This window comes from Lissotriton vulgaris, unplaced genomic scaffold (assembly GCF_964263255.1).
Source record: "Lissotriton vulgaris unplaced genomic scaffold, aLisVul1.2 SCAFFOLD_1984, whole genome shotgun sequence".
NCBI lineage: Eukaryota > Metazoa > Chordata > Amphibia > Caudata > Salamandridae > Lissotriton > Lissotriton vulgaris.
In genome coordinates this window covers 354,123-476,966 of record NW_028248049.1, presented here as the reverse complement: position 1 = coordinate 476,966, position 122,844 = coordinate 354,123, and the positions used below count along the sequence as shown (strand labels likewise).

The following is a 122,844-nucleotide window of genomic DNA, read 5'->3' as shown; positions in this document are numbered from 1 at the left end:
ATTCCGGAGTCAGCCACTAGATGGTGGAATACACATAATGTGAATCCAGAGAAGTTTCCACACTGCAAAACCTCTTATGTGGTGCACAGTCCTGCCATGAGAATGGAATATAAAAGGACTCTACTGCTCAATTGTTTTTAAAGATTTAACAAATCTTGAATAGACTACTCCACAGCCATAGATATTTTTGCCACAGCTCGTGTCACCTGGAAACCTTTGGATGGCATATTGGAGGTGGGGTGGGGTGAGGAGGAGGAGAAAAGAAAGAAATGTCAGACCAGGAGCTCCAAAAGTATTACCATCAAAAAAATAAGCTTGATCTAGTTGGTTAAATGTCAGACCACCTGCGCTAATTAGTGTTTGACATTGTAAGCTTGTCTGTTATCATACATGTATACCCTTAGTTTTTAATAGTAGCTCTGCCACAATGGTTTGATTTCTAGAATGAGCCATGGGAATTACGTTCTGTACTTCCTTTAAGCAGCTTAGCCTTCATTACAGTTTTGCAGGGCCAAATATCATCATCTCTGCTCCAGCAGGATTATATCATGTAAAAAGTATTTATGAAACTCCATCCTTTTAATTCAACAACCTCTGAGAAAAAGCTCCCACTCAAGCACAGGGGCAATATGTGCTAGAATAGAGTAATTATGTCTGGAAACACACTCTTTCCGCACATTTTTCATCATCCAACAATGGGACTATAAAGCTACCACTCAACCTGCCTACTTGAAGGAGTACGGACTCAGCTCTATCTTTAAACGTTGCTGCAAAGAGATTTTACGCATATCTACATTTTTTTAGAGAAATTCTCCTTGCCGAGCTTTTGGGGTGGGGCTTTTGATTAAACATTGGTACATCTATAGGATTGTTAACTTTGGTCTCTAGATGCACATTTGGACAATTATCTAGCACTGTACCAAAGTAATGATGCACTGAACCAGGATGCTGATTTAGAGGCCTATCATCAGCACAACTACTCCTGCAGTGAGAAAAATACTGTGGACATTTAAAATGCCTTTGAATGTTTTAGTACTCCTGAGTTTCGTACAGAGTTAACCACTGGAGAAGCGGCAGATCTTGCACGTAGAATACTTTCTTCTTCTCAGCTTCAGATTGTATGGATTATGGCTGGTTAGCTAAAATAACCAATAGTAGATAAAAAGAAATTACTTGCTGAGCCTTCAAGCATCCCCAAAACCACCTGAATTACCTCAATTTAACCAAGATGGCAATCTTGCCTGATCCTAAATACCCAGGTTAAGTTAAATTGTTTTCAAGTACAAGGTAGCATTCTTGATAGCAGAAAAATATAAACTGCAGGTTCCTGGAGTCGAAGGAGAAGCATAATTGATATACTTGCATAAATCAAAATGTGTAAGCTTACAAAAAAAGGGGAGAGGGTATGATGATACATACTATTTTTTGCAAGCACCTCGAGGAATGTAAGGATCCCTTTTAAGGACCATAAAAAAGTGCAAGTCCTTGGTAATCTTAGAAAAAGGCTTCATGTGGAGAAGGATGTGAATGTACAGTTCTAGGGCCGTGAGGAGTCTATACTCCATGTGGATCAACAAAGTACCAAAGTAATTCCTAACCTACAGTAGAAAGCTCTGCCTCTTCATTGCAATGTTGCATCCGTCTTCTGCTTTGAAGACTTTACATGAAGGTCACCATCTTTCCACCACAAGAACACTCAAGTTCAACTAAAAACAAACCGTTCTCACAGAAAGAAAAAAGTCGGATCTATTTCAATGTGTAGAATCGTGATCGAATGTCAAGTACAGCAAAAACGTAGATCAGAGTTCAGGGCTCTTCGCTCCAGAGCAAAATAATGCAGGGAGGCTTTTTACCTAAGCAATGTTCTCTCGATAAGAAGGATTAACCTGTAGGATTAGGTGAACAGAGCTGTATTTTCTCATGCAAGGCATAACTTATGCCCATTTCCTTTATAATTAACATAGTAAATGATGCATAAAAACTCTAAACACTGGCTTCGCATCGTCAATTTTACACTAATATACACACATTAACGAAAAACTTAACATGCCACTTGATCGGCATGAAAAATATAATTTTACTTTCTCATTTGGGTATTCCTGTATCTCACTTACAGGATTCATTGCTCATTTAAGACCCCTTTAAAAAGGTAGAAAGTTTGTGTTTTACGCTGGACCAACCATGTCATGTGGTCTTCAAATTTCACTACTTTGACAGTCAATGGCATCTAAAAATACAAGATGCTAATGCAAAAGTGAATAACTGAACACCCAATTTTTATTGTACCAAGCAATTACAAAATAAAATGGACATACAAGCCAGGGAGCGAAAAAGATTATGCATAAAGTGAAGCGCAGCAACAAAGAAAATTATAATTTGCACTTGAAGCAATTTGCAGTGAAGCAGTCAGCTAGAGACAATTTACCTAAGAAGGAAAGTTTCAGACCCTGGATTACAACATTTAGACAAATGGGGTAAGATGTTAACAAAACCTGATCACAGAAGGTCACTTTGTAAGGGATATATATATATATACACTTTGACATATGCTTTGTTCATTTTCTTGCAGGAGCGAGGGAAGAGGATTTATCAATCCATCACAAATGGTTGGCTGCCACTGCCAAAAAAGCAACCACTTACTCAAATGTGCAACTTTCCACCCCCAAGCACTTAGCTGCACAAGCCAATCCCCCCCCCCCCCCCTTCTAGTCCCTAGGTCAACACCCAATATGACTATTTCGACATGCAAAGCTACAGCATACATGCTGACGGAATGGTTGAAGGGGTGTTGTGAGGAAAGGTTATCAAGGGCTATTTTCCAGATCTACCATGAAAGCTGGATGGCAGATTAAATTTGAAATGCAAGAGAACGAAGGGAGATATATATATATATATTCGATTTTACCGTTTTGTCCTTGTAGTTCTGTGCAGCGATATGATGGATTGGTGCTGCAGATCTCTTGGGTAAAATTGGGAATTTAACGAAACAAGTAACATATACAATGATGTACTGTTATGCAAATTCAAGATTATTTTAAGTGCATGTCCTTTATATGATTTTGAAATCTTCGGGATCCCTGTCAACGAGTGGCAATGTTTGACTTTTATGATGCAGAATTAGGATTGCAATTTCCTTCTCCGCATCTTTTGCAGTAATTTCTCTTTGGACATTTCAAATCAGATCGTTCCCTGCCATGGTTCTTTTGCTTAAACCACGGTCATGTGTCACCAAAAAACCATGGCAGGGACCGATCTGATTTGAAATGTCCAAAGAGAAATTACTGCAAAAAATGCGGAGAAGGAAATTGCAATCCTAATTCTGCATCATAAAAGTCAAACATTGCCACTTGTTGACAGGGATCCCGAAGATTTCAAAATCATAAAGGACATGCACTTAAAATAATCTTGAATTTGCATAACAGTACATCATTGTATATGTTACTTGTTTCGTTAAATTCCCAATTTTACCCAAGAGATCTGCAGCACCAATCCATCATATAGCTGCACAGAACTACAAGGACAAAACGGTAAAATCGAATAGCGGAAAAATGTAGGCACCATGCAAACAGAACCCGAGAACTTTTTTTCAAGGAACCAGGAGCTTCTATATTCCAGAATTAATTGTACTGGAAGTTAGTTTCCTTACAGCCTCAGTTTTTTTTAGGAATTCATGCCCATGTAACATTAAGTATAAAAAATGCCATTGACAACAGAAACCAGCAAGGAGGGTGGGCTAACTCCAATGGAGATTACTGTAACACAGAATTAAGATTACAAACAAGTTAAACTTCCTTCTACAGTGCACAATACTCAAGAGTCTGGAACTTGTAAAACAATAGCAAGTTTATCCTAAAACGGCCAGCGGACTCTAGGTTAAATCGCAAAGGAATGAAGATCATACATACTATGCAAAGAGAGACAACCAAAGTTGATGTAACAGCTTGAGAACTATTACACAATTTAGAGTAGAACTCTAGACATGAAAGCTTGGTTTAAATATGCATACTCCCATGTAGCAGCATTTCAAATGCCTGACACTGACATTCTATCAAACAGCTGTCAACCCCGCTGGGTTCACTAGTTGAAGGTTAGCTGGCTAATAAGTAAAGTTAAATGCAAGCAACTAACGATTGTTTGGCTATAGGTAGGCTTGTGCCAAGAGGACCCGATTAGTGAACTGATGGCTAGGTTTCTTCTCACCAAGATAGAATTTAAAGTCTCAAATCCGGAGAGAGTATAGATTTTTGACAGCTAGGATGAGTTATATGAAACGACCGTCAGTTAAAAGTTGTATTAACCATTATCGGAACAGATTATCTTAGAACACTTCATCGATGCAGTAGTACACTAGCTCTACAGGCTAAAAAAACGGGCACAAGAAAAGCTGTTTTCCATGAGTTGCTGCAATTGTGCCTTATGTGTAGACTCAAACAGAGAAGACCACAATTTAGAAAGAGCAAGACTAGGCTCCCAGAGCAGGCATTATTTAACCCCTTGTGAAAGTCTACAATGACAGATTGTAAAAAAAAAAAAAAAAAAAAAAGGATTTCTGGCCGTCTTCACAGACGCACACCTTGATAGATTGTAGTTTTGACTGATCTAAGAACCTTTTCCATCTAGCTTAAGAGTACTTGAGGACAGTCTTATAGGCTCACAATATGTCCAGCCTTGCCTCAGATTCATTGTTCCAGGTATACCGGAGAAGCCAAATTCTTTCAAATACTAAGAGCAGAAGAGTGCTATGCAATTTCCTGGGATTACAATTATGTTCTTGAGAGTCTTACGTTTTGAATTGTAGAGGCTTCAGAATGAAGCCAAAAAACTGACCAAGAGATTTTCGTACTAAGTATTGATTGTCCCAAGTCAAAAGGTGCTAATCTAAACGTGAAACCTAAAGAAACCGGAGCTTAACAAATCTCACCTGCTTTGAGATAAAGAAGGATTTGAAGGGTATTTTCATTAAGCATAATGTGGAGATCTAGCAAACATTTGCTTTGCAGCAATTTTGAGCTGGGGGTATGATTGATAAAGGGAACTAACCCTACACAATTTGAAATTTCTGGTTCTCGCTGAAATACATCAGTCCGCATGAATCAAGTGTACAAGTCATTTCACTCATGAGCGAGAACACACTTCAGGAAAACAAAAGGGATAACATTCCATCTAAGGAAAATCAAACCGTCAAGCAACGAGCGGAAGGTTAAAAAAAAAAGGAGTTAAAGGAATAGTTGCCAAAAGAAAAAGTGAGTCACTAAAATAGTTTCTTGGGGAATACTGAAATGTTTTCACACTTTGTAAGGCACACCAGATTTTTTTGTTTAAGTCTATTTTTGGGCATTAATAAGGACATCTACAATTTCACAGGTGTACGCGTCAACCCGGTCATTGGAAGTAACTTAAATGTGTTTTCAACTGATTTGCATTCAGAATTCTTCACAGGCTTTAGAAGTTCCTAACCCAAATTAGCGAAAAGGAGATTCATAGCATAGGAATTAAACACATTAGGCATCAAATTCATGTGCAGTTACTTTGTCTGACCAACAGCAGACTAGAAAGAATATATTGAAAAATGGGATTTCAATGGGAGCATTAATATGACAATGCAAGATGCACACACCCATTGAAATAATTTTATTTTGGATTAGTCATTCAATTTGTCTAGGAGGCACTTCCAGAATATAAGATGTACAGCGTAGGTAAAACTACCATAGAAAAGTGTGATACTCACTACTATAATCCCCATAGCCATAGTAGTTGTTGTAGCCAGTGTAGTCATAACCACCATAGCCTCCATATCCTTGGCCACCATACCCGTAACTGCCATAGCCGGGATTCCAGTAATTGCCGTATCCTTGGCTCCAGCCTGGACTGGGACCTGTAAAATCAAAATGAAAGGCTGTGTTATACACTGAACCAGATAAACAGATCTACCATGTATTCAACAATAAAGAAAAACTAGTAGTTGATTCTTTACCTCCTATTGCACCTGGCATACCCCTTCCACGAGCTCGCGCTGCAAATCCACCTCTAACAGCAGCTACAGGTCCCCACTGCTGCTGCTGGTATTGTTCCTTTGTCATTGCTATTTTGATTTCACACTGTGTAGAAGAAAGACAACATTTACAAAACTGAGTTTGTCAAATTATTTTGAAATGCTCATCAATCCACTAAATAAAAGTAAAATGCTACTTCCGCAGTATGCATCCGTTCTTGGCATATATAGCTGTAGTCTTATACAATGCATAGCTCGCCATCTAGTGTTGAGTCGGGGTGTTAGCACTTTTTTTTATTCGAAGAAGTCTTTCCAGTCACTAGGTAGGTGCCTCCTCCTTTTAAGTGATATTGCGGATGGACATCAACTGCATCCTTAGATAGTTGCCACAGAGGGTGATGGAGTTAGTAAGAGTAGTTAAGAGATGTCCATGCATATTGTTTCTAAGTAAGAGGTTACTGCAACAGGTAAAAGTACCCGGGGAGGCGGCTGGGCGCATTACCATTCCGCATCAAAACCGTCCCTACGATATTAAATTTCAGAAAGAATCTCAAAACATGGTTTTCATCCTAATTCACCTATATCTCAAGAGTGAGTTCTGTAACGCTAGCGCCGAGACACCCGTATGGGTATTTGCGCGCTTTAAAATCGCATAAAATAAAATAAATAAATAGGACTCTACAGCTCTATATGCCAAGAACAGATGCATACTGGGTAAGGAGTAGTTTCTGTCCTGTAACTCCAGTTCTGTAGTAGAGGTCTGTTATAGTCATAATGTAGTGAATAGTCACGCCCATGTGCGTGGACCCCGGAGCAATAAAAAATAATCTCTTAAGGTGTCGAAAAATGCAAAACTGCACAGACATTTAACCCTTTCGATGCGGATGACGAGCTCAGCTCGTCATGATGCACGGCTGAGCTGTGCTGATGACTAGCTGAGCTCGTCATGAATAATGTAAGATATGAATATCCAGCACAGGACGGGAAAACTGCTAGCAGCCAAGGTGTTAAGAGAGAATTAAAGACAGATAATGCAGCCTATAAAACCAGGCTACACTGTCCAGTACTTCAACTAGAAATTCCACCAAAAATACACAAACAGCAAAGTCTGTCCAGATTTCCCTTGCCTCAGCAGCAAAAACCCCTCTGGAATGATAGAGAGAAAGACCTGGACAGACAAGGCCCATAGGCTGCCATGATGTGGCTCTGAACAGGATACTGTGCCTTTAAGAGAACTTTCCAGAACTTCACAGTATCCCAGAATGCACTGCAGGTCCTCCTTACTTTCAGTTCGTTTTGCAGGCGTAACACGCCAGACCTGTAGCATTCCTTACATGAATATCTCTCCACCAGGGAGGAGGGCGGGCGCTTATGACTAACAGAGATACCCCTACTACAGAACTGGAGTTACAGGACAGAAACTACTCCTTCTGTAGTAGGGGATCTCTGTGTATAGTCTTAATCTAGTGAATAGAATGGCAAGCCCATCCCCACACAAAAGCGGCGGTGAACGAGAATTAACACCACTATTGTGCGAACAGATTTCACAGCGAAGCCTGCCCAACCTGAGCGTCTGCCCTGGCATCAGTGTCCAGGCAGTAATGCTTAGCAAAGGTATGAACCGACTTCCAAGTGGCCACCTTGCAGATTTCTGCAATTGGAACATTACGGAGCAAAGCAGTCGTGGCAGCTTTTCCCCTGGTGGAATGAGCCTTAGGTTTACCCCCTAAGGTCTTAATAGCTTTTTGGTAACACAACTGTATGCTGGACACAATCCACCTAGAGATGGACTGCTTAGAGGTAGCAAGACCCGTCCTGACCGATCCATTATTGACAAATAATAGGTCTGACCTATGAATATCTTTGGTTTTTTCCAGATAAAATTTCAACACCCTCCTAACATCCAGAGAATGTAGAGACCTTTCCACTTGAGACAAAGGATTCTGAAAAAACGTAGGCAACGTTATGGTCTGGTTGACATGAAAATCAGAAACCACCTTGGGAAGAAATTTAGGGTGAGTACGCATAACAACCATAGCAGAATGAAATACAGTATAAGGTTCTTGGCAACACAACGCCTGAATTTCACTCACCCTGCGTAATGTAATGGTCACGAGGAACGCCGCCTTCCAGGACAGGTGCTGCAACGAAGCCTTATGAATAGGTTCAAAAGGCTCCTTTATCAATCTGGGCAGCACCACATTCAATTCCCATGAAGGGGAAGGAAGCCGGACAGGAGGGAATACTTTCTTCAAGCCTTCCAAAAAATCTTTGATCACAGGGATCTGGAAGAAGGAAGTCTGTGAAGGGCATTTCCTGTAGGCAGTCAATGCAGCAAGATGAACCTTAATGGAGTGAACATTAAGGCCAGACTGCGCCAAATGCAGATGGTAAGGAAGTACGACGTCTTCCTTGCACGTCGTCGGGTCAGTTCTTGGACTTGCACCAGATACAGAACCTCTTCCACTTGTAAGCATAGGAAGTCCGAGTGGAAGGTCGTTTAGCCTCCTTCAGTATGTCCATGCAATCTTCGGGTAGATTCAAATAGCCATATTGCACTAGCTCAGGGGCCATGCCGCCAAACTCAAAGACGAGAGGTTGGTGTGAAACATCTGCCCCCCGAAACTTCGTAAGAAGGTCCGGCCTGCCCGGCAGCCGTATGTGCGGAAGGAGAGACCGGTGAAGCAGGTCCTTGAACCACCACTGCCTGGGCCATTCCGGGGCAATCAGGATCATCCGTGCCCTGGACCGGGCCGGCTTGATGAGCACCGCCGGAATCAGGGGAATGGGTGGAAAAGTGTACAGAAAGCTGTTCGACCAGTTGATCCATAGCGCATTCCCCAGCGTCTCCTGCTGGTAGTACCTGGAGGCGAAGTCTCGGCATTTGCTGTTTTCGGCGGTGGCGAACAGATCTACGTCTGGAGTCCCCCACCTTGCGAAGACTTCTCCTAGTACTTCATCGTTTATGACCCATTCGTGGTTTTCCTGAATCAGTCTGCTCAGTGCGTCCGCCTGAACATTCTGCACACCTGGCAGATGGGTAGCAGTTATAGTCAGTCGTCTAGCCAGAAGCCAGTGCCAGATCTCCTGCGACAGAGTGCGTGATCTTGAGCCCCCCCTGCTTGTTGAGGTAATACATTGTGGTCGTATTGTCCATCTGTACAAGCAGAGAGTTGGTATGAAAGGACGGATGAAAGGCCTTCAGTGCCAAGTGAACAGCTCTGAGTTCCAGGAAATTGATGTGATACGTGGACTCCATCGGCGACCAAGTTCCTTGAATCTGTAAGTCTCCGGAGTGCGCTCCCCAACCGTGGAGAGAAGCATCCGTCACGATAGTCTGAGTGGGAATGTCCTTGTGAAAGGGAAACCCTCTGAGGAGATTCTCCGCTGAACACCACCACTTCAGAGACTGAAGAGCATGCAGAGACAGTCGTATCTTGTCGTCCTAAGACCTTTTCCTCTGATCCCACTGATACTCCAAGCACTCCTGCAACGGTCTCATGTGCAGTCGTGCGTGTGGCGTTAGGAAGATACAAAAGGCCATCGATCCCAGTAGAGAAGTCACTGTCCTCGCTGTTGTAGATGGAGTGGTCATAAGAGCCTGAGCCTTCCGAAGGAGTGATAATCGCCGCTCCTCCGAAGGAGACACGCTTGCTGACAGCGTATTGATGGAGTACTGAATGCACTGGACCGGAGTAGGGACAGACTTGAACATGTTGATGTGCAACCCCAGCTTGTTCGAGAACGCACGTCTTCTGGGAGTGTGCTTGAGCTTCCGAGAAGGAGGAGGCCTTGATCAACCAATCGTCCAGGTACGGGTAGACAAACACCTTGTTCTTCCTGAGGTGTGCTGCTACCACTGCCATGCACTTCGAGAATGTTCTTGGCGCAGACTTCAGTCCGAATGGCAGTATTGTGTACTGATAATGATTGTCGCCGACTTGGAATCCCAGGAACTTCATGTGTTTGTGTGCAATGGGCACATGGAAGTACCCATCTTTAGCCAGTCTCCCTGTTGCAACTGAGGAAAAATCTAATGCAACGACAGCATGCGAAACGTCTCTCTGCGAATCCACTTGTTTGCCTGTCGCAAGTCCAGAATGGGCCTGAACTCGTTCTGGTCCTTCTTGCGAGCCAGGAAGAACCGGGAGTACAGACCTCTTCCTCTTTGAGACAGAGGTACGTCTTCTATCGCCCTTTTCCTTAACAGGATATCAGCCTCCGCCTGGTGCTCGCGCAGCTGACACTGCGCGCTGACCGGAGGAATTGATTGAGGCGGGCTGGATAACCAAATACTGTATCCATTGCAAACAATATTCAGCACCCACTTGTCCAGAGTAATTTTTCTCTACTCTGCCAGAAAAAATTCAACCCCCCCCCCCCCCCCCCCCCCCCCCAGGAGTGGGTAACGGATGCAGGGGAAGTAAGCGCTCAGGGCCTTTCGTCATCTGCAGGGTTTCCAAACAGGGTTCGCCAGAGAATGGTAAATTGGCAACCCTTTGTTGTGCGTCCGGCTTCAGCGACGTGAGGCGGAGCCAGGCGTGTCTTCGCTGGTTAATCCCATGGCAGTAACCATGCGCCGCCAGGAGGGAAGAATAGGCTGTAGCACTGATGACCTGATTCGCCACCAACATCCCCTCATTCAACACCTCTTGGAAATCTTCTCTTGTCACGAGGCAGCTGTTCTACAAACTGCTGGAGGGATTCCCAGAGGGCTCGGTCATACCATCCTAACAAGGCTGTGGCACTCGACGCTTTCATGGAAGTAGCTAACGTCCCACAAACCTTCCTCCCCACCGAATCCAGCCATCTAGATTTCTTATCTGGTGGGACTGTGGATGACTGAGTGGTGGCATTCTGCTTTCGAGCCGCCGTCACTATCACAGAGTCTGGCGGAGGTTCCACCCTTAGAAAAGCCGGATCCGAGTCGGGAGCCCGGTATTTCTTCAGTAAACTCGAGGGGGCCACCTTAGTCACCGCCGGGGTGAGAAAAAGATCCATGGCCGGATCCTCCAGGCCCGGTACCAGTGGTAGTAATGGCCGAGACAGATGTTTCTGGTGCAGCGTCTCGAAGATCACCGATGTTTTGGGCGTGGGCACAGTCAACGAGATGCCCAACTTCGCTGCACCCCTCAACAGGACATCATGAAAGGACACAAGATATTCAACCGGTGACACCCTTGTCTCCGGCGACCCAGACAACGTCGGTGAATAGTTCCTGGTCTCTGAAGACCCCGTATGTGAACGGGACCTGCGCCTCCTGTGGCGTCTTCTCGACCGCGTGGATGACCTGTTGCGACTCCGCGATCGCTCCCTCCTCCTGGAACGAGATCGCGATCTCCCAGTTCGTGGACGCTCCGCAGGTCTCCGTGGAGGAGTCTTCCATGGCCTATCCTGGGGGTTTGGCTTAGGCGTCCCCTTAGGCGGTGTAGGGAGGGGAGGCAGCGACACCGACCTCGGTGGAGCAGCAGGAGGTACCTCCGGCCGAGGGACTGGCCGATGAGGCGGAGGTGGTGGTGGTGGTGGTCCTGAAGGCGGAGGTGGTCCTGAAGGCAGAAGCGGTGGAAGAGGAGGATTGCTGGGAGGAGCCTCCTTAGGTATAGCTGGAGGAAGTGGTGTATAGACCACCGAGTACCCAGAGCCCGGTGACTTCTTTGGGGGAGGGGACTGCGAACCAGCCCCTCCAGTCGGTGATCGCCGTCTCCGGCGTCCTCCCTCAGATCCAGCGTGACTTCTGGCGCCAGAACTCCTTCTGGGCCGCTTAAGAGAGTTGGAAAGTCCCCGAGACGCTGATCTTTCTTCTCGACGCCGAGCGTTGCTTCTCCGGCGTCGAATGTCGCCTCCGCGACTCCGGCGTCGAACGCAGCCTCCGCGACGTAGAGCGCTTCTTCCTAGACGCCGAACGCCGCGACGTTGAACGTTCAGTCCTCGACGACTAGCGTTGACTCTCGACGCCGACCGCTCTCTCGAGGTCCTCAACTTCGACGATCCTTTCAACGCCGACAGTCCTCGATGGCGACCGGCGGTATCGCATTGACGGCAAGCGCCAATGCCTGCCACTTTCTTCGACGGCGATGGCTCGACGCTCACGTTGACAAAGAATCAGTCGACTGATCTCGATGGCGGCCTACCCAGGCCCTTCGACATCGATCCTTCACGCCGTCTCGACCCGGAGCCCCGGGGAGATGGGGAACACACCGTCGTCATCCCTCTCGACGTCGTCTATGCAATCGACGCAGATGGAGACTAGGACCTTTTGCTGGGCTTCCTGCCTCTGGGGAGCCCCCCCAGAGGCCTCAGCAGAGGCAGAGGGAGCCTTCCCAGCCCCACCTGCAGACTGCGGTCGTCTCTCCTCTAGGCTTTGAAGCCTGATTTCCAGCCTTTCCCTCAGGGTCGTTGCTGAAAAGTTCTTGCAAATGTCACATTCTTCAGGGGCATGTGCAGCAGGGAGACAGAGTATGCAGACGTCATGTGGATCCGACTTGGGACTTCTTCCTTCCACATTCTGGGCACCTGTCGAAGAGAGCAGGCATTTTAGAGCCCTAAAAAGTCTGAACAGATACACAGAAGTGAAGAAAAACACCAAGCACACAAACTGAAAACACTTTTAAAACCAAAAGTGCACAAAATTCCAATAAACCCTTGAAAAAGGGAGAGCTCAATGCTCCAGGGTCCTGTTAGCAGGAGCCGCAAAAAAGAACTCAAAGTAAGGAGAACTTGCAGTGCATTCTGGGATACTGTGAAGTTCTGGAAAGTTCTCTTAAAGGCACAGTATCCTGTTCTGAGCCACATAATGGCAGCCTATGGGCCTTGTCTGTCCAGGTCTTCCTCTCTATCATTCCAGAGGGGTTTTTGCTGCTGAGGCAAGGGAAATCTGTACAGACTTTGCCGTTTGTGGATTTTTGGTGGAATTTCTAGTTGAAGTACTGGACAGTGTAGCCTGGTTTTATAGGCTGCATTATCTGTCTTTAATTCTCTCTTAAGTGTCTGTGCAGTTTTGCATTTTTCGACACCTTCAGAGATTATTTTTGATTGCTCCGGGGTCCACGCACATAGGCGGGACTATTCACTAGATTATGACTATACACAGAGATCCCCTACTACAGAAGTAACATTTTCCGTTCGAGTCATATGAGCTGTAGATCATATGCTGTGCATAGACTATAGACTATGCAGCAGTTATCTCCCAAAGTGGTGGCTAACCTGTAGCTATTGCAGTAGTATGAAATAGTATTCGTAAAAACTGCCTGGCCCACACTAACTTGCTAACACATCTACACAATACCGTTTTGTGAATGTGTGTGGTGTAGACCATGTTGCAACTTTGCAGATGTCATCTATGGGTATATTTCCTAAGAATGCCATAGAAGCCCCCATTTTGCATGTAGAATGCGCTCTAGGGGGAATTGTTATTATGCGTTTTGCATAGCATATTTAAGTGCACTTAACTATCCACCTTGCAATACCAGATTTTGATATTGGGTTGCCTTTATGTGGTGGAGCAAAAGCTATAAAAATGTGTCTGATCTTCCTGAAAGGTTTTGTCCTTCCAATGTAGTATAGTAATGCACTTCTGACATCTAAGGAGTGAAGATCACGTTCTGCTACAGAATCCGTCTGAGGGAAGAAGACCAGTAACTTAACAGATTGGTTAAAGTGAAAGGCACAAATGACTATGTACAAATTTGGAGTTAGTCCCAAGAACCACTTTGTTTTGGTGTATTTGTCAAAATGGTTCTTGTATGGTTAGTGCCTGAGGCTCACCCACTCTTTACAGAAATGTGATGGCTATGAGGAAGGCTACCTTCCAAGTGAGAATTGTAGTTCACATTTGTGCAATTCTCAAAGGGGTTTGACCCATTAGTCTTGTAAGAACGATGTTGAGATTCCACACTGGAGCAGGTGGAAGTCTGGGTGGGGTGGGTGGGGGTGGGTGGGGGGGGGCTGGGGGGGGGGATTATTCTTAATTCCATCTATAAATGCTTACATAGCAGGCACTCTTGCAGATATGCACAAAGTAGTAAGCGTATGGATGTGTACGCTAAGTTAGGGCGCTGTAGATGTAATAGTTAACAAATTATATTCTGTATTGAAGTATCAAATGGATTGATTTGATTGTTATCACAGTAAATCACAAACCGCTTCCACTTTGCTGCATAGCATGCTGTTGTGGTAGGGCGCCTAGCCTCTGATATTCATGCAGTCTAACAAAAGATTAAAATAGTCAAACTCGAGGAATTCAGGTGCCAGATCGCAAGGTAGAGATGGCTGGGATCTGGATGTCTTATCCCTCCCTTCCATGGTTCCGAGTGAGGAGATTGGGAGTTAGTTATCCGTAGTTCCTCATCAAAAACTGCACCTAACAGAGTTGTGAACCATGGTTGACGGGTCCATGCCAGATCTACTATGATTAGCATCAGGGACTGTTGTCTGAGCTTCCGAACACACTCATGAAATGGGAGAGGCGGAAAAGCATTTTGTATGTAATACATTGCAGTCATGTGGTCTGCGCGAATCAGGACAGCTTTGCCTACCAGGTGAAGTAGAAATGCTTTCAATGCTTGAAAAATTGCTAGCAGTTCCAGATGGTTTATGTGGAGTTGTTTCTGTTGTGAGTCCACATGCCCTGAATGGTAAGTTTTTGTAGATAAGCTCCCCAACCAGTGAGCGATGCTCTATGTGGAACTGGGTCTAGGAATGTCCGCCCCTTGGAAAGGTTTTGTATGTTCCACCATTGCAGAGAGCGATAGGTGGTGCCGTCTAACACTAGATCGGATAGCTGACCTTGAGCCTGGTTCCACTGACGTGCCAAGCATTCCTTTAGGGGACACATTGAGTCTTGAGTAAGCACTGATTAAAATGAAAGATGCCATCATTCCTAGCAATTACATGAACACTCGAGCTGGTAACGAGTGTTGAGGCTGAAACTGAGAAATTAGAGTCTGCAAATTCTGAGTGGGTTGGGACACGCTAGAGCTCCTTGTGCATCTATTGTGGCTCCTAGATACACTTGTGTGTTGAACAGTTGGAGATGAGACTTGGTAAGGTTTATAGTGAACCCAAGGTCGTGAAGCAGTTGGACTGTTTGATTGTGGCGTAGGAACAGATCCATGGCCGGTTCCTCCAACACTGGCACCAACGGTAGTAACGGATGAGAGGTGCCTACAGCGTTTAGAATATGACAGAGGTGGACAGGGTAGGCACAGTCAGTGCTATCCCTAGTTTCGCTGCTCCCCTTGGCAGCACGTCCTGGAACATCACAATGTCATCCACTGGCGAAAATCTTGTTGGCGGAGAGTTCGACAAAGTAGGTGAATACCTCCTGTCATTGGAAGAGTCCATGTACCTGGACCGTGACCTTTCTCTACGACTGCGATGTCACGATCTGGTCGAAGATCTGCGCCCACTGCAAGAGCGGTGTCACCCCTGGGATCTTGGTCTCCTGTGTGCCGCCGGAACCACCGGCACAGGCGGTTGCGGAAGAGGTGGAGGCTGAGCCGGAATCAAAGGCCTCGGTTGTGGAGGTGGAGGCGGCGGTGGAGGTAATGGCGGAGGAGGCGGAGTAGGTGTCCTAGGCAGTGAAGGTGAGTAGGTCCTAGAGCAGGCAGAGTCCGAAGACCGGAGTATTCTCCTCTTCTAAAAAGAAGGAGGTGCTCTAGAGGTAGACTTTCCTGATGAAGAGCGCCGGCGCAGCCGCGACTGGGAACTCTCATGTGGAAATGCTAACCAGAGGATAAACTTCCACTAGACACGGTTCTGGGCGTTGCTCGTCGCCCCGACGATTGTCTCCTTGACGTCAATCTTCAAGACGACATTGACGGTAAACGGTGGTGTCATCTCGACGGCGAGCGCCGAGGCCTTCAGGACTCAGCACAACAACGGCGTCGACCTCATTCCACTAGACGCCGAGCATCGACATGCGCTTCGACCCAGAGCCCTGGGTCGACGGGGAGCATATAGTAGTCAAACCTATCGACGCCAACGTCGTAGCCATCGACGTCGACCAGGACCGGTGACGTTTCTGGGCATTCTCTTGACTGCGGAGCCCCCCAGAGGCCAATGCACGGGCAGAGGAAGAAGATAGAGTTCCTCCATGCCCAGAGGTCCCACCTGCATCTTGAGGTCTTCTCTGCTCCAAGCCTTGAAGACTGATCTTCTCCCTGTCACGCAGGGTCCTCCTGGAGAGAGATTGACAAATATCACAGGAATCCGGAACATGTGATGGACGACAGAGTATGCATACTCTGTGTGGGTCTGACTTGGCCTTCTTCCTACCACACTCTGGGCACTTGTCGCGTTAAGCTGGCATTTCGACAGGAAAGAGGTGGACTAGCAGCTCAAAAAAGCAGCAAATATAAGATAAAGGCCCCAGACGTCGAATGAAAAACTAATTAGGTCAAAAAAGATCCAAAAATTGAAGTAATACCAATAAAGGTAGAGCTCAATGATCCAGGGTCCTGCTAGCAGGAGCCGGAAAAAAGAACTGAAAGTAACTTGCTTTTGGCTGTGCATCATAGGATACCAAGGATCTCTGGAGGGTTCCTTAAAGGCACATTATCCCTTTTCTAGACACATAATGGCAGCCTATGGGGCTTGTGTGTCCAGCCCTTTTTGTGAAGGGGAGTTTCTCTACGTGCGAAACTCTGTAAAATGTGTAAATTTCTATATTATTTGGATATCCTTTTTCACTTCAGGAGGAAGTGCTGGCCAGTGTAGCCTTGTTAGTTTCAGGCTGCATTATTTGTCTTTCATTTTCTCTGAAGTGTCTATGCACGACTGCAGAAGGAGACTTAAGAGACTATTTTGATTGCTCTGGGGTCCAGGCACATGGGCGGGACTATTCACAGATAGGACTATACACAGAGATCCCCTACAACAGAAATGTTCTTCCTCCTCGGCTCCTTGAGCTTTACGTGCTGTGTCGGAATCTTCGCCGAAGATGTCCGGTGCGGAGCAGGTTTAATGTTGCATCTCGTGTGTGAGAAGTTGGCCTGATATGTGATGTCCACTATTCTAGTGGGCACCCTGTATCAGTCCAAACAACCCTTATGGTGAAGGTTGTAAAGCCAACCTTATAGACCAGCTATCCTAGTGGTAGCATGGACAAAGCAGTCTTAGGCTAAAACTTCAGAGAGCATGTGAAGCCAGCTGCTTTACCATATGTAACCCCCTGAATACCAAATTAAAGGAAACCACACAGGTTATATATAAAATATATATGTATTTATTACTAACACAACCCCTCTGAACTCTTTAGGAGGTCAGAGGCACAAGCACATAACAAGATACTTAATCATACAATAAGTTGCACAATATACAGTAGGGCCCTAGGGGCACGTAAAACCATATACTAAAATAGTGGTATAAGAACCACGTCACAAACAAGGAATAGGCCTAGGGAATCGCTGGGGCTACGCTGTACTACCAAAGGTTAGGAAGCAGGAGGCCCACAGGAGGCTTGTGCAGTGTCTTAACACACAAGCGAGTTACCATAGGGATACAATGGGAAAGAAAGAAATGGAAATTAGTTCTTTTAGGACACTTCCGGATGGACTAGGAGAAAGCTACTGACAACTAGGACACTAGGATAGTCAATACCCACAGGAACACCGGAGTACTTGCGTTACCTCGCCCACAGGAGCCGGGTGCATAGGTGTCAAAGTGTGTCACGTTTCGGCGCTGAATCCTATGGAGACCTGTGAAAAGATGCTGCTGGCGACCAGGCGAGAAGTGTCCGGTTGGATCCAAGGGCGGATTGAGGATGAAGAGTACCTGAAAGCAGAGGGGACAGAGTCTGGGTCACTAGCCAGTGACCAGGAAGGAACCAGGCGATGTCGTGAAGCTGGTCTCTGCAGCCACGTGGACCAGGAGGTGTCGACGACGACCAGGAGCTGGGCACGGACTGTCCCACGAAGGATCTCGCTGTCGATGTCAGCTTCCGGATTGGAGTCAACAAGCCTTGGGAAAGGCAACCAGCGCAGGAATCGAAGATGGCTTCTGTTGCAGACCAGCAAGGTCTGAGGGGCTTATCCTTTTCAGGAAAGCAAGGGCCAGCCTGGAGCAACCAGGCCAGCAGTGTAGACTCGTCACAGTGTTGTCACAGAGGCCACTAGCCAACGGGCAAGTGACCGGACAGACGCGTCAAGCACAAAAACACCAGCAGGCCCCACGCGGCACTCGTGGAGGGCTGTGCATCAGTGTAGAACGTGCTCGGGGGTGGGGCTTCACATTCCCCAAAGCACCGCTTAGAGGGTGACACGGGAGCTGCACAAGTAGCAAGGTGCAGGTTTTTCAATATGGCCGGTCCCACGTCTCTCTACGCCTCCACGGGTCTCAGCTTTGCTGTGGCTCGGGCTCAAGGAAGTCTGGAAGTCTGGTTCTTGTCAGGCTCTGTGCTTGGGCGGAAGAGTCGACAGGCGCAAACCGCAGATCGCTGGATGGTGCCTGTTTTGACAGGGTGGTCACTCCTTGACCACAAGGGAGATTCTTCAGTCTTCTAGTTGCAATAGAATGTCGAAGGTCCAGAGTTTAGTTTCAAGTTTCAGTTCAGGATTAATCTAAAGTCTCTTGATCCAGCTCCTACCTATTTACCAATCTGAGGGGCTGGAATACCTGCTAGGTCCCTCCTATGGGTGGGACCAGGGAAGAGGGTGGTTGCACCCCTTTCCCTTTGTCCAGTTTCGCGCCAGAGCTGAGGCTGGAGTGCCCCAGCAACTGGTTTTACCCGGACTATACATGGAGCACCTTGTGTGCCCCAGGCAGTGTCATTTCATTCAGCCCTCCCTGCCCCAATACACTAAGGCCTGTCTGGGGTGGTGCTAGCACCTCCCAAGACAGTTAACCTATTGTCAAAGCCTCCCTCGCTGGAAGGACTCCCAGCAGCAGGTCAGACTTGTGTCTGTGGCAGCAGCATCCATTTTGTGATGCTGAGGCTCTGGTTAACTTTTTTTTTTTATTTCACAAAAATTTTTATTGAGAGAGATGAGTAAGCATTACAGGCGTGAGCAGAAATCATGCATGGTTCCGGTATCAACAAGAGCAAGTATGCAAGTGTAACGGGAACAAAGGAGGGGTAAATTAAATTAACATAAGGGACGAAAAACAATAATCAATTTAAACACAAATAGTAATGTAAAGCACAGGCATTGCATCAGTACATTTACAAAGGTTACAGTCATAGGTGGATCAAGGTAGTCATATAAGTCAATGAGGTTAGTCGCTTGGGCAGGTAGGCAGCCCGAACTATGGGTAGGGTGTATATGTGCATAATCATGGTGGTTTAAATAGGTCGAAGTGAGCGTCCAGCGAGGACCATAGGTTCCTATAGGGGGGGCGCCAAGGTGTAGCTGCCAGCGCAATATTGTCGGCTCCTCTGAGGTTCGAGACCCAGTTGAGCCAGTGGGGGAAAGAAGCTTTGCCAGTGTCCTTCCAGTTGTTCAGTATGAGTTTGACCGCTGCTGTCAAAAGTAAGTCAAGTAGGGCTTTATCATTTTCATTGAGGTTAACAGCTTTGGTGAAACCCATGACTAAGGTTGCAAATTCCCTCGGGAGTGAGACATGCAGCACTTTGGTGATAAATTCGAAAATTCTATCCCAGTATTCGGACACACAGGGGCATTTGAATATTAGATGTTCAAGGTCCCCACCCTCTGCCATGCAGTTCCAGCAGGAGTCATCTTCCTTGATGTTGTGCAGGAAGAGTCTCCTAGGAGTCCAAAAAGCTTTGTGGAGAAGCCAGAATTTAGATTGGGATAATGTAGGGCTGATTTTGTGTCGAGAGGCAGATTCCCATATTCTGGCCCACTCTGCTTCCGAGGTTGGTGTGGAAGAGTACGAGTCCCAGAAGGACTGTGTGGATGTTGTCAGCTTTGTGGACTGTGGGCGGATCAGTTTGTATATTCTGGACACCTGGTGACCCAGTCTATTAATCGTGTGTAGGTAGTCAGGGAGGGAGGGGGTGACGTTGGATAAGTCTATTTTGGAGAGGGCCACTTTGATGTGTAAGAAGTAATAGAAGTCTATGTTCTGGAGTTGAAACTTGTTTTGTAGGTCGTTGAAAGTGAGTGGCAACGGACCATCAAACAGCTGATGAGGGAAGTGTATACCCTTCTCTATCCAAGTAGGATTATTCATTGGTTTCCCTTTGTATAACAGTCTGGTGTTGTTCCACAGTGATTCCCATCTTGATTTACAAAATTGGTGCGGTAAAAATTTGCTTAAGTGGAGAAGGGCAGCCTTCGTGTTTCTGAAGATGGTACCTGAGGATACAGTGGGTTGTGGTTTGGTAGTGAGGAGGGTGGAAGGGGGAAGGCCACGCAGAATGGATTTTTCCACCATCAGCCAGACTGGGGTGTAGTCTGGGTGGGGAATGAGCCAAAAAGCCCCTTGTCTAGCTAAGAACGCGGTTTGATAGAGCCTAAAGTCGGCTAGATTGACGCCTCCTAGGGATTTATCCAGCCTTAGTTTTTTTATGCTAATTCTGGCTTTTTTCCCTTGCCAAAGGAAGGAGGAAATTAATTTATCAAGCTTGGAAAGGAAATCCTTTGAGAATGTGAGGGGCAGCATAGTGCTCAGGTAGTTGATTAGCGGTGATATCATCATTTTTATAGCTTCAATCGTTCCCCACCAAGTGATAAATCGAGGGGACCAGCCGTCAAGGATTCTTTAAACTTTTGTCAATGTCAACGTTTCGTTGTGTGTGAAGGTGCTCATTAGTTTGTCGGTAAACTCTATTCCTAGATATTTTATAGCTCCTGTCTGCCAAGCTAGACCTGAGTAACCAAGAACTTCTTTGGTGGTGAAGATGTTTAGTGGTTTAACTTCGGACTTATCTTTGTTTAACTTGTATCCCGACAGGTACGAGTACTTGCTGATTGAGGTCATGAGACCCTCGATCGATTTGGCCGGGTTTTCTGTTGCAATTAATATATCATCAGCATACGCTGCCAATTTTATCTGAGTATCTCCAAAGGAGACTCCCTGGATATCTTCATTCTTTTTGATGTCAGTTAGAAGGGGTTCAAGGGCCAAAAGGAAGAGTGCAGGAGAGAGCGGACAGCCCTGTCTGGTACCTTGGTAGAGGCGAAATGGGTCAGAGAGGGTGCCATTAATTGCTATCCGAGCCGAGGGGGAGGCGTACAGGGCCATCACCATTGTGATGAACGATTGTCCGAGATTGAATGAGCGCATACAGTATTGAAGAAAAGACCACAAAACCTTATCGAAGGCCTTTTCAGCGTCCAGGGTGATCGCAACCATCGGGGATTGGGAGTTGTTAGCTTTCTCTAAAATGTGGCACAGAAGTCTGGTGTTGTCATTTGACATCCTATGTTTCAGAAAGCCAACTTGCGACGGGCTTATTAATTTGGGAAGAACAGCGTTTAATCGGTTCGCTAGGATTTTGGCATATATCTTGCAATCAAGATTTATCAAAGAGATGGGGCGGTAGTTTTTGGTGTGGAGCGGGTCTTTTCCCTCTTTAGGGATCACGACTATGTTGGCTTCGCTCATAGAGGGTGAGATACATCCACTGGACGCCGTAGAGTTGAGAACAGTGTGGAGCGTGGGGGTAAGTTGGTTTTCAAAGGCTTTATAAAAAGAAGCAGTGAAGCCATCTGGGCCGGGGGCTTTGTTATTTTTTAGAGATTTGATGGCCTCTGCGATCTCTGTTTTACTGATGGTGGAACCTAATCGTGTTTAGTCAGATTCTGAGAGTTTAGGAAGGTCTAGAGATTCAAGGTATTCGGTGCAAGCTGCTATGTCCAGTGATTTGTCATTCTTGTAGAGCTCTTCGTAGACGGATTTGAATGTATCAAGGATTTTAGTTTGATTTGTGTGGGTAGTGTTTGTGGCGTCTTTTATTGATGAAATGGTAGACAGTTTTTGCTTATGTTTGAGATACGAAGCCAGCAGTTTACCTGCTTTATTTCCTTCGCAAAGCTTTAGGGCTTTGAAGCGGTTAATCCAAACGCCCGCTCTTTTACTAGTTATGGCATTGTACTCATACTTCTTTTTAGTGAGAAGGTCGAGGGGATTGAGGTCTTGAGGGTTGGCCTTGTGCCGGTCTTCTAGGATTGTGATATCTCGTTCCAATTGTTCTAGGTCTTTGTTTAATTTTTTGTTGGTTTTAGCTCTAATGTTTATGATGACCCCACGGATTGTGGCCTTAAGGGCGTCCCATAGAGTGTTAGGATTTGTATCAGCGGTATCGTTTAGGAGTAAGTATTCCTCGATGGCATCCGCTATCTTGAGTTTGTCCTCTATGTTGGTAAGGATTTCGTCGTTAAAACGCCACCTTCTAGGCGGGCGAATCGAGCGGGAGCCTGCAAGTTTGGTGTGAATACATGCATGATCAGATACCAGTTTGGGGGCAATACCAGTTTCTTCAATCAGGTGTGCGAATGAGGTGGATAATAGGATGAAGTCAATACGTGAATAGGAGTTATGTGGGGCAGAGTAGAAGGTGTAGTCTCTCCCATCGGGGTTCTGTAGTCGCCAAGAATCTTTGAGACAGTAGCGCTCACAGAGACGGAGAAGGGCCCCATGTGACCGTGAGGGGTGGAATGCGCACTTGGATTGTCGGTCTAGTAAGGGGTCTAGGGGTAGGTTAAAGTCGCCCCCCACTATTAGTAGTTCATCTTGGGAGATATGTTCAATGGACCAAGAGACTGAATCCCAGAATGTGGGATCGTCGGAATTAGGGCCATATATATTCACTACATGTATGGGATCGTCTTCTCTGCGTAGATGAGTCACTAGTAACCTACCATCTGTATCGTGAGTGTGTGATAGTGTCAGGTTGGCATTCTTAGACAACAGTGTGATTACACCACCTTTCTTTTTTAGCGCAGGAGAGGACAGGACGTGGGATGACCAGTGTATGTTAAGGAATCGCAAGTCCTCCTCAGAAAGTTTTGTTTCCTGTAGAAGAACGATATCTCCTTTAGTTTTTGCTAGATAGTCGAACACTTTCCGCCTTTTCACCGGGTGGTTAAGTCCTTTGACATTTAGTGAAATCACTTTAAGATCGTCTTTAATTGAGTTGGAGTTAGCCATCGGTGAAATGTTTCGTCGCTCGTTGGGAAGCTGGCGGGGTGTTGTGACGAGTTCGGGTGCCGTAATCTGACAAAATCGGATAAATTTCAGTACAACCTTTTTTGACAATATGCATAAATACAAGTGTTGTGATGCGTACCTGCAGCCTGTGTTGTGGAAACAATAAGGGATAAAGTGGATTTGGTGTGGCGAGTTGTGTGTGGCAACTCTGTGAAACATAAGCATTAGCATAAAAAAACAGGATGTGATACAAAATGAGAGGGAACCTACTGAGACTCTGCCAAGTGATTGCTCCTACATCCTCTCTCTTTTCCCCTCTCTCTAAATGATCCCTCCCTCTCCCCCCTCCCTCCCTCCCCCCCAAATACGTACGTAGGGAGTACGACGACAGTACCATGCTACGCAAAAACAGGAGTAACAATAACAATAATGAGTGCATATTATCAATCCCAGATGAATGTAGACGGTTAGTATAACCAACAGTATAAACAACAGGAAAGTGGCCTAGTGGAGATTGTTAGCAAAATACGAATACGAGTAACAGGCCATAAACAGTTTGACCTAATATGGACTAAATAGGTAAAGGGCAGTTTAGAGATTATGAGAGTATCTAATAGATGCGACCATGGTATACTCGTTGGGCTGCGCTACTCCCATCACGTGTTGAGTATGTGGAATGTCAAGATCCAGAGTGGAGGCGCTACTTGAGATGAGCAAAATGTACAAGAGTACCCATTGGTCTAAATGCAATAACTTGCGTGAGTCATAAGCAACTCTAACCGGGAATAACAGGAACAGGTCTTCTCCCTCTAGAAGAGTGAAATGCTACCCCCCGTCGCCAGAACTGGCGAGGGGGTAGTATTCCAAAGCGTATGACACCTTACACGACATGTTTTGACAAAACCAAACCAAAGTTAGCATTCAACCGCGAGGATGATAATGCACTTTGAGTATATGGTATAGCTATATCATAGAACAGCTATAAGGACATGGTTCCGAAAGCTGCAGACAGGCTCAGCTCATGCTAGAGCTTTATCTCACATAAAACCAAGCACTCTGCCTTCAGGATTGTTAAGGCCTGCCATAGGAGTGACTGATCGGTATATATGTGTCTATATGTAATGGTAGGTATAGGGATACTATACCCAAGCAAGGGGTGATTATACGACTTTGCCCCAGCTGAGTTATCAGCCAGTTGTGTCAATGTGGATGGCATAATGCATGCTGCAGCCCCTGGTAGGCCTTGGATGCACCTATGCCCTGGGTACCCATGGTACACTATACAGGGGATCCTAAGGTGACCCAATGTCCAATTGGAGATGTACCTAAAGTACATGGAGTCCATTTACAGTGAGAGCAGATAGCCTGGGGCCCTGATTAGCAGGATCCCAGGCCAACTCAAAGTCGAAAACCAGCTAAAAACGAAGCAAAAAATCTGGGGTAACCATAGTCCGGTATCCACCTTCCTACACCGTGACGCAGAGCCAGACTATCACGAAGTGTCTTCTTCGATTGAAACGATCGACAAGTGTCGCAGTCTCTCGTCTTGTTCCAGGGACAAGCAGAGGATGCACACTTTGTGCAAGTCGGTGCGTGGAAATTTAGCACGCCACCTAGGACATAACTTTAAGGGAGTTCGGTTCAGCGACTGCTAGTACGGTCAGCGCAGGTAGGCCAGACGGCCTGCCACTGGGTTTCCGAAGTTTGAGGTGAGACGATACGCGATGAATAGGGAACCCCAATCGATAATACCGTTGAGGGTAGTGGATTGTACGTCGAAGGGGTCTGAGAAACTGTGCCGAACCAGAGCGCAGCAATACACATCCGAACTTTATTGATGCCCATGCGTAATATCACCGAAAGGAGGAGTCACGTACCTCGTGACTGGAAAGACTTCTTCGAACAAAACAAAGTGCAACCATCGGATCCAACACTAGATGGCGATCTATGCATAGCATATGATCTACAGCTCATATGCCTCGTACAGTCTTTTTCTGAAGTTGTGACAAACCCCAGATACCTTCCTGGGAGGTTGCTAAACATACATATTCCAATCATAAAATCTCCAAGTACTCATTCGTGAACATACACGCGATAAAGTATTACCGACTACAGGTTGTGACCGGTAAAAAAATAAAAAGGGGGGGGGGGGGAGATTAGCATTGCACTGTTGGGTATAAACACATACTACATCTAAATATCCAGTTTATTGTAAAGTCTTGAACACTGGAGTTTACCTGAATAAAGGGTGCATATAAACAGGTTATCTAACAGACTCAAAAACAAGTGATTTGATTAGCAGGAAAAAGCAGGATTACTATTTAATATACAGACTATACACGTAGAATTAATACACTAACCCTCTGCTTCTTTCAAACGAGATGCAAATTTAGAAAGTTGCAATTATGTGACAAGTTCACACCTACACATGTATGATTTCATGAAACTAAATTTAAAACTATCACATGAAAATTCTCAAGACAAAGTAGGAACTGTTTTTAACTGCCTACTTTTGTTAGCACCAGTGCAATTAGGCCTTTTTTGTGTCTTTGTGCAGTCCTCACAAGCGACTGGAAATTGGGTACATGTTCAAAGGTTTAAATTTACGGATCAACGTACTTTACTGAGGCCAACGTTGTGGTACTTCTTTTCCATAACTTTCTTAACAGTTTCCTCCTCCGTAAATGTGATGAAACAGAAACCCCGTCTTTTGTTAGTCTTGTTGTCCATGGGGAGCTCTACAGCTTCCACCTAGAGAAACAAAAATGATATACTTCAATAGCATACGTGTTTACTTATTTCTCATATGTACCTTTCTATGGAAATTAACACCTTACAAGGACATGAAGAATAAGACAAATTAGGAGTAAAGAATCACCAATTTCATTTAAAACGTTGGCAAATCGCACTGTTCACGCCAACAACCACTAGAATGTGACCATGAATTACACTTGTCATTCACAGAAGGGCAATCTGAAAACAAATGGGGGTTTGATGACCATAATCGGCTCAATGTGCTTCCAGCAACCTTGAAAACAGAGCAGTTTTAGCTAACAGAGTGAAGGCCAATTACTCTTGCATACAGTAAAAAAACAAATTGGGACAACGCATGAACCACTCAGACTTAAGAGATACAAGCTAAGTCCTCATAGGTGAACATGCATAAAATAAGCCCCAGGATTGGAGGAGCACCCAGGATAAAAATGCAGCAGTACCCGCCTGATTTGATTATCCGGTCAATCTGGGAATAAAAATCATTGGCCTCACTGGCTAAATGGTTATCCAAGTCTGTTCTTTTTCAGACGAGGTACCCGCAAGTGGTCGTCTAGGAAACAGCAGAGATCCAGGAATCTCCTTACATACCAATGATTGGAGTTTCAACTTGAGAAGGTGTCTGTGACTGATTACCAGTGAAAGGGATTTGGCAGTGAAAGAAAGCAGCTGGCTTTCAATAATCAGGCACCCTACCAGAGCTGCCTGTGAGGCTAGTGGAAGCTACTTACGCCCTGGATCACAAGGAGACTGCCTACACCTGCTCACAACAAGTTAAGAACACCTGTTGCACATTAACGGGGTGTAGGGTTGGAGGGGGGGGGGCATCAAAAACAACATCGAAGGTGAGATTTCTTCACCCCCGATTCCTCCCCAGTGCTGTACTAGCAAGGAGAATTGGCCTGCTATTCGAAAACCTAGTCTGACAAGGTAGTCTCTGTGGTACAAACCCCCAACCCACTTTAGTCATCGGGAGTGTAACAGGGTGGAATGGAACCATGGCCAACCCCCAACAGCCTACAGTTACCCAGTGACTACTTAACTAATGAGAAGAATGGATATTTCAGTTGCTTTGGGCACAGGAACAGGGGTTGGCGGGACTAGGAACATTGACTTTGTTAACTGCTCAAACCACTAATACAGTATTTGCACAACTTCCCTAGCTTTAAAGAAAATCCCTGTGCAACATTGTCTGTAAAATGCAATGTTAACCATTTTTAAAGTGCTTAGCGTCTAGGTGCTAGGTAATTGTTTGGAGTCAGAACTCTGGTCCAGAGGGTTGTAGAAACTTCTGTTTCTCACCAGGTATCTTAATTTTAGGAGTACTATCCGTTCATGTGTATTAAAGTACTTTTCTTTGGTAACGTAAAGCACTGAACGAACATTTATCTCATTAGGTGATATGATGTAAACTATTCAGAAAGTCTCACAAACCTCACCCTGCTTTAGAAAGCCTTGGTTATCCAGTTTGGAGTCCAGTAGTACTATGGACCCAGAACACCAGCAGTGAACGACTACATCTAAGGCCCAAGAACCCCCGACTGCCCTGGTACCCCAGGATACCAGTCATAACGCACATGTGCAATACTTCTTTGCACATTTTCTTAGAGCCTACACCACACTGACATTCAAATAAAACACTGCAGTGTAGTCTTACGCGGAAAAGGCGTTTGACGCGGTACACTTGCCCTTCCTGGAGGCCACCTTAGTTAAATTTGGTATAGGCCCCAAGTTCCAGCAATGGATAGGTCTCTTATACAGGGATCTTCGGGCGAGGTTAAAGTGAATGGTCAGATTTCCTGAGATTTCCCCCCCATCAGAAGGGGCACTTGACAGGCATGTCCACTTATTCCACTACTCTTCGCTCTCACGATTAAGATTGAGGCCTGCGTGGTTAGGCAGAGCTCGGAGATTCGGGGGTTCCGCATTACCCCAACAGATGCAGGGGAGGTAAATGTTTTGCTTTATGCGGATGACATCCTGCTTTATATTACTCACCCGACTATCACGATCCCCGCTCTGTTTTAAGTCATGGACCTCTATGGGGTATGCTTCAGTCACGCTATTAACTGACACAAGCCTGTCATCTACAGCCCATGAGCTATGGCTGCCTGGCCCACTCTCCCTGGGGCCCTGCAGATAGCACATACTGTGTTTACATATTTAGGGATCTACCATACCAGTCAGGAGGCCTTCATACCAGAAGAACATCCAGCGGGTCATAACCAATTTTGCAGCAGATGCACAGATTGAAATCCCTCCCACCTCACAATCCTAGGTCGGGCAGCTAGGTTTAAAATAATTCCCCTGCCCAGTTTTCTTTACGCCCTCCAGAATGACCCACTCCACTCCACTCCACTCCACTCCACTCCACTCCACTCCACTCCACTCCACTCCACTCCACTCCACTCCACTCCACTCCACTCCACTCCACTCCACTCCACTCCACTCCACTCCACTCTTTCGGGCAGTAGATGCTGAACTACGTTCCCTTCTATGGCTCGGGAAGCTAAGGATTGAATTTACCACACTGCACCGCAACCAATACAATGGGTATATAGGCCTACTACTAGGTGGAACATCTAACCCCGGAGAACGAATGGCTCCAAGCCAAAACAGACCACCCCACCTATAGGCGTGAAAGAGACACTATGGCGAACCACACATACATGTATTATCTCTATGGGGAAGGGGCAAAGGGAGACTTCTCCCGGCCACACAAGTTACGCTGGAGGTCTGGGATAGGGCATTGAGAGCACTGGGGTGGGACTGCAAACCTACAAAACAGCCACCTCTTTGGCATGGTTAAAGGAGGGACACAAACTGAGGGGCAATTGAGGGGTGGGATGCCATCAGCATTTCTATCATAGGTGAGGTTATAGCCAAAGATAAAGGCAAAACTTTGTGTGTTGTAGACAGACTTTAGGTTGCACGCCTCCCAATTTTTAAAGTACGCACAACTTCGACATGTCTGGCAGGGCTCCTTATACTCCTCGCTGCCGGAGTCAATCATAACAATCAATCATAACACTTGTATTGCGCACTACTCACCCGGAATGGTCAAAAGGCGCTTGGGGGAAGGGGTCCGCTACTGCTCGAACAGCCAGGTCTTGAGTTGTCTCCTGAAGGCGAGATGGTCCTGGGTCAGCCGGAGGTGGATGGGCAGGGAGCTCCAAGTCTTGGCCGCTAGGTAGGAGAAGGATCGGCCTCCGGCGGTGGCTCTTCGGATGCGTGGTACGGCGGCGAGGCTAGTAGACCGTAGCTGGCGGGTGGGCGTGTAGAAGGTCAGGCGGTCGTTGAGGTACTTGGGGCCCAGGTCGTGGAGAACAAGTTACTTACCTTCGGTAACGCCTTTTCTGGTAGATAATATATGCCTGTGGATTCCTCACCTTGTGAATATCCCCTTGCGCCAGCAACATTCGGAAATTCTTTTTGTAGCCTCGCGCCGACATGGACGTCCTAGAGACACGGCATCGCACGCGACTCCGCTGACGTCACCGACTCCTACAATAGGCCAACGCTGGCGTGATGACATCAGTTCCGCCCTTTTTTCCGTGCCATCGAGGCACACGGGCGGATCAATGACAGTAGAAATATACATAGTATACACAATACACAATAGTCAAGGAGAAACACACATAGTGTGAAGCCAGTGCAAGAAAGCAAACAACTCCTTAACATTACAATATATAAACAATACATTACAGTAAGTCTGGTAAAGAAGAGTGGACAACGGGGAGGCGGGTGGGTCAGTGAGGAATCCACATGCAGATATAGTATCTACCAGAAAAAGCGTTACCGAAGGTAAGAAACTTGTTCTTCTGATAGATACATCTGCCGTGTGGATTCCTCACCTTGTGAATAGAGTCCCACAGCAGTCCCCACTCCCGGAGGAGGGTGTCCACTCTTCTAAACCAGGAAATCCTGAAGGACAGAGCGCGCAAAGTGGCCGTCCCTCCTCACCTCAGTGTCCAAGCAGTAATGCTTTGCGAACGTGTGGAGGGAAGACCAAGTTGCTGCCCTACAAATGTCCTCTACAGGAACACCTCTAGCCAATGCTGAGGTAGACTACTTAGCTCTAGTAGAATGAGCCCTTATACCCTCTGGAGGATCCTTACCAGCCAAAGAGCAGCAGATCTTTATACAGAGGACGATCCATCTTGACAAAGTTCTCTTATGGACCGCTCTTCCTCTTTTGCAGCCAGCAAACCCAATGAAGAGCTGGTCATCCTAACGACAGTCTTTAGTCCTGTCCAGGTAAAAAGACACCGCCCTCTTAGGGTCCAGACGGTGTAACCTCTCCTCCTTGGAAGGATGTGGGGGAGGATAAAAGGTAGGGAGGGTAATGGATTGACCAAGGTGGAAAGGAGTCACCACCTTAGGAAGAAAAGCAGCCCTGGTCCTAAGAACCATCCGATCAGTATGAATGGTCAAGAAAGGGGGCTTGGAACTAAGAGCTTGAAGCTCACTTACCCTCCTCGCCGAGGTTATTGCAACGAGGAAGACCACCTTAAGAGTTAAAAGCCTCATAGGACATTTATGAAGAGGCTCAAAGGGAGCACCCATCAGAAAGGTCAAGACAAGATTTAAGTCCCACTGAGGCACAATAAAAGGAGTAGGAGGGAACTTATTTGTGAGGCCCTTCAAAAACCTTAAAACTACAGGAGACTTAAAAAGAGACGGCTGGTCAGGCAAACAGAGAAAAGCCGACAGCGCCGAAAGATAGCCCTTAACCGTGGCAACAGCAAGTCCTTGCTGCGCCAGAGAAAGGGCAAACTGGAGAACATCAGACAAACGGGCTCTCAAAGGGTCAATAGAATTCCCACCACACCAAGAGACAAATTTAGACCACCTATATGAATAGACAGATTTAGTGGAGTCACGCCTGGCTGACAAGATGACATCCACCACGTCAGGTGTGTGAGAAAAGGAAATCAGGTTGCCCCGTTCAATCTCCAGGCATGAAGGTGCAATGTCTGGAGGTGGGGGTGTAGAACCTGCCCCTCCATCTGAGAGAGGAGGTCTGCCCTGAGAGGGAGACAGAGCGGCGGGTGAGAGGAGAGATGGAGAAGATCTGTATACCACACCCTTCTTGGCCAGTCCGGGGCGACCAAAATGACTTGGGCCCGGTCTTGGCGAATCTTCCTCAGAACCCGAGGAATCAAAGGTATGGGAGGAAAAGCATAAAGGAGTTGATTTCCCCAACTCAACTGAAACACGTCCCCCAAGGCTCCTTGCATCGGATACTGGAGACTGCAGAAGGACGGGCAGTGAGCATTCTCGCGAGTAGCTAACAGGTCCACCTGAGGAGTCCCCCACGTCCAAAAGACGTGACGCACCACCTCTGGGTGAAGCCTCCACTCGTGGTCGGCAGAGAATTGCCGACTGAGAACGTCTGCACGAGCGTTCAGAACTCCGGCCAGATGATAGGCCATCAGACAACTCTGGTGGTCCTGAACCCAGGACCAGAGGCGCAGAGCCTCTCTGCAGAGACTGCGACCCCACTCCCCCCTGCTTGTTGATGTACCACATCGCGGTTGTGTTGTCCGTCAGGACTTGGATCGACCGACCGGGAAGGGAGGAAGGTCTTGAGCGCCAGACGAATTGCCCGCAATTCTAGAAGGTTGATGTGAAGCAACCTTTCCTCCGGAGACCAAAGACCCTTGACCTCCAGATCCCCCAGATGAGCACCCCACCCTAGAGTAGATGCATCCGTAATCACTGTGGCCACTGGAGGAGGCAGCTGAAAAGGCTTCCCCTGAGACAGGTTGCCTTCCACGCCCCACCAAGACAAATCCGCTGCAGCTTCTCTGGAGATCCTCACTGACTCCCGGAGATCTCCGTTGTGCTGATACCACTGCCTGCGGAGACACCACTGGAGCGCCCTCATGTGCCAGCGTGCATGGTTGACCAACAGAATGCAAGAAGCCATCAGACCGAGCAGGCGAAGGACCTTCAGGACTGGGACTGCCGCTCCATTGAAAAACAAAGGAATCATTTCCTGTATGTCGCGAATCCTTTGAGGAGGAGAGAATGCACGACATACAGTTGTGTCCAGTACTGCACCTATGAACAGGTTGCGCTGGGAGGGCACCAGGTGAGATTTGGGTACATTTATCGAAAAACCCAACCTGAACAACAACTGGGTTGTCTCCTGCAGATGATTGAGCACTCTCTCGGGCGACTCTGCTTTGATCAGCCAGTCGTCCAGATAAGGGAATACAGGAATCCCCGACCTTCTGAGATGCGCTGCCATCACCTTGGTGAAGACTCGAGGCGCAGTAGTAAGCCCAAACGGAAGGACCGCAAACTGATAGTGCTGCGATCCCACCGTAAAACGGAAATACTTCCTGTGCGACTTCAGGATGGGGATGTGAAAGTACGCATCCTGCAAGTCGAGCGACACCATCCAGTCTTTTTCCAGCAGAGCCTGAAGAACCTGAGCAAGGGCGAGCATCTTGAATTTCTCCTGTTTCAGATAAAAATTCAAGATCCGGAGATCCAAAATTGGACGAAGCCTGCCATCCTTCTTGGGGATCAGAAAATACCGGGAGTAGCATCCCTGACCTTTTTCCTGCTCCGGGACCACCTCTATCGCACCCTTCCTCAGAGTTTGAACTTCCTCCTGTAAGAGTAGCAGATGTTCCTCTGAGCAATATCCCTGGCAAGGAAGGTAATTGGGAGGGAATTCCCGAAAGGGAAGGGCATACCCATTTTCTACGAGATTGAGAACCCAAAGATCTGATGTAACCGATTCCCAATCCTGTAGAAAGTGGGTAAGCCAACCCCCCCACCGGACCCACATGATCCTGGATGGCGGATCTAGGGCTGCTTTTCTGTGGCTGGGGGGTTGGAGGAGGTGGAGGAGGAAGAGGCCTGACGCCCTCGAGGACGCGCCCTTTGCCTTCCCCTGTACGACTTTTACAAGGTATTTTGCTGCTGCTGCTGTTGATGCTGCTGCTGACCTTGTCTAAATGTACGAAAAGAAGAGCGCCCAAAGCCTCTGAATTTCCTGGCCGTAGAACCTCTTACTTGTAGACCAAGAGATCTAGCAGTCGCCCTGCTGTCCTTAAACCTCTCCAAGGACGAATCTGCCTTTTTGCCAAAGAGTCCTTCTCCATCAAAAGGCAGATCTAACAAAGCAGACTGCACATCAGCAGAAAAATCTGAGGATTTTAACCAAGCTGAATGCCTTGTGGCAACAGCAGTGCCCATGATCCTTGCCACAGAATCTGCAGTATCAAGGCCGCTCTGAATAACCTGACGAGCTGCCGCCTGAGTGTCAGATTAAACTTCCTCAAAGTCACCTCTGCAGTCTTCAGGAACCTTTGGGATCAACGTACGTACTGAGTCCATAAGAGCGTGGACATATCTTCCCATAAGGCAAGTGGCATTTGTTGATTTTAACGCCATACTCGCGGAAGAGAAAGTTTTCTTGGCCACTTGATCCTGCTTTTTAGCTTCCTTGTCACCAGGAACTTGGGGAAAAGCACCTACTGACTTCTTGGAACATGCCGCTTGGATAACCAAAAACTTTCAGGAGAAGGGTGTGTCGACAAAAACGCAGGGTCCTCAGGAGCCACTCTATACCTCCGAGTCACACCTTTCGAGACAGCAGGAGCAGAAAGAGGCTTCTGCCACACCTCCATAATGGGATCAGTCAAAGCATCATTAAAAGGGAGCAAAGGCTCCACTGCCGAGCTCTGAGAATGAAGAACCTTAGTAAGCAGATTCGATTTAAACTCAACAGTAGGCAATTTTAAACCTAAAAGTCCCGCTGCTTTTTTTATCACCACGTTATATGGCTGAACATCTTTAGACGGCACATCAGAACCTGATGGCAAGACCCACTCTGGAGAAACCTTAAGACCACTAGCCTCTGCTAGATCCTTGAAATAATTTTCATCCAGCTCACCTTCTTCCAAGTCAGAATGAGACTCACAATACCTCTGCTCTTCCAGTAGACGTTGAGCCTCCCTTCTAGATCTCTGCTTAACACGGAGTGCAGCCGGATCCACTGCCGACCCCGACGGCGCCAAAGCAGACGTTGGAATCGAATCCGAAGGCTTAGAACGATGTTCCAAAGATTTGCTTGGAGCGGGCGACGCCGGTGCTGGAGTCGTCGACTTCGGACGAGCCGGCGTCGACATCGGCGTCGACCTCGGTGGAGCCTGGTACTGCCACAGCGGAGTCGGAGCCGGCAAAAAAACGGCATGAAAGGTGCCGGGGCATATGAATGAGGCACCCCCAAATTAAATGCCATTGGACCCACTGGACCCGAAGGCGCTCCAGAGGGGTACCAAGACTTTGAGAAAACATACATAGCGTTAAGAAACGCTGAAGGATCCTGACCTGGAGCTGGAAAAGGAGGATGCTCAGGTCAACCTCAAGGTAGATTCGAATCGGTCTCAACAGGAGTAGATCCCTCAACCTCCACAGGAACCTCATCTTCCTCCTCTTGTGCCGGAGACTGAGCCGGAGTCAGATCGGGTGCCGGAGCCGGTGAATGTACTGGCAACTCCAAAGAAAGCCTCGCCCTCCTGATCCAAAACCTCTTGTGGAGGTATTACCTTAGATCTAATCTTCTTGGGTGATCTCGAGCCAGACTTATCACCCGAATGAGGTCGGGACTCATGTCTCTTCTTATGCTTCCTACGCGACCTCGAAGCATGATCCGAGGAAGACCTCGAAGTAGACTCCTCCCGAGACCTCGACCTAGACTTCTTCGAATGGGATTTCGAAGATTCTTTCTTTATCGGCCTTCAGCTTAGCCACAAGAAGCTTAGACTCCCTTTCTCGCAGGGCCTTTGGATTCATTTTGACACGACGAACACCCATCCACGTTGTGGTCGGAGCTCAAACACCAAATACAGTCCTGGTGTGGGTCCGTAACGGACATAATTTTTCCACATTCCCTGCAGGGCTTAAAACCAGTCTTCTTTGTCGACATATTAGCGAACAAAGTGGCAAGAGAACAGAAAAAACGAAGAAATACAGCTACAGAGTAACTAGAAGCTACAGAGTATCCCAAAACCGTTAGCGTCGACGACGCGGAAAAAAGGGAACTGATGTCATCACGCCGGCGTTGGCCTATTGTAGGAGTCGGTGACGTCAGCGGAGTCGCGTGCGATGCCGTGTCTATGACGTCCATGTCCACGTCGGCGCGAGGCTACAAAAAGAATTTCCGAATGTTGCTGACGCAAGGGGATATTCACAAGGTGAGGAATCCACACGGCAGATGTATCTATCAGAAGAGACTTGTGTGCGTGGGTGAGGAGCCTGAACGTGATCCTCTTGTTGACGGGGAGCCAGTGCAGGTCCCTCAGGTGGCTGGAGATGTGGCTGCGTCGGGGGATGTCCAGGATGAGTCGGGCGGAGGCGTTCTGGATGCGTTTGAGTCTTTTCTGTAGCTTGGCTGTAGTTCCGGCGTAGAGGGTGTTTCCGTAGTCCAGTCGGCTGGTGACGAGGGCCTGGGTGATCGTCTTCTTGGTTTCGGTCAGGATCCATCAGAAGATCTTGCGAAGCATGCGAAGGGTGTGAAAGCATGATGAGGAGACGGCGTTGACTTGTCTGGTCATCAAGAGGGAGGAGTCCAGGATGAAGCCCAGGTTGCGTGCGTGGTCTGTTGGCTTGGGAGCGGTGCCCAGGGCTGGGGGCCACCAGGAGTCGTCCCATGCGGAGGGCGATGGTCCCAGTACGAGGACTTCCGTCTTGTCTGATTTCAGTTTCAGGCGGCTGTTCTTCATCCCCTCGGCGACGTCTTTCATCCCTTCGTGTAGGCTGGTTCTGGCGGTGTCGGGGTCTCTGGTGAGGAAGAGGATCATCTGGGTGTCGTCGGCATAGGAGATGTTGAGGTTGTGTTGGCGTGCGATGGCAGCAAGGGGTCTCATGTAGACGTTGAAGAGGGTGGGGCTGAGTGATGATCCTTGCGGGACGCTGCAGATGACTTCGGTGGCCTCGGAACAAAAACGGGGGGAGGCGGACTGTGTTCTTCCAGCGAGGAACGAGATGATCCACTCCAGTGCCTTCTCTTGGATGCCGATGTTGCTGAGGCGTTGGACTAGGGTGCGGTGGCAGACAGTGTCGAACGCTGTAGAGAGGTCCAGGAGGAGGAGTGCCGCTGTTTCCCCGTTGTCGAGCAGGGCTCGGATGTCGTCGGTGGCTGCGATGAGGGCGGTCTTGGTGCTGTGGTTGGCTCTGAAACCGGACTGCGAGGGATTGAGGGATCCGTTCGTCTCGAGGAAGGCAGCAAGCTGTCTGTTGATGATCTTCTCGATGACTTTGGCAGGAAAAAGAAGGAGAGATGGGGCAGAAGTTTGAGGTCGGTGGGGTCCGCTGTTGGTTTCTTCAGTAGGGCGCTGAGCTCGGCATGCTTCCAGCTCTCCGGGAAGGTGGCGGTGTTGAAGGAGGTGTTGATGACGTCCCGGAGTTGGGGTGCGATGGTGGAGTCGGCCTTGTTGAAGACGTGGTGGGGCAGGGGTCGGTTGGAGATCCGGAGTAGATGGCTTTCATATTGCGGGCTGTGTCTTCGGTGGTCACCGTGGTCCAGGTGCGGAGGGTGGCGGTGGGGTGCGTTGGTTCGACGGTTGGGTGCGTGGATGGTGCGCCAAAACTGTTGTGGATGTCGGCAATCTTGCAGTGGAAGAACGAGCGAGAGTCGCAGAGATCCTGTGAAGGAGTGATGTCATTGGTGCTGGGGTTGGAGAACTCCTTGACGATGCTGAAGAGTTCCTTGCTGTCGTGGGCGTTGTTGTCCAGTCGTTCCTTCTGTGATTTCTTCTTGGTGGTGCGGATGAGCTGGTGGTGCTTGCGGGTGGCGTGTTTGAGGGAGGAGTATGCACCATTGGAGGGACACCTACTACAAGAACACGTACTTACTAAGGCGGTCTCACTGACATATCGGACCTTGAATATTAACGCACCAGACAGGTTGGGGAGACTGAGGAAGTCCTGGGAACTAAACTTAGGTACACTTGAAAACAGACTGGGAGGCACCTTTAATGCACCACAGTGAGGTGGTCATTAAATCCCATCTTCGTCTCATTCAATACAAGATTCTACATAGGGTCTATTACGATAGGGCCCGGTTCCACCGTATGGAAAGCGCCAGTGACCGGAATTGCCTGAGATGTGGACAAACACAGGGGGATTTCTATCATACCATCTGGGGCTGCCCAGACATACAGATTTACTAGGAAACTGTTGGGTCAACTGAGCAAGGTTCTAGAAGCAACACTACCATTGGACCCTTAATTCATGCTGCTGGGCATTCCCGGGGATGTAGACTTGGCCCGCCCGCAACTCATTTTCACCATGTTAACTCTGGTGGTGGCAAAACGGGACGTAGCTCGAACATGGGGAGCGAAAGCGCCACCTCAGCTCCGAGAATGGAAGACAGGAATGGATATGTACATGGCAGAAGAGAGGGTCACATATAAGGCGAGGGGGCTGCCTGAGAACATTCTGTAGGGTACGGGGGAAATGGACGGTATACTATGGTATGGATGGAGGACTGGGTGAGGATTAGCGGGCTTACCAGAGATCTTTCCTTTCCCTCTAGACATGACACTGCAGTGGAGAATGGTGAATGGGTGGGCCATGCAAGCAAGCTCCAGACTCCAGACAGGGATGACTATGTGGGACTATCTGTGATGCGATTGTATATGTATGTCTTTGCATGACTGTAACCGAAGGGACTACGCTTTAGTCTGTATTCTATTTTGTAAAAAATACAAATAAAAACTTTTTGGGGGAGGAGCTTAGCACGCATCCGAGATGGCCGCGTGAACACAAAGCTCCCGAGACCCTCGCCGCCCTCCACATATATCCTGAACGATATCCTGATCACGAAGACGGATTGTTGGAGATGAAACTCAGATGATGTTCTAGCTGCTTTCAAAAAATGTAATTGGACTTTGGGAACCACTGCTACGACACTCTGAACTTTTGAGGCCCACCCCATGGCGAAGCCTGGGGCTTGAGTTGTCGAGGTGCCTAGGCAGTAGTAGAACAACAGCCTGACTAGCTCAGCTCAATGCCTTGGAGTTCACTTTCGGTTTTGGTCTCTGGTCTTATTCTATCCCCAGATCGGCTTGGTCACTCGAGACCTTCCAAACTCTGTGACTCTACCATCTGCCAACGGTCGCGAGCAACTGTGTGTTGGCCTGCAGCTGCTGACGCCTGCCTTTGAAGACGCTGGTGGGTCGACCGCGAAGGTCCATTTTCACCAGGTCTCATCGGCCCCTCGGGGGCACATTGCCCAACATGGCGGGCAGACCAGACAACGAGAAGCGGAAGACAGACGCCTCAGGGGGGGGAACTGTTCAAACAAACGTCATGGATTGATATACCCAACCTAAAGGGTCCCCCGGTGGTACGAATACGATTTTAGAGGAGGTGGGCAGTGACCCAGCAGCGCCGACCGAGTTGACTTTCCAAGATGTAATGGGCGCCATTGCAGGTATCAAGTCTTCCATCGGCCAACAATATGAGTCTCTCGCCCTTAAGCTCGATACTGTGGCCATTGACGTCAATTTGATCAGAACAGACTTATCGAAGACCAACGAGAAGGTCGAATCTTTAGATCTAAAGACCTCTAGCCTTACGACCGATGTGTCCGACTTGCAGACGGGGGTCGGCAATCTGCGGTCCTCCAATGATCTCATGGCCTGTCGGCTTGAGTATGAAAACAGGGCCAGACGCAATAGTGTGCGTATTATTGGGGTCCCTGAAAAAAACGGAAAATCCTGCCGTCGACCTCCTCGTGGAAGACCTGATCCTAAATCCCCTCGCACCCAGAGGCCTAAGTAAATTCTTTGCTGTGGAACCAGCGCACAGTGTGCCTGGTGGGAAACCGAAGCCGGGTGATCCTCCAAGGCCGATCATCGCCAGAATTTTCAACTTCAGAGATAGAGACTCTATCCTGCAGGCATCGAGGGTCGGAGGACCCGTGAAGTTTGAAAACACAACGGTTAGCTTTTACCCGGATTTTACCCAGTTCGTTCAGAGACATAGGATGGGATTTCAGGGGGTGAAACGACGGTTGAGGGACATGGATTTGAAATACGCAATGCTATTTCCATCCAGGCTTCGCGTTGAATATGATGATCGGACATTTTTCTTTGATCGTCAGCAGATCGTCCGGAAAATGTGAGTGACTGGCTGGATACATTACCATGAGTGACTGGCTGGATACATTACCAAAGCGGAGCGAACAAACGGAACACTCTGGTGGAGCAGAGGGTGGCGTGCTGGAGCAAGAATGACAATGTGGTACCTGATTCCCGAACAATTGACATATCATACAGTTCGGTTTGAGTTATTTCATGCCGACTTGATCTACGGTGATGCACCCGAGGGTGGCGGGGGAGTGGGACTCCTTACTCCTCTGGGTTTCTTTTTGTAGAACAGTTTAATGCTGGGGCGACAGGCACACTGCAAGTTGGGGAAGTTCTTGAATCTACCGCAGGGGTGCAGGGTGGGGGGGTAATGTAACGGGTGCAGGTTGGAGGGTGGAAGGGGGAGTTTGGGCAGGTTTCTCTTTTTCTCAAGGCAACGTATTGTATTTTTGTATCTTGGTACTGTGTTCGCTATGGGGAGGACTCTGCATACATTCTTGAGATGGGGGGTAGTGGGTTGAAAATATGGTCTTGGAATGTCAATGGGTTGGGAGATAGGATAAAGCGGGGAGTAGCATTGCAATTGCTGAGGCGCCTCTCCCCTGATGTTGTGTTGTTGCAGGAGGCGCACTTGATTGGAAACACTTGTCAAGCCATTAATCGGAGAGGATACAGTCTCGCTGTACACTCTGGTTTTACTACTGGTTCGAGGGGTGTGGGCATTCTAGTCAAGAACTCTCTCCCTTTGGAAATAGATAACATGATCCCCGACGATAGGGGGCGCTACGCTGCCCTCACGGGAAGGTCGGAGGGGAAGACTGTCTCTGGTTTCTGTACATGTCCCACCTGGTTTACAGGCCCTCACTTTTGCTGATCTCGGACGTTTAGTGCTAGGGCTTCCGGATGGTATCCTGGTGCTGGGCGGAGATTTCAATTCAGTTGTCTCTGGTAGTGCAGATCGCCACCCCCCAAAGAGCTCACCAGGTCGCAGTCTTGGTTAAGTGGGTTTTTAGACACAATGGGTTTGGTAGACTGTGGTAGATGCATCCGTGACAAGTGCAGTACATGTTCCACTCTGGGGCCCACGGCAGTCTCTCCAAACTTGATTATGTTCTGATGCCGGCTGTACAGGCCTCCTCGATCAGGGAGATTAGGCACCTGGCCCGAGGTATATCAGATCACTCTCCATTGTGGCTCCAGATCGGCACTACTGTGAGTGTCGAGGGAAGGGTTGCCCCGATCAATCCCTGGTATCTTCGTAACCCTAAAACCCGTTCTGAATTGATTAAGTACCTGTATCTGTACTTTGCCGAGAATGAGGGGTCTGTCTCCTCCTAAGTGTCACTGTGGGAGGCATTTAAGACGGTCATCCGAGGACGAGCACTACTGTTAATCGCTGGTGCCAAGAAAAGTAAGAATAAGGAGGTAGTGCGTCTAGAAACCGAAATAACAGAGTTAGAAAGGGACTTGGAACTGTGTGTGACTCGTAATAAGCTTCATGCTCTCAGCCTCAAACAATTGGATTATAAAGCTCTGGTGACTAATGCCGCTAAACGTATGAGTAGAGAGCAGCAGGGCAGACTGTATGATGTGGGTGATAAAGCTGGGAAACTGATTGCTTGGCTGGATAAAAAGGAGAGGGCGAGTCGTGTGGTCCCCGTGATTGAGACGCTTGATGGCGTGAGAGGGACTGATCCGGTTGAGATTGTCGAGAGCTTCGCGGAACATTTCCGACAAGTGTATTCCCCAGTTTCCGATAGACCGGAGGAGGACTCTCACCTATTACTACGTGATCTCATTGCCTTGCCTATCGGACTTGGATAGGGACTCAATGGACGCAGTATTTACGGATGACGAGGTGGCCCTTAATGGCCTGCCCATCGAACTCTATAAGCTATGTCCTGACAAAATGGCGACGTATCTCCGTAACATGTTTTTAGAGTCACAAGACCTCGGCTCCCTTCCTCGTGATCAGCGCCTCGCTACCATTGTGGTGATTCATAAGGCGGGGAAACCGCGTGAGCGCTGTGCATCCTATAGGCCCATTTCGCTTTTAAACGCTGAACCAAAGATTCGCTAAGTTGCTAGCAAACAGTTTGATAAAAGTAATTAGTGACTTGGTGCATCCGGATCAGTCCGGATTCATTCCACATCGCAATACAGCACTCAATCTGAGGCGCTTGCACGGGGTCCTCGCGAGGGCGGCGTCATTGCGTGAACCCGCTATTTTGGTTTCTCTGGATGCCATGTGTGGCCTTTGATACGGTGGAATGGCCGTACCTCTGGGCTGCGCTTGCGAAATTTGGATTCGGTCCTGGTTTCATTGGTTGGGTGAAACTTTTGTATGAAAAGCCAATGGCACAGGTGGTAATGAACGGTCGAGTGTCTAAGCCCTTTGCTCTCAGTAGGGGTACGCGGCAGGGATGTCCAGTCTCCGCTTCTCTTTGCCCTTGCCTTAGAGCCCCTGGCTGCGATGGGAGCCCTCGATGAAGGGTATCCGATGGACCCCTGACTTCGAGGATCGCATATCGCTCTATGCTGATGACATTTTGTTGTACCTCACATCCCCTCGTAAGTCGTTGTGTGTATGTGATTTCAGGTGACCTCCCTTGCCGCGTCGTCGTCCTATCCAGGTGTCACTGAGGGGATTCAAGTACTTGGGCATTATTTATATCTTTGGATCCGGTGACTTGATTTAACCGAAATTTGCTCCCTCTTCTTCAGAGGCTGAAATCGGACTTTGTGGGCTGGCTTCGGCTACCACTCTCACCACTTGGGCGCGCAGCTCTTTTTAAAATGATGTCCGTACCGCGTTTTCTATATGCGCTCCAGAATACGTTTGATATTATTCCCGCCAGTTATTTTCGTGAGGTGGAGAGTTTGCAGAGACGATTGATCTGGGATGGGTGCTCGTGTATCGCCCTCGCTAAACTCGCGCTTCCTTGGTATGACGGAGGTATTGCACTTCCGGATATCGAGCAATATTATTGGGCCTCTCAGTTGGGAGCAATTAACCATGGAATGTATGGACCAACACCCAATCCCGCATTTGAGATGGATAAACATCTGTTGCCGGGTGGTGATTATAACAGAGCTCTTTATTCCAAGTCAGTGGGGAGGGAATTGTCGGGACCGACTAGGATAGCAGTTAGAGTATGGCATGATGCGAATGAGTCAATGGGATGGAAGGATAGATTGACCCGTGCTACTCCGCTTTATGCGAGAGAGCCTGGGTTGCCTGTGGAAAACAAAAGGATTTGAAAAGTGGGATATGATTGGTATTAGTGGGGTGAGTGATTTATGGGCCAAGGGTAAATTCAAGACTCTCGATGCACTGAAGGTAGAGTATGAGCTGAGTGATAGAGAATTCTTCCGCTATGCACAGATCACCCACACGTTGAATTCAGTTTTTCCCAAGGGTATGGACATCCCCGAATCCTCCCCATTGGAGGATCGGGTGCTTGATGGCCACGTATATCCTTGATATATAAGAAATTAATTCATAATCACACGGATCTGTTGGCACAGCTCAGAGAGGTCTGGACCAAAGACGGTTTGGAGTTGGACGATGAGGATTGGCAGTCAGCGCTATCCTCGCCGAAAGAGGTCGCCATTCCGGCCCGCCTCCGACTCGTTCAACTCAAAATCCTACATCGGATATAGGTCACTGGCCCGCACCTGATTCATATGGGTTATTCAGTGGATGGGTTATGTAAGCGTGGTTGCGGACTGGTTGGAACCGTCCTTCATAGAATATGGGAGTACCCGAGGGTGGCGGCGTTCTGGAGTCGTGTGCATGCAGTGATGGAAAGAGTCATGGGGGTGGCATTGTTACCTGAAGCGAGGTGGTGTCTGTTGAATGTCTGTTAACAGAATGACTATGATGTTGCACAGATGCAGTGGGCGACCCTCAGTAATATGATTGCTAAGAGAGACATTGCACAGCTGTGGGGTTCCCAGCGGCCGCCCACGATCGTGGCATGGAAGGAGAATATGGTGTATGTTCAGAGAGAAGACTGTATGTGGCACGGGGTAAACCCAGAAAATTGAATAAAACTTGGAGATGGTGGAACTCCTTCCGTGGGAATATATGCACGCCTCCATTCGTTGAAACCCCAGAGGTTCCCCCTTTCCCCTGACCCGGCATTCCAAGTTTGGTTTAGCCTTTATGAACATAGACTTTGTTTCCTCACTCACACCCCCCCTTGAGTTAATGATGTCTGTTTTGTACTGTATTGCAGTTTCCTTCCTCCTTGAACACATGTCCAGCTGTATTGTTTTATTGCCTTGTATTTCAATTTCTTTTCTAAATAAAATAAAATATACCAAAAAAAAAAACTTTTGGGAAAAAAACAACAACTACTGATCTAAAAGCCTGAAAAGTAAATTAGGCTGCATTTATAAAATCAGTGGCACTAGCCTATGATAAAACTGGACATCATTCAATGCATCTTTTGTGCAGACTTGTTTTGAGAGGTGCTTGAATGCCAAACGCTACGCCTCCTGAGCATAGCTGTGGTGCAGTTGCTCAAACTGCTGGTTTAGGATGGGGCACACCCCAGTAGTACTAGGACCAATGTGGGAAGGGCCTCAAAATAAAATCTATGTTACTGCGTAAAGCCAGAGCAGCTGAAAAGCAATACAAAACAAGCATTGGAATGCGCTTAATTTGGTTATGCAAACTGTTAGTGGTTGTTGAACTGCAATTCATTAAGCATTGTTAAAGCCAAACTATGAGCCTGCCAGTCTTTACATTGTTATCAGGGGGTATTTAATGATTACAGCTAAGATCTAAAAAGTAGTACGATGAAGTAGGCAGTGGAAAGATGCAACACATTCAAATTGAAAGTTTCAAGCCCGTAAAACCCCTGAGTGGGAAAAACAAGAAAAGGGAGGAAAGTCATCCATCTCAGAGTAGTCATCTGAGGTAGGCAACAAAGATCTAATCATAAAAAAGTGGCCCAATAAGTAAAGTTATAACAATAGCTCTACCTTTTGACAGTTATAGCAATCTTGAAAATACATTAAAGATAATGGAGCAGCATAGGGAAGCTACCAGGCAATTAAAAAATATAAACTTAATTTAAAAATCACAAGAGGAGTGTGCAAGTCAATGGTTCGGAATGGGTGCAAGGGGAAAACTGGAAATGGAGAAAACAGAAAAAGACCATGGGCTCCCACAGAAGCACAAGTCATCCAATTAAAAGGGTGGTAAAGAAGCTATGCTTCTGAAGACACCAAAGGAATGGGAATAAAGCAAATGAGCTTGACAAGAAAGCCAATTAATGGTAAGAAATGGGTTGACCCAAAGCCTATTGTACTGGTGTTGTCCACAATATGTCGCAAACAACTGACTACAGGGGAAACTTTAAAAGTAGAAACTTCAGTTAACTTGTTTTTGGACAACATGGAAACAGACAACTACAAATGTTACTGACTGAGCATTCTCCTTGATCACATACCTCTCCAAAGGTAACAAAGTATTCCCTTATTTTCTCTTCAGGTGTATCAGGGGAAAGGCCTCCGACAAATACTTTTTTCACTGGTTCTTTTGTTTTCATCGCTTTGGCTCTTTTAGGGTCTATCACTTTGCTGTTCAATTTATGTTCTTTTTGCTCCATCACCTTTAACGCAAACAATTTGATTAGTCTTTCAGTTTTCTAGCCCAACAGACACATGCAAAATAATTTCTTAATAGTTTGACTTTAGAATGTTCCTATGAAGACTACATTTCACATATTCCCTACCACCACCTCAATACTACACAGACCAAGCGCATTTATACTCCGCTTATAATCACAAATCAACTGACAAGACTAATATTGCAAATTGATATAATTCATCCTCAAGACTAATTTAGATTATCACAAGTTTGATAGACATTTCTATTTGAAGTGACTTAACTGGACTATAACCTGTATTCTAAAACACAATAGAGAGCAAAAACGCAATTAATATGGAAATGGGATGCAAGTTACTGGACTATAAAAACAGATAAATGCAAGGTAAACCACAAGTTCAGACATTTTTCCTGGTATTTTACAAGAAAACAAATGGCACTGCAAAATCCACCCTAGACAATGCATCAACAAGCTTCTGTTCACCCTGGTTTAGTAAAGGAACCTCCTGGTACAGGAATGCACATTTAATATAGTTTAAATGTTGAGATCGTACACACTGTTGCAACAGGTGTGTGATTACATTTCACATGCAGCGATAGACATAACATTTCAAAGAGGCATGGACAAGCTTAAATGGATGGTCTGACAGTGCCATTTTGTATTTTGTATAGACTATCTTGCGGAACCAGCGTTGGCAAGAATGATTGCGCAGGGGCTATACAACCATCACTGCATATACCTAATAGAGACTAAATTGGCTTTAAGAACACATTACATACCTTCAGTAATGCGGTTATGGTATTACATACCTTCAGTAATGCTTTTATGGTAGAGACCCTGATCACATATTTCGCCCCATAGAATATTCCCCAGGAGTCAGACTGAATCCAAAAAATCTTGGGCAGTAGTACCTTCCATGCAGGTATGTGGCATTGATTAGCTCCATGTCTGAAGTGACCCTGGCACACTGCCAACTGTTGCTTTCATGACTATTTCCATGCCAAAAAAGCAGAGCGACTTTTGGATGTCAGGGTGAAGAGCCCATTTTTCAGATTACATATGATCCATGAGGAATCTGCAGTTATTTGGAGTCCCTACCAGAAAAAACTTAACCAAAAAGGTAAATAACGTGTTCCTCTAAGACTACTAACCGCAGATTCCTCACCCTAGAATGGATATTCAGGCACTACCACCCTGGGGCAGGTCTGCGAACCAAACCAGATGTGCTATAAGACAGAATGGGCAAGTGCCTGTCCCACGGACCAGACTGTCAGAACATAGTGCTTAGTTAACGTGTGGAGGGATGCACACGTAGCAGCTTGACAGATGTCCAGAACAGATAGCCCACATGCTAATGCAGTGGTGGCAGTCTTTGACTTGGTGGAATGGACTTGCAAGCACGCTTTCTTAGATTTGTGTAGCACATCTTGATGCAGAGTATAATCCATTGAGAGAGGGTCTGTAGCAGCAGGGTCTTGCATTTTTTTGCTCCAGTAGATCAAATGAGGAATGGATGGTCTACAATATGATCTTTGGTGTATTTGCTGTGGAAAGAGGAGTGCTCATTGGGTCCATGCAATAGTCTCTCTCCTGAGGAGGTGGCAGGCGAAAAAATTTGGCAGCGTATGTTCTAGCCAACATGGAAGATATTTAACCACTTCGGCAAAAAGGAGGAATGTGTCCGAAGAACCAGTTTGTCTGGGTAAAAGCTGGTGTGCAAATGGTTAACATAGCTTGAGACTAACTGACCATCAAGAATGATGCAATGGTCACCAAGAAGGCAGTCTAAAAAGTCAGAAGCCTGAGAGGGCAGCTGTGGAGGGACACAGGGAACCCTTGAGAAGCGTTTGGACCAAATAAAAGTCCAATTGGGGCATGCTGAAAGGGACAGGAGGGAACAAATGTGCAAGACCATAAGAAAATAAGTCACAAAGAGCGACTTTAAACATGAACGGCTGACCTGGCACCCACAAAATTGCAGATATTGCCGAAGGTTTAGCTTCACTTATGCCGAGGGAAAGGCCATGTGTGAGAAAGTGCCCTCTTTCTCCATGCTATGCCCCCACTTTTTGCTGATGTTCTTTGAGTGTGCCCTGGGCTCCTGCTTATCAGGTACCCTGCCACTGGTAAACAGTCTCTCAGGTACCCAGCGCACTGATCAGAGAAGGCCTCTAATGGCTGCAGCACTTATTGTGCCACCCATAGAGGTCCTGTCCCCTGACTAACACACACACACTGCCTTTGCAGGCTGCGTGTCTTGGTGCAGAACAAAGTGAGGAGTCGACATGGTACACATCCCTGTGTGCCATGCCCACAAATGACTACCCTGACATAGATTAGTCACTCCTCTAACTGGGTGCCCTATGCCAGTGGTGAGTGTACAGGTGCAAGAGACCTGTACCCCTACAGTGCCCAAGTCTATTCCTGGGCACTGTAAGTGTAGTGCTGCCATTAAGAGTATATGGTGCTGGGAGTTTGTCATTACTAACTCCACAACACCCTAATGGCTACAATGAAAACTGGGAAGTTTGGTATCAAACTTCTCAGCACATTAAACCCACGCTGATACCATTGTGGAATTTAATGTACAATGCAGAGATGCCCCCTGAAACTCTACTAACTTCTAGTGACCAGACTGAGTGGCTGCTTAGGCTGCCACCAACAGACAGGTTTTTGGACCCCTGGGTCAAGAGCTTGCTGCTCTCGGTGGCATGAAACAATGTACATCCTGGGACGAAGTGCCTAGCTTCCTCCCCCAGGATGGGTAGGGTTCACAGCCATTTGCTGCTTTCAGCAACTGGTCTCCACTGGTTCTACCCCCCCTCACTTTGGGCGGGAGAGCCAGCGGGAAAAACAAGTGAGAGAAAAATGTGCCCATCTCTGCCAACTCCCCCCATCAGGTGGGGGAGGCATGGTGAAGCACAACCGAGTCCCCGCCATCTTGAGGATGGGGTGACCCAACCAACCAGGGACAGGCTCCTGCCCCCTACCACTGGACTGTGGCACAATAGGGGGTGTACCCACCCCAGGGAAGGGACCCATTAGTCCCTGCCCTTTACCTACCTGTAACGCTCCTAAATGTATTATTTAGGAGGTACCCTGAACCTTGCTGCCTCAGATCCAGAAATGGAAAGAAAAGAAGGACCGAACAGCCATGCAGCCAGCTAACAAGAGGAAGACGCCCACTGACTTGGCACCAGCCCTACAGGCCGGTCCAGTGGCCAGCAACCTCAAAAACCCTGGAAGACTAGTCTGCCTTCACTTCCAGAGACTGCTTCTCCCGTGAACACTGGATTTGTTCAAACGGCAACCTCTAGCAGCAGCCAGAAACCGCAAATCCAGCCCACTCTGCACCCACCAAACCCAGCCCGAGAAGAACACCACCATGAGGAGCTCATCCAGACGAGCCTGACCAGAGATCCAGGCAACCCAAGCCTGCCTCAAGCCTCCTAACCACGACCAGGAGCTGTAAAGAAAATCCGAACCCAAAACGCACCCCTACACCCGACGCCCCATGGCCTCGTGTGCCCAAACCACCAGTGCCTAACCAACCCGTAACTTCCCAACTTACCTCTCGAAGTGGTGGTCGCACCCAGTAGTCCTTAGTCTCCCTGCCTGCAGTGCTTTTGCAAACCGGAGGTTCTCCATACAAAACAGGGCGCCAGACGTCGAAACAGCACCCGGTCGCCGCTGAGGGTGTAACAAGAGTTCAAGTTTCGAAATAAAAAATATTCTTTAAAAACCGCACAAATCATCTTACGTATTTACTTACCCGTTAGCAGGAAATGTCCCAGTGAAGAATCTAGGTATCCAGCACGGAGTTAGAAAAGTAACGTGAAAAGTAACTTAACTGTCATTTACTGAAAAAGTCTATTCATTTCAATGTACTGTATTTGCCAAGTATTGCAATCTACTGCATCCCGTGTAAATCGAAGTACAATTCCTCTTGCACTTTCAAACTGTTCTACAATCAGGAACTTATCACTAAAGTTTTTAATGCTTAGCTGTGCCAGGCTCGCTTCGTTCTAACAATAAAACAGTATATTTTTTATACAAAAACAATTGGCCTATAGTTCAGTTCTTGAGTGTGTGAATTCATTTGCTGACAGTGTGTACATCAAATGCTTAACACTGTCCTCTGATACTGCCTTACTGCTCGACCACTCTACCACAAATAGAGAGTAAGGTTCTATCTAACTTTAACCTGCGCCTGCTTACCTCTGGGATCACCTGGACTCTATACACACTATACCTCATTTTGGTGTAGTATATATAAAAACAGCTTTCCTACACCTTGTCCAGCTAAAGACAGCACAAACATTAAAACACCCGACAAGCGGGCTGAAAGCGGGTCAAAGCCATGAAAGTAGCACAAAGCAACAGATTTGACCAAACGGCAGGCATGTATCTTTGTTGAGGGACGCCTCCCAGCCAAGATGACATTTCTGATCTTGGGCGGAAGATTAAAGAACTTTACCATCACCTCTCCATTACCACACATGAAGGTGGAGAATGCGTATGTTTGGCTGCAACAGAAGGTCCTCCCAGAAAGGCAGCCCGATCGGAGGACAGATGCTCCTGCTCAGGAGTTTGGGATACCAAACTCTCTTTGGTCTGTCTGGAGCCACTAGGATGACTTAGGCCCAGTCAGTCCGGATATTCCTGAGTATGGGTGGAAAGACATATGATTCGCACAACATCAGCAGCTGAGTTTGTCAGCCCTGGCGTTCAGAGATCCTGCTCGGAGTAGGACCTCTTGGCACAGAGTCACTATCCCACACCACTCTGTGTGTGGCATTATCATGTGGCACTAGTGTTGTAGATTTACACCTAAAACCAGCCATATTTGATGGAAGGAAGGCCTTCAATGTCAATGGCAGTTTTTTACCCACAAATGCACACGTTATACTACTGAAAGCTGGAACAGGTTATGGTTCAAATATCCTGGACTCTAGGCTTCGGAGGGTAGGCACGGAACAGCACTGTATCCAGAACAGTTCCAATGAAAAAGAGCAGCTGAGAGAGTCAGATGTGACAAGCATGTTGACAGTGAACCCCAGCGAATGGAGGAGGTTCACCATAATCTGGAGCTGGGTGACAACTGCCTGAGGTGAGCCCGCCTTCAGCAGCCAATCATAGAGGTATGGAAGACTGGAACCCTTGAATAGAGGAGGTGAGCTGCAACCACCGTCTTCAGTTTAAACACCTGCGGGGCACGGGTGAGGCTGAAGGGGAGCACAGTGAACTGGGAATGCTTCTGGCCCACTGTGAACCACAGGTAACGTCTGGACTTGCAGGACAGGGACGTGAAAAGAAGCTTCCTGCAAGTTCAACGCTACCATCCAGAGTTGAGGGCAAGAAGAGACTAGAGCTGGCCGATATTGTATACATGCAGACTGCGGAAGGGACAAAAGCACTGGGGCCCCGTGGACCTGGCAATGGTTAGGCTTTCCCAAAAACTCAAGCAGTATATCTCCTTTCTCACCAAACAAGCAGAGATCATCAAATGACATGTCAATAAGGGAGGATTACTCACCCCCCGAAAACCGAGTGGCTCACTACCAGGTTTGGTGATGGAGCACCACCGTAGGCAGGGCCATGGTCCAGCTGAGCGAGTCTATTGTCCAGTCCACACCGGATAGCAAACTTTGCTTTGCCCCAACTGCCCACCACAGCTTGGTTCAGCATAGTGTGCCCTCTTCACGAAGCAAGGGGAGTAGCTGAGCAACAGAGTCCCATAATGCATGGTAGTATGGGCCCAAGAGACACAGGATGTTGACCAACCACAAGGCCAAGCTGGTGGAAGAGAAAATGTGCTTCTTAAAAGTATCCAACCTCTTGGATTCCTGGGGTGTAAGGAGATGCATTAGGGTTACTTTCGCTGTTGAGGTCTGTACCTCCAGACTCTCAGGGCAGGGAGGTCAGGCCTCCAGGGGTGAGATGACGGAGCAGGGCATTCATGCAGTGCATGGGCGTCCCAGTACAAGGTTTAACCTAGGCCCCAGGAAAAAAAATCAGTGAGCCTGCGGATCACAGCATCAAAGGAAGCAGTCTAGGGAGGTGTCCAGGCTGCTAGGGTCACCCAGCTACTCATACCGGTTTTATTTCCAGTCTTGGTAATCCCTGAGGGGGCCTTCCCTTCTTCCTCATCACCCCCATCAGTAAGAAACGCCTGTCCACATGCAGCAAGTCCAGGGGTGGACATGGTCTGGACAGCGCTGTCTCAACTTGAGTCACAGCTCTAGGGAATAGGGGTGGGTATAGTCCACCATTGCGGCATCAGAACAGATACAGGGGTCAATTCACAGAGCCCAGCTGTTGTCGGTAGGGGTAAAACCCACTGCCAGTAGTCTAGCCAGAGCACCTCGCAACTCTGTGGGGCTTGAAGGCACGCCAGAGGGAGCTATGGCCCAAAGATGGCGTGCATAGCATTCTAAAATTACGACTGAGTTGGAGTCACTCTGAAGAACTCTGGGTAGCAAGGAGCAGGCCCAGACAGCAGCTCCATAGGAGTAGTGTGGGACATAGAAGCATGACGTTTGGACAGGGAAGCTCAAGAATGCTTCAACTACTTCTTGTGCTGGTTATATCTTGGGCAGTTCCTGTGGACGATGGTCTTCTCGATTCAAGTAGTTTTTAGGGTCGCCACCAAGAGCTTCATAACAGACTCTTGAAACACCTACATAGAGGAAAATCCAACTGCATAGGCTTTGGCATAGTGGCCCAACCATAGGTACTAAAGACAGACCATGTAGGGAACATACAGACATGCATCATTCCTCACAAGGATTAAACCCTGTAGGTTTGGTAGGGTACTGGTCAACAAAGAGTGGAAGAAAGAGGTTAAAAGGAGACCAAGGTAGCTCTACTAATCCACGATATTGGTACGGAAGGAAAGGAACTGATAACTCTTGCTAAGTCATCCTGTGCCCCCCCCCAACTTTTTGCTGACTGGAACTGGTGGTTACTGACTGACCCTGGGCTCTCTTTAACCAGGGCCAAGCTAAAAGGAACACATTAGAACACAGTGAAGACACCCAACATACACTAGGGTACACTATAGTATGGTGGGGTACCCCTGTAGTTGGCATGACCTACCACCTAAGCCCCTAGTATGTAATAGGGCAGGGGATTGAAAATACCTAGAAGTCTCCAGTAGCCTGGGGCATGAGAGTTTAGATGCCAGCAGATTCTCTGCACCAGCATGTGTGCAGTGCTGAAGCCTGAGGTCAGTTTAAAAGTTGCACTGGTGGCCAGGACAGCTTTTTAAACCTTAAATTGTGCCCAAACTCTACTTTGGGGGTAGGGGCCCATAAAAATTAAAAACCAACCATGTTTTTGCATATTAGGGACCCCCAGGGTCACCCCTAGGTATCCATGGGGTGGGGGTCAGTTATCTATAAAGGGCGCCCTTATAAAATGAGTTTAGACGCCTGGGTAAAGTGAAATTTTACATTTCACTCCCCACATTGTCTTAAAGAGGTGCTCCAATTCGACTTTGATGCTGGAAGAATTGGGTACGGGTGATCTGCAATATTTCTGCAGATTCAGAACCCCTGAAGTCTCCCCTAGTTGCACAGGGGGTGGGGGTCCGGTAGAAATTCGGGAAATAATTATAAAATATGGTTTTATAAGCCCTGGTGCTACAAAAGTGGTGCAAGTCATTTTCCCCATTGCAAACCCCATGGCCCATAGGTTAACATGGTAGGAAGTGATTGATTAATAAATATTGATAGGAGAGGACTAGCCAGACCATTCAAAGACTTCCCAGAATGATCGTAGTTAATCCAACAATATTATATTGTTGAATTTCTCCTAAAGTGTACATAAAATAAGTTATGAGACTTTCTTGTTTTTAAGTCCAAATTCAGCCATTCAGTGGTCTGTCCTGATTGGTCAGATTTAAGTGGATTAGCCAGGCTGCTGGGAGGGCAGTGATCTGTTCTATAGGAACGCCAGGCCAGGAGGTGGCTTAGTAAACTACCTTCTTCAAAGGCAGAAGGGAAGCCTGGATTTCAGTCCACTAAAACAGTCGTGACCTAGAGTCAGGGCTAGGCTTAAGAAAGGTATGGGCAGATGTTAAGGGGTGTGTTTAGCCAGCTCTTACCTCCTTGCTGGAAAATCAGCCATTATGGATTTGGAAGAATGATACACTCTGGGACAAACTAATGCCACACTCCACAGGATGTGGTCATAACCAGGAGGAGTTGCCCTGCTCTCATTGGTCAGCAGTGACCTGGCGCTTGACCCAGAGAATTTTGAATAAGTATCTGAGAGGGGCAGAGCCCTCCAGATCTGCTGCTTGAAACTGAATGAAGCAAGAAGTGCCCTGCTGATGATTCTGCTGTGTGCAAGGAACTCTAAGGCCTGACCTATGAAGACTACACCATCTCAAACTACAGCCCTGTGGATTACCTTGCTGCCAAAAGATTCAAGAGTGGAAACTCCCTGCAAGCTACAGGTTAACAGAGCTCACCTGAACAGCCCCACAAAGAATTCAAAGCCTGGTGTACCAGTGGATTTGTAAGGGTTTTGTTCAAGTGGATTGCGGAATTGAAGTATAACACTTTCAAGGACCCTCTTGGAGATTCCAGAACCTTGGATTGTGTGTTGGATACTTTGGGACCCGAAAGCAGAACGCCAGGAAGGTGTTCTAACTGGACCCCGCTTGCTGAAGAAGGCGGCCCACTACAGTGGTGAGAATTCTTCAGAACAATTTATAAAGGTGTGTCCCTGACAGAGAAAACAAAAATGAATTTAACCCCTTCGATGCGGATGACAAAGCCAGCTCGACATGGGCGTTACCTGCGCTGCGCGCATGACGAGCTGGCTTTGTCACGAAAGCCGCGATTTTCAAATTTCATCGCGCAGCATGCATGCGGTTAAAGGGGCACTGTTGGTTTCTAAGCACTAGAAAGTGACCAATCTTTAAAAATTCATATCTCTGGTACCATACAGTGGATTATTTTCGTTTTGGTGTCATTTAAAAGTTAAAAATATTAACTATTTTCATAAATTGGAGTTGGATTTTTATTTTGTTGTGTCTTAATTATTTACTGAAATTGTGTTTTTAAATGCTTTACAGACCAGTCTTTGATGTCTGCTCGCAGCCACGTTACCAAGGGTTGAGCAAAGGAATACTTTTCTAAGACCTATGCTGAGTCCTATCATGCGTTAGTGGCCTTATTGCAAGTGGCAGATCTACATTTGCCCCAACCAATAACCCACTTTCCAACAATGACACTGTGCCAGGATGGCACCGCATTGTGCCTTTTGAAGCTGAGCCAATCAATACCACCTACAAGCACGCAGAAGTACTGCGTAAGATTTTCCAAATCCAGTCTGACGCCTGGATAATAATGAACGGTGATTAATCTGCAGTTTGAAGCCTCTATCCCCCTCCCCCCCAAAAAATAGAGCGAAATGTTTCGATTACAGTGCTTGCCACAGAGTTCTGGAAAGGCTCTTTTCAGACAGTGAACAGCATTTGCCACAGTTCTGGAAAGGCTCTTTTCAGACAGTCAACAGCAGTCAGAACCTGATTGTGACACAATGTTAAATTCCAGCATGGATGAGGGAGGGCACCTATGTACCCTAAGGGGCTACCACGAAAAGTCAGTCCATAACAGGAGAAAAACCGATCTTTCCCAGAAAACACAAAGATGCTTTCTCATGTATGACATCCCTCAAACTTTCAAAAGCTGGTCTGAAAATGTACAGGGGCAACACTGTGGATGCAAAGATCTGGGCCCGGACAGCCACAACCACCAGGAGTACCATCTTTGACAGTACATTGGGGGGAGGTGAGAAGGCTGACAGAGGCAGGTGATTAGCAGACATCACAAGATAAAGTGGTGAGTTTCATTCATCCAAACCTTTCAGCAGTCTGAACTTCAAGCATTCTTCTTAGACACTCATTTTTATTTCATTAAACAGTGATTAGACCGAGTCCTATTACAGGAGGTCAACTGTTGACTCTTTCCATTTCAGGCAGTGGTGAAAGTGCAGATGGCAAGACAACTGCAGGCCTCCAACATAAGAATCTTAGACCTCTGGTGGCTACGGTTATGGCGGACAGGAGAGGCACTGAGCTAGTAGACCGAAACAAGTAGGGATGGCTGGTAAGGTTTGCGCTGGTAATACAGTAACAGATCCAAGTGTTCAGCACTTCCCGTTGACTTTGGCAAGGAGAACCTCCCTGAAAGAGGATGTCCATTGACCTAAACATCATTGGAGACACCTGGCCAAGCAAGTCTTGTTTGGAAACTGTTCAACCATTGTTGGCAGTAAAATCTTGCTAGAGGACTAAATAACCTTTTCACATTAATCGAGTCGAGACAAACTGAACTGGATTGTGTAAGTACTGAGAAGCCAAGATCAAAAGTCCTCTTCATACCAAAGCCGGAGAGATGTACAAGATTTTCTTTGGCACAACTCTGCATTGTGATTGGCAGGCATTTGTCAGCTGGTAAGTTCAGGATGGTGTTGTGATTTGCCTATCACCTTGCCAATTACATACTGCCGGAGAACATAGTCAGTGGACAGATAAGATTCACATCAAACATGAGGTGATCAACTTCACTGGGCCTATAGTTTAAGGCCCAAAGACTAAGTCCAACTGCTTATTAATAAGCATTGTAGCATAAACTACTGGAGCTGAAAGTGTGAGCAGTCTAGACTAGATGTTGGTTGGCTGGGAGGGGGAGGGGCAAACAAAATGGGCCAGGGACTGAGCACAAGAGAATCCGGTTCTCATATGTGCCTCAAAATCAGAAACAGACAACCTGCGAGGGGAAATAGGTACAGGGATAGGGTCCATATGAACAAAGTTACTTAATAGGATATTGAAGCAGTTTCAAGCCGCTCCACTGGGTGGCAAGTAACCAATTCGAGAATGGGAAAGCCAGGGTGCAGAAGTAAAAGGCAACTTACCTGTAACCAAAACTATGAATCCCAGAGCATGTTCGTGTAAACAGGTTACTGACTTTGAGTGTTTCACTGTGATTTAAGACGATACATCCACTTGTTACTCCTACTATTATTCACTTTCAAATCATCATTTGCTGCTTTTCAACTGCCTGGTTCTAATCAACTCCCAAATTCTAGACATACTTTATACTTACAGCGCCTTGAGTCCCTTGCGGGTGAGTAGTGCGCTATACAAGTATCAATTTTACTTACCATAGAATTAAGTTTGAGGATAGCATAGTATGATGGTTGCAATATATGCTCACATATTTCTAAATTCTGGGAAAAAGAAAAATTCCAGCAACTCTTATTGCAAAATGTTCAAGCACACCATAAAAACAACAAACTTAAAGCAACCTTCCACATATTCCAGGAAGGCATCTAATTGCTGCCACATTAATGTTTCACTGCCAGCAGAACATCTTAAATAGCTACCAAATTACAGGAAAATCGGCAAATGTCACCACTCTTGCGAGAGGTTTCTGAACTGCAGTTGACACTATGGGTCACATGTAATTGAACTGCATAAATTCTTCTGAACTAAATTCCAAACTTCACACAGACAACAAAAGACGAACAGAACTGAGCTACTCACTACTCTAAAGAACAATCTTTGTGTGCACACTAGGGCAGTTTTAAATTGATCAATATTAGCAGGCCTCCCACAGTGCATGCTAACGCAAAGTAGCTATCCTTAAAGTATGTGCAGGCTACAGCCAAACTCCATTCTCACAAGAGAATAATGCTAAGGATCAACAATGCCAGCCATGGTAATTCTAAAATGCCAGGAAAAGACAAACAGCTATGTGTTACCTCACACTGGTCTACAACATACTGGCGCTCTGGGTGACTAGAAGAGAACAGTTGTTTCTGAAGCAACACCCTCAAATGGGTTAATTGTTAAAACCAATGGGTTGCATCAGATTATCACAGAGCAAATATAATTTAGATCGGACTAGTGAGATGCTTAAAAAGCTTCACAGGATCAGGCACCTAGACTGGGTTTTGGCGCCTAGAAAATCTTCCATGTTTCAAATATTAAAACTTGGTCCAAGGGGACTCCAATGTCAAATTAAAGACCGTTGAGTAACTAAGCCAGTTGGTGCTTAGTTATCCTGGATCATCAATGAACCCCAGCAGGTATCCATATTCAGCTAGCACCCCTCCCCACTGTCCGTTCCTAACTTGGAGGCCACTAGAAAATGACCAATCACTTCCCCCAAGCCTATGCTCCCATCAACTGAACTGGCATTCATTCAAGTCAACATGGATTCGCAACATTCAGGAATGGCCCGTGGATTGCTAGTTCCATTAGCATTGCAAAAAGTGCCTTCAAACTTTTCATCCCCATCAGGAATATAGCTGAAAGGCTGGAGAACCAGACCAACCTTTCAATAAACTGATTCAGAGTCCGACAACGTTCATATTTTTTCCTCAATCTTTGGAGGTACCAATCAGTGTTTGACAGAGCCTGAAATTTCACATGGGCAGTTATATGTGCACACTTCAGCAACCAGACAAAAGTGTACACTTCACCCAAAGGCAACTTATAATCATATACAAGTCAAAGTAAATAAACCACTACCCCATACAAAGCATGTAGACCGTGAAAGGTAGTAAAGTGCTAGCATAGCATTTTCAAAACTGCAATTTCAATCTGACATCAGTACTGGAATCCTTGTTAATATCGACCATAAAGATCAGAAGGGTTTAGTACAGAGCTAAAATACTTACGTTGATGCTTAACATGGAGTACTAGCTGTTTTTACTTTTAACCTGCACATTAGCAAGCAGATTACTGGAAAAAATTAAGCCAATTTATAGTTTTTTACTTTGAGTAGTTGAGGCTCTGATGTATATAATGTTAGTAACATCAAACAAATGGGTAAAAACTTGAGCCCCAGACAAAAATTCACCTTCCTGGACCTAGGCAAACACACAACCATACTAACCCCACGGAAGAGATCCTCAGTAGACCTCATGACTTTCGCTAACTACAGACCCATCTCACTCCTCCCCTACCCAGCTAAAGTCATAGAAAAATGTATCAACACGAATAACCAACCACGTCCTGGAACCTTACCGGTATAAATCCAAGCCGAACCAGAGCAGATGACATCCACATCATCAAGTACAGGGGGAACACAGTGACGTCATTCTACTAAATCTTAGCAATATTTGACAGTTTCTCCCAATCCAATGACTCCATAAGACAGGAATCCACAGAGCAGCTATGTGTTAGATCAGATCTTTCTTCTCAGGACAGACCCAAAGAGTCTGCCTAGCTCTTTTTTAATCTCTTGCCTCCTAACTAATCTGCAGCATCCCTCAAGACTACTTGCTGAGCATTATACTCTTCAAATTTTACATGTCTCCTCTCACTAATATGGACGTAAACAGACTCCGCATCATCTCATACACCTAGCTGATCCTCTTCCCATTTGAGGACTCCTTGAACACTCAATCAAACCTCAGCAGCTGCATGTCCAAGGTTGCAGACTGGCTGTGAATCAATTGCTTGAAACTCAGACGTGATAAGACTGATTGGTCTTCTTCAGAAAAGACATTCTGATCTTCTGACTGGTGGCCCACAGGGTTGGGACCAACTCAACACCCATTCAATACTACCAGGATCCTAGGACTCTTACTTACAATCAAATCTCAATGACCAACCAAGCCAACACAAGCTAATCCATCTGCTTCTAAACGCTCTTGAAGGTCTGTCACGCAAACTCTTCCCAACAGCAGGCTGGACTACAGAAATGCTCTCTACAACCACTGCAATCATGTTCTGAGTCGCCATGACTGGCTCCAAGTCACACCGAACGCAGCCACAAGACTCAAACTACTTAATCCTTTTGGGTTCCGGAGTAGCATACTACTTACTGAAAAAGAACTTTGATGCCTCGTCAGGGGTAGTAAGTGATATATGTATATGCAATTTCAATACCACACTGCATGCATATATCCAAACACCTCAAGAACCTCTACTGGCTCCCAAACCTTAAACTCAGTGTTCCAGCACCTCACATACACTTACAAAACCCCTCTTCAAGCTCTTCATACACCTTCAAAGCACTACACAACAAAGGACAAGTGAACCTCAGCCACATGCACCAGTGAGACAGCTGTTCCACCAACAACCTCCTCGCTCAAGTCTCCTTGATCCATCCAGCCAGAGATGGGGCATGTGCCTTTCCCTAAAATCACTTCAAAAGCCTGGAATGCTCTCACCATCCATATCGGAGCTGCTAGCCCCATCCTAGTGTTCCACGTTCAACTAAAAGCATACCCATCCACTATTTATCAGAAAGACTCATTCCTCTTTTTGGACACTAGCATACACTCCAAGTGACCTGCGTGCGACGCAAATAAAGCATACCACCACCAGGGCCTGAAGTTAAATACCACTTGTGGACTCAAGCACCTATTGTGCCACCCACTACAGGGGATGCGCACACATTACTTCAGGTCTACCCCGTGCAGCCGGACTGCTACAGTGTCAGACCTGCAGTGCAGCATTTTGAAATAACCCTCTTTTCTGAAGGCGAAAACCTCCTTTTAAAATATTAGTAGGTCATCCCTATGGCAGACTTCCAGCCAGAATACAATAGTACATGCAGGGTGGGGGATTGTGGACCTCCTGCTTTGGCCTACCAGACTTCCGTCTCTGGGATTGCTGTGGGTATGGTGTGTGCTTCAAACTAGATTTCACTGTTCGATGCGAAGGAACAAGGATTACCAGAGTGCCACTTTAACCCAAGCCTCTGATCCCAACTTAATTGTGGCAGAAGACTTTCCCCACCTTGACAATAGTGAGACAAGACATTTTGAGCTTGCTTGCAATAAGGAAGACAGGATCTAGTAGTCAGATTTGACCCCAGGAACTTTACCACATTGGTTAGAGAGGGGTCAAAAGCCACTCATGCACTAGCTTGTGCCTGACAATTAAGTGGCATCTACAAGGACCCTCTTTGGCACGCTTTCTGGACCTGCTCTGTGAGCTGGACGATTAGACCTGCAAGACAAAGAAGTGGACTGCAAAAGTCAGCTGGCTGACTTCCTGTATGGCTACCGGGAGACAAGCTGCAAGAGGCCTTTTCTTCGAAGTCTCCAGCTAGCTGACCAGTTGTTACAAGACTTGGACGGAATTAACCCTGCTCATGGCCTCTGCCTGACCCCCTGTGAGTCTTTAAGTGTCTCCTCTGAGGTCCTCGGAATTTGTATTATTATGATAGACTGGAACTTAAAAGATGAAGTCAGAATCTGAAATTGTTGTCCAGGAAGTACCTGGTTGATGTATCTCACCAGCACTACATGGCAGTCAGTCTCAAATCATACCTAGGTCGTAGTCTACTGTGACCACTGGCCATCACTGGCATGTGGTCGCCCAATTTTTACTTAAAACTCCTAAAATTGATAATCCGGTCCCCTTATTGGATTTTATTGATTAAATGTTACTTTATTTTCGCATTCAGCTTACAATTTATTGCTTTGAGTTTTGACTGGATTATTGATTTGGTATTGCAAAAATACTTTAAACAGAGCACCAAATTGGTACCAAGCTACCATAAGGTTGAGCTCAGGCTAATTATGAGATTTTAAGGGTTCCCCTGACAAGAGTTGATTACTTCTTATGTGGGCAGTCACCTACTCCAAATAATCCAATTCCTTACAATTATAATACATGAGCTTTTCGTCCAATGACTTTAAAGACTAGCATCTGCTTGAAGTTCTTTGGTAGTGTGAAAACTAGCAGATGGGCTCACCGAAAGCCCCATTTCAAAACCACATGGCTTACTTTCAGAGAAAGCTTCTCAAGAAAGCTTCCCACAAATTGATTAGTGGTATGTGATTATGTCGGCCTTTGCTGAAGTCTACAAAACGTTGTCTTAGTAATCGGTTGACTTCTAAAAGGCAGGACGAACACATGCCTTCACAGCTGGCCCAACATGAGACGAACCTAATAGCTTTCATGAAATAGCATTACTTGGAAGAAGGGAAGAGTCTACAGAGAAACCAACTTCGTTCGATGGCAGTTAATCTTCAGCATAACCTTGAAGCTCTATCCCCCAATAAGCAGTACCGATTAGCCAACGTCCCAAAATACCAGATACACAAACCACCACTTTGAGATGTACATTCAACGACTATCTGTTGAACTACTCTAAGAGGAAAGGACGCTGAACTTCATTTGTAGAGTAAACAGTCTCCTGTCTTCAAAGTCTCAGATTTACAATACAGACGAATTTTGAAACTATACATTACAGTAGGATGCCATACGTAATGAAGGAGTAGACCAGAATATTCCCAACATCAGGCCTGCATGATCAATCTCAGAAAAACATCAGGCCTGCATGATCAATCTCAGAAAAACATAGGCTAAAGAAAACTTGGTGCCCCCAGGCTTTATCCCAGAAAACCAGCTATGTGGTGAAATGTTGAGCTATTTAAAAATAAAACAGTGGGTCCACTACTGCAGCGTTCCCCAGATCTGGAAGGAACCTATGTCAGGCACAATAGTGCCTGCTATAGGTTCTAGGCATGCTAGGCATCCATGTAGAGAAAAAGTATCACTTGTGCAGACTTGTGGGTCATGCGGCACACCCAGGAGGATACATATACAAATAGAAAGGGTGGAACACAGCATAGGTATGGTGAAGCCCTTTCCTGACAATCCTGCTCGTCACAGATATGCAGACAAAAATCTAGCGAGGGTCCCGAAGGCAAATAAAAGACTAGATATTCTACCATGAGAACCTTCTATTTAAGCAGGCGGTTGTGGAAGCAAAGTAACATTTTATCTCTCCCCACAACATAGATGCTTGCTAAAATCACATTAGCCTGAAACAAAAAATGTATGAAAACACAATTTTTCTGCTAACTGTAGCAGATATTGCCAGACCAAGAGCTACTTACACAAATGACAGGTAAATGGTAAGCAGCACCACTTACCCCAAAGCAGCTGAAAACATTGATTGTGTGTGATTATACAGGAACTTGGGATTCTACCAATTTTTATGTGACTAAGAGGAATAGTAGACATGTGCATTGTTGACCTGCTAAGGAGACTGAGGCCATGTTTATCCAGGTATGGACTTCGAGGAATAGGCCACCACCCAGAACCTTTGACAAAGCGCGATTCACACGTCATTTATGGTCATGTCCTAAAGTCTCTGTGGTGAAACAGCACAAGATGGTGTGTTCCACTTCAGAGAACTGATCTAGAATGAGATCGACAACATTTAGGACCTTCATCCCAGTAACTCATTTACACTATTCAAAAAAACAAACTAAAAAAAAAAAAGACTCGAGCGAGTGATTGACAAATTACATTGGAGAGAAATCTCTATACAACATATTGTCATTAAGGAACTTCAGTTGAAATCTATTAACATTCCATTAGAAGGAAAATGCAGGTGAAATTGTACTCCAATGAGCAAGTCAGACAGCAATGGCTACGTGATACTCCGCTATGGGAAAATAAACCTCAAAAATCAAACCAAAGGTCAATCGAAAAGTGAGCTATTCTGCCAGAATAGAACACATCTATATCCAAAAAAAAGAGACACCAAGTAAATCACAAAATTAAAGGAAGCTATACCACACATTCAACTACAATTTACAGGCGGGGGGAAACACTCAGTCTGATAAAACGAATATGAAAAAACTTCAATAATCCTATTATTTTTGATTCATATATTCTACTTAATTTGCAAGCTCTTTGAAGGACAGTTACAACAAAAATGCAATGTCCGTACTGAAAGGGAGGATGATGCAGCAGTAAGGTTACGACCAGGCTGCAAAAAAACCCTACAGACTGCGCTCATTTGCAACATTTTCCAATAAGACTTGAATTTATTGCAATTTCTATTCAAAGATTGAAAGTAAGCACTGTAAACTGTGCCATAATTTGAACATACCCTACATTGTTTTATTAGTATAGGGTTTCATAGGGTGCACCAGATGAAACATGTTATTATCTAATAATAAATGAACATGTTCAGTCGGTGGGCCCCAAAACAAAAAGTGAGATCAGGTTTTCCAGATAACCGACATTAAAAAAATTAACTCTTACAATGGCTCCAAATATTGTGATTCTCCATATTTAGTTGTCGAGTAAATCTGGAGGGTGTGTGTATCGGGGGAAAATGTGTAACCATGCCCCTCTTCCTTATGCTGGAAATGTAAAAAGTAAAGAACATCTAAGACCTGAATTTAAAGTGTCAGTATCAAATTTACAACCAACCTTCATAAGTACGAATATAGTATAATGTTCCTACAGAATTAATCTCCGCTCCTGTCCCAAATGGTGTGTAGACCTGAAATACTGAAGCATGTCTGAAATTTTTTTAATTTATCGAACTTTAAAGCAGCATGAGATATTTTGAAGTGATTAGTTTAGTGGCATTTTTGGCGTCCAATATTGCTCCATTTTTTTTTTAACTAACTTGTTCCAAGTTTAGCAGAAATTGTAGACCGCAACCGTTTTACGTGTATCAAGAGGTGGAGAAAAGGGTGTTTGTTTATAGCAGTTTGCTAATCTATTCATGTGACATTTGTTCAAACTACATGAACAAGCATAGTGTCTTAAGTTTAGCCTAAAAAGAAAAATAGCAAATATTACATTTCCCATTACAATACATTAATCAATTACTTTTATCAAATGTAAACAGATTGGTGGTAACCCCTTTTGAATTAATTGTTCAAAGATAAACAATGAACAGCCGAGGGGGCATTATAACATTACTGTACCTTATCCACACCCTGAGCATCTTTAAACAGTATAAAGCCAAAACCCCTTGATCGCCCTGTGATGGGATCTAACTTCAGTGTGCAGTCTACAACTTCTCCAAATTTTGAAAAATAGTCCTTCAGATCTTTCTTTGTAGTGTCCCAGCTGAGGCCTCCGATAAACATTTTCCTGTAAAAACAAACCTTAATATTAAAATTCTTATGTGACAAAAGTATGCCCTAAGAGCAATCATGCTTTAAAAACAAGTAAAGTTTACTAGGAGACCTCACTGTACATGGAGGGTCAAAGTACAACTACAAGAATACAATTTTATTCAGACCTTGCCCTTCAAATAATTTATTCGAACTACCAAAAAAGTACAAATAGATAATATACATTAAAGCATCCAGACAGCACAAAGCGAACACATAACTTAAAGTTTTATCTTACCGCACTGTTGTTTTATCCAATATTTTGTCTACGAAATTTAAAGAATTCTGGAATGTTTCAAACCAATTAAGCTACGGTGGGTCCAAAATATCTATCAAAGCAAGATTTCACTGCTTTGTACTTTTAAATAGTTTACCAATAGACAAATTCTAAAGTAATTATAATACACTATTGTTAACCTCTGCAACAATTTACATGTAGTATTGATACAAATAAAGGACACCAATAATTAAATGAGCAAACGACCAATATGCATTATACCAATCCAGCCACTAGAATTAAAAAAAACCTGGGTTACAGTCCGAGCTAAGATTACCACATAAATTTAGAGAGATTATACATAGAATTGTAAAATGCACAGTGCTTTGAGTTACCCTACAGCATCTTATAAAAGCACAATAAATGTACATGTAATTTACTGCTGGTAAGATACGTTAATAGAAATGCATGCATTAATTGTAAGACAACTATTACATATTTAACATTGATTTTGTATTGACAACTTTAAGTGTTAAGGTACAATAATTGACATGCCACCATTTCAGGCGAACGCCGCACAAATCAAATTGGGCCACCATTGTTAAACGTTAAACTAAAGTTAAAAGTATGAGTAACAGTGAAAAAACATTTTTCCACTCACTAAAGTACATGTTATCGTAAAGGCTGATACCGTGTTTACATTAAATGCATGGTTTAGTAAAGGCTGATAACGTTTTACATTAAATACAAACTACTTGCAGCGGTTCCGAATAGATCGTGCTGTGAACGTTTTACATTAAATACAAACTACTTGCAGCGGTTCCGAATAGATCGTGCTGTGAACACATTTTCTTAGAACATGGATAGAGTGGAACAAGCACCAATATAGAATTCAACATGCCACAAAATATTTTGACATGTTTCTTGAACCGTCTCTCCAGGACACAAATCACTAAAATCCAACCACTCAGGAAAACAATGCGAAAAAACAGTTGCGTTAATCACCAAGCTCGTATCAGACCACACAACTATAGATTAAGAGCTAACCAGGGCACAATACCTCCCATTTTTGAGCAAGCATTCGGTTGTAATACTTTTTTTAAGTAACCAAACAAAATGTGCTCCAGGGCACTGATTTGGAATTTGAAAACGTTGCATTAGACCAGAGCCGTAACTGTAAAACACAGGAGCAAAGGACTTCTCTACCACTGGCCGTAACAGTTATGTCACCGATTATAAAATCCGGAGGAAAAAAATCACTTGATTTGTTCATTACCCAACAGAGAAATTTAGTTCATGAATACAATTGAAGCATTCTACACACAGGTAGGTCAGTTTTAATATATACTCGATTTTTTTTGTTTTCTAACAAAACTAAAAACGACAGAAAAATGGAAATTGAGAACGGTGCAAGGATACCAATTGTTGCAAGGGTGATCGGGGTGACGTGGCTTCCCCGAAACACGACCCCTCACAAGATGGAGGCAACCTAAAGCAGCAAATCACTGAAACTAGTGTTACCGCCTCGTGGGCACCACATTTACGACTGGCCATTACACCTGCAAATTAGGATTCATATCACCACGAGAAAGCTACTGCTTAACATGTTCGTTTTTTACGATGAGAATTGAAATAGGGAAAGCCTTTCATGCACCAATTCTGCAAAATGTGCATTATCACATGCAAATTAGATTTTGCAGAAACCCAGTATGGTCTACAACCTAGTCTGGAATGAAAAAAAGTTTCAAACGGCTGTGTAATCGGTATCTTAAACGCAGGCTCACTAGCAAGTGAGGACAATGCCTCCTCCACACTCTGGATGTCCATGCCACAACATGATTGCTGCAGCCTTACATTAGGAGCACTGGCCACACTAATGGGACAAAACATGCAACGTACAATACAACAGTTTATACAATAGCACATTAAAGCTAGACCTATTGGTTTTGCCAACGCTTGGTGGTGGTTTGAATCTGGAGGTACTGGTGTAATCTTTTGTGGGGTTGGAGTGTCAGTGGTGGTATTATTGGTTGTGCTGTTAGTATTTGTACTGGTGGTAGTACCTTTACGGGAACAATTTGAATGTGACAAAGTGTAACAGTAGACTACTTATTAGATATAGTTTGTGCAGCGCAATGCAAGCACTGAACAGAAGGTAGAATGTTAAGACAAAAATACTGCTTTGTATGAGCGTAGGTCTTTGACAACAGTTTATGTCTGTAGGAGAGAAGACCTACTGTCTCCAATACCTTAGGATTCGTACAGACTTGGTGGATTTTGGTTCAGCCCCATGATCACGTGACTTACTCCTCATTTCCTTATGACTTATTTAATAGCGTGATTCCCTAGTCTTTGTCCCGACTCCAGAACATTTCTTTACCATGTATTGATTAGTGCCCTTTCCCATGCCTACATTCAGAGAACTTTTATTCTATTTTGCTTGTTGCAATTCAGGGAAGTGCATGTTTATAAAAGTCCCCCCCCCCGCCCCCGGGCTGCTTCCCACTTCGTGCCCTTTGTGTTAAAACAATCAAACCCCCTCCCTTCCTCCAACTGCTTCCCTCCAGTGCACCCCGTGGCTTGTTGGTGCCAGCAAGGCTTTAGCATCACACTTTTAATTTATTTTTTTAGGTCTTGGCCACGAGACAGCACAAGCTGTCAGATTGAGAAAGACATTCTAGATTTCCCACACTTTCAGTGAATTTACAACCCACCCGCTGCTTACCATTGATTGGTTTCATTGTCACTGTTTACCAGTATCTTACTTGATGGCTTGCCTATCGCTTCCGTTTCTGTCCCTCAGCTTAGAGCAATCCTCTTCACCGTACCTTCGTTGGATGACTTGTAACCTTCACTGCTCACATTTAGGAATTTTATTTTTCCTTTTTCATTAAGTACTCCAAAAGGGCACTAGTATTCCTGCTGTCCCATACCGCTCACATGGTGGCACTTGTGCAACTCTTCCCGCCTTACTCCTCCGTCATGTGCTTTCCACATGTTGCTTTTTCTCGTGCTGCTAGTATGCTTCCCTCCGCCAAATTGACACACGCTCAGTGTTGCTCTCTTCCACGTTCTATAGTGTTTAAATTAACTCCTGATTCCATTTATCTGCACCGTATCTTCCATCTGGACATGTATTCATTCTCCATGGCTATATCCATCCTCGTACATTCATCCATCTCTCCATAAATACACCGTCAGAATCCAAGTCATTTTCAATACTGGTAGTTTCTTACCGCATTACAGTGATTTTGATCACTTGAGGAAAAGGTTTTATGGGGGGGGGAAGGTTTTATGATATAGTGTTTTTCATAATGGAAAGTGTTTGGATATTGATGTTTAAAGAAAAAAACACTAATCTAAACAAGACTATAAGTCATGACAACGTATTCTTCCGGGATTAGTGATACAGGAATCATACGATCTGAAGAGATCCATGGACATAGTTCTTCAACAAGTTTCTGCCCAGGGATATCCTCCCGGGTGAGTAATGAGCCCTACAAATACCGGTAATACAGAGATATGCCCAAGTATGTGGTTACGTTACAAAGGTAAGGGTCAACCCAAGAAAAGTCACTGGGACCTGGGTATGTAGTGGTACAGAGTAAAGAGGGGTCCCAGAACAAAAGGGATAAATAGAGAAATAAAACAGCAATTTTTTTTATTTTTTTTTTATTAGGAACACAATGTTATTTAATCACAGAGTGCTGAAAAACGTCTTACTGTACATTACATTTATATATTTTTTTCATAAGATTGTAGTGCCCAAAGGTAGGGAAAAGAGAAGGGGGGGTGAAATGAGTGAAGTGGTGGCAAAATAGGGATCCTGACAAAAGGTCAAACTTACTAAATAACACACAATTCATTTTTGCTGGCTTCCCAGGGGAGCCAGGCAACGTTACATTAAATGTCACAATTATTTACATAGCCAAACTTCTATAGGCAGCAGTGTAAATCACACTCGGGTAGAAGTTGTTATTAGGGTAGTGGTCTAGGTTTCAACTCAGGAAGTTGTAGTCGAAACGCCACTTCAGTCCGAGCAGCTGCGTGCATGGTGAGGGGCGCGAGGCTTGCGCGGGTGTCTGATCGCTGCGTGGGGGACAGACGAGAGGCAACAGACGAAGGAATGGAAGCCTGCCCTACCCCTTCCCTGTCCTGAAGACCCGCTCTGTAAGGGATACTGACCCTACAACTTCCTGAGTCGAAACGCAGACCACTGCCCTAACACCAACTTCTACCCAGAGTGTGATTTACACTGCTGCCTATAGAAGTTTGGCTATGTAAATAATTGTGAAATTTAATGTAACGTTGCCTGGCTCCCCTGGGAAGCCAGCGAAAAAGAATTGTGTTTAGTATGTTTGATCTTTTGTCACGATCCCTACTTTGTCACCACTTCCACTCACTTCACCCCCTGTTCCCTTTTCCCTACCTTTGGGCACTACAATCTTTTGAAAAAATATATAAATGTAATGTACAGAAAGAGGTTTTTCAGCACTGATTAAATAACATTGTGTTCCTAAAAAAGAAATACAAAAAAAATGTTTTATCTCTCTATCTTGCTCTGGGACCCCTCTTTACTCTGTACAAGTATGTGGTTAGGCCTGGGAGTTGTTCCGCAAGCGACGGAGTGCAGTTGGTCATGCCGTTCGTGTTTATTTACAGCAAAAGGCGTTTGCCCTGCGCTGTGAAATCAGCGTGGACAGCACCATGCGCAGTGCCAGATGATGCTTTTTTTCTTGCCAGTAGATTTTCTACCCGAGCAGCAGGGTTCGCAACACGAGCGGGCATGACTGCCCAAACAGAGAAATCTCACTGGAAAGTGGATTTTCCTTGCTCGCTGACCAAGGAAAGATTTTTTTCCGCCGACCAAGGACAAAAACTCAGCAGGCATATTTTGGATGTGTGAAGTGAAAGCAAAAACTGATAACCCGAATAAAGACTTGTATGCACACAAGTGGGAGTAAAAAATAGGCATGCTCATTTTCTAAACATTTGAGAAATTCTAAAACCACCCAATTCAATTCCCTTATAACTCTGCATTGGACCCACAACTTTCTCTGTACGGTAACTCCCTCGACCAGATCAATTTAAGATTATATATCCCGCCCTGACAAGTGAACAAATTATCAAACTTAAATAAACCTGGTGTACTCGCTATAATAAACACCCACAATACTTCTTTCACCACTGCCTCTGAAGGCAGTGAGAGTAGCATACAGATGTAGCACAGCCACTAAAAAGCTCTGCGTCCAAACTTCCCCACAGGAGGCTAAATTACCCAAACTTCCCCACAGGAGGCTAAATTACCCATGATCACCCCTGGAAATTAGACATATCACCAACCTGTCCATCACTAAGAAAGACAACCACATGCATGAATGTAAGACCCTCACCAGTGAAGAACCTATCACAATCATTCAGACGGTCCACTCCTGTCCCAACAGACCCATGCACCCACTGCATCTATAACCTCAGCACATCACTAATCAGCACAGCCCTCACCCACATCCTGAACACTTCCATCACCTCAACCACCTTCCTGGAAGCACACGGCCTCCTCAAGAAACTTTCAGCCTAGCCAAGTGTTAACTACAAAGAGTTCTGTCGGGTGATACAATTCTTAATATTGACCATTCAACAGTGATTAAAATGGTTCACAAAAGTATCCCTTTGAAAGATAAGGACAACTTGTTACGAAATACGAATCGGACCCCCCCCCCCCCCCCCCCAAAAAAAAAAATCACATTCACACCACAAGTAGCAGTTTCTAATATAATCATGAACATACATCTAACATTTCTTCTGATTGATACGCATTGTTCACTTTGCTTATAAATGATCAGTTGCCCATAAAACATACTACATACAGTACATCACAGAAGCATACATGTTGAGTGAAAAAATCCTAGTGTTCACAAACTAACCTTGCGAATGAAAACGAAATCAATTGTCAAAAGACTTAAGTCCACGAACTCCTTATATCTTCGTTTTCTAGCAAAGGATAGCTGACCCAGGACAAAGCAAGGGCGTTGACGTTCCAACCCTATGATCTTAGGTTAGTCATTACACATCATAATGGGTCTTCCTCTCGCCATGTATGTTTCTGTGATGTACTGGGCATGTAGTATGTGTCTTATGGACAGCTGATCATTTATAAGAAAATTAAAAAGTGAACATGTATTATGTGGAAGAAATTTAAGCTATACGATATTGAATTAGAAACTTTTACTTGTTTCGAGACTAGCGATTGTCTGGTTCGTATTTCGGAAACAAGTTGTTCTCTTTTAAAGGGATCATTTTGTGACCCTTTTTATTTTTCGCCTGGGGCACGGAGCTTTAGCTCCGCCCCCAGAGAAATCTTATGTCTACAGTGAACTGCTTAGTCCCGCCCTCTGTTCCATTGGCTAGCTCCATAAATGGAGGCTAGCCAATGGAACAGAGATCTGTCTGTCATAGCTGGACCAGATTCGTGGGCGTTCCCGTGATTTTTTCCCTCTCCACCCTTTTTGCATCGTCATTGGGTGGTGGGCGGTGTTTCGGTTGGGGGGGGGGGGGGTGTTTGTTTTCCTCATTTCATGCCGACCACGGCCGCCGGAAGAAGTCCAGATGAGTGCGTTCCTCCCCCCCCTCCCGCTGTTCGTGTCTTTCCCGCCCCCCTGTCCGTGTCTTTCCCGCCCCCCTGTCCGTGTCTTTCCCGCCCCCCCGCGTCTTTCCCGCGTCTTTCCCGCCCCTCCTCCGGCTGTCCGTGCCTTTCCACTGAATTCCGTGATATGTAACTGTAGATGTCAGTTCGTACGTCCTGCGCATCACCTTTGAATCTTGACAGTGCATTTCCATAAGTGTACTCTTAATTTTAATTAATGTTTAAAAACAAAACGAGCGCAAATGTTATAGTTAATGATTAAACTCCTGCCAAAATAAGTGAACAATGACATTTTTATGTAGAACATGTTTGTGATGGGCCCCGTGACGCGGATAGTTACTATTGTGTTTGAGTGTGTAGAGCAGCTCACGCATTGTATCTCATTTCGATGTGCCAGTAGAGTCCTGCTGCGTCACGTCCGAGAGGTCAGTAGAGAGCCACACACAGCATCAGCGGGACAGAAAACCCACGTCCGGATATTTGCAGCATGCACTGGTTGCGTGTGCACGAGACTCTCGTAAGGGCCAGGGGCAAGAGGGAGATGGGAGCAGTGCCGGCAGGAAGTGTCAAAAAGCTGTGGTTCGGTTTTGTTTAGTGGTGTTCTTACTACAGGTGGGTGCGTCAACAAAGTAAGAGGGTGAGCACAGGTTGGCTCGTATCTCGGAGCCAGTGCACGAGGGGAGTCCTAAATGTGTATGCTATGATGGCTCTGTGCAGATTAGACCCTGGGAGCAGGGGCGTAACAGGCCCCCCAGCTCCAGGGGACCCACCCCCCGCAGCACAGCAGTCATTGACAAACAGCGGGGCCCATGGAATGTAGTTTAAAATAAGTTATTTTCCAGTCTGCATCGTGCGCGAGGCAAGCAGCTTAGTGGTCTTCAGCTAGGGAGGGGCTGGGCGCGACTTCACTTTAAAATTATGTGCGTCGCAGCCCTCCTTCTAATTGCGTGGGCGTGACGTTTCATTCAGGACTGAATTCTGAGGAGGCAAAAGGGCCTGGCTCCGCAGTAAACAAACCCTCGTGAGAGCAAGTAATGTAAATCATACATTTAAAGTACAGGCCTGCACCTGAGTCACCCAAGTCTCAGACTTCGGTTAGATCGCATAATTGCACCGACCTGACTTGATAATTTAAAAAAATTGCCCCATGCGGATTTTCTAGGGTACACAGTCAGTCATTGCCGAATATAGGGGCCCTGCGAGGGGGTAGCCAGGGGCGAAGTGACTCCCTAGCACAGCAGGTAAAGACTCAGTGGGCCCCCTCCTGTCCCCTGTTCATTTTCAAGTGCGGTATTTAAACCCCGTGTGACTTTGCCTCTTATTCACCAATTACTTACAAGATAATTGTTCTTTAAATAGAGCATTCTTTAGCCACCCTTTAACGATATTTTCAGCTGTACAGTTACCACTTTCCATGGAGATGTGAGCTTCTGATTTTTAATTTCGGTTTTGAAATATAGCATGGCAGATCTTTTTTGTTTGCTTTGTTTTGTAATGTATAGCGCAAACTAGACCCGAGCAAGGTGTCAGAGCGCTTTACAGTACTACTTACAAGTTACATACTATAAAAGTAGTAGATTACTGTGAAGAAAACGTGAGGGCGAAAGCTAGTATACCAGAATGGTTCTGACGCGTAACAGAGGATGAACATTGGAGACAAACTAGGTCAAATTGCAGTGTGCCGTCACATTATCAATCATGTCTTAATAAAATGTACATATTGGGATGCAGTGCTTTGTTCAAAGAATGTTTCTTTATCCGGAATTTTTTTGTTTCTTGAAAGTCTTGTACGAGCAGTTTGTTCAAATTCCTCTGGGGATAAACTTACCTTTTTTTGGAGGTCTGCTTCCCGAGGAGCGATTGTGCTTTGTTTATTAAGCCTTAGTGGTTGTGACATTAGGGAGTTTGTTTCTTTTTGACCTGCATCCACCAGAAGAGGGGTGAGTTTTTTGGGCCAGGTATTTCGGGGTGCCACGATGTGAGTAATGCATGCAAATTTGATGTTTCTAGTGGTAATAAGCACTAGTCGAAATACATGATAAATGTGTAGAATGATTGTACCGTCTTGTTCCTGGGATAAGTCGTGCAGCAGAGTGTATGACTGCCAGGTGAGTTTTGTGAATTCTGATGAGCGCATTTCCATAGTCCAGTCAAGATGTCTAAAGGTATGCACCATAAATTTAAGGTTTAATGAATGGATGCCAGAGTCAGAATGGCAAGCTCTTTCTTATACTATTTATGATGACAGGTGTTCAAAGATTCAGTTGTTTGTCAGGGGTGATCCCCAGGGATATTAAGCTAATTGATGGGATATAAGCTGGACAGCCAAGCCAAGTGCCACACATTGCGGGTTAGGCTAGCATATTTATGCCTATTCCTGCATTGCAGCGCTGGCATTAAATGCCTGGCATTAGTGCCCTTAGGAGTTACCGCTCTTTTGTCCATGCAGCTTTAGCGCCCAACACTGAATATCTCTGCTAAATGAGGCGCTGGCAGCCAGAGCATAGGCTGGGCCCAGGCTTGAAGAGGTGACTGTGGTTGTCATTGCACACCGTAAATTCTGCCTGTGCCTGGCCCCCACATCAGGTTGACCCTCTTTGCTGGAGTAAGACCGCACAGTGCATTGTTGCTTAAAACATAGTATTGTCTTCCTGTGGTTCCCAGACAAAGTGGTCCACAAGCTGTCTCAGTTAAACTGGAACCTGACCTGCTGGATGACACAAAACGGACCTGTGTAAAAGTCTTGAGGCTCGCGGGATCAGCCCTATGCCTGGTTAAATGAGCTCTCTTCGGGTGGGCGAGATGCTATACAATAAACCTCTAATGTAGTTTGCATGAGCAATGCCAATAGCTCGAACTTTTCCAAAGGCGAAACCATTGCATTGTAAATGCTTGTTTTATCAATGTTGAAAGTTCAACATTAATTACAATTCTAGGTGAAGAAGTGTATCACCAGACAGAACTCTCTGTAGTTTATAACGGTATACCGAGGTTCTGAGGGAGACAGAGCAACCCTGTTATATTTAATGGTCTGGTAGAGCAAGTGCATACCTGAGGGGGTTTCCTCATACGTTGTTTTTTAAAAAAATAGTGTAAGTTACATCTGAGAAAGTAACTGTCTTACAGTGAGAAAACATCAAACTTTTACACGAGCAAGGAGATAGTGGTTTCCTGGAAGCAGGGACATTACTCTTAGACACCTCCTTGAATGACAATTCAAATGGATATGCTCCTTCCTCACTGGAAGAAACCACCAAAGAGTGAGAATGCCACCTTTCAAATTGGTGGCCAAGAACCTAAAATTCTGCCCCCCCCCCCCCCCCCCCGCCCCGAACATCCGTCAGACCAACCCTGTTCAACAAAAACATGGTCCCACTTGCCAAAATCACCGGATCAAGATTTCACTACCAACTCCTAAGCAGAAGACACCCAACTCATCGCCTACCTCACAGATAAGACACCCACCAATAGAACAAACTTTACCAAATGCATGACCTCTTTAGCAAAATTGATGAGAATCAACTGCTTGAAACTCAGCTCTGACAAAAGAGAAGCACTACTGGTGTTGGGAAATAGGAACTCCCCTTGAGATGCCACTTGGTGGCCAACAGAACATGGACCAGCACCTACAAAAGAAATCTGGGGATCGATGACAAACTAACTGGATATGACATCACAAGTCAACACACATCCTGTGGATGGTGCTCAAAATGTTCAAGTGGTTTCCCCAAAATACCAGGCGAACCATCACGCAAGCACTCATCACAAGTATACTACCACAGCAACGCACTGTACACTAGAATTTCTAAGCAGCACCTAAACCGACTTAAAACCATTTAGAATGCTGCCGGAGACTAATCCTCAACCTTCCAGACCACACCCACATCGCACCTCCTGGAGTTTCACGGACTCCTCATTCCCAAACCCAGCCATTTCAAACTTCTCAACACCTACAAGGCCACACACAACAAGATCTATATACATCAACAGCTGCATACATCTCACAATCCAACCAGACACCTACTCTCAATCATATTCTCTTACATACACCCTACATCACCACCAACACGTGAAACGACCCCACACAACTCATCAGATCCTCCTCGCTACTGGAGTTTCGCTTGAAGTTAAAGACCTGGATCTTCAAATAATGCACGGGGGACCACACACCTGTGCAACAGCTGGGATACCCTCACCTGTGTAACAGCTGGGATACCCTCGCGGGCGATTAGAATGCTCTACAAATCGACATACCATAACACATTTGCCACACAAAGCCTCTTTAGTAACTTCAAATAAAAAAAAGATATATTTGAGAAACTCTAGTCTATTCTTATGCAGCTCACAGGAAACGTTACTAGCCTAACATGTAATTGATCCAGGATAGGCTAGACGAACCAAATACATTCAGTAACGGATGTACTTGGTGGCAACAGAATGTTAACCATGTATACCTCAGTAAATAGAAATATAAAAATAATGATGCACCAAATTGCAACTGTTTTAACTCTTACACGTCTTATTAACAGGAAGTATGGTTCTCTCTCGGAACCCGGATGTACCCAACCCGGCCTAAGCCTTCATACGGAATATCCGTAGGACGGAGACATGCTCACGCCCCCAAGCGCAGCGATCAGAAGGGAGCTGGAAAATTATAGTCCTAGGCCTGACAGTTTCCATATTTTTTTTTAGGAGGTGGTGGAAGGATATGCAGGACGCTTGGAAGACGACTTCAATTACACAATTTGGGGATAGAATTGATATGGGAGATTTCCTTAACCTAATACTGACGCCAGTATGATACTTTTAAAAAGATAATCGTTGGGAGCACTAAGGTCAGGTACCAAAATAGGACGGGAAACTGCCCGTTGGTAGCCACGTAATCGTAATTCCCAACTAAACAAACAATGGAACAACGACCCGTCTCCCTGCTTTCTTTCGCAACAATAACTCCTCGTTTGCAGCAGTCAACATCGGGAGCCCCCGAGGCTACCGGCCCTGTGATGCATGCCAACATTTTGGGACAGCGACATTGGAGATTTAAATTAAAGAATCGGGAGAAAGGAAATTACCCATTGACTTCTAATGTAGAAAATGCAATTTCAGGCGGGAGACAGCTAAAATAACGCAATTTTTGTTGAATAGGTAGTCTTCCGCCTGAATCGGGTCGATTGGCATGTATGTAATAAGTTCGCGCCCGTAACGGCTAGATCACAAGCGAGTAGGCAACCTGCTCCTCTCTGCCCCTGGAGCCCAGGACTTCTTACCCCTCGTCCTCCTGGTTTTTGCTAGCATCGATCTTGGTGCCTTCGCTTCGGCCACTGGCATCGCCGCCCGCCCCGGCCTCGTCTGTCGCTGCCTCGGCGGCTCCCTCCTCGGTCTCCTCCGGCCCCAGAGCCATCCCACTCTCCATCTGATCGTCCTCTTCCGACATGGCGATCGGTGGATAAGCAGCGACTGTGTGAAGATGTTAAAGAGTGGGGTGTTGGTCTCGGCGGCTCCCCGGATTTTCCCTCTAATGGCGGCCGCTGCAGGTAGGAGCTCCTGAAATGGCCGCCGCACGGGGTGAGGAGGGACGAGAGAGAACGCGAAGAGGATGCAATGTCACGTGACTTCCGCATGCGCCGGCGCAACATAGGCGGGAGGTATGCACCATCTGCGTAAAACTGTCGTAGTGGCCGCCATCTTAGAATCAGGCGAACGGGGTAGTCAAACAATTTTAAATTAATACTCCCTTAGGTAGCAGGTGTTCTGTCGGCACTTATTGCCTGATCTAGAGATGGTGACTATGATCAGGCCCTTGCGGGTAGGGGAGTAGGGGAAAACAGCGTATTTTATTTAACAGTTTATTTATTTTATTTATTTATGCGTTTTTATATAGCGCGGACTTTACCCGAAGGTGTTAGAGCGCTTCACAATAGGAACAGTAATCATACATGAGGAGAAAATTACAAGTGAACAAATTACAAAAGCAAACGTTAAGTTACTTGAGGCAAAAGTGACAATAGTGAGCAACCAAAATACAAGAGGTAGCAAATGGTACATTACAGGAGAAAAAAGTGATATGTGTGCAGGTTACGAAAGCGTACAAAGTAAAAGTAAAGGAATAATACTGCAATAAATGGCAGACACTCCAGCACAAGAACAAACGTTACATAGGCAATGGTGGCACTTGTGCAAGTATCTAAAGCAAACAAAATGTGAGAGGTAGCAAACAGTGTGTACAAGAGAAAAGTGACGTGTGCATGTTACAAACGAGTACCAAACACAGGTTGAAGGATAATACTGCAATAAGTGGCAGAACACACTGGGAAGGCACTTCCATTGTCATGGAGAATAGAATTTTTAATAATGGGAGGTCTTCCTTCAGATAATAGAGATGGTGTGAATTAAATTTGGAGGTGTCTTTGGAGGAGGAGAACTTTGAGGTCCGTTTTGAAGGCCTGGGAGGAAGTGGTGGTCTGGAGCTGAGGAGGATGTGAGTTCCAGATTCTCACTGCGTTGCCTGAAAAGGTTTGGGCCATCGATCTTTCCTTCTTGAAAGTGGGAGGTTCAAGCAGTAAATTTTCCGCATTACGAGATGGTCTAGAGCAGCGTTTCCCAAACTGTGGTCCGCGGACCACCAGGGGTCCGTGAGACATTCCCAGGGGTCCGCAGGTCTCGAGTGCCTGTCGTCGTAGTGAAAAATGAAACGCCCATGCATCCTCACAGCACACAAGAGCTGAATGTTGGCGCAGGGGCGGCGAGACCACAACAATACAATCGGGAGGCGGGGCAGCGAATGGGCAGTAGGCAGTCAGGGGGGCGGGGCCACAGGGAGCACAGCGGCTGGGGAAAGGAGCGGAACAGAAGGCAAAAAGAGCACAAAAACAAGTGGCACAGAAGGCAGAAGGGCACAAAAAATCGAGTGGAACAGAGGGCAGAAGGGTACAAAAAACAAGGGGAAAACGAAGTGGAACAGAGGGCAGAAAGGCACAAAAACAAGTGGAACAGAGGGCAGAAGGGCACAAAAAAAGAGTGGAACAGAGGGCAGAAGGGCACAAAAAACGAGGGGAAAACGAGTGGAACAGAGGGCAGAAAGGCACAAAAAATGAGTGGAACAGAGGGCAGAAGGGCACAAAAAACGAGGGAAAAATGAGTGGAACGGAGGGCAGAAAGGCACAAAAAACGAGTGAAACAGAGGGCAGACAAGCACAGAAAACGAGGGGAAAACAAGTGAAACAGGGCAGAAAGGCACAAAAAACGACGGAAAAACAAGTGGAACAGAAGGCAAAAGGGGCACAAAAACGAGGGGAAAACGAGTGGCACAGAGGGCAGTAGGGCACAAAAAAGAAATGGCACAGAGGCAAAATACAGAATACAGAAATATAGGGGCAGCTAAGAACAGAAGGCAGAACGGGCAGAGAGGCACGGGGACAGCGAGAGGAACAGAAGGGAAAACCGGGCAGAGACACGGGGCAGCGAGTGGTACAGAAGGAAAGACCGGGAAGAGAGAGCACGGGGACAGCGAGGGAATCAGAGGGAAGAAAAAGGGGCACGGACCACGTGCAGGCAGCGGGGGACGACAGACAACAGCAGTCACAGACACAATAATGAAACTACAGGCAATACAATAAAAGCAATAGAACGTTGAAAGGCACATGTGTATAGGTTACCGTTACTTGGCAGGCAGGTAAAAATAGATGCAGCCAGGATCAGCAGTAGGATTTTCGTCCTGCTGTCTGATTGCTCACTTTCCACAAGCCCTTGGGTACCACTAAATAATACACTTCTGTATGCATACATGTCCATGCCAATAGACCCAGTTCAGGCTGTCACCCTCTTGAAATTGCCTCTGCTTCAAAAGGCGTTTTGAAAAAGAAATTTAAATTGTACACATTGCTTGGAGGTCTCTGGCTTCCAGTAGTGATTCAGTGGAGGTCCTCAGAAGTCAAAAGTTTGGGAACCACTGGTCTAGAGCCTCCAGAGAGTTTCAGTTTATTCACCATGTTTCGAGGCTTTGGGGGTGATACAGGCAGTCTTGTTGATAGCTCTAGCCATGATGGAAAGCCAGCGGAGGGGGGATAAGATCGGTGTGATGTGGTCACTTCTTTTGGCCTCATAAATGAAACAAGCTGCTGAATGGAGAACAGATTTAAGGGGGGGACAGGTGGGATTTGGGGAGGCCAGTGTAGGAGAGCAGGGTCTGCAATCCTATGATCACCCAGATTTTTTGCTTTTGTTTCACTGGTTTACGACTTTCTCTGGCTGTGGGCCTGCTAATCAGACCCACAGCCTGGCTGTTCTCTTTCTAAATTACGACATGTACCCTAGGTGCATTTACCAATTGGTACTGGGCCACCTTGTCAGACCCCGTAACGCAGGGCATAGGTGTACCCAGGGCCGCCAGGGGCTGCAGCATGTATTATGCCACCCCTGGCTGGCCTCCTAAATTTGACACAACTGGCTGCATGACAGCTGGGGCGAAGTCGTGTAATCACCCTTTGCTTTAGATATAGTAGCCCTATATCTAACCATACAATGGACACCCGAGTTCCTATCAGTCACTCCTATGGCAGGCCTTGACAATCCTGAAGGCAGAGTGCGTGGGCTCGTGTGAACTGTGCTCTGGCCCGAGCCGAGCTCGGTTGCAGCTTGCGGATAAAAGACCCAATGGCTGTTCCATGATAACGCGTACCACATCGGTAACTTCGGTGTCGCGTTATCAAGACATGTCGAGTAAGGTGTCATACGAATCGGGATGCTGCCCTCTCACCAACCCTGGCGACGAGGTTAGCATTCCGCCCTTCTAGAGGGACACGACATGTACGTAACTGTGAACCCCGGTTAAAGTTAACGAAAGCCTCAGCTCCACAAAATGGATGCTGCCACCACAGACACGAGTCTGACCTCCTGCTGCTGGGAGTCCTTCCAGCGAGGAGCGCTCGGACAAAGGGTTTCCTGTCAAGGGCGGTGTTCGCACCGTCCCAGACAGGGTTTGTGTATTCTGGGTAGGTAGGGCTTTTGCGAGAAGGTGACTGCGGAGTGGCACCCCGGTGCTCACTACGCATCTGCCGGTTAGAACCAGTTCCAGGGACGACAGCCCTGGCCTGGGGAAAAGCCGGCAGGGGAGAGGGGTGTAACTACCCCCCTTCCTGGTCCCACCCTTAGGGCAGGACCTAGTCATGTACCCACCCCTTTCTTTAGAATAAAGGCCGAAGCGGGGACCCTTCCAAATTAGATCATCTTTGAATCAAGAATACTTTCTACGAAAGGACTTCGAGACTCTTCTCAAGATTTCTCCCTTGTGACTAAGGAGTAGTCACCCTGCATCAGCGGGCACCATCTAAGAACTCTGCGGTTTGCTGCAAGTCCTTCCTCAAGGATCCGACGGCCCAGCTCGACGAGAACCGGCTTCCCTGGCACCTCTGACCTCTACCCACGTCATCAGCTCAGCTGTGATCAGTGGGTGCGACGAGACCTCGAGGGACCGGCCATCATCAGAACCTGCACGCTCTTAATCAGCACGACCATCGAGGTAACTCTCTGGTGAGTGCTCTGGGGTCCGAGAAGCCCCGACCCTGAGCCGCTCCAGCACCGAAGTGCAGTCTCCCAGCATCTCCACGATCTGCGTGGGGCCCTTCTGCTCGCTGCTCAGCACGTTGTCTGGTCACTAGCCGCTGGCTTGTGTCCTTCTGTGACGACATCCGACAATCATCACTGCTGGTCTGGTTGCTCCAGACTGGCCCTTGCTTCCATCCTTGCGAGAAGCACCCCGGACCCTCCTGGTCCACTCAAGACGCCATCTTAGGCCCACCACGTGGCCCTGAGATTTGCCAAGGCTTGTTGCCCCATCCTGGGCCCAGCGACGCCGACAGCATCATCCTTCGTGGGACAGATCGCACCTCCACCGTGGTCGCCGACAACGCCTCCTGGTCCGTGAGACTGCAGAGCCTAGCGTCGCCCACTCACCTAGTCGAGGTGACGGCCAACCGGTGCCCTCCTGGTACCCTCTGACTACTGGCTAGTAGTACGAACTTGGTCCCCTCTGCTTTCAGGTATCATCAATCTCTGATCCAGGCTTGGATCTCTACGAACTATTCATCACTGGTCGCCGGCCAGCAACTCCTTTTCTTCCGGCTCCTGGCTCGTCAGCGAAGACCCCGACGCCTGTAAAACTTGTGCAGCCGCAGCCCTCGTGGCTAGGTAACTCGGCATTTCGGTGCCTGCATAGCCTCTTTACTCTAGGGTCCCGAGTCCCTCGCTTCCGACTTGCCTTATCGGGTCCGCCCGAGACCGTAAACTTTCCGTGTCCTCGGACACTTGTTTTAATTGTGCACTTGAAGTATTTTCCTAAGAGATTTGGTTTGTGCTTAGTACCCTGTCCTCATAAAGAGTACAGGGCTGTTGTGATTCTTAATAAATATCCTGTTTATTTTCATAACACTTGTGTGGTGTCCTTTCACTTGGTGTTCAAGGGGTACATGTGTGGTAAACAGCTGGCTTAACGCGCCCTCTCGAGTCTTTAGCCTTAGACTGCTCGTATCCATGCTACTAGGATAGCTGGTCTATAGGTTGACTTACAACCAAACACCATAAGGGTCGTTGGAACGATACATAGCGGTCGCTAGAATAGCGAACGTTGCATATCGGGCCAACTTCTCACATTGGTGAGCAGCGGTTGGGATTTGAGCTTGCTGTTGTTTTACCACACGTATCCTAAGAATATCTTGTTGAAAGATCACATAAGTACTGTTAGTACATATAACTAAAGCTTAGAATACTCTGAGTTCTACTGAACCAGCTGTTGCAGCTCCTCAAGGCTTAGCACACATTGGCTGCAACTCTTAGCAAGGGAAAAGTAGGTAAACACATAGTGTAGGTAGGTGCATCACTTACACCACACTAGAAACAGTATGTCGGACAAAGGAGGAAACTCTGAGTCTCCCCTTGTGTCAGTTGACCCTCCACAGGTCATCCCGTCAAGATATACTGCGCTTAACTTCCATGAGTTACGACAAGTATGTACCTCTAGGAAGATTAAGCAAGGGGCTAACCCCACCACCTCCTTTCTGATTGGTCTCCTAGAGACTTATGATGCCAGAAAGGCTGAGAAGCTTCTTAGCCCTTCTAATCCAGAAGGAGACATGCCTCCCCTCGAGGGAACCAGAGACAATCCTGACCTCATCCACCTCGCAACTGAGAACGAAGATGCAGAGGATGATGAGGATGAGGATCCCTCTGTGGATGAGGCAGATAAGGGACAGGTAGAAGTCGTCAGACTAACACGGTCCAACTTAAGCAGACATGATAGTGGTGCTGGGGGACCCCCGGCACTACTGTCAGGTCCGCTTAACATTGGGAATGGACGAGCCAGATCTCTGTCAAGAGGCTCTGGCAGATCCCTTCAAACCAATGGCTCTCACAACTCTTCTCAAAGAGGGATGACATCCCCTCAGAGGAGAGTGTACGAAGCTAAGGAAAGGGCAGCTAATCTGAGGATCGAAAGGGAAGAACTTACCCTGGCCAAAGAAAGGCTTGCCTTTGCTAGAGAGCAACAGTTAAGTGGGGTAGTCCCCACTGGTGGCAGCAATGTACCTAGTAATAGGGAAAAGAGTTTCGATACGAAACACCTTGGGAAGATAGTGCCCCCCTTTAAACAAGGGGACGACATCCACAAATGGATTACTGCTTTGGAGAGGGCCTGCACTGTGCAGGGTGTTCCCCAGAGTCAGTGGGCAGCTATCTTGTGGCTCTCCTTTGAAGGAAAAGGAAGAGACAAGCTCCTCACCACAAGGGTGGAGGATGCTAACGATTACCAAGTCTTGAAAAATACACTCGTTGAAGGGTTCGGCCTAACCACTGAGCAGTACAGGGTGCTGTTCAGGGATACCCAGAAAACGCAGTCTCAAGATTGGTCTGATTTTGTCGATTGTGCCACTAAGGCTTTTGAGGGCTGGTTGCTGGGCAGTAAGGTTACTGATTACAAAGGATTGTATAATTTGATGATGAGAGAACAAATTTTAAACAATTGTCAGAACCAGTTGTTGCATCAGCATCTTGTCGACTCGGATCTGACCTCTCCCCAAGAATTGGGAAAGAAGGCAGACAGATGGGTTTGTACGAGAGTTAAACAGAACCAGGGCCAGAATCAAGGTGGTCAGAAGAAAGCAGACCAGAAGGGTAAAGATTCTAAGGGGGAACAAAATGACCAGAAGTCTTCGACAGGTCCCCAACAACCCAAAGAGGGTGGGGGTCAGGCTCCCCAAAAGAAGAAAGAAGGCCAATCCAAAAGATGGTGCCAGTACTGCAAAAGTAAATCTCACTGGTTTAGTGAGTGCACCAAGAAAGGAGGAGGGCAGACTCCTGCCACTGCAGCCCCTAAGGCACCTGTGCCCCCTAGTACAGTCAGCAGTGGTAGTGCGCCTCCCAAGGGTTTAGTAGGGTTAACCCTGGGTTCTGAGGGGCGTGACAACTTAGTTGGCACACTCACTCAGGCTGTCCTTGTCAGTACAGGGGACGTGGACGTGTCCCCTGACGTAAGCCCCAATACTTTGGGCAAATACCGACAGACGCCTTTCATAAATGGAAAGATGGCTCAGGCCTATAGGGACACTTGTGCCAGCGTCACCATGGTGACGCCTAACTTTGTGGACCCTGGACAGATCATGCCAGGTACAGAATTCCTGGTGACCAATGCAAGCAATGTCACTACCAATCACAGTATGGCAATTGTAGCTTTCTCCTGGGGAGGGGTAACTGGCCAAAAGAAGGTTGTAGTTAGTCCAGACCTCCCAGTGGATTGTTTGTTGGGCAATGATTTGGAGTCATCACAATGGTCAGAAGTGGAGCACCGGACTCACATGGAAATGTTAGGCTTGCCAGCACATGTGTTCGCTGTGACCAGGTCACAGGTCAAGAAATGCCCCACTGAACAGGTGCTGGATCCTGGAACAACGGACCAGACACCTCCCAAGAAAAAGAGCAGTAGGGTCAAGGCTGCGCCTTCCCCCTTGCCCCAGGTCGAGGATCAGGTCTCAGAGGAGGCTGACCTACAGGAATTGAGGGAAACTGAGCCTAGAGAGTTCGAGCTTGATCAAGTCGAATTCTTGGGTTCAGGGGGACCCTCAAGGGAAGACCTTGGGAAGGACCAGTTAGACTGCCCTTCTCTTGAACCCCTCAGACAGCAGGCTGCTGCTGAGGCTGCTGGGAACGCCACAGGTACCCACAAGGTATACTGGGAAGATGGACTCCTGTACACTGAGTCAAGAGACCCCAAGCCTGGCATGACCAGGAGGCTGGTTGTACCCTTGTCTCAGCGTGGTTTCCTACTTACCTTGGCCCATGAGATTCCCTTAGCAGGACACTTAGGCCAGACGAAGACGTGGGACAGGCTTGTCTCGCACTTTCACTGGCCTCACATGAACGAAGATACCAAGGAGTTTTGCCGCTCCTGTGTCACTTGCCAAGCCAGTGGTAAGTCAGGTGGCACGACAAAGGCCCCCCTTATACCAATGCCTGTGGTGGGGGTGCCCTTTGAACGGGTGGGGATTGACATCGTCGGTCCCATGGAACCACCAACAGCCTCAGGGCACAAGTTTATACTGGTGGTAGTGGATCATGCCACCAGGTATCCTGAAGCTATTCCCCTTAGGACCACTACAGCACCTGTTGTGGCAAGAGCCCTAGTTGGAGTATTCTCCAGAGTGGGTTTCCCTAAGGAGGTCGTCTCCGACAGAGGTGCAAACTTTATGTCGAGCTACTTAACTGCTATGTGGAAGGAATGTGGTGTCAACTACAAGTTCACTACACCCTATCATCCACAATGCAATGGGCTTGTTGAGAGATTCAACAGGACCCTAAAAGGGATGATTCATGGACTACCGGAAAAGCTTCGGCGTAGATGGGACGTCCTGATCCCCTGCCTCTTGTTCGCCTACAGAGAAGTCCCACAGAAGGGGGTTGGCTACAGCCCTTTTGAACTTTTGTACGGACATCCTGTAAGGGGACCCCTGTGTTTGGTGAAGGAAGGATGGGAGAGACCTCTCAAAAAGCCTGCAGCCAACATAGTGGACTATGTGCTTGGCCTCCGCTCGCGGATGGCTGAATACATGGAGAAGGCATCTGAAAACCTTAAGGCCAGCCAAGAACTCCAGAAAGCTTGGCATGACCAAAAGGCTGTCTTGACTGTTTACCAGCCCGGACAGAAGGTGTGGGTGTTGGAGCCAGTGGCCCCAGCAGCACTCAAGGACAAATGGTCCGGGCCCTACACCATCCTGGAGAAAAAGGGAGAGGTCACCTACCTGGTCGACCTGGGAACTCCCCGGAGCCCCCACAGGGTGCTTCATGTCAACAGGCTAAAAGCATATGTCGACAGGAAGGACATGAGTTTGCTCATGGCCCTAGATGAGGGACAGGAAGAGGAGAGTGACCCTCTCCCCGACCTGCTCACTCAGAATCCTGACGATGGATCGGTAGATGGTGTTGTCTTTTGTGGCAGCCTCTCCGAACATCAACAGAACGACTGTAAACAGGTTCTTCAGGCGTTCAGACATATGTTTTCTCTAACACCCAGTCAGACCGATTGGTGCACCCATGAGGTTGACACTGGTGACAGCTTGCCCGTCAAGAGTAAAATCTACAGGCAGCCTGATCACGTTAGAGACTGCATCAAGAGTGAAGTGCAGAAAATGTTGGAGCTGGGAGTCATTGAACCCTCGGATAGCCCTTGGGCTAGTCCCGTAGTTCTAGTGCCGAAACCTCACACCCAGGGTGGTAAGAGAGAGATGAGGTTTTGCGTAGACTACAGGGGTCTCAATGCAGTCACTAAGACTGACGCCCACCCAATACCAAGGGCAGACGAGCTTATCGATAGATTGGCTTCGGCCAACTACTTAAGTACGTTTGACCTGACAGCTGGGTATTGGCAAATCAGGTTAGCTGAGGACGCCAAGCCTAAAACCGCATTTTCAACCCCTGGTGGGCATTATCAGTTCGTGGTGATGCCCTTTGGTCTGAAAAATGCACCTGCCACCTTCCAACGGTTGGTGAATCAAGTCCTTACTGGGCTGGATGACTTCTGTGCGGCGTATCTTGACGATATTGCTGTCTTTAGCTCCACCTGGGAGGATCACCTGGTCCACCTGCGGAAAGTGTTAGAGGCTCTGCAAGCAGCAGGCCTCACTATCAAGGCCACCAAGTGCCAGATAGGGCAGACACAGGTTGTATACCTGGGCCACCTTGTAGGTGGAGGCCAGGTTCAGCCACTGGAGAGCAAAATACAGTCAATCAGGGACTGGGCTCCTCCAACCACCCAGACTCAGGTTCGAGCTTTCTTGGGCCTGACTGGATACTACCGAAAGTTTGTCAGGAACTATGGTTCCATCGTGACACCATTAAATGAACTGACAAGTAAGAAAATGCCAAAAAAGGTTCAGTGGACAGCGAGCTGTCAAAAAGCATTCGATGACCTAAAGCAGGCCATGTGCACGGCGCCTATCCTTAAGAGTCCAGACTACTCCAAACCATTCATTGTCCAAACAGACGCTTCTGAGTTGGGTGTGGGAGCTGTTCTATCTCAACTGAATTTTGATGGTCAAGACCAGCCCATTGCTTTTATAAGCAGAAGGCTGACCCTAGAGAGAAGAATTGGTCAGCTATTGAGAGGGAGGCCTTTGCTGTGGTTTGGGCCCTGAAGAAGCTGAGGCCATACTTGTTTGGCACTCACTTCAAGATTCAGACCGACCATAAGCCCCTCTTGTGGCTAAATCAGATGAAGGGTGAAAACCCCAAACTGCTTAGGTGGTCCATTTCCCTACAGGGGATGGACTTTACAGTGGAACATAGACCTGGTACTGATCATGGCAATGCCGATGGGCTCTCCAGATATTTCCACTTAGAACAAGAAGACTCACCTGGTCAAGGTTAGCTTATTGTTCCGACGTTTGGGGGGGGGGTCATGTAGAAGAGTAGGGTCTGCAATCCTATGATCACCCAGATTTTTTGCTTTTGTTTCACTGGTTTACGACTTTCTCTGGCTGTGGGCCTGCTAATCAGACCCACAGCCTGGCTGTTCTCTTTCTAAATTACGACATGTACCCTAGGTGCATTTACCAATTGGTACTGGGCCACCTTGTCATGCTAGAGCGCGCAGTTTTCCCCAGGTCACCCGGGTTACAAATTCTTTAACACGCACTGGGCCCTTGGCGTGAAGACCACACTAATTTTGTTTGGGTGAAACTGGGTGAGGATTTCTCCTCCTGCACGCTGCTAAGAGTAATCAGGTTTGGTTTACCTCTGCTTACCATGCACCCGACTTACCACAGGCGCAACTCCTTGACGGACCTGGAGCTATTTAAGGAAAAAGTAGACAGGCCTAACATTCAATAAACTTAAAACCAGTAAAATACTTTCCACAATTCTGTAAAATGACCACAGACACCTGATGAAGTCAACGAAACTTTATATAAGAATTCAAAGAGAAGATGCCAAGATAATAAGCGATACACAGAGTAATATATCAAACATTAAAATCAACACCAATAGGTAACTTTGTATTAAAATTAAGACCATTAGGATATATGGGGAACTAAAGGTAGACGTTTTAGAACACAACTAGTCACTGCAATTTTTACTAGAACGTAGGATTTGGGATGAGACCTAGGACATGTACTTAACCTAAGTATTTAAGCTATTCTTGCTAAATTCACTGCAAACCACTAAAGGAAAGGGGAAAAAACGGGAACATGCTATGGTTTCATAAAATCACTGAATTCCTAAAGGATGGGGGGAGAGAAGGAACCAACTAAAATTCAGACACATATACTGCAATGGCAATTGAGCAATAATACAGGTAAGAATGCTTTTACCAGATCAGAAAAAGAGAGAGAGAGAGAGAGACACGTAAACCCACAATCTATATTTACCTAGTTCAGATTGAAGACCAACCCTGGCCACGGGTCAGTTGGGAAGACGGGGACAGGGACCCTCAGAAAGGAATGCCAGAATGCGAGCAGGTACAGCTCACGGACAGTAAGGACAGGATACCCCTCAGGTTCGGGTCAAGGACTGGGCCTCCCAGAGTACGACCAACACCCACAGCTTCGGACAGCAACGCCTGCGTTACCCCCTCCTGCAAGTAATCCGCCAGAAACCCCGATTGGATTTTCGAATTCCCCAGCAAAGTGCTTCGCCAGCACTTAGGATTTTCCACCCCTTAGGAGATTGTGGAAAGTATAGACAAAGTGCTCCGCAGCACTTTCAGAATGAGCACCTATTGAGATCGTAGGGTCAGTGACAGGTCTGCTACTCGGACAAGTCGGACAATTTTCCTAAGCTAAACTAGGGTAATTATACAGTTTTGGGGACCCTTAGACCACCCATTAATGTTGCAAGTGACAGTTTCCCACATTGTGATTGGTCAGGAGAGGTGGTGCGGTCTTTACCACCTCCTAGAATTCAGTTTTCACATGATTAATATGCAATTTTGAATACCCGCCCCTCAGGTCCACGTTCCCATGCATAGAATACAGCAGTACAGGATAGTTCACAATATGTAGCAACAGTATTGCTTCTTTCAAGGTAAGACTCCGTATTCCCAGTGAGGTTCCCAGGCGCATTGTGCTTCAGGAGCCAGCTGGCTAGGTTTAGCTTCTGCGCAGTTGGAACTTTCTCCGGTCATGTGACGGTGCCCAGCAGAGCTTCAAGTATGGCTCCGCTCATGATTACCCAGCCCACAAAGACGCGGTACATGAAAAGTAAGCGAAGACAAATTAGAATCATACATAAAATGATCGCACTGTATACCATGATAAGAGATAACCAACCCTTACTTTTATAATAACTGTAGCATTAAGGATTAATGCGAAAGAATAGATAGGCTAAAAGCTGCTGCAGTAAGCAGAGAGCGTGGTGAGAGACAAGCGGCCATTTTTAGCATCAATGCGCATGAGCACAGAATCCCTCCAGAATGCGAGTGCGTCACATCACATGGGTATGACCGACGCATGCGCAGACTGAATTGCGGCAAAGCAGCCATTTTAAGTGCAAGCTTCGTTAGTACGTGAAAAGACAAACAAGCAAGCATCCTAGGGACACCCGCGTGTAGGGGAAAACTCTTTACAAATGACGAACAATTGTGTTAATATTATTATGCAATTTAGACAAGGGTTTTGCATACGAGCAAGGCGCTATACGTGCGAATCCTTGCTCCATCAATCCCCTCTTTGATGATATTTACTATCATCACTACATGAAGGAAACAGATGCCAACTTTTCTCATTCATTCATATCGTCCATTTCAATTTCAATAAACTTATTGTTTAGTTTTCTTTCAGCTTCCCTATGAGAGTGGTGATTTTTCGCCTTTTTATAAATTGCACTCTTCAGCTCCTCTAATTCTAATTCATCAATGTTTCTTTTCACCCCCCTCGGATTGACTGTATATTTCTTTTTACACTTTTGACATTTGCAGCAGATAAAAATGATCAATACAATCACACCTATTATGACTATTGGCATCAGTATTTTCCACAAAATATTTCTACCTAGATTAGTAAACCAACTACCTATAGAGGAGAGACCTCCAGTCAGTCTCGTCCAGGCACTGTCAACCTCCAATGGTTTGAGTTCCTTTTCCAAATTAGTTATGTTCCTCACATATTGTTTTAATTCGATACTCTTATCAGGAATGTAGGTGCAACAATGTTGCGCTCTCAGCATTCTACAGACTCCGCCCTCTTTTGCTAATAGGGTGTCAAGGGCAAGACGGTTTTGTAAAACCATTGATCTGATCGCAACCATTTCAGTATTGACCAGCAGGAAACCAGCAGCAGTGTCCGTTGATAACCGGTCCACTACTGTAGACAATTTGCAGATTCTATGGGTGTTCAGAACTACCCCCATTCCAGGTATCAGTGCACTAAAAATATCACCTACAATTTCGCCTACACTTTCGCGTCTACTACGCACTAAGCCATTAGTTTCATCATCGCTTCCAGCTGCATTGTTCACATGGTATATTTTCGGGAAAACAATGCCAAAGTAGCAGCTTCCATACCAGTGATCCGGCAATTTGAAATAAGCCTTGTTCCCACATATATAATATATTCCGGGAAACACAGGTTCTGACCCATTTTTGAAACCCCAACCTCCAATTACCTTATAATTATGTTCACACTCGCTGGAACCGATGAATACATTGTTATAGTACTCTGTCCTTTCCCTATGGATACAAAGTTTCCCCTTTCCTTCAAAATCCAGCAACAAGGCAGGACTGGCTTCGCCTTCTGAGGTGTTATCCATGTGCTCAGCCCACCTAGGGACTCTTTCCTTCTCGTCATTTGCCTTCTTCTGAAACTTTTCTCTCCTTCTGTCTGCCATCTTTATAAACATCTTTTCCTGCTCTTGCAGTGAACAGGTCAGATTGTCTTCTTTTGCTTGATCTAAGTCTATGTTACCTATAGTCAGGAAATATTCTCCCATATAGCGGGTCACGTCACTTGTAGTATGTACACGGTTCAAATGTCTTCTAATAGGAAGTTCAGAAAATACTACGTCATCATTTGAATAATAGTACTGCAAGGTGCTTCTATAGAACAAGCTAGCTAATATACTACAGGATATTCCATAGGTCAAAGGTAGATGGTGGTATGTCACGCCTTCAGCCACTGAGGTTGGTAGCTTCATACAGACATAACAGTCCTCTATTTCCATAGCCTCTACGTAATGCACTAACAAGTTAGCAAAAACATTTAAATGCGTCCTGTTCTTCATTTTGTGAAAATGTAGTCCATCCTCATCTGGTGCTTCTAAATCAGGTCGTGTGTGTGTCAGTCCTACTCTTTTGTCGCGTCTTTCTAGTCTTCGTGGTGTTTCTGCAGTCGGTACAACCCCTACATCTACTGCTTCGGGTTCAGTAGGGGACAAGTTAGGATTCTTACTTATCATAAAAGGTAGAAAAACTGTTAGTCCTATCCACATTACTATTAGCATAGCTACACTACACAAGCATATCTTACAACAGGTTTTGAGACACCCACAGCGGGATCTCCCAGAGACACTCGGATCAGACATTTTTAGCTTACAGGTGGCTTTTGCTACCCCTCTTCGTTTCTTTGCACCAAAGGCTCACTTCAGGGCTCGCTTAAGGAGGGTCTTCGTCCGAACTCCGATCAGCAATGGACTCGTTGTCACTGTTGCCACTGTGGTGAGGCTCGTCAATCTCTTCCAACACAAGGTACGTCCACTCAGGGCTCCGATACAGTCGGTTCTGTTTCTTTATTCTGTCGCTCTTTCTCAGCGATTTGCCTTGGGCTGCATTCTTTTCACTTAAAGCCCTTTTTCGGTCTTTATCGTTTTCTTCGACTGTCTTTAGTCTGAGCCTTAGTCTCTTGACGTATCGAGGTGTACTTCTTCCTCCGTGCCTCCCAGTGGTTGAGGAGACTTCTCCTTCTTCGTGCACTCTTTTCACCTTTTGTTGTGGCACTTCTGATTCCCTACCTGTCTGACTGGTTCCAGGTCTTTCGTCTATTTCTTCTGCCTGGTCGCTAATCTGTCCCTGCTCAGATTCAAATCGCACTTTCTTTATATTTCTGGTTACTGTTGTTTCCGTTGTCTGAGCACTTTGATCTAGTTCTATCTGTTCCTGTTCATGCTCTTCGATCTCTTCGTTTTCTTCTGCATGAACGTCAGCTCTAATTTCTAACTGTCCCTTTCTCGGCTCCGGAGTTTCAGGAGGAGTCTCGAGATCTTGATCTGACCCTACTTGGCCTATGTCCTGATCAGGTGTGTTGTGGCTTTCGTTGACCTGACCTGCTTCTTCTATTTCTGACTCACCTGGACTATCCCACTCACTGTCTAAGTAAGAATATTTCCGGGTTCGTATTGGATCATGAACCTGTTCGTCGGCGGGATACCATTCAACGTCTCGACTTGTGCTCGGCAGTTCGATGTCAGCTAGCTCCGGACTTTCTTCCTCGGAGGTCTCTTCAGCTGTGCTGCCTTCAGCTCCAGTCGCGTTTTCTCCAGATACCCGCTTTGTGTGGCTGGCGTGGATCCACTTCGGTACACCAGCGCACTTCACAGCAGTGGTAGTGACGAGGATCACTTGTCGTCGCTTTCCCCACCTTGGCTTCAAGCAGCTGCTCCGGGTGTGTTTCTTTAACACCACCCAGTCTCCTGGCTGCAGGTTGTGTGCTGGAGTCTTTGGCCACTCGTCTTCAGTCTCCCCAATCTGCTGAGAGAGAGAACGCACTTGGTCACCCAGCTGCTTGCAGTATTCTAGCACCATATCATCAGAAATGCTTAGCAGTTTGTTTCCGGGTACCCATGCCTGGCGCATCACTCTTCCCATCAACACTTCATGGGGACTCAGGCCAGTCTTTCGATTCGGGATACTTCTCAAACTCATCAGCACCAGGGGTAAAGCTTCTATCCAGTTCATTTTTGTGGAATCACACATTTTTCCCAGTCTGGACTTCAGAGTGCCATTTATTTGTTCCACTACCCCAGAAGCCTCTGGGTGGTAGGCGCAGTGCAATCTTTGCTTCATTTTGAATGCTCTACAGAGTTCCAATAGGACATCGTTGGCAAAATGCCCACCTTGGTCCGTTTCGATTGTCTCTGGGATCCCATACCTAGGTATCAACTCTCTGAGCAATAGTTTGGCTGTGGTGATAGCGTCATTTTTCTTAGCTGGATATGCTTCCACCCACCTAGAGAATAGACAAACTATGACTAAAACATATCTATATCCGTTGCATCTGGGCATGGTTATGAAGTCTGCCTGTATTCTCACGAAGGGACCTACTGCCTTTCCAATAGTACTCTGCTTCACTACAGTCTTCTTTCCTGCATTGAATTGCTGACACACTAGGCACCTCTGGCAAAGCCTGTCCGCCTGGTCCCTGAACTTTGAATTGCAGAACACTTGTTCAAACACCCGACACATCGCATCTCTTCCCATATGTGTTGGCTCATGTATCATTCTGACCATGGGGTCGATCAAGCTATCAGGCAGTACAGGCACCCCATCCGGATTTACCACCACACCATCTTCTCGCAACTCGCATTCCTTTGCGGCCCACCTGCCTTTTTCTTGCCTGTCTGTGGCTTGTTGTATCTCTCTTAATTCTTCCCACGTTGACACATTATCAAACAACATAAGTTGGCAGCTGGTTCCATCCCACCGGGCAATTTGTAGGGACATCTGGTGTCGGGCACAAAACTGTGCAATTTGGTCAGCGTACCTATTACCGGCAGTCACATCATCATTTCCAGATCTGTGAGCCGCACACTTGACCACAGCCAATTCTTTGGGTAATTGGATGGCTTCCAGTAAGTTATGCACTACTTTCCCATTTCGGATAGGTGTGCCAGAGGAAGTCATGAATTCTCTTTGCAACCACAATTGGCCGAAGTCATGAACAACCCCGAAACAGTACTGACTGTCTGTGTAAACAGTAATTCTTTTGTTTTTTCCCCTCTTGCATGCCCGAGTTAACGCTATAAGCTCCGCCACTTGTGCAGATTTCACCTCGCGCATGTAAGATGCCTCGACGACTCCTGTCAGCGTAACCACAGCATAGGCAGCACTCAGACTCCCACTCTCATGTCTCAAACACGAGCCATCCACAAACATTGTTTTATCCCCGTCCCGTAGTGCTATTTCACGAATGTCAGGACGGGGCTTGGTGCTATATTCAGTCAGATCGATGCAATTATGTTCCCCACCCTCATCCGATTCTGCATCCAGAGGGACAGGTAACAGTGTCGCAGGATTTAGGACATTGCACCGGGAGATAGTTACATTTTCAGCACCAATCAAAATCCTCTCATACTTAGTCAGCCGACTAGGTGTGAGGTACTGGGTCTTAGTTCTAGTCAGTAGGATGACAACAGAGTGAGGAACATAGACAGTGACGGGATGTCCCATGACAATGCTCTCACTCTGTTCTAGACTGACGCAAGTAGCAGCAACGGCTTTTAAGCAGCCAGGCAGTCCAGCCGCCACTGGATCTAGGGTGGCCGAAAAGTAGGCGACTGGTCTCCTGACTGATCCGTGCTCCTGGGTCAGGACTGAAAGAGCACAATTTTCTCTGGTGTCACAGAACAGTTCAAAGGGTTTATTGTACTCAGGCATACCCAATGCAGGTGCGGTACATAGACAGTTTCTCAGAGTTACCCAAGCATTCATGCTCTCACTGTCCCAGTGGACGGGATCTTCCACTCCTTTCTTTGTCATATTTATCAGGGGTCGGGCTAGAGCCGCAAATCCTGCAATCCATTGCCTGCAGTAACCCACAACTCCCAAGAACATTCTCACCTCTTTCTGGGTTGTGGGCAGTTCCATCGCTTTAATTATTTTGATCCTTTCGGTAGTGACCTTCCTGATTCCCTTTTCTATCTGGTGCCCCAGATATTTTACTGAGTTTTTACAGAATTGTAATTTGTCAGGCGACACTTTATGTCCTCCCTTTCCTAGGTGATTCAGCAAGGCAATTGTGTCAGTGACACAGTCAGACTGGGTTTTAGATGCCACTAACAGGTCATCTATGTACTGCACCAAAACAGACTCTCTTGGCAGCACTAGGGATTCAAGGCACTTTTTCAGTATCTGGTTGAAAATCGATGGACTTTCGGTGTACCCTTGAGGGACACGATTCCAGACATAGATATGGCTGTTGAATTCAAAACTGAAAAGGAACTTGCTTTCTGGGTGCAATGGGATGGAAAAGAATGCGTGGCACAGATCGATGACAGTGAACCATTCTGCATTCCAAGGAATCTGGTAGAGTATTACTGCAGGGTTGGGCACAATAGGACAGCAAGGCACAACAATTTGGTTTACCTTGCGCAAATCTTGCACCACCCGGTACTTCCCACTAGGCTTTTTGATCCCAATGATAGGCGAATTACAAGGGCTGCTCAACACTTCTTCTATTATTTCTGCTTCTAGCAGCCTCGTGATTTCAGTCGCTACTCCTGCCTTCACTTCTGCACTCATTTTGTACTGTCTGGTTTTGGGGTATACAGCATTTGTTTTTATTGCTATTTTAACTGGGTCCACATTTGCCATCAGGCCTACATCTTTTCCCGTGAAATCCCACACTTCGGGTACTACTCTTAGCTGGAGTTCCTCAGGTAAATCCTCAATTGTCAAAGGCTTGATATCAGCATCTTGTCTGACTAACATCAGTTTGTACAGGCCATCTTCATCGGGGGTCTGAATTTCAACGCCATTTGGTGTGCAGTAAATGGTACAACGCATCTTGCACAACAAATCACGTCCCAGTAGGTTTACAGGACTGGAATCACAGACCACAAATCTGTGCATTTCCTTGAAATTTCCTATGGAAATCTCCATTGGTTCAGTTACAGGGGTACTTATTATCTGATTTGAGACTCCCACTACTTGGATTGCTTCTCCCGAGAGGGGTAGGTTAGGAACATCCACTGTTCTTACAGTAGATCTGGTAGCGCCAGTGTCCAACAGAAAGGTGACATCTCTTCCTTCAACCTTTCCTTCAATGTATGGTCCAGTCTGGTCTACCGGCAAGGAGGCGCCAAGCACGCACTCCTCATCCTCCCCTCTCAGGCCCCGTCAATCTTGATCCTCACAAAGGAAGGTATCACTTAGCAAGTACTGCGGGATGACTGCATTTCTTTCACTCTCAACCTCCCATACTTCCGCCCTCTCATTCTGCTGACCCTGACTCTTAAAATTCTGTCTAGGAGCGCGAGGTACTGGAGGTAATTTTACCTGTTGCTGGGTTTTCCTTGTCCCCTCTTTCGGCACCTGTGGATTTAAACCATTTACAGGGGCATTACCAGCCTGTAGGTGTGGACACTCGTCTCTCCAATGCCCCATCTGGCCGCACCCATGGCACGGGAACTTTTTCATGGCCTCCTCACGACTCATTTTAGGTCTGGGCTTTCCTCCCCCCCCAGAACTGGTATTCGGAACATTATTATCAGAAGTCATTTTACTTAACTGTTTTTCTTGCTGTTCGGCTAATTTCACCTGTGCCCACATCACTTTCTCCTTGAGGGCTTTCTTTTTATTTTCAATTTCATCTTCGCAGTATTTCGCATATTTCAGGACATCATCTATGGGCTTTCCCTGCCAACTTATTTTGTTATCTCGAATCCATTGTGATATTTCAGGCCTTAATCCTAGCACAAATCTGTAACTGAAATGGGTCATGTCTTTCATGTCCACATTATCAATACCACTGTAAGTTTTGAATACCTGTAGTAACCTTTCGTAAAATGAATGCACTGTCTCATCACGTTCTTGGGTTGTTCTATCTATTCGGGTCCAATCTGTCTCTTTGGCTGGCACCTTTTTCTTAAGATACTGTATGACCTGGTCATATTTCCTCATTACATCCGGTGAAGGGGCTCCCGTTCTCTCATCTCTGGGATATTCATCATTAGGCCAATCAATCTCTATTTTACATTCCGTCCACAGATCTACAGGGACCACAATATCGAAAAACCCATCCAGGTCTTTCAGCAGGCATTTCTGAACTTTTATGAAACGCTCTACCTGTCGGTACCAGTCAACTGGTTTCTCGCGTAATTTCGGGAAGTCATTTGTAAATGACACAATGTCTTGCCTGGACCAAGGGACATGGACGTACTTTCCTCCCGGGACCTCTCTCATTGGACACAATTTTTCTGTTGGGGTTACTTCCTTTAATACGAATTCTGAAGTTATCGACCCAGCCCTACTGCCTTCCTTTTTCTTTGCCCACCTGGTTCTCCATTTCCCCACTTCGCCCCATTTCTGCAGGAGTTTCAACAATTCCTTTACTTGGATCTGTTTCCCCATCACATTCAGACTTTCTAAATCCTTGTCTGAAAAGTCCACTCTGTAGGGTTTCTGAAGAATTTTGGAGCGACTAACATCAACTCCCATTTCTGCGGCGGCATCCATTATCTTTTCGTGGAGCACCCTAGCATTCCGGGTAAGATTTTTACTGATGAATAGTAACTCTTCCTCATTATACGAGCTCAGGCGCTCAACTCCCACGTTCCCAGCCATCATTTCTTCTATTTCTATTCTTAATTTATATATTTCCAATGTTTTAGGTTGAGAAGTGGTCTCCTTCTCTATCTCCTTTGTCCATCTGTCTAATTCTTCAGGGGAAACTAAAGAGGCGTTCCTAATTCCAGATGCACTTTCAATCACCACTTCCTTTTGTCTAGGCTGACTTCTTGCCCCTGCTATACTGGCCCTCGACTCCCTTATGGGCAAATCCATTAAACTTCCAGATTCACACTCACTTTCCTGATCCTCATCTACGAATACTTCTTTCCTCGGGGTCTGGAAGCTAGGAGTAGGCAGTATTGGGGTGATGACAGGAGGAAGGGGACTAACCAAGTCATTTTTATACATTGGGATAGCAGGACCAATAGTTACCGGAATGGTCAAGGCCTCAGGATGGGGATGCATCTGTGCAATGGTTCTGGCTAAGTCCTCTCGCTGTCTAGTCAGGACTTCTCTCTCTTTTTCCTGCAACCCCCTTTCAGCAGAATTGCCATGCAATACCTGGGGTACTAAGGATGGATAAATACTCGGGGCAGTCGGGGCAACCAATCGAGGGGGACTTTCCCCGAATGGTTGATAATTCGGGACTGTGGACTTAGGTCTGCAAAACTCATCCCTTCCACTATATTTGCTGCTTGTAGCTGTCCCGTCTGTATCACTTTCCCTCCTACTTCGGGGGTAATTGGTAACAGAATTTTGAGAATGCACCGAATCTGATTCTGCTACATAGGGAGGTGGATCCTTCATTAACAAGTCTTCCAGGTGTTCATCTTCTACATCCCCCATAGGTGCTAGGTGATGGGTTTTTGCTTTACATTTTCCTCTTTTCTCCTCTAATACTCCCATCATGGGGAATAGCCCTTCAGTTAACATAGACTGCCTCCACTGTTTCAATTTCTGCTCTTTGGTTGGCGTTGGAAGTCTGGGATACCACTTACTCACTCCTTTATCCATTCGGGGTTTATCTCGCTCTGCAGCCTCAATCTCCCACTCCTCCAAAGCTTCGTACTGGGTCAACCTAGGTCTAGGGTGTAATTCATTCATGCGGGTCCTTAAGTTAAACAGGATCCGACCATTAAAGGTACCTTCAACAGGGAATGCCAGGACTCCGTCATCTACAGTATACTTTGCCCAATTTTCTAGCCAGATACAAGTGTGATACCCTTTGTCAAACATCATAAAAGAGGCAGGGGTATTTGGCGGGGGAATGAGTACGCCTTCTCTCGTTCTAATGGGCTTGTCAGTTTTGAAAAAGTTCTTCACTTTATCCGAGAATGACAATTTTCTCTTTATTCCATACATCATGTGCGGTCTACCTCGTATAAGCTGATCTTTATGAAATCCTAGGTACTTTGGATTCGGTATGAAGTCTGGATACCACATACAACTCTCCAGACTCGCTTCTAACTCGGCTTGATTAATTTTGTTTACTTTCGTGCTTCCAATGCTAGCGCGACTTTTATTTCGCGCCACCCAATCCGGTCAGAGAATACAACTACGGTCAACCAATGGGTGCGCGGCCTTTTCGCAAGACAGAGTCTCCCGTTTCGGCACTCACCCCTCCTTCACAAATTCAGCTCCGCTACACGCCCGCTGTCCTGACCAATACCAGCGCGGCACGGAGTGACGTCAGAGCAGCTCTCCGACTGACTCCCGCCTTCACAAGGTAACGGAAACTTTTTACTCTCTCTAAAGTGCGAGTGCAAGTTTTAGTTAACAACACACAACGTTTGCCACTATGTCTGAGTGTTCTAAAGAGAGAAAAGACTTTTCTTTCGCTACTAGTAAACCACTTCTGTCTACTTTTCATTCACTCTGGATAGACTTCTTTGCCTGTCCCTACACACTAGTAACATAGAACCCGTTATTCTTCTGACTCATCCACCTTGATCGGGGATATGTACTGAGCCAGGATTTCACCAGCGAACTATTTTACTTACCAGACAAGCCTCGGAGACCCTATTACTCCTTCCGTATGCGACCCTTACTAGGTGATATCGCAATGAAAGTTTTATAACGGACTCGTAGCTATCATTCACTCCAGAAACAAAGGTCCTAATTAGTGCTTCCAGTTATCCTTAACCCTGCACTAATACCTCAAACCTAGTGACTTCAACAGCTAACCGGATTCTACTCACCGTTAGCTAAAATACTTCCCCGGGGATTCAGACTACACTGAACATTTACAAACAATTCTGGGTTAATTCAACATGCAGTATTTATAACAGCAATGCAAATTCATGAACATTTACATATAAAAACACATTCCAAAATTATTGTAAAAATATAATAACAATCAGCAGCACGTTTTTGTATTCACGGCTTGTTTATGACTGTCCTGTCTACCTAATCCAACTAGTCCAAACCATCCTCTGCTAGCCAGAAATTACTGCTAGAGCGCGCAGTTTTCCCCAGGTCACCCGGGTTACAAATTCTTTAACACGCACTGGGCCCTTGGCGTGAAGACCACACTAATTTTGTTTGGGTGAAACTGGGTGAGGATTTCTCCTCCTGCACGCTGCTAAGAGTAATCAGGTTTGGTTTACCTCTGCTTACCATGCACCCGACTTACCACAGGCGCAACTCCTTGACGGACCTGGAGCTATTTAAGGAAAAAGTAGACAGGCCTAACATTCAATAAACTTAAAACCAGTAAAATACTTTCCACAATTCTGTAAAATGACCACAGACACCTGATGAAGTCAACGAAACTTTATATAAGAATTCAAAGAGAAGATGCCAAGATAATAAGCGATACACAGAGTAATATATCAAACATTAAAATCAACACCAATAGGTAACTTTGTATTAAAATTAAGACCATTAGGATATATGGGGAACTAAAGGTAGACGTTTTAGAACACAACTAGTCACTGCAATTTTTACTAGAACGTAGGATTTGGGATGAGACCTAGGACATGTACTTAACCTAAGTATTTAAGCTATTCTTGCTAAATTCACTGCAAACCACTAAAGGAAAGGGGAAAAAACGGGAACATGCTATGGTTTCATAAAATCACTGAATTCCTAAAGGATGGGGGGAGAGAATGAACCAACTAAAATTCAGACACATATACTGCAATGGCAATTGAGCAATAATACAGGTAAGAATGCTTTTACCAGATCAGAAAAAGAGAGAGAGAGAGAGAGACACGTAAACCCACAATCTATATTTACCTAGTTCAGATTGAAGACCAACCCTGGCCACGGGTCAGTTGGGAAGACGGGGACAGGGACCCTCAGAAAGGAATGCCAGAATGCGAGCAGGTACAGCTCACGGACAGTAAGGACAGGATACCCCTCAGGTTCGGGTCAAGGACTGGGCCTCCCAGAGTACGACCAACACCCACAGCTTCGGACAGCAACGCCTGCGTTACCCCCTCCTGCAAGTAATCCGCCAGAAACCCCGATTGGATTTTCGAATTCCCCAGCAAAGTGCTTCGCCAGCACTTAGGATTTTCCACCCCTTAGGAGATTGTGGAAAGTATAGACAAAGTGCTCCGCAGCACTTTCAGAATGAGCACCTATTGAGATCGTAGGGTCAGTGACAGGTCTGCTACTCGGACAAGTCGGACAATTTTCCTAAGCTAAACTAGGGTAATTATACAGTTTTGGGGACCCTTAGACCACCCATTAATGTTGCAAGTGACAGTTTCCCACATTGTGATTGGTCAGGAGAGGTGGTGCGGTCTTTACCACCTCCTAGAATTCAGTTTTCACATGATTAATATGCAATTTTGAATACCCGCCCCTCAGGTCCACGTTCCCATGCATAGAATACAGCAGTACAGGATAGTTCACAATATGTAGCAACAGTATTGCTTCTTTCAAGGTAAGACTCCGTATTCCCAGTGAGGTTCCCAGGCGCATTGTGCTTCAGGAGCCAGCTGGCTAGGTTTAGCTTCTGCGCAGTTGGAACTTTCTCCGGTCATGTGACGGTGCCCAGCAGAGCTTCAAGTATGGCTCCGCTCATGATTACCCAGCCCACAAAGACGCGGTACATGAAAAGTAAGCGAAGACAAATTAGAATCATACATAAAATGATCGCACTGTATACCATGATAAGAGATAACCAACCCTTACTTTTATAATAACTATAGCATTAAGGATTAATGCGAAAGAATAGATAGGCTAAAAGCTGCTGCAGTAAGCAGAGAGCGTGGTGAGAGACAAGCGGCCATTTTTAGCATCAATGCGCATGAGCACAGAATCCCTCCAGAATGCGAGTGCGTCACATCACATGGGTATGACCGACGCATGCGCAGACTGAATTGTGGCAAAGCAGCCATTTTAAGTGCAAGCTTCGTTAGTACGTGAAAAGACAAACAAGCAAGCATCCTAGGGACACCCGCGTGTAGGGGAAAACTCTTTACAAATGACGAACAATTGTGTTAATATTATTATGCAATTTAGACAAGGGTTTTGCATACGAGCAAGGCGCTATACGTGCGAATCCTTGCTCCATCAGTCAGACCCCGTAACGCAGGGCATAGGTGTACCCAGGGCCGCCAGGGGCTGCAGCATGTATTATGCCACCCCTGGCTGGCCTCCTAAATTTGACACAACTGGCTGCATGACAGCTGGGGCGAAGTCGTGTAATCACCCTTTGCTTTAGATATAGTAGCCCTATATCTAACCATACAATGGACACCCGAGTTCCTATCAGTCACTCCTATGGCAGGCCTTGACAATCCTGAAGGCAGAGTGCGTGGGCTCATGTGAACTGTGCTCTGGCCCGAGCCGAGCTCGGTTGCAGCTTGCGGATAAAAGACCCAATGGCTGTTCCATGATAACGCGTACCACATCGGTAACTTCGGTGTCGCGTTATCAAGACATGTCGAGTAAGGTGTCATACGAATCGGGATGCTGCCCTCTCACCAACCCTGGCGACGAGGTTAGCATTCCGCCCTTCTAGAGGGACACGACATGTACGTAACTGTGAACCCCGGTTAAAGTTAACGAAAGCCTCAGCTCCACAAAATGGATGCTGCCACCACAGACACGAGTCTGACCTCCTGCTGCTGGGAGTCCTTCCAGCGAGGAGCGCTCGGACAAAGGGTTTCCTGTCAAGGGCGGTGTTCGCACCGTCCCAGACAGGGTTTGTGTATTCTGGGTAGGTAGGGCTTTTGCGAGAAGGTGACTGCGGAGTGGCACCCCGGTGCTCACTACGCATCTGCCGGTTAGAACCAGTTCCAGGGACGACAGCCCTGGCCTGGGGAAAAGCCGGCAGGGGAGAGGGGTGTAACTACCCCCCTTCCTGGTCCCACCCTTAGGGCAGGACCTAGTCATGTACCCACCCCTTTCTTTAGAATAAAGGCCGGAGCGGGGACCCTTCCAAATTAGATCATCTTTGAATCAAGAATACTTTCTACGAAAGGACTTCGAGACTCTTCTCAAGATTTCTCCCTTGTGACTAAGGAGTAGTCACCCTGCATCACCGGGCACCATCTAAGAACTCTGCGGTTTGCTGCAAGTCCTTCCTCAAGGATCCGACGGCCCAGCTCGACGAGAACCGGCTTCCCTGGCACCTCTGACCTCTACCCACGTCATCAGCTCAGCTGTGATCAGTGGGTGCGACGAGACCTCGAGGGACCGGCCATCATCAGAACCTGCACGCTCTTAACCAGCACGACCATCGAGGTAACTCTCTGGTGAGTGCTCTGGGGTCCGAGAAGCCCCGACCCTGAGCCGCTCCAGCACCGAAGTGCAGTCTCCCAGCATCTCCACGATCTGCGTGGGGCCCTTCTGCTCGCTGCTCAGCACGTTGTCTGGTCACTAGCCGCTGGCTTGTGTCCTTCTGTGACGACATCCGACAATCATCACTGCTGGTCTGGTTGCTCCAGACTGGCCCTTGCTTCCATCCTTGCGAGAAGCACCCCGGACCCTCCTGGTCCACTCAAGACGCCATCTTAGGCCCACCACGTGGCCCTGAGATTTGCCAAGGCTTGTTGCCCCATCCTGGGCCCAGCGACGCCGACAGCATCATCCTTCGTGGGACAGCTCGCACCTCCACCGTGGTCGCCGACAACGCCTCCTGGTCCGTGAGACTGCAGAGCCTAGCGTCGCCCACTCACCTAGTCAAGGTGACGGCCAACCGGTGCCCTCCTGGTACCCTCTGACTACTGGCTAGTAGTACGAACTTGGTCCCCTCTGCTTTCAGGTATCATCAATCTCTGATCCAGGCTTGGATCTCTACGAACTATTCATCACTGGTCGCCGGCCAGCAACTCCTTTTCTTCCGGCTCCTGGCTCGTCAGCGAAGACCCCGACTCCTGTAAAACTTGTGCAGCCGCAGCCCTCGTGGCTAGGTAACTCGGCATTTCGGTGCCTGCATAGCCTCTTTACTCTAGGGTCCCGAGTCCCTCGCTTCCGACTTGCCTTATCGGGTCCGCCCGAGACCGTAAACTTTCCGTGTCCTCGGACACTTGTTTTAATTGTGCACTTGAAGTATTTTCCTAAGAGATTTGGTTTGTGCTTAGTACCCTGTCCTCATAAAGAGTACAGGGCTGTTGTGATTCTTAATAAATATCCTGTTTATTTTCATAACACTTGTGTGGTGTCCTTTCACTTGGTGTTCAAGGGGTACATGTGTGGTAAACAGCTGGCTTAACGCGCCCTCTCGAGTCTTTAGCCTTAGACTGCTCGTATCCACGCTACTAGGATAGCTGGTCTATAGGTTGACTTACAACCAAACACCATAAGGGTCGTTGGAACGATACATAGCGGTCGCTAGAATAGCGAACGTTGCATATCGGGCCAACTTCTCACAGCCAGTAAGAAGAGAATTGCAGTAGTCCAGTCTGGAGAGGACCAGCAATTGCACCAGGGTTTTAAGGTCTTGCTCCGGGAAAAAACGTTGAATTACCCAAAGAAGGCGCAGTTGGTATCAAGCAGACTTTGCAATGGAATTGATGTGGGAGATTAGATTGAGTTTTTTGTCGAGTATGACACCAAGGGATTTTGCGCTGTCGCCAATGATGGGTTTATTGTTAAGTAGATTCATCTGATCCATCCATGATTGAACCGGGGGTGGAGAAAGTGAGGAGAAGAGGAGGAGGAATTCAGTTTTGGAGGGATTCAGAATCAGTTGATGCGTTGACATCCAGTTTTGAATGGAGTCGAGAGTAGAGCTTAGGATGGCGAGATCGTGAGTGGAGGCAACCTTGAGGTAGATTTGAGTGTCATCTGCATAGAGATGATAGTGGATCCCGGATTTACTTAGGAGATTTCCCAGTGGTTCTAAGTAGAGATTGAACAAAGTGGGTGCAAGTATAGAGCCTTGAGGAACACCTTGACCTACCGCCAAAGGAGATGAAAGTCTGTTCGCTATTTTGATCATTTGGGATCTATCAGAGAGGAAGGAAGCAAACCATTTAAGCACAGTGCCCTCCATGCCCATTCTCTGTTGCAGAGTGTTGAAGAGAGTGCTGTGATTGACAGTGTCGAAGGCTGCAGAAAGGTCAAGGAGAATTAGAAGACAGGACCCCCCCCCCCCGAATCGAGTATCCTCAGTGCGTCATCAACCACTTGCAGTAGGGCTGTTTCAGTGCTGCAGTTTTGGATGAAGCCGAACTGACAATTGTCAAGAAGATCATTGTCCTTGATATGATGAGAGAGTTGTTTCGCTACACATCTTTCTGTGATCTACGCAAGAAAGGGTAGGTTAGTGATGGGGCGGAAGTTGTTCAGGTCATTCACATCAGCAGTGGGTTTTTTACGCAGAGGGGTGACCTGCCCAGTTTTGAAGGAGACAGGAAGGGAGCGTTGACAGAGGGAGATGTTGACCAGAGTTGTCAAATAGGAAAGAAAATGGGAATAGAAGTCAATGACAATGGCATTGGGGATGGGGTCAAGAGAATGGTTAGAGGGCTTTGTTTTGAGGATGCAATTGAGGAGGACATTTTCAGAGATGGGGTCAACGTTCTGCCAAACGGCTAAGGATTTGCGCTCCTCTAGAGGGGTAGAATGAGCGACCTGATCCACAATGGATTTCACTTTTTTGTCAAAGAATATAGCAAAATCCGCTGCTTTCTTTGTAGAATCCTCCAACCTGGAGGTTGGGGGAGAGCAGTTAGGAATCTTGATGAGATCGAATAGTTTTTTGGGTCTAATTTTGGATGAGTCAAGGAGGGTTCTGAAGTGCGACGCTTTCCCAAGGAAGATGTGCTTGTGGTACTTGGATCTTGCTAAATGAAGCGTGGCCAAATTATCGGTGGAGGGCGCTTGCCTCCATTGTTTCTCCAGGAATCTTAGCTGCTTCCTTTCTTCATATAGGGATTTGTTGAACCAAGGTGCTGAGGGAGTGGGCCTTATCTTTTTGCTTTGGAGAGGAGCGACGTTATTGATTTCGACTGCAAGGACTGTGAGGCATTGGGAGGTGAGTTCTAGGTTCGGGTCTAGCCTTGGAAGTGATAACAAAGCTGATTCACAGAGGGAGCCTACATCAATATTTTTAGCATCACGGAACCAGTAGGTAGCCCTCTTAGGTTGGCCAAGAGTTATAGAGTGTGATAGGTGAAGAGAGAATGGGATGAGGAGGTGGTCAGACCAGTCTACATGAATAGGGGTAGTGATAGAAAGCATGTCTGCTTTAGAAATAACAAGGTCCAGGATTGAGCCCTTAGAGTGTGTTGATTCTGTGCAGTGTTGGATAAGATCGTTTGCAGAGAGGAAGGTGGCCAGCGAGTTCACAGAAGAGTCCTGCGGTAAGCCCCAGTGGAGATTGAGGTCACCCACCAAGGTCTGATTGTCACTTTGTGAGTATTGGTCGCTGATGAAGTCAGTGAGTTCCTCTATAAACGAAGGGCCGCTACATGGCAGGCAGTAAATGACATGGAATCTGAGGGGTGAGCGGTGGTGCAATTGAAGCTCAAGAGAAAGGCATTCAAAAGTGTGGAAGGAGCTGATAAGAAAAGCCTTCAGTTGAAGGGAGTTTCTAAAGATGACTGCAACACCTCCCCCAACGTTGTCAATTCTGTCATTCCTAACTATAGAATAGCCTGTGGGTAATAGGAGATCAAACATAGAGTGAGAGGTATCGTTGAACCAGGTCTCTGTGAGGAAGAGCATGTCAATATTGTGAAGGGTGATGGTATTGGAGATTTCAAGTTTGTGTTTTACTGCAGATCTGCAGTTGTGCAGCAGACAGCGCAGCTCTGTCAAGATTGTTTTGGTGACTGGGGCACTTGGGCTCTGAAGGGTGATCGGGATATTGTACTTATACGGGGTTGCCCGGGAGGGCACCCCCATAGTTGCATACATGCCAACCTTTTAGGACAGGAACGTGGGAGATTTAAAATAAAAAATTGAGAGAATGAAAATTCCCCATTGACTTCCATTGTAGAAAATGCTATTTTCAGGCGGGAGACAGCTAAAACAAGCATTTGCAATGCAATAGGTCTCGCATTATTTGAGTTTGAGCTATTGGCATTGCTAAGTATTGCAACACCAATTGCAACAAAAATCTATAAATTGTAGGCCAAAAAAATGTGTATTTATTTTTGTTCAGGACAAAGGGTGCTACAAGGGACTTATTCTAGAGTTATTTTCTGGGAATTGTTGAGTGGTATCACAGTAACACACTCCGTAGTATACAAGAGATATCAATCTTGTTCAACACAAAATCAATTTAAGGAAGGTAAAAAGGAATACAGAGCAAAAGAGGTTATATTTCAAATTAATTCTTTACTTGAAAAAAGTTATGGGAGATGTATGTACACAAATCAATTGAAGCAAAAAAAGAGTCATGAACAAAGATAGACAATGTTTTTTCTATAGTTCATAACATTATGCATCAACTCCAGCTGAATCAAGCAAACAACCCAAATTATACAATAAAAAGTGATTGTAAGTTGGTGTCTAAAGACAACATTAAAGGAGATGATGACAAGATGTCGACGTTTCGGTCTTTGCTGTATTCATCAATAAGACCATCATCAGGACTATGTTTATTCATATGCTGTAAAGAACTCCCTTTAGAGTTACAGGGGGAACCGCGTCAGTTGGTATAGGCGGTCCACATTAAAATTCTTATAGGAAGATTAGATGGATGTAAAACAACAACAAGCAAAATTGTTTCCACGTGGGTTCGTCATATACAGACGAACCCACGTGGAAACAATTTTGCCGCCGGAGTCATCTCAAAAAAAAGTATCGAACATCGCACGACTGGACTTTTCAGCCAGACTTTTCAGCCATTTCATTTGGATCAATAGATGTAAACATCGTCCTGATGATGATCTTATTGATGAATACAGCAAAGACCGAAACGTCGACATCTTGTCATCATATCCTTTAATGTTGTCTTTAGACACCAACTTACAATCACTTTTTATTGTATAATTTGGGTTGTTTGCTTGATTCAGCTGGAGTTGATGCATAATGTTATGAACTATAGAAAAAACATTGTCTATCTTTGTTCATGACTCTTTTTTTGCTTCAATTGATTTGTGTACATACATCCCCCATAACTTTTTTCAAGTAAAGAATTAATTTGAAATATAACCTCTTTTGCTCTGTATTCCTTTTTACCTTCCTTAAATTGATTTTGTGTTGAATAAGATTGATATCTCTTGGATACTACGGAGTGTGTTACTGTGATACCACTCAACAATTCACAGAAAATAACTCTAGAATAAGTCCCTTGTAGCACCCTTTGTCCTGAACTATATATTGCCCAAGCCTACAAGGGTTGATTGGGTTTCCCCCGACAAAAATACTATTTATTTTTGTAGCAATGGTTGCATGCTGCGCTTTAGATGAATATGTTTAAAAGTAAAGTACGCCATACTGCGATTGCTACAATAGTTAATTGTGGATGTGTTAACAATTGATGTGTGCACTGATGGCTGGTGGTGTGTGTGCCTGTAGAAATTGTGCACTGATGGCTGGTGGTGTGTGTGCCTTGTGGAAGTGTGCCCTGCCGGCTGGTGGTGTGTGTGCCTGGTGGAAGCGTGAACTGACGCTGGTGGTGTGTGACTGGTGAAAGCGTGCACTGATGGCTGGTGGTGTGTGTGTGCCTGGTGAAAGCGTGCACTGACGGCGGATGGTGTGTGCCTGGTGAAAGAGTGCACTGACGGCTGGTGGTGTGTGTGTCTGGTGAAAGCGTGCACTGACGTCTGGTGGTGTGTGCCTGGTGGAAGAGTGCAATGATGTCTGGTGGTGTTTGTGCCCGGTGAAAGCGTGCACTGACAGCTGGTGGTGTTTGTGCCCGGTGAAAGCGTGCACTGACGGCTGGTGGTGTCTGTGTCTGGTGTAAGTGTGCACTGACTCTGTGCTTGTGTGTGTGCTTGTGTGTGTGGTTGTGTGTGTGGTTGGGTGTGTGGTTGTGTGTGTGTGTGTGGTTGTGTGGTTGTGTGTATGTGTGGTTGGGTGTGGTTGTGTGTGTGGTTGTGTGTGTGTGGTTGTGTGTGTGGTTGTGTATGTGTGGTTAGGTGTGGTTGTGTGTGGTTGTGTGTGTGGTTGGGTTTGATTGTGTGTGTGTGTGGGTGGTTGTGTGTGTGTGTGATTGTGTGTGTGGTTGTGTTCCCTTCTTCAGCAGTGTTTAAAATGCCCTGTCTATGCCCGTGCCGGTAGGCAGAGGGCATCTAAATACCACGCACAGGGTCTTTATAAACGGTATTGTGTGCCATCCAGAGCACGCAGAATGAAGCCTTCCCAAATATGTGGGAAAAGGTTTTTATGTGGTCATATAGGCACTGGTAGTCAGAGGCTCTACAATGTTTGCGGGGTGGCCTATGTAGCTATAAAAGTAGCTATAAAGAGTGCAGCTGCACTTTGTGCTCCTTTGGCAATGTGGCCCCTGTTCCAACAGGAAGTGGAGGGCTGCTTTATAAATAATAATAAACATGCATTTTATATATGTGTCCAGTGACAGCAGTATCCTGGCAGGTGAATGTGTTCAGGAAGTATCTCATATATCAGTCCATTCGCTATGTAAATGATCTAGGTTTTCAGCGTTTAGAAACGCCATGGCGACTACGTGATTTATAAAAACAAGTTGTAGCTATTATAATCTACAGTTATATTTATGCTGTTCAACAGAATTCTGTTGCAGTGGTAGTATACAGTTTAAAACTTCTGAACTGAAAGCTCTTCCATGTCAGACAAGTTGTCACAGAGTAAGAAAACACGAAATTAATACTTCCCATAAAGGAAATCTGTAAATAATGAAGTAAGCTAGTCACACAAGTGCTTTTAATTCATCCTTTAGGTAACGATAGAGAAAATATTTCGGAGTGTAGAACAAAGGTTTACTAACATTCGAGGAGGGTCAGTGAATTGATAAAGATACCTAACCGCAAAAAGCATTAGGTGTCCAGACCCAAGAATTTAAATGTGAGCCGGCAGGTGTGGTAGCGGGAACTTCTGTCTACTTGGGTAGGTACAAGTTATTCATAGGATACATGAATGTGATATTGTGAAAATCACATGTCTCTTTTTTAAAAAATGTAGGGTGTTTCTGCATAGTACACACTGGAACTCGGCCTAACATATGGAACCTGCCATGTCTAACACAGTGTTGCTCGTTATGTTTTGGGCGACCAAAACATTTTCATATCACAATCCCACTGGCATTTTCACAAACATAAGTTAAATAGTTTCAGTTAAAAAAGAAAAGATGAATAACAAAATGACAAGGGATTATAGAAAGAATTATGAAAAAATAAGAAAGAGCATACACACAATAATAGAACTAGTCAGGAGGGTGCACAGTGGATTGATACCCCAATCTTGAACATACAAACACACATTCATGATGTCTTTACTGTATCTTGGTAGCAGTCCAGTGGTGTCATGTAGGGAAGATTCTAGTAGAGTCAGTCACATAGAGGATGTGATAGAATCACATCATGTCGGGGGATTGCTTCATGAATGGAGTGTATAAGGCAGCTGGGGTTCAGCCGAAGACTGGGAAGGAGCTCTGATCAGCAGATCTCATAAAGAGTTTTCATGCAGGTAACCCCAGGGTAGATTTTGTTTAAAATACTTAATGTGAGAGAGGGTCCTGGATCTTGGAATATTGGCAGTGACACCAAACCCGTACTCTAGCGTGACAGCGAGGGAGAGAAGTGGACCTTGTGGTCAAATGATAACAGGTGACCATTTCATGAACACGCATGAGTGGTATTGTTGGAAGGTTACTCCCTTTGACACTGACGAGGCAACAGCAGACACAGCTGCAATGAGTCACAGAATAGCTATTGAAAACTGGTAGTGGTTTGTGGCAGCCGTTTTGCCCGAGTACATAAGATTGTGTGGTTGAAAATGTGAAAATGTAACTTGTATTGCGCAACTAAAACCCAAAGGCAACAAGGCGCCTAACAAAAAATTAAAAAAAGGCAGAACAAAACTACAGGTAGGCTTTAGCGAATAGCAGAGTCTTCAAAGCCTTTCTGAAAGACTGCATAGTGGGAAGAGACTTAATTTCAACCGGTAGAGCGTTCCACATTTTCGGGGCTAAGCTGGAAAAATCTTTGCGCCCCCATTTAGCTCTGCGGACGCGGGGTACAGATAGTAGGGACTTATTGGTAGAACGCAGGTTTCTGGAGGGGGTATAAGGGACCAAGAGGTCTCTTATCCCACCTGACCTATTTCTTGCTAGGGCCCCATAGGACAAACACATTATTTTAAAGGAAATCCTATCCTCAATCGGGAGCCAGTGTAAAGATTTCCTTGCGGAGGTGGCTGACGCCCGTTTGGGTAGGTCTAACACAAACTTGGCCGCCGCATTCTGAACCATTTGTAAGCGCAGAAGCAGCCCCTTGTTAAGTCCTGCATACAGCACATTACAATAATCAAGTCGGGAGCCTATAAGGGCGACCACGACTTGCTTTCTTGCCTGTTGACATAGATAGTGCTTAATCTTCATCAGGATGTAAATTATGCCCCAGCAAGTGAAAACTGTTCTATTCACCTGCTGACGCATACTGAGGGTAGGGTCAATCAGGACACCCAGATTTTTAGCTAAGGCAGCAGGTGTCGGGCATGTTCCCAATGATGCAGGCCACCAATTCGCCGACCAGATGTCCTCCTTTCCTCCAAACACCAGGATCTCCGTCTTCTCACCATTTAACTTCAATGAATTGCAAATCATCCATTGAGCGACTGCCTCCATACAGAGTCTAAAATTGGAGGCAGCCCAGGTGACAGACTGGGAGAGAGAGACCAGGATCTGGGTGTCATTGGCATAAGAAATTACCTCTATCCCAAAAGGTCTGATAAGTCTGGCAAGTGGGGTCACATAGATGTTAAAGAGGGTCGGACTAAGTGCCGACCCCTGCGGGACCCCACAAAGCACAGGCAGGGATGGAGATAGAAACTCCCCCAGCTTTAATCTCTGTTCCCTCTGGTCAAGGAAGGAGGTCAGCAGACTCAGTGCAGACCCCTCCACCCCAATCTCCCTCAGGCGAGATGTTAAAACCGAGGGAGAGAGGGTATCAAACGCAGCCCTGAGATCTAACAGGATAAGGAGGGTGGTCTGGCCTCTATCAGCTTGGGTGTGGATGTTGTCCAACACTATGGTGAGGGCCGACTCAGTGCTATGCCCCTTCCTAAATCCGTGCTGCGAGTGATCCAGATGACCAGAGTCTTCCAGAAAGACTGCAAGATGCTGGTTGAGATGGGTTTCCAGCATCTTGGCAGGCGCGGGGAGCAGCGAAATAGGACGAAAGTTTTTGAGGACAACTGGATCCAGTGTTGGCTTCTTGAGCAATGGCTTTACCACTGCCCTCTTCCATTGTGAGGGGAAGATACCAACCCTCATTGCCCTATTCAGAATATCCAGGAGGGGAGGTAGAAAAGTCTCCTTGCACTGTTTGAGGAGCTTAAGAGGGCAGGGATCTAAAGGGGAGCCCGACTTGGTTTTATTCAGGAGGTTTTCTAATTCCTGAAGAGAAAGAGGTGGAAAAGTAGCTAAGCACCCTACGGGGGTGTCCTCCACCATAGTAGGGGCAATAATGGTTTGGAGATAGTTTAAGTATCACTCATCAGTTACCTAGTTCAAGGATAAAAATAGGTAGCCAGATACATGACACCACCTGCTCATGGGATTTATATGTCAAACTATAAACCACAGAAAACATTGACACAGAGCAATAAAGACTCCAAAATCTTCACTTGCACCACCTTATCACACATTAGGGTATACAGGCGCTGGAAGAATAAAGATTTACTGGTATAACTCCCCATCTACTTACCTTGATGAAATTGGGCAAATCTATAGCTTGGATTCGAAATTATTGCAGGCTGATATTTTCAAGTTGATATTATCCCACCACACCATCCTGGGATATCCCACTAGTACTCTAGGATGTGAAACAAAGTAGCCTAGTTTCCAGAATTAAATGCAATTATGGTTATGATTATTAAGAGAAGGGTTTAGCACAAAGAAAGTGGGTAAGGTTCAAGGTAATTCACCCTAACAATGATTGTGTTAATTTATATGAAATATAGGTGGATTTTAAAACAGGCATGTTAACAAATAATGACAGGTAAGATGAAAGAGAATATACAGCAGGGCAGGCTTTTGCAAAGCCAAAGAAGTATTCATTCAAAAAGATCCAACAACTTAAACTGCGAAAAACAAAAAAATTAGTTGGACTATATAAAGTGAGATTTTCTATTAGAAGAGTTTCGGAATAGTGTTCACAACATTTCTGTGGGTCTGACTTTAATTCACGCATCAGTAGTCTAAGAATGGCCCAGTGACACCTAAACACATCTATGCGTTAGTACTGAGTGATTGTGTGTGTCTGTGTTCTTTACACACTTGGAAATGAAGTTCCTCTAAAAGGAGAGAACATTGACTGCCTCTTGTTGTTGATTTTTTTGGACGCAGAACTGGGTTAAGAGAACTGATTTATGTCTCTACAGTTGGTAGCCCCTAGAAATAAAATGGTTTATTTCCGGGCAATTAGTTAGCACTGTTGCACTGCTGTGGTCTTATTAGAAAAGAACACAGGCCAACTGAGCTGCAGAAAACTGAAAGAGTTAGACCCCCTTTCGAGGTGCATTATGATACAGCTTCATTTTATTAAATTAAGGAGAACGTGTTTCTGGTGTGGAGCAAACATGGCAAAAGAGACACATGTAGCACTAAAGGGCACATGCATCTTGGTTGTAGTGAGAGGTCAGACACCTTCAATACACTCTAATTGAGGGGCGCAATGATGACTTGTTGCACAGTAATATTAACACAAATATTTACTTGTGTTCTGTATATAATGCTGTCTACCTCACTTATGGCATTTGTTAGCATTGTACATAAAAGTGGGTCCAACTCAATTGACTAACCTCAGAAGGATGGAAGGCTGAGTCTAGATTGCAGGATTCACACTTGTGACCTACAGATTAGTGTCCATGTCAGCTGTGAGTCTTCAGCTCACTGAGCCATCCTGCTGGCTGTCAACAATCAAACGGCGATCGACTATATCATCCTAAGTGACAAACAGCGCAGCGACAGCGACCACGCCGCCTTAACAATTACACTGAACTTAACAGCAAAAACACGCCATAGGCTACAATACATTGGGGCCACAAACGGCAAAGAACTGATAAAGCTCGCCAGAAGAATTAAATGGGGGCAGGTAGCAACCATCACTTTCAATAACTGGACAAATTTGTGGGCAGGCTAGCCACCGAGCGACCACAATAAGGGTGCAATAGCAATATGGGACAGAATCACCAGGACCTTAGCGGTGATACTTCGAGGGGATACAGCAAGGGTAACCCGTTGGCACCCACCATCCACATTCGGATTCAACCGGGCAATTAAAGAAAGTGCCAAACATCTGAATATAAAACGAAAAGCATTCCGGAAAAATGGCACAGCTTCAGACAAAAAACAGCTACAAGAGGCCGCAAAAAGCCATTCGATGAACATTGCAAAGCACAATGGCTGAAAATCTTTGACCTGCTGAGCCCCGGGAAATCGCAGGAGTTCTGGAGCTATTTAAGCAATCTCGGATGAGGTACAAATCACAGAGAAAACTCCCTGAAGGCCTCTACCTGGGTTGCTCACATAAAAGCTCTATACAACGAAGACCAAGCCGCCCTTTACTCAAAGAACGCACCCACAGTAAGAGAAGAGCCAGATTCCATTACCCACAAGAACACCCCTCCTGGGAAATTTCTAGTGTCCAAAATCTTTAAAAAAATCAGGCAAAACCGCGCACCAGGCCCCAATGGCCTCCCAGGTCTATTGTTTAAAGCAAACATCGAATTCTGGTCCAAAAACCTGACCCACCTATATGCAGAATGCTGGCTTCTAGGGGATGTGCCAGACTCCTGGAGAGGCTCGCTCTTACACCCAATCCACAAGAAAGGGCCTAAATCAGACCCGTCCAACTGCCGAATGATTGCCCTCCTGGACATCGAGGGCAAAGCCTATGCCAGCGCCATCTTGTCAGATCTTGCAGATTGGGCAAGCGAAGAAGATCTTTTGCCCCTCTGTCAAACCGGATTTAGAACCGGGTCTTCAACCGTGGATAACATCACTGCACTTTCTTACCTGGCCTACCAAGCACGGTTGCGCAAAAGCCTCCCTTTATTCGCCTGCTTCATCGACTACTCTGCAGCGTTCGATGGGGTAGATCGCTCTATCCTATGGAGAAAGCTGGCACAATGGAATATCAATCCGACCCTGCTAAGAGCAATTCAGTCGCTGTACCAAAAAACGTGGGTCAGAATCAAGCTTTCGAGTGACTCTGCATCTTAGAAGATTGACACGGATCGAGGTCTAAAACAATGGTGCGTTTTAGCACCACTGTTGTTTAATCTATATACAGCAGACATGGAGATAGCCCTGTCCGGGGCAGCCTTAGCCACTCCAAGGATCGGGGGGACCAAAATCCAGTTCATGCAATACGCCGACGATCTGGTACTCCTGGATCACACTAAGATAGGCCTACAAAAGGCGCTGACCGCCCTGGCAATACATAACGATAAAAACAGGTTGGTAGCAAACCCTTCCAAGTCAAAAATAGTAATCTTTGGGCTCTATCCCCAAAAAAAACTAGCCAAATGGAGGCTTAGTCACCTGTCTTTGGAAAGCACACAGCAATACCCCTATTTGGGCGTCTGCTACCACAAGTTGGGGCTTTCTGGCACTCATTTAAAGAAAATCCAATGCAAAGGGAAAACCATCACCTACGCCCTCTGCAAATTGCAAGCCACCTTATACAGCCCATCTACAACGGCCATACAAAGAGTACTCAAGGCAAAACTAATGCCGGCCCTCAATTACGCCCAACAAGCGTTCCCGGGCAAACTCAATAAGGAACTGGAAAAAATCAACTGCAGAGCTTACAAGAGACTATTCCATCTACCCAAGTGCACCAGAAACACTCTTGTCCGCCTAGAATTTTCGCTCAACTTACAAAAGCTGGAAGAGATGGCTGCCTTGAGCAAATATTACTATCTCACAACATCGGCACAAGACACTGAAGGCAGTTCTGAAATATATTTTCACGGAATCTGGGAACCCTTGGTCAGCCACCCTTACAGCGGTGAAGGATCTCCCCAACCTCGCCATCGAGCTCTGGGACCCTGAGTTAGTCAATTACACGGCAATCAAAAACGCGATTAAAAAACAAGTTCACATCCGCTCCCGGGAACTGGATTTGGAGATGTTGGCAGAACGAGATTTTCATGAGTCCCTATGCCTGCCGCACACCGTGCACAACCCCAAACACCATCTCACGCAGGCCGTGGGCCGCTCAGCCCTTCACAAGATTTTGGCCTATAGACTACACCCCTTGCCCCTTAAAGAACTATATGCCCTTGAACGGGCAGGATTGGGAGCTCCGGAATGTAGGCTCTGCAACTACAAACGTGAGTCGCTGGCCCATCTTTTACTTTGTCGCCCGGCCCTGCGCTTAGCGCGCAGCCTTTACCTCAGGCCAATCCTAGAACAAGTGGGGACACTTACCGCAAAGGAGGCAGTTTATCAATTATACACATTGACCATAGTAAAGCAGATGGCCTCATTTGGTAAGTTCATCCAACAGATACGGTCCAAGCTGATGGCCATCCAGGGCACAAATGATTAGAGTCTTTGCAGATGCACGCTGGGACGCCTCATCATGGATACTATTCCTTTGAGCTTACCAGCGTCCAGGGATCCATCATATAGACTTGCCTGCTGACTCACTTGTTGTTTTAATTTTTTTAACTTTGTACTTCGGTTTTAATGTAATGGTTTTGAGTAACCAAACAATAAAATGAATCAATCAATCAATCAGTTTTGACTGTTAGGACGGGGGCACCAGAAACGACAAACAGGGGCAGTATTTCCTGTATTAGGCTTCTCATTTTGGATCTCTCGTTTCTGCAATGCCAACACAAAAAAATGTCTTTCTCAAGTAGATAATAGGAGTCCTACTTATTTGTGAAATAAGTTTCCCTGTACCTCAAGTGCCAAGAAACAAAATCCACTCAAGGCATTTGTCTGAACCACATTCAGCATCAGTGCACCACACTAATTCTGGCCAAAGACGTATCTACTCGGCGCTTTATAAGTGACCAATCACCTTCAAGCAGCTAACTTGACATTATTTTGCTAAAAGGACAGAAGGACAGAAAATCATGCTCTGTGTCTGACACTTGAAGGAGGCGCTACGCTTTAGCGCCGCGAGGAGTGATCCAGGCCGCGTCCCGACACACACGTGTGATTGTTGTAGGGCTAATACCATAGTATGAACTCCAAGAGCCGTGGGCCGAGGTGTTTATCACACTCAATCCCGTTATTATCAGCCTAAGCCCACATCCTGTGGCATTATTCAGAGAATAACCCAACAGGGAGAGCCGCAGCTGCCGAGGGAACATTTGTGTTTAATGGCGCAGTGAAAAGACGGATCACTTCAGCATGGATTAAATGGGTCTAAAATGGAAGTCTGCTCTGCAGCCAGCCAGCGGCTCCCTGGACCCGCAGCGCCCGCACAGTCTTTTTCTGTAACTGGCGACCAAGTCAAGGCCTGGTGTAAGAATAAGAAGACACAGTGGGGGCTCGTGGGAAGTCAGGGAGCCGTGATCCTCGCTCTTAACCTGAGGCCAGCTGTAACAAGCAATTTACAAAGACTTTGAGTAATAATAACATGCAGAACAAGCATTGGCCGCGCGGCCGTGAAAGAGACACGGCCGCGCGGCCGTGAAAGTGAAACCGCGGCCGCAAGATGAGCTCTGTGGAGGGGGAGGGGCGAGCAATAGCAAAACAAGCTCTGGCATTGCGCGGAGGGTGGTGGGGGAGCGGCTTCCTTTGAAGTCTGATGGGGGGCGGGGGAGCAGCTTCCTTTGAAGTCTGATGCTGAGGCATGGTGTGGGATGTGGCTGGCGATGTGCACGCGCCTGGCTCACATGAACTGTACCCGATCCGCAGCAGTTTGGGTAGACTTTTGAAAGCCTCACTATAATCTCAACAAACAAGCATTGCTAAAGCAATGCTGTAGGTCGAGACCTAATAAAATTGGTAGTCTCCCGCCTGAATCTGGTCTATTGGCATGTGTGGATAAATGTGGCATGGTGGTTGTTGTTGTGTGTAAAGTGCCGGAAAAGGCAACAGGAACAGAAGAGCAGGCTGTGAGTAGATTTACATGTACTTTACTGTAGCAAACAGCGACACCACAGGAGTGCTCTGTACAGAGTGATGTGTTAAGGGTGTAATGTTGTGAAGCATTTAGAAGAAACCAGATCTTCCCGCCCTGCTTGAACTGCTCATGTCATGTTCCCCCCCCCTGTGGGTAAGGTAATGGGCTGGACTGGTGTACGCCAGTGCATTGAGAGGGAATTTAATAAAGAGCCCAGGGCTCCGGCGTGGTTAGTTATCTGGCCACTACCTACAGGCGTGCAGCCTGAGTCTGTTGCGGTCCTGTCTGAGGCCCCTTACCACGAGACCCGGTGTCCATTGCACAATACCACACTGGCGACGGGGTGGCTACGGCCCACGGTCACCACTGAGAGCCCAGTACAAGCACCCAGGACCCACCCAGCCGCCTTCCTGCAGCACAACGAGTGACTGGGGAAGCCGCCCTCACCTGGTGGTGCTCCCTCTTGCCTGGTCACTACCCTGCTGCAGCAGTGCCCAGCACGCCTGCCTCTCCCGGTCAGTGGCTACTCTACGGCTGACTACGCCATCCACGCGGTGAGTGCCCGCCCAACTGTTACACCCGCTTAGCATGTGCACAGCCCATCGACTGCTCCACTCGCCGCCAGCCTAACACCCCAGGGTCCCCTGCTGACCCGTGGGGCACTGCTGGGCTGGCGTTAATGCTCCTTCGCGGCTGTCTCCACACATGCTATACAGCACTCCGCTGGCGGCCTGCTCCACCATTGCAGCGCTATACCGCCCACACGACGCGGGACCCTGCGACAGCCTCCACGTGGTCTGCACAGTCCTCTATAAGGCCCTGGTCTCTCCGGCACCCTCACTCAACCGGACTGTTGTCCCACTCGGCACTGCATGCCCAAGCCAGCACCTCGGCTCCTGCTCTTACGCTGAACTCCCAGGACCACCACGACACGACACGCAGCCCACTGCCTGCCACCGCACCGACCCGCTATGACATCCATCCCGCCTTTGGAACCCTTCACAGTCACTGGCCCTCCTACATCTCAGGTAGTATGCTGGAAAGCGTGGGTAGAGCACCTGGAAACCTACTTTGACACAGCAGACATCCCGGCGCCACACAGACGTCCTGTGCTTCTTCCCAAGGGAGGTGCACACATACACAGGATCTCCAAGACCATCCGAGAAGGTGGACCCCCACGGAACTACACCTCCATGCGGGATGCCATCGCGGCGCACTCCCAACCGTATGCCAATCCAGACTACAAACGGTTCCTCCTCCAGCAAGCTAGGCTGCCAGACGAGTCTGTCGATGTCTTCTATGCGCGCCTTAAGGTATACTAGACATGAGTCCCAGTCTCTCCACACCACTGGAGTCAAGCTATCCAGGCTGATGAAGGCTGATAGCCAGAAACCGGTCCTTGGATGCTTGATTCCGGTTTGGGAAAGACATGGCTTGGTAGTTCGGACTGGACTGTTCCCATGTGGCACAGGGTCAGAGCTGATTTGCATATAGCCAGTGTCTAACCCAGGGTGGTGTGGAGTGCAAAGAAACAATGGATTTAGGCCCGGATCCTTGTACTGGGGTGAATTTATGACATTGTTCTACATTCTGTCCATCAACTGTGTTTTTTTTAAGGATATTCCCAGCACCTGATGAGGAGGATGAGATCCGAGTGCAGTTTATCCAAGGGTGCACCTCGTCCAACCTCCGCGAGCGCGTCCTACAGGAGCACAACATGCCCTTGAGGGACATTCTGACGCTGGGGCGTTCCAAGGAACTGTCCAAAGCAAGGGCAGCTCATATGGACCCCGGCTCAACGGCCGCTGTCAAAGAGGAGCCTGTGAACGTGATAAGCACAGATGTGCGGGAGACCCGGCCGAAACCTTCCATGCCGACATTGTCACTCACCAGGCAGAGCCCACAGAATCATCTGTGTGGATGGTGCGGAGGCCCATACCCGCATAACGGACCCTGTCCAGTCAATGGCAAGACCTGCAGCGCACGTGGCAAGCTGAATCACTTCTTGAAAGTATGCGCTCATCACAGAGAAGGCGGCCGCAGAAGCAGATGCGTGCCATCGAACCGCATCTGGGTGAGGCCCCCGACATGGACGAAGGCGATGTGGCCACAGTCCATGTGGTACGAATGCTGAACATGCTCACAGCCGCCCGACAGTCCGCACCCATCTGCACCATTAGAGTACAGGATCACTCCGTCGCCACACTCATCGACACCGGAGCCACCATTGACCTCATGGCTGAGGGTGTCTACCAGGGTTCGTCTAATCCTCCAGCGCTACATCACACTAACATAGAAGTGTATGCCTTTGGCACTCATGCGCCCCTGAAGCTGTGCGGCGCCTTCCAATCGGATCTTTCTCATGAGGACAACCACCAACAGGCTACGGTCTACGTATCACAGATGGGGTCAGGGTTCCTCCTCAGCTGCAGCACAGCACAAGTCCTCAACCTGATCCATTTCGCCTTCAATGTGCATGCCCACAACCTAGACCCCATTCTCCATGACTTCACAGGGCCATTCCCTCCGTATCCGGGGTCCGCAGTTTTATAGGTATGGTGACATACTGTGGAGTGAGATGTCAAGTGTAATGTAATGCAATGGTGTGTGCACTTATTAACTCCCATAGTAGAAATGTACCCTGGTAGCATGCTGCATTTAAAATGGATGCTATGGCTGTGTGTTGTGCCACCTGACTGCAGTGGGTTAGCGGTCTAGTTGTTTGGTACCCAGCCATCCCAGCATTTGGAGGGAAAACCTGGCACCCAGGGTGCTCTACTCCTCCCCCTGAGCCAGTTTGAACCAGTTCCCCCAGAGGCTTCTAGAAGCTGCTGGCACTGCCTGGTAGGTGGGATGAGGGGCTTCAAAGAAAGGGGGCTGTGCCACCATGTGCTTAGTGGGAGCAGGGACATGAACGTGAGGGGACCTGCTGACAGGGGAAACCGCCTGGACCCTGCACCCAACTAAAACCCCTCTGCCGTCCACAGGGCTATTGAAAGCCCCACTGCAGGAGTACAGGCTGCTGTACCTTAAGAGTGCCATGCTTCAGTGGAGGATGGTTAAAGCCTAAAGAAGAAAGAGGCGCTACTAAAAGTGCCAGGAGAAGAGGAGTGTCTGTCCTCTGCCGCGCTGGGCTGGGAAAGCGCTATACTGGACTGGACCCCCACCCCCCCAGGAGGTGAGAGGCGCTTTTTAACCGTCCTTGGAGAGCTATATTTTGCCCAGGGACTCTTCAGCCGGATTGCGGGAAGAGAAGAGTGTCTGGCTTCTGCAGTGCGGGGAACCTGCGAGTGCTGCTGGGGGAGCCTAAAGTAAAGTGATGTGCACCTAAGCGCTATAGTGCTAGAAGCGGCTGATTTAAATGAAGGCGGATGCCCACCCCGCATGAGGCGCTCTGCTGTCTGGAATACTGCGGGTGCCTACCCCGCGTGATTGCCACTTGTATACTTGTGTACTTTATTTTACATTTCGGGTGTGGTGGGGCTCCCTGTGAGGAGAGGAGAGCCTCACGCTGGCGCCGAGTCGGCAGCTTGGTGAGGAGCTACGGGAGGTCCTGAGGCCCAAGACGAGGACGTAGCCCAACGCCTGCAGGGTTCCATGTGGTGAGGGAGCCCTACAGCCATCAAAGGAGTCTGGTGATTAGCGGACGCCGCACAGGGGAGAGCCCGGAGTGTGGGGCCTCGATCAGTCTGTGGACAGGGGAGTGTGTCAGGGTACATTGCCGGTGCCCGCCCCGGTACTTGGGCATTGCAGCTGCAGGCCGCTGCATTGTTGTGGGCCTCAGCACTGGGGGACTCCAACACTACGGGAACACTGTACTGGAACTTGAGGGCAGTACCATCTTTAGAGCCCGGAGGGGGACTCCAACAGACCCGGGGCTCCCTGAAGTAAGCAGATGGCGGCCAGAGGCTTAGGGCCAGAATAGGTGGTGAAATTCCCTGGAGCGGCTACTGAGGGTTGTATCTATAGGGGGCTTGGCGCCCAGGTTGGGTGTCTGCCGCAGAAGTTAAATTGTAGAGATGTACCACTGGTTATGTGTTTATGCCTGATATACTGTGGTATACCTACTGTGCCTCACTGCTGTCGATTGTGGGCATAGGGGGCTTAATGATATGAAGATTATGCCCGCCTCATGGTTCATGCACACTGATGAACGGCCTAATGTGTTTTCTTCGCCTAAGGAAATGCCCATGCTAAATGCGAACCATGCCTAATGCAGAATATGCCCATCTGTTTACGCCCATGGTATTCCTGGTTCAGGTCCCCTGCGACAGCCGGCGTAAGGTGCTAATTCAGGCTGTCAGCCTGACCACTGTGTGTTTGCTGCCTAATGATTCTACCCTGCCTAATGTGACCTATGCCAGTATGTTGCCTAATGCGCTGATATGCCCAAAGGCTGATGCCTAGGGTTTCTTCCCCTCACGCTTATATTGCTGATGTTCTATGCCATTTATATGCGCACTGTGTTTACTGCCCCATGATTTAGGTCTATGCCTGATGTTAATGCTGGACGCTTAGTGTTCCTTTTTGCAGGGGATGCTGATGCCATGCGTAATGTGCTTTTACGCCTAAGATTAATGCTTTATGCTTTATTACAGCCTTGGAACTAATGGACTTACCTTTTTCTTCCTTTTTCCCTTTACCCTGTAGATAACCTCCTGTATATATTTCCCTTGCACCAGTTGGTGCAGCATTGTGACTACTGTGATTTCTGTTGCAGATTTGAGACAATACAAACGTTATTCTTTTTCACCAAAACTGGTGTTGTGTCTCTTTTTGTGGTGTGCCTTGTGTGTCATCTGTGTGTACTGCGTGGATGCTTCACACATGTCCTCAGGAGTTTGGCCCTCCCGCTCTGCACCATGCTACCCCCGTAGAATTGGCTACCCCATTTCTAACAGAGACCAAGTACTGGTACAAGATCGCCACCCGGGAGGAAAGTTCTGCCTACCCTTTGAACAACGTGGTAAACGTCAGGGGCACCCAAGTCACAGCCCGAAGAGGCCAAGAGACTGTAGCAAGAAATGTGTCACAGTTCAAGAGAGTTCCCAGGACAGCATAGAAGACTTCCCTGAAATCAGGTGACCATACGGAGACTATCCCAGCGACAGTGGAGATCCGCCAGGAGCGACCGCCGCAGAACCAACCGAGACGGCCGCAGGAGACACCAGCAGGATGCCATCCCCTGACAACTTTCAAGATTCGAGTCCCGGACTCCTGACCGGAGAAAGTGAGAATACTGAGCCCGGCGGAACCAGCAACCCCCGGCTGCCATCACCCACTCCATTGCTGAGGAGCAGCCAGAGTCGGTACGCCCTAAGGCCACACCCGAAGCCGTTGAAACGATACCAAGACTTTGTGTCCGAATTATCCACGTCGACTAGAGAGGAAAACTGCTGAGACGGCAAGCGGGCTGGACGTACCTGCCACCGGTGAACAAGTAAGACTGTTCCTTTTTAGGTCTCGTCTGAGCCAGACCATGCACTGCTCTGTGAGACATTTAGTGTGTGGGCTTTTCAAAGTTCTACCACAGCTTTTTGGCTGGCATAGAGCGTGCAGTTACGCGCACAATGACGAGCAGGGCCACCATCTGGCTTTCCTCTCTCGTCATGGTGCGCGCACATCATACACTACTCGCCAGCCTGCTTTCACTTTACTTTTGCTTTCACACCCGCACGCACCACACACATGCTTTTTTTTAAATTTTCTTTTAGCGCGCACGCACACAACTCCCTCCACCTCTCTCTCCCGCTGTACCTGGACTGAGTCTTAAAGCTGCGCCCCCATTTGCCCTAAGTTTTGACAAGCTGTATTAACCCATAGTACACCGCTATATTCTCGCTCAGCTGGTCACACGCTGCAGAGGCACAGCTCGAGCTGCGTTCAACCATGCATCT

General features: G+C 46.8%; 1 protein-coding gene across 1 annotated transcript; it reads right to left on the bottom strand.

Annotated features, from left to right (window-relative positions):
- Window positions 1-3,725: 3,725 nt before the first annotated feature.
- LOC147664945 (heterogeneous nuclear ribonucleoprotein D0-like) lies at window positions 3,726-75,902 on the bottom strand. The gene is made up of 6 exons (XM_086949869.1): window positions 75,601-75,902; window positions 63,282-63,450; window positions 44,400-44,561; window positions 25,667-25,798; window positions 5,975-6,098; window positions 3,726-5,875 (listed from the first exon to the last, which is right to left on the bottom strand). The coding sequence occupies exons 1-6, from the start codon at window positions 75,765-75,767 to the stop codon at window positions 5,703-5,705; spliced, it is 927 nt and encodes a 308-aa protein (XP_086805995.1). The 5' UTR covers window positions 75,768-75,902; the 3' UTR covers window positions 3,726-5,702.
- Between the last annotated feature and the right edge of the window lie 46,942 nt (window positions 75,903-122,844).

Coding starts and splice junctions, on each gene's coding strand:
- LOC147664945 (XM_086949869.1), bottom strand. CDS start 75,767: ATGTCGGAAGAGGACGATCAGATGGAGAGTGGGATGGCTCTGGGGCCG. Junction 25,799..44,399: donor ACTTTGTTACCTTTGGAGAG/GTATGTGATCAA, acceptor TTGTTTCTCTAG/GTGGAAGCTGTAGAGCTCCC. Junction 6,099..25,666: donor ACAACGTTGGCCTCAGTAAA/GTACGTTGATCC, acceptor TCTTCTACACAG/TGTGAAATCAAAATAGCAAT.